The following is a 144,179-nucleotide window of genomic DNA, read 5'->3' as shown; positions in this document are numbered from 1 at the left end:
TGCTAGTTAGCTTGTATGCCCATAGGAAATGACCAAAATGCCCTTTTGAAGCTAAAATCCGTAATTTGACTATGTGAACATATTTTTGACTTGTAATCTGATTTAGTAACATGTTTAGGGATAATTGGGCATGTAAGACTTGGCATAGCCCATAGATTACCGTCCGAACATAGTTATACGCTAACGACGCCTTATAGTAGCTTATGTTACCATAATGTGTCGAAACGGGTCAAAAGCACTTAGGTAGACTTCCAAATCAGAATGTTGGGACTATTAAATCATACCATATGAGTTCAAATACTCATTTGATTTATAGAACCTCATTCTACCCTATCTCCCGATTTAGGTGTCGATTTATTTATCTAGCAATCCGATACTAGGTACCACTTGATTCCTTGATTGCCCGTGCATCAATAGTTCACAAAATCAAGGATACCCTACAATCTCAAGTGAGTACATAGTTCCCCTATTTTACTGTTTTCCATTGTTTTGGGGTGAATCATATGTACAAAACGATTTTCAAGGTTTAAACGATGATTTCAAAAACGATTAAGATGGTTTATACAAAACTAATAACGATTTCAATAAGGTGAACAAGACTTGTTGGTTGTAATTACATAACGAATGACATTCATTAGCTCTGATCAAGCCGACCAGTATTAGGTTATGGTACCATAGGATCTGACAAATCCCGTTATCAGACTACACCCATGGTTATGTGTGGGGGTTATGTAGGTAACGACCGAACCTGATGATTGTTAACTTACCCTTTGGTGGTTTGTTAATACGAAACGAGAAACGAGTTAAACGAGTCACGAAGGTTTGAATGTTGTTAACGAGACGACCAAAAGTATTTTTCACTATTAAAACGAATACGATTTTGGGTCGAGTTAAACGATTTGAAACGAGATACACGATTTGAAACGAGATAAATGAATTAAACGATTGGCTTTGGGTAGTGATTAGATAATGGAACGAGTGTAGTATGCTAGAATCATGGTAGATACGCCGCTGGTACTTCTTATATATAAGTGATTCTAACATATTACATTGCGTGTCATTATTTAGTTCACTTGGGAAAACGATTTGAAACGATATCACACAACGAGGTTTTCGAAACCATATAAACCATATGAGTTTTATTAACGAGCTTTTACGAGATGTTTCCAAATTATTTTACTAAAACAAATGTTTTTGGGTTAAGACTCATGGCTACGAGATTTTATAAACTATAACCAATTTGATTTGAGTTGGTTAATTATGTTGCAATACACTTTTCAAAACGAGGTTTGTATTTTTGACTCTTGTAGTCTAACGAGGTACTGCAACATATAAACGAGCCATGAATCCAATACTCCCACAAAACCTATGTACTCGCCAGCATTTCTTTGCTGACTTTATTTTTTTTTTACATATGTTTCAGGTGATATTGTTTGATGTTGCTTGCTAGGAAGCTTGTGTCACATAGGACCTGGATGAGGCCTTAGTGATTTAAAAACAGTTATAAACAATATCTAGTTAGTTTGTTTTGATTTAAAGACAATGTACTTTACATAATAATTCAATAAAACAAAACATTTGGTTACCATGGTTGTGAAACAATAATTCTGTTGCAACACTCCCCGACGTTTCCGCCACGGTTTGTTGTTTTAACGTGGTCGGGGTGTGACAGTTGGGCATGGGGCTGTGTCGCACCAAAGATTCCATGAAGAAAAAGAAAAACAGAAGCAAATAATGGTTACCACTCGCCGGTCGATTGTTTTGAACATTTTGGTTCAGGAGAGGGTAATCTTTAGATATGCACCAAATGCAACACGTAAATTATATCAAATAAGGTATAAAAACAAACCTTTTAGTACTAATGTTGGAAAAAGTGTGTTTCTTTGTATACATTTGATTTCAAGATTAAAAGAGCCTACATGTACAAAAGGAACCATTTAACAACAAAAACTAGCAAAAATACAGAAGAAGGGAGGTTGATACAATATATCGACCCTCCGAGCTTCACCCCAAGACCAAAAACAACAAAACAAAAGCCAAGTACGGGTTGTGCCTGCCGGGCATGGGGCTGTGCCACACCAAAGATTCCATGAAGAAAAAGACAAACAGGGTGGTCAACTCTCAGATTTGTAGATCTTAGATCGTACAGCAAGTACAAGGGCCACGGGGTCGTGCCGTTGACACACGAGGCCGTGCACGCATCTGGACTGACAAACTCATTAAATGAAGATAGAGAAAGAGAAGGGAACGGGGTCTTGTAAACCATATGTTTTCGCCTATAAATAGAGGTGCTTGGTTCACTTGCAACTCATCCCTTGGCAAACCATTTCTCTCACTTCTACCACCACAACACCATCATTTTCCACCACAATCATTAGAGTTAGAGTGGGTAGTAGTCTCGGGATCCAAGATTGATTGTAAGAGCCTTCGTCAAACTATCGTCATGCTTGGCTAATCTCTTACATCACTTGGTGAAGACAAAATCTTTTATGTGTTACTATTGATTTCCATGCTTTGGTTACTTTTTAATTGGGTATCTATTAATGACTTTAGTAACTAGTTTTTATATTGAAAGTGAACTTTATTTTATCATCTCTTCATATTTCGTTGATTTACTCATTCATGTCTTTACAGTCTATATAAAGCTCGTTAACTACCCGGAAGTAGGGGTGTTCAAAAATATTTGTATCCGAAAATCCAATCCGAACTATCCGATATCCGAAAATTTGGATATCCTTTCGGATTCGGATAGTGATTTTGAAAATTTTCGGATATTTTGAATATCCGAAAATTTAATTTTATTTTTTTTCGGATACCCGAATATCCGAAATATCTAGTTCAGAATATTAAAAAATAATAAAAAAATAAACAACTAATGGATATTCAGATATCCGATTCACTATCCGATTGGATATCCGAAATTTCAGATGTCCGAAAATTCGGATACGGATTTAGATAGTGAAATCAGGTATCCGAAAATTTCGTATATTGAAGGGGTATGGTCCCAAATCTCGCTCCAAAGGAGTCGCGAGTGATCATCACCCTTACCAAATACTCCCACCAGCAAAAACTTATCTGCGTCCGTGCGGGCACGCGCGAACGCAACTAGCGAATCCAATCAGTCAAGTGATAAGAAGACTTACCTTGTGTATGAAAACGGATGTTTTCGTCGCGACAAGGGATGCGGTAACCACAACAGTTACCGCACGTAGTGATGTGGCTTAGCACCGCATCCTGTACACATCTTCGTCAAAACAAGGGATGCAGAAACAACCACGGTTACCACAGATAGCGATGCGGCCTAGCACCGCATTCTATTGACGATGCAAGTGGGACTGACATCTTGACTCAGGTGGCCAAAACAGCAAGTGGCACTGATGACGGTCATCTGTCAGCCCACATGTAAGCAACGTTGGCACCCAGACTGACAACCACAGTGGGACGTGGCGTCACCTCCATGGCCTACACGCCTGACATACCTGCAAGGGGCTGCGCATTGTCAGTCTAGCCACTCAATTACCCTCCTTCACTCCTCGACTATATATACCCATCCCAGACCAGGTTTGAGGTATCGCTTACCAACTCTCTCAATCTTACTACTATAACACACTTTGCTCTCAAGCAAATTACTGATTCTCACGCCAGAGAGTGGTAACAAGGAGCACTACCCACCCCATCCTCCTTGTTATGAGTCACGGTGTGTTTTCCTTGTGCATGAGACAGATCAGCGGACGATCCAGCCACCGATCCTCAGAAAGAAGGGATTCACCCTACTTAACGAGACCAGTGAATTGATGTCCGGTCAAAACATGTGTGTTTCGTAGTAAAATACGTTGGTTTTTAGTGTGTGAAATAAGTTAAATTGTGTCGTATATATATATTTATTGTGCGTTGTTATTTTGTTGTTTAACAGGTGATACGGGTGTAAGCAAGAGAACGAATTGAAACGCGGGTTCGACGGGTTAATGCAAGATGCGAAAGTTGAAATCAATGTATACATGGGGTGAGAAATAGTGTCGTAAGTTACGGTCGCTATACCGTAACTTACGATTGAGTGGTGTCGAACAAAGATCTACAGAAGCCGTGACCCGTAGTCTACGGTCTTTAGCCGTAAGTTACGGCTGAGAAGAAACAAAAAAAAAAGAAGTAGCAGCAAGTATGAATCCTAGCATACGGTTCATGACCATAGCATACGGTTGAAAAAGGGAGCATTGGACTACACTTAATGGGTCAAAACCCAAAATCAAATCATCATAAGGGGACGTGACTGATTGGATGAAAGTTGAAGGGCTTTGAAACCCAAAGATTCATTATGATTTCTTGGAGAGGGGCAGAATAATATAATTTCCATTATATACAACATATTGGCGGCAATAAAAAAGGAGGAAGGATTTCTTTTGGACGGCATCTTTGAGAGAACAAAGCGCACCGACTGCACGGTTCAAGGCATGAGCGATTAGGTGGATTTCTCCAAGTGTAAGGTTCATAGGGTTTGATACTTTTCTTAGTTTTATTCATTGTTGGGTTTGTTTTTGACATTGACAACTTCGTATAAACAGTTTGCTGAGTTGGTTTATTCATACTATTTGCATGTGTTTGAGTTCTTGCTTTACAACTTGCTCAGTTGATGACAAAACCTTGTAGCTTGTTGGGTGACATAGTGTAGGTTGACTCACATTAGTAAGTAAGGTAATTGAACTGTAAAAGATCTGATGACAAATACCTGTTTTGATTACCACTTAAATTAACTGACTTTTCAGCACCATGTCTATGTGGTGTCCAATTAATGATAAAATTGAGTTTTGTGTAAACCTAGAATCTGAAACTTGGAGGACATTACCTTTATCTTTTTGCTTGTGGCTTCTGTCCGAATGAACGACTACTTTGTTTTTCATTAAACTTTGTCTACAGATTCTTTTTAACTGGTAAAGCTTGACCACTTGTGTTGAATTCTTGGTAAACATTTTTTATATTTGAATTATTTGTCGTTTATCAAGCGTATTGGAGATATACTTGCATCGTTAGCGGGTTGGTAAATTGGTGGGTAGTTGATATAAATAAATGGATTATTAGGTTGTTTGGTGAATCTTAAAAACTATCCCTAATAATTAATCAAATTCATTAATTCCAAGGCCATGTCTATGTGGTGTTTGAATCGATAAACATGTTTTCGTGTTAAACTTGCAATCGGGATTCTGGGTGGGAGTTGCTTTTCTTTAACATATTATAATTCTCTTGTTAAACACTAACCACAAATTCGCCGTGGATACGGTACCCTACTTACGCTATCTACGTAGTTTAATTAGGTTTTGATTGACTCTTACGACAATCATCAAAATGGCGCCGTTGCTGGGGAATTAGTGCGCTTGGTGTTTTTCTAGTTTTCTAAAAAACCAAAAAAAAATGCAAAACAAAAAAAAAACAATACAAAAAAAAATATAAACCAAAAACTCAAAAATATTTCTCTTTTACTCTATATTATTTATTTTTTTTTAGTTCGGTATTACGCTTGGCTGTCCTGTTTGAGTTTGTACAGGTGAATTCTTCGAAACACGGATAGAGCTTATTAGATCAAGATTCAGTTAGAACTGTCCATACTCAATCTCCATTTGGACGGGGGTGATCTGAACATCGTTTATAGAGAGCAACCCGAGTTTTTGCTGAACGCGGCCGCGAAAGAAATGCTATACGGTCGCATTGGAATATTCACGAGGATCCTGCTTCTTTAACTAGGGGAGTCTGTTCCAATCTTTTTTACATATATTTTTTTTCTTGTATCTTTGAGTCGTAGTTTCCTTCCACATTGAGGATAATGCAGGAACTAAGTGTGGGGAGGGGAGACTAGCGTCTAGTGTGTCTTAGTTGTGTCGTAAAAATTAAAAATTAAAAAAATTGAAAAAAATAAAAAATCCAAAAAAATTGAAAAAATAGAAAATGTTTTGAGAAAGTTTTTTTTTGCAATAAATGAAAAATGATTGGTATAATTGGATCGTTGGCATTTAATTATTATATATAAGAGATAATAAACAGTCGGTCACACGTCTAACTTAGGATATGTGGGTAGGCCCAGCCAGTTGAAGAGTTCCTTAGGAATGATATAAAATAACTTAAACCTAAATTAGGGATCTTGTGAATTCTCACCTTAGGAGCTGTGGCAAAATTGAAACTGTGGAAAGTATAAGAGGTACAATATAAGTAAAAAAACTTATAAGTTTTTCCGATTAAATTGGCACACCTGTTTCTTTTTCTGAAAACAAATCCGAAACAGTGTGGAGCCCGAAAAAATATATTCCATCCATTCATTTGAGCTACATGTAAAAAAGAGAAGAAAAAACGAAGCCTATGGTATTGCCGCGGGGATAGCGACTCATGCGGTACATATCCTCTAGGTGGAGTTATAAAAATATGTGAAGTTTATGGCATTAACCATGGGGATGGTGACTCGTGAGGGGTATGTCCACTAAACTGATCATAAGCAAAAACATGTAAAGCTCGCAATATCATCCATCTATCCCTCATAAATTTAATCGAAATAGCACAAGAGTGTTTTATATAAGACGGTAGATTATAAACCTTTTAACCTTATAAACTTGAAATGGGAGTAGGTGGAGTGGTAGTCTTTTGAGTGTGAGATCCATAGATAACTATAAATTACTTGAACTTAAATGAATCGTGAATAAGGGCTTAGAAGCTGGTGGTTGAGTTTAAGTGGACCGTATACCTGCAATCTTGGATAACGTGTCATTTGATTAACATAATAAAATAATCGAATATATAAGAAGCCAATGTTTCTGATTGTGATTCCATTGCAAAGAGTTTTTTCGGGATGAAAAAGATAAGTGTGGGGATGTGATGTCCGGTCAAAACATGTGTGTTTCGTAGTAAATTACGTTGGTTTTTAGTGTGTGAAATAAGTTAGATTGTGTCGTATCTATATATATTTATTGTGCATTGTTATTTTGTTTTTTAACAGGTGATACGGGTGTAAGCAAGAGAACGAATTGAAACGCGGGTTCGACGGGTTAATACAAGATGCGATTGTTGAAATCAATGTATACATGGGGTGAAAAATAGTGACATAAGTTACAGTCGATATACCGTAACTTACGGTTGAGTGGTGTCGAATAGAGATCTACAGAAGCCGTGACCCATAATCTACGGTCTTTAGCCGTAAGTTACGGCTGAGAAGAAAAAAAAAAAGAAGCAGCAGCAAGTATGAACCGTAGCATACGGTTCATGACCATAGCATACGGTTGAGAAAAGGGAGGATTGGACAACACTTAATGGGTCAAAACCCAAAATCAAATCATCATCAGGCCACATGACTGATTGGATGAAAGTTGAAGGGCTTTGAAACCCAAAGATTCATTATGATTTCTTAGAGAGGGAGAGAATAATATAATTATACATAATCTTAAAGGAGAAAGTCGGTGGCTTTTGCCACCGACAATTTATCCGTTTTTGTCTTTTATGAACATAACTCATCCAGTTTTTTTCCCCAACAGGCAAGCAACCGATCACTCTTTCTAAAACCCTAATTCAAATCGGTAGTTTCAAGTTTCAACTCATTGTATGTGATTTTCTTACAGGGTTACAACCACCGGCTGTTTCATCCACCAGAGCTATGAATACTCGAAGGTTGTTGTTCTTCTGTATCTCGATTTAGTTTCAGATTATTTGTATTTTTGTATGATTTCATGCTTATTAGATTAGTAAGTTGTTGATAGGGAACTGCAAGCTAGGGTTTCGTTTTTAGATCTTGCTTATAGGAATTAAACATGATTTTATTCGATTCGTTATCGATCTTCAAATATGCTTTTGATTTAGTTCAGGTTGCTTAATGATTTGGCATAGGGATTAAGTTAGTAGGTTAGGTTACAGATTTGGTGATGTTGTTTACTGGAGATGATTTAATATTCGATATCGAATTCTGTTTGTTTGTTTGTTTGTTTGTGTGGTATGCAGCTTAGATCAGTAGCTTCTCGATACGCGACTTCTATGATAGGCCTTTCTTTTAAACAGTATTGGGACTATTCTTCTCAAGGATACGATACTGAAGTGTTCTTTTTAAACCTTGCCGGTTTAGGCTTGCCGAAGCCAGTGACAGACTTGAGTACCACCGTGGGGGTGGCGTCGATGTTGTATCGCGTAGATGGCTAGATAGCATATACGTGAATCCTCTGGTTCACCTTAGATACCCAATCTATATATGGAGCGGATGGGAAGATGACGCTCTGTGTAGAGAACCATTAGTTTGATGGCGTACTCACCGGAAATTCAATCCATTGTTGCATGTCATCCAGATCACTATGCCCATCCCAATCGGTTAACCATGAGCCAGATCTAGACCAGACGACGCCGTAAAACCCCAATTGAAGGATACCTTTATCGATGGATGGTGATTTAGAGGCTGCGATTCCGGTACAGTACTTGTCGGCGACGACCCAAAAGCACAACGAAATCTTGCCGGTCACGGATCACTAACGAACACGGGTAGGCAATCGTGTTCGTTAGTGATCTGTGACCGGCAACGCGCAACGTAACTTTTAGGTGGTGAGAAAATCGTAATTTTACTCTTTTTTTGTAAATGTGTTTTATGCATTATGTTTTACATTTTTTTTAATAATCTATTACACATTGCATTTATGAATCGTGTATTGCCTTACTACATGTTTCCACCCGCTGCGTGCCTCCGCAACGCGCGGCGGGCAAAAATACTAGTTTCCATTATATACAACATATTGGTCTGTCACACCCCGATTTCCACGTGTCTCACCGGTGGGCCCGGTGGGGGATTACCGTGACGATGTTGGCAACATTATAGTCAAACCACACAATTATATAATGCACAGCGGAAGCATAATTTAAATATATAATTTCAACCTCTGATTGTAATATCAAAATGTATTACAGAAGTTGAATATCCACAGTGGATCGTAAATACAGATAAAGTATTGTTCCATTAGATACTGCAATCAAGCTTGCGAGGCTTATCCCGACGCTAGGGAGCTAATACCAGCCAATTACGTTTAGGTACCTGCACTTAATCTTTTTGGGGAAAATACGTCAGTTTACACTAGTAAATACATTCAACTGACACATTTGAAAATGTTTATTAAAATTGATTTGAATGCACAAGGCACAAACTCTTTTATAACTTGGGAAAATTCATAATGATCTTGTGAACGTTTTACATGTTCTTTTATGCGTTCAGTAGCCCGGGTCGTGCCGGGTTAAAGATTTATAGACACACCACGTTTGCGTAAAACCGTAGTATAAAAACCAACGGCTACGTCTTTTAGTTTTAATGTCGACACTTTATACCGGGTGTACGCCTACACCGGGATGTCGATGGTCGTGGCCATTTCGTAAAATGATGCCGAGGATATTCGGGACAACGGTCATTAAACCCCCCAAAGGCTTATAAGCAACAAAACTGTTTAAATGAGCCAATCATATTTAATCAATTAACCACCTAAGCGATGGAAGTATATAATGCTCAATCAAGCGGTATTAATATACCGTAACCCAAGCCCATATAGGGGAAATAAGTCAAAAGTATTTACCTTTGCAAGTATTAATCCTTAATTTAGATCAAGTCACCGATAGCTTTTACTGGGGCTCCTAATCTGGAACGAATGTTTTAATTAACCTCTTAGAATCCTAACGGTCCTTGTATTAGCCGTAGCTTAAACCGGTTGATTCCGATATATAGATATGGTTAATTCGCACGAAAAGGCGAAAACCGAGAATGGAGTATGATTTGGACCCAACAAGTTCAGAGACTTGTTTTATATGGGTTTATAGTTCATACTCTGGATTTTGGGGTTCAAATAGTATACTTTGACCCATATCGGCTATTGCACGAAAACTAGTTCCGTGGGCCGTACCGTGTGCGCAAATAGGCGAAACGGTTAACAATAAGAGTCGTACGCTTATTTCCTAAGTCAATATGCCTTAAAAGTATTTTGGTATCAGTAGGATACCTTCCGTAATGCCCGTAACGAGTTTAAGTTAATATTATGCCCCGTAGGGGCTTTTCGGTCATTTTAAAGACTTTAAAAGGGATTTTCGAGTTCTACAGGAAATCTGAGTTTCCCGAACAGTTTATAAAGCTTAAAATACTTTATTTATTATTTAAAATCAGTAGCAACTGGAATCGGGTCAAAAGACCTTGTAGAACTCCTGTTTTGGCCAAAAAGGGCATATTCGGTATAAACCGAACCGTAGCCATAACCGCAGGTTATGAGCAAGGTAAAAATTATTAAAAATCTTTAAAATTCCCAAAATATTATTTTACCACAGTGGGTAAAAGTTTTGGTGCCGAAAACTTGGGTTAGATGAGCGTTATGCTAATTGCGCCGTTAATTACAAAACTTTCTTAAAAGTGCGCCTTTTAGCATAACTCTCATTCTAGACCTCGGATTGACGTGAAACTTTAAGGACATGCTTATAATTTAACAAGCAAGGTTTTGGTCCGTTCACGTGTCCGAAATACTCGTTTTAATTTTAAAAGGCCGTTACGGTCAACTTTTAGGCGAATGACGGAAATATGTAAAAGACTCGGATAACTCATGAACCGACCACAGAGGCGTATACCAACATGTGACCTAGTCCTAAGAGAGTCCTAAGGTATATTTATACCTCACTAAAACGGGTCAGAACTGAAGTCAAAGAAAAAGTCAAACTTATGCGACTTTCGGCTCCGAACCGGTTCTATATAGTAAATGATCGATCCAAACGAGCGCAAACAGGTTTATATACTTATTATCATGTTTTATGATTGTCAAAACAGGTTCCATAACATATACATTACAGATTATGCATAAATCGCCAAAATAGCTTTCTGTTGACTTTTTAACCGCACGTTTGACTCGACATTTGACATAGTTAGAGTGGTGATCAGGGGGAACCCTTTTAGAGGTTTAATACCCACATAAATACCAACTCATAACCATTTTTGATTCGTCATAAGACTGAATCATTTGCAAGATATTGCAATGACAACCGTTAGTTACGACGGTTGCGTTTATAGGCTATAACTATGGAAATGTGAAACCAAAATGGTTATGAACGACTTACATAAGCTAACTCTTGATTGGAGAACAGAGGAGAATGCTTGGAAGCACTTATAATGATCAGAGAGGTGAGTTTGAGTTGTTGTGAATGTTATGCACACAAAGGTGCTATTTATAGCCAAAAACAAGCTCCTATGATCATTACAACTACCACAACAGGTCAGGGGTGATGGGTAGATGTCCCCTAAGTGTTATGGGTCAAATGTAGGGTGCCCATGCTCCATTAAGTGGTGTTTGATCGTTCAAAGGTTCCAAAAGCCAAGTAGTTACAAGGTTTCTGCATCTGGGCACTTTACGCGGCCCGCATGGACATTCCATGCTTCTTTTACGCGGGTCGCCTAAAGTTCATATAACAGACGCGTTATTTAAGAGGCTCGCGGCCCGCCTCAACTAATGCTTAAACTTCACGCGGGTCGCCTAAGGTTAAGATTTCAGGATTTTAAATCTTTTTGTAATGATTACTGAATCGGGCCATTAATAACGAAATCTTTCGTAATGATTCACCTGACCTTTCGGTTCTGAAGGGGTAACTTTGCGGTTTGGCCCTCGGTTATTTACCGATAGGGGCCTCGTGTTATTTACCCGCGCTATTAAGTCCCCGGTTTATTTATTTAATTATTCTGAAAGCCTTAACTTTCATTGTTGACGCTTTTAACCCTTCTTCTACGAATTCGATCGTATCTTTCTCGTTTCATATCGAAACTTTGCGAAATTTATATATATTATTTTAGTGAGGGTATAATACCGTTACAAAGTCTTGGGAACGTTAAAGGGTCACTCAGAGGTATTATTAAACATGTTGACACAGTTAACCCCTGTAGTTTGTAATCTCTCACTTTCTTCCGCGTTTTGTTTTTGTACGATCTAATATTTATTCGTTTGAAGGTTTAAGCATTATTTAGGGATACAATACAGTATATTTACCCTTGTTGACATTTATAATCCTCGAATTTATAAACTTTCAAGGTTTGTCAAAATTAGTCCTTTATTTATTATAGATGCCACGTGTAAACAAATGACACGTGTTAACACATTATTGGACACAAAAATTCGAGGTGTTACATCCTCACCCCCTTAAAATAAATCTCGACCCGAGATTTACTCAAATAAATAGGGGTATTTTTCTTTCATTGTAGCTTCGACTTCCCACGTATATTCAGGACCTCTACGAGCATCCCATTTGACTTTTACAATCGGTACGTGCTTTCTGCGAAGCTTCTTCACCTGTCGATCTTCAATCGACAAAGGTTTTTCTATAAACTTTAAGCTCTCATCTATATGCACATCTGTGTGTGGAATCACCAACGATTCGTCGGCGAAGCACTTTTTGAGATTGCAGATGTGGAACACATTGTGAATTCCATTGAGCTCTTCAGGCAAGTTTAGTTTATAGGCAACTGATCCGACTCGTTCAATGACCTCAAAAGGTCCTATGTATCTCGGACTCAATTTGCCCTTCTTGCCGAAACGCATCACCCCCTTCCAGGGTGACACCTTAAGTAATACTTTTTCACCCACTTCGAAGTGAAAATCCTTACGCTTTGGATCAGCGTAGCTCTTCTGCCTATCGCGGGCAGCCTTGAGACGTTCCCGAATCTGGACAATCTTGTCCGTTGTCTGGAAAACAATCTCTGGTCCTGATAATTGGACCTCTCCTACTTCCGCCCAACAAACAGGCGATCTGCATTTCCTACCATATAATGCCTCAAAAGGCGCAGCCTTTATGCTGGTGTGGTAGCTATTATTGTAGGAGAATTCGATCAGGGGTAGGTTTTTATCCCAGTTACCACCTAAATCGATCGCACATGCACGAAGCATGTCTTCTAGCGTTTGTATAGTACGCTCACTTTGACCGTCCGTCTGTGGATGGTAAGCCGTACTAAAATTTAAACGCGTGCCCAAAGATTGCTGGAAACTCTTCCAGAAGTGAGATGTGTATCTAGTATCCCTGTCGGAGATAATAGACACAGGTATGCCGTGTAAGGCTACAATCTTATCAACGTAAAGTTGGGCTAACATATCGGAGCTATACGTCTCCTTGATGGGTAGAAAATGAGCTGATTTAGTCAGCCTATCAACTATGACCCATATTGTATCATTTCCTTTCCTGGTCTTGGGTAACATGGTTATGAAATCCATAGTTACGCATTCCCACTTCCACTCGGGAAGTTCAGGCTGTTGTAGCAAGCCAGACGGCTTTTGGTGCTCGGCTTTGACTTGAGCACAAGTCAAGCACTTTGCTACGTGGGCGGCTACAGACTTTTTCAAGCCTATCCACCAATAATTTGCCTTTAAGTCTTGGTACATTTTGTCAGCACCAGGATGGACTGAGTATTTGGAGCTATGGGCTTCCTGGAGAACAACATCTCGCAGTCCCCCATAAATCGGAACCCATATACGTCCATTCAGTCTAAGAATTCCATCCTTGCTAAGAGTCAACTGCTCCGCAGTTACTCCCAGCTTTTCATTAGGATAATTAGCTTCCAACACAGCCTCTCGCTGTGCAGCCAAAATCCTTTCAATCAAATTATTTTTAACTTCAATGCTCTTGGCATTGATTCGAATGGGTTTTACCCTTTCTTTCCTGCTCAAGGCATCGGCGACTACATTCGCCTTGCCGGGATGGTACCTGATTTCACAGTCATAGTCATTCAGGGTTTCCATCCAACGGCGTTGTCTCATGTTCAACTCCTTCTGGTTGAACAGGTGCTGGAGGCTTTTGTGATCAGAATAAATCACAAATTTAATACCATAAAGGAAGTGTCTCCATAACTTCAGTGCAAATACAACGGCACCCAACTCCAAATCATGGGTGGTGTAATTCTTTTCATGCACCTTTAATTGTCTTGAAGCATAGGCAATCACCTTGCCCTTCTGCATAAGAACACACCCCATGCCCGTGTGTGATGCATCGCAGTAAACTACGAATTCATCCGTACCTTCAGGTAATGTCAACACAGGTGCGTTGCTTAGCTTCTGTTTCAGTATTTCAAAGGACTCTTGCTGCTTCGGGCCCCAAATGTACTTTTCTTTCTTCTTGGTCAAGGAAGTCAAGGGCGCAGCAATCCTCGAAAAATTTTCAATAAATCTTCGGTAGTATCCTGCTAAACCCAGGAAGCTACGAATTTCGGTAGGCGTCTTTGGCTCTTGCCAGTTCATGACTGCCTCTACCTTAGCGGGATCCACTTGGATACCACGCTCACTCACAACGTGTCCTAAAAACTGGACCTCTCGTAGCCAGAATTCACATTTCGAGAATTTGGCGTAGAGTTTCTCACGTTGTAGTAATTCGAGAATGCAATGGAGGTGCTTCTCGTGGTCAGCTTGATTCTTGGAATAGATAAGGATATCGTCGATGAAGACTATGACGAATTTATCTAGATACGGCTTGCAAACGCGATTCATGAGATCCATGAACGCAGCCGGTGCATTTGTGAGCCCAAAAGGCATCACTAGGAACTCGTAGTGACCATAGCGAGTCCTAAATGCAGTCTTGTGTACATCTTCATCTCTGACCCTTAGTTGATGATAACCCGACCTTAAGTCGATCTTGGAGAAGTAGCTTGCTCCTTGCAGCTGGTCGAACAGATCATCGATCCTTGGTAAAGGATATCTGTTCTTTATGGTAACTTTGTTCAGTTCTCTATAGTCGATGCACAACCGCATCGATCCGTCCTTCTTCTTTACAAACAGGACAGGAGCTCCCCAGGGAGATGAACTAGGTCTGATAAAACCTTTCGCCAGCAGTTCATCCAACTGGGTCCTCAGTTCTTTCATTTCCGTCGGAGCTAATCTGTAAGGTGCTCGTGCTATCGGAGCTGCTCCAGGTATGATGTCAATTCTGAACTCCACTTGTCTATCTGGTGGCAAACCAGGTAGTTCTTCAGGAAAAACCTCGGGGTATTCAGAAATGACAGGAAGATCCTCGATCTTCGGCTTTGGTTCTTCTATAATCACCTGAGCCATGTAAATTACACAGCCTCTGTTTAAACACCTTGAAGCTTTCAGCATAGATACGTCTTCGGGCAATCCGTAATGCGTATCCCCTCGAATGGTAAGAGATTCACCACTCGGAGTCTTTAAAACTATTTGTCTCTTGCCACAAATGATTTGGGCCTGGTTATGGGATAACCAGTCCATGCCTAGCACGACGTCAAAACCCGCCAGTTTGAAAGGAAGTAGAGATAAAGAAAAAGAATGGTTCCTAATGGATATTTCACATCCTTCTAGAACAGTAGAGACGGTTTCTATTGTTCCGTCTGCTAACTCTACATCGTATTTCACGTCAAGGGTTTTGATTGGCATATTTAGTAGTTGGCAAAATTTCTGGTCTACAAAGGACTTGTCAGCGCCAGAATCGAACAGTACTCTTGCAAATATATTATTTACGAGAAAAGTACCTGTAAGCACATTGTCGTCCTTGACCGCTTCCTTTGCATCCAAGCGAAAAACTCTCGCATTTGTCTTTTTAGTCTCTTCTGCCTTTTTGGCATACTTCGGGCAATTACTCTTTATGTGCCCCTTTTCATTGCAATTAAAGCAGGTTTCGTCCTTTATCTTTTTACACTCCACTGTCTTATGCTCCTTGGACTTGCATAGCCCACAGGGTGGAGTCCTTTGTTGCGATTGAGAACCAGACGCAAACCTACACTTCCCGGAGTGAGGTTTCTTGCAGACCTTGCAGTAAGGTCTTCCATCAGCTTGCCCCTCCTTCTTTGCCTCCGACCCTCTCTTGCCCTCACCGTTTCCACGGTGCTTTTTACCGGACTTTCGTGAGGTATCATCCTCACGTTTTCGCTTTTCAGCCTCCTTGCTCCTTTGTGCCCTCAGACGGACAGCATCAAGTGTAAGAGACAAGGAGAGGTCAGTAACTGACCTGAAGGTCGTCGGCCTAGAGGCCTTCACGCTGGCCTTGATTGCCGGCTCTAAGCCCCCAATGAATCGGGCAATCCTTCTAGGTTCTGGTGTCACAAGATATGGCACCAGGCGTGACATAGTGTTAAAGCTTGTCAGATAAGCTTGACAATCCAGGTTTGTCATCACCAGTGAGACAAAATCAGCCTCAATCTTCTCAACCTCGTGCTGAGGGCAGTAGTTCTCTTTTATGAGGGTAATAAACCCCCCCCCCATGACATTTTGTACAAGGCAGACTTACCTGAAGCCTGCACCAGAGCTCTCCACCACGCCAGGGCCTCGCCCTTGAATGACTGGGACACAAACTTAACTACGTCCCTCTCAGCGCACCCGCTGATGTCCACAATCGTGTCCATCTCGTCCAGCCAGGTGATACAGTCAACCGCACCTTTCTCCCCTGTAAATTCACGGGGCTTGCATGATACAAAGTATTTGTAGGTGCAACCCTTAGCACTGGACGCATCAGTATATTCTCTATCGCGGTGAACGCTGTGCTCAGTAGACGAATGCTTGTCGTCATCTTTCTTGGGTTCAGAGGGTGGTTTGGAGTGTGTCTTTGGTTTAGAGTGTGGTTTTGACACAGATCTGCCTTGAGACTCAGTATTTTGACGATCAATAGCTGCCTGGACAGCATTGTTGATCAGAGCCTTTAGCTGTGCGCCTGTCAAATGTACTGACGCATTGTCATAGTCATCTTCATTCGTGTGGCTGTTCTCACCATTGGGATCCGCCATTTGTAACTTGAATCTGTTACAGAAGATAACAAAATTTTAATTTAGGAGATTATTATATGATTGTCTTTTATGACAATTTGTCAACCATGGTACACAGACCATATTTGGTTAACTTTTTATTTCATTAAATATTAGGATTTGAGTATATCCTATTTTAACTATATAATTAGTATGGGCGGCATAAAGCCTAATCACGATGATGTTTTATAATATTAGCCGAGATTCCAGAGAATCAAAGGCATAGAGAGTTGAACCGTAGTTCTTTTATCTCTTTCTGACAGAGAGTCATAGACTACCACTGTTCTTTGTCGTTATAAGACAATTATTATGGCCCATAGGCACTACACCTCTAATGGATGTCTTAATATGGTTGGCCCGTAGGCACTACATCACTAATGGATGTTTTGATAATATTGGCCCGTAGGCACTACATCACTAATGGATGTTTTAATAATTCTGGCCCGTAGGCACTGCATCACTAATGGATGTTTTAATAATACTGGCCCGTAGGCACTGCATCACTAATGGATGTTTTTATAATACTGGCCCGTAGGCATTGCATCACTAAATGGATGTCTTTATAATACTGGCCCGTAGGCATTGCATCACTAAATGGATGTCTTTATAGTACTGGCCCGTAGGCATTGCATCACTAAATGGATGTCTTTATAATATTGATCACCTTCATTGGTGATTTAACCCACGATCTATATATCATTTAGTTGGGTTTTGAAATCCTCAAAGGATCATTGTATAAGAATGACGTGCGTGATTATAACGAATCACATCTGCCATGAATGTTAACATGCGTACAGAGGTTAACAGGGAATCAGAATCTTTTCAGCTAGGTCGTACCATCTTGACTGATCTTAAAAGACCCCAAGCTAGGTTTCACCCCCTTAAGATTCTTTATTAGGCAGATCAATATAAAAGGAATGGTTTTGATTTATTTTTATATCTATTAAAACAAAACTCATAACATGCATTCCAAAATCTCAGATACAATTACATATTGCCCTAAACGGGTCTTTCAAATAGTACATACCTCCAGAGAGGTTTTAAAATAAGTGACAAGTCCACGCAGGGACTAATATAAGATAGGTGTCCATGCAAGGACTAAAGATAAGTCCACGTAGGGACTGAAATACGATAAGTTGTCCACACAGGGACTTATTTCAAAGTAGAAATTACATTCATACTACTATTAAGGGCTAGTGGTCACGTTTCTTCTTTTTGCCCTTTAGTAGATTCGCCAAGCCCTTGAGAAATCCTCGGTGGCTTTTCTTCTCTTCCTCGAACTCTCTCTCCACACGATCTAGTCGATGGAGTATTTCTTCCTGTTCAGGAGGAGAAAAACGTGGTTGTTGCGCTTGATGTGGAACTGGAGGTCTGGGAGGTATTGGATACCCATGAGCTGAGTAATCCGGTGGTCCCATGTTTCCATGTGCTCCGTCCGGGTAGCGCGCATTATATCTAGCCGACACCACATATGGGTCGCGCTCATAGCCGTAGTTGTATTGTGCTTGTGACGGTTCAAACGGGTTGTAAGCCGTTGGACCTGTGTAAGCTGGTATGGGTTGGTCATACCCAAATGGTGGCGAATTTCGTGCAGTAGGTGCGGAGTTCGCTTCTTGTATAGGACTTGAAGGTCCTTCTTCTTGTAGTGGCGGATAGTGGCTACTACTAGAATGTCGAGGAGTGCTGAAGTGGTTACCCCCTCCTCCTCGTGTAGACATACGAGCATTGGTCCTCCTACGCCTCGGCGGATCAGGTATAACTGGTTGTGCCGGTGGCGGAGGTGGTGGCGTAACTGCCTCAAAGCGTGAATCCTCAGAGGGATCCTGTGGATGTCTCGGTTGTTGTGTCTGATGAGATGGTGTGTTGTACCACTCATGTCGGTCAAACAAGGCCATAAAGCTATCTGGGCCTTGATACTGCGGACCATGATATGAAGATCCATCAGATACTTCTATCGGATGCGTGGGCGTACCACGAGCTGGTTCAGTTGGATCCTCATCTTCCTCCATGAGATCTTCAGAAAAGTGGTCTTGTGGCCCTAGTGGAACAAAACCTGAAGGTTCCTGTATGTAGTCAGCCGGATTAAACTGAGCTACATAGTATGGACTAGGGTCGTCATAATTCCGATGCGAAACCGAACGTTGTAGAGGTATGAAGGAAGGTTGTGGGTTGTTGGGATTATTTTCTGAATCTGGCCCAAAGGAGTGCCGGTAGGATGGCGTCGAGCTGTGCGAAGTGGAGTGCCTCGCAGGTTCGTAAAGATCTCTTCGTCGTTGTGGCTCTTCGCTCCGTGTCATCGAAGGATGTCTTGTACCAGATGGTCCAGCTTCTTGATCGTGATGTGTCACGATTTCTCCTCGGCCTCTTCGTCCCCTTCCTCTTCCTCGGAATATAACAGGTGGCATTTTCCTGCTCCAAAACTTATTAAAAATCAAATCGAAAATGAAGACAAAAAGGAGTAATAATCCGAATTTGTCCTAAGTTCTTGTCTAGACTCAAGTATGTGCAATTGTGTCACTGAGATTAAACACATTAGGATAGTGTTTAATTCACTCAATGTTGGCTCTGATACCAACCTGTCACACCCCGATTTCCACGTGTCTCACCGGTGGGCCCGGTGGGGGATTACCGTGACGATGTTGGCAACATTATAGTCAAACCACACAATTATATAATGCACAGCGGAAGCATAATTTAAATATATAATTTCAACCTCTGATTGTAATATCAAAATGTATTACAGAAGTTGAATATCCACAGTGGATCGTAAATACAGATAAAGTATTGTTCCATTAGATACTGCAATCAAGCTTGCGAGGCTTATCCCGACGCTAGGGAGCTAATACTAGCCAATTACGTTTAGGTACCTGCACTTAATCTTTTTGGGGAAAATACGTCAGTTTACACTGGTAAATACATTCAACTGACACATTTGAAAATGTTTATTAAAATTGATTTGAATGCACAATGCACAAACTCTTTTATAACTTGGGAAAATTCATAATGATCTTGTGAACGTTTTACATGTTCTTTTATGCGTTCAGTAGCCCGGGTCGTGCCGGGTTAAAGATTTATAGACACACCACGTTTGCGTAAAACCGTAGTATAAAAACCAACGGCTACGTCTTTTAGTTTTAATGTCGACACTTTATACCGGGTGTACGCCTACACCGGGATGTCGATGGTCGTGGCCATTTCGTAAAATGATGCCGAGGATATCCGGGACAACGGTCATTAAACCCCCCAAAGGCTTATAAGCAACAAAACTGTTTAAATGAGCCAATCATATTTAATCAATTAACCACCTAAGCGATGGAAGTATATAATGCTCAATCAAGCGGTATTAATATACCGTAACCCAAGCCCATATAGGGGAAATAAGTCAAAAGTATTTACCTTTGCAAGTATTAATCCTTAATTTAGATCAAGTCACCGATAGCTTTTACTGGGGCTCCTAATCTGGAACGAATGTTTTAATTAACCTCTTAGAATCCTAACGGTCCTTGTATTAGCCGTAGCTTAAACCGGTTGATTCCGATATATAGATATGGTTAATTCGCACGAAAAGGCGAAAACCGAGAATGGAGTATGATTTGGACCCAACAAGTTCAGAGACTTGTTTTATATGGGTTTATAGTTCATACTCTGGATTTTGGGGTTCAAATAGTATACTTTGACCCATATCGGCTATTGCACGAAAACTAGTTCCGTGGGCCGTACCGTGTGCGCAAATAGGCGAAACGGTTAACCATAAGAGTCGTACGCTTATTTCCTAAGTCAATATGCCTTAAAAGTATTTTGGTATCAGTAGGATACCTTCCGTAATGCCCGTAACGAGTTTAAGTTAATATTATGCCCCGTAGGGGCTTTTCGGTCATTTTAAAGACTTTAAAAGGGATTTTCGAGTTCTACAGGAAATCTGAGTTTCCCGAACAGTTTATAAAGCTTAAAATACTTTATTTATTATTTAAAATCAGTAGCAACTGGAATCGGGTCAAAAGACCTTGTAGAACTCCTGTTTTGGCCAAAAAGGGCATATTCGGTATAAACCGAACCGTAGCCATAACCGCAGGTTATGAGCAAGGTAAAAATTATTAAAAATCTTTAAAATTCCCAAAATATTATTTTACCACAGTGGGTAAAAGTTTTGGTGCCGAAAACTTGGGTTAGATGAGCGTTATGCTAATTGCGCCGTTAATTACAAAACTTTCTTAAAAGTGCGCCTTTTAGCATAACTCTCATTCTAGACCTCGGATTGACGTGAAACTTTAAGGACATGCTTATAATTTAACAAGCAAGGTTTTGGTCTGTTCACGTGTCCGAAATACTCGTTTTAATTTTAAAAGGCCGTTACGGTCAACTTTTAGGCGAATGACGGAAATATGTAAAAGACTCGGATAACTCATGAACCGACCACAGAGGCGTATACCAACATGTGACCTGGTCCTAAGAGAGTCCTAAGGTATATTTATACCTCACTAAAACGGGTCAGAACTGAAGTCAAAGCAAAAGTCAAACTTATGCGACTTTCGGCTCCGAACCGGTTCTATATAGTAAATGATCGATCCAAACGAGCGCAAACAGGTTTATATACTTATTATCATGTTTTATGATTGTCAAAACAGGTTCCATAACATATACATTACAGATTATGCATAAATCGCCAAAATAGCTTTCTGTTGACTTTTTAACCGCACGTTTGACTCGACATTTGACATAGTTAGAGTGGTGATCAGGGGGAACCCTTTTAGAGGTTTAATACCCACATAAATACCAACTCATAACCATTTTTGATTCGTCATAAGACTGAATCATTTGCAAGATATTGCAATGACAACCGTTAGTTACGACGGTTGCGTTTATAGGCTATAACTATGGAAATGTGAAACCAAAATGGTTATGAACGACTTACATAAGCTAACTCTTGATTGGAGAACAGAGGAGAATGCTTGGAAGCACTTATAATGATCAGAGAGGTGAGTTTGAGTTGTTGTGAATGTTATGCACACAAAGGTGCTATTTATAGCCAAAAACAAGCTCCTATGATCATTACAACTACCACAACAGGTCAGGGGTGATGGGTAGATGTCCCCTAAGTGTTATGGGTCAAATGTAGGGTGCCCATGCTCCATTAAGTGGTGTTTGATCGTTCAAAGGTTCCAAAAGCCAAGTAGTTACAAGGTTTCTGCATCTGGACACTTTACGCGGCCCGCATGGACATTCCATGCTTCTTTTACGCGGGTCGCCTAAAGTTCATATAACAGACGCGTTATTTAAGAGGCTCGCGGCCCGCCTCAACTAATGCTTAAACTTCACGCGGGTCGCCTAAGGTTAAGATTTCAGGATTTTAAATCTTTTTGTAATGATTACTGAATCGGGCCATTAATAACGAAATCTTTCGTAATGATTCACCTGACCTTTCGGTTCTGAAGGGGTAACTTTGCGGTTTGGCCCTCGGTTATTTACCGATAGGGGCCTCGTGTTATTTACCCGCGCTATTAAGTCCCCGGTTTATTTATTTAATTATTCTGAAAGCCTTAACTTTCATTGTTGACGCTTTTAACCCTTCTTCTACGAATTCGATCGTATCTTTCTCGTTTCATATCGAAACTTTGCGAAATTTATATATATTATTTTAGTGAGGGTATAATACCGTTACAAAGTCTTGGGAACGTTAAAGGGTCACTCAGAGGTATTATTAAACATGTTGACACAGTTAACCCCTGTAGTTTGTAATCTCTCACTTTCTTCCGCGTTTTGTTTTTGTACGATCTAATATTTATTCGTTTGAAGGTTTAAGCATTATTTAGGGATACAATACAGTATATTTACCCTTGTTGACATTTATAATCCTCGAATTTATAAACTTTCAAGGTTTGTCAAAATTAGTCCTTTATTTATTATAGATGCCACGTGTAAACAAATGACACGTGTTAACACATTATTGGACACAAAAATTCGAGGTGTTACATGGTCGCAATAAAAAAGGAGGAAGGATTTCTTTTGGACGGCAACTTTGAGAGAAGAAAGCGCACGGAGAAGGCAGCCGTTTTTTGGCGGTTGTAGACGGTTCAAGGCATGAGCGATTAGACGGCTTTCTCTAAATGTACGGTTCATAGGGTTTGATACTTTTCTTAGTTTTATTTATGGTTGGGTTTGTTTTTGACATTGACAACATTGTATAAACAATTTGATGAGTTGGTTTATTCATACTATTTGCATGTGTTTGAGTTCTTGGTTTACAACTTGCTCGGTTGTTGACAAAACCTTGTAGCTTGTTGGGTGACATTGAGTAGGTTGAATCACATTAGTAAATAGGGTAATTGAACTATAAAAGATTTGATGACAAAGACCTGTTTTGATTACCACTTAAATTAACCGACTTTTCAGCACCATGTCTATGTGGTGTCCAATTAATGATTAAATTGAGTTTTGTGTAAACCTGGAATCTGAAACTTGGAGGACATTACCTTTATCTTTTTGCTTGTGGCTTCTGTCTGGATGAACGATTACTTTGTTTTTCATTAAACTTTGTTTACAGATTCTTTTTAACTGGTAAATCTTGACCACTTGTGTTGAATTCTTGGTAAACATTTTTTATATTTGAATTATTTGTCGTTTATCAAGCGTATTGGCGATATTCTTGCATCGTTAGCGGGTTGGTAAATTGGTGGATAGTTGATATAAATAAATAGATTATTAGGTTGTATGGCGAATCATAAAAACTATCCCTAATAATTAATCAAATTCATTAATTCCGAGGCCATGTCTATGTGGTGTTATGAATTGGTAAACATGTTTTCGTGTTAAACTTGCAATCGGGATTCTGGGTGGGAGTTGTTTTTCTTTAACATATAATAATACTCTTGTTAAACACTAACCGCAAATTCCCCGTGGATACGATACCCTACTTATGCTATCTACGTAGCTTAATTAGGTTTTTGATTGACCCTTACGACAGTCATCATGAATTAACCTCTCTTCGTTACCCACTTTTTCATCAGATATCCAAATTTTTGGATATCCGGTTTTGAATACCCCTACCTAGGAGGGGTGAGAAGGGCGGTTTGGATAAACCTCTTGCCTCGTTCAGTGTATAGATCCTGCGAGGACTTGGTTCAAGCTTATTAGGACTTCCTTTGAGGCAGGTAGCATCAAGTCGGGGGAAGTAAGAACGACTTGAATCCCTTATAAACAAACTACTATTAGAACTATAAAGGGGCCTTGTGGGATTGCATCCCTGCTGACTCAGACCAATATGGCCAAGGGTAACGTTGCCTCCAAAAGAGGGACATGCCACAATCACGAAGATAATCTCTTAAAAAACCCAAAGTGCGGAAATCATCAAAGGATACATAATAGATGAGTCAGAACCAGGTGATTCTTTCTTGTTTATTTGTTTCTTTTATTACTTTAATTTCTTTCTTTATTTTTAGTTGTTTAAAAACCTTTTCTCAAAATTTGGGTCGATTAGACGTTGATGATAAACCGGTATTAAAAGCTCTTGTATCCTTGGACGATCTCGGTAGCTTACCATCACTATACTACGCCAACGATGGGTGCACTTGCCCTAGCGTGTTGTAGAGAGTGATAGTGCTATATCGTGTTTTATAAATTTAAAACTTGATAAAAGAGTAAAAAGTACTTAGAATATAATAAAAATCATACGCACGCTTGCATCACGTCAAGTTTTTGACGCCGTTGCTGGGGACACAAGGATTTTAAGAAAGCATAAAATCAACGGCATATTCATTTTCTTTAGTTTTCTGTCTAAATTTCTGTTTGTTTTCTAAAAAAGCTTCAGTTACAGTAGCTTAACATGGGGCTATGCTGTACAGACATGTGGTCATGTCCAATCTGCAGTAGCTGAAAATCTTTTTACAGAAGGCTCACACAGGCCGTGTTTCATTCGAGACGGGGTCGTGTAAAAACGCCCAGTACCGAATTAAACACAGTTCTAAGCATGGGGCCGTGTTCACAGAGCACGGGGCCGCGTAAACCTTCTATCTTCACAAAAATTTTTAATTTCCGGAAGGCGTAATCTTCTGAGTACTATCCAAACAATGGGTTATTACATGGGAGATTATGACTACTATAGTTATGATGATTATGAGGAACCATATTGTACCATATGCGGTGAATCCCATTAGGTACAAAATTGTTACCTCTTTCAACCATCAACCTTATACACAACATATGAGGAACCAAGGTTTGAGCTTCCAAAATCAAGCTTTGATTGGGACACTCCAGTGTTTCAAACATACAAGACACCACCTACAATAATTCCCAAAGCCGAAAGCCTCATACAAAGTCTCAAGAACTTACAATTCTTGATCAAGCAATCTCGTGCTAAAGAAGAGACCACTTGTACAAAAGAGGTAATAATAGAAGAGGTAAAACCTCTAGAGCCAATGAAAGAAGACCCACTCAAAGAAGACTTAACACATGAGGGTGAAAAACCCGAACCAAGCCATTCAGAAGGTAAGCTCTTAAAGGTAAATTTCAAAGAGGAACAAAAAGACCTCTAAGAAATACACATCATACAACCTTCTTTTGAAAATCATAGTTTGGTTCTTTCTCATGCTAAGTTTTTAAAAGAGTTAACCACTAATCCTAACATCAAAGAAATAGCAAGTATTAAATTAACTGAAGATTAAGCCTCACTAATACAAGATGAATAAAATGAATTAAACATAAAATCAGTAACATGTTTTATTCAAAACATCTATATTAGTAACATCTCAATAGATAAAGATCATTGTGTTAACATAATGCCAAGCTACGTTTTCAAAAGATTAGTTATTTATGATTTTCTTCCAATCAAAATTCCGATCCTTTTGGCTAATGAAAAAAGTAAAAATGCTACGGGAGTGATTGAGGACGTTCTCATTCAAACTAACCAAACGATTGTACCAATCGACTTCGTCATCCTAGATGATGCTCCACTCGTGTTGGGACAACCTTTCCTTAAAACCTGATGTGCGTGTAGTGTGCTATATTTTTGATGTATATTTTAAGCCCTTTTACACTTTTTAGCCAAGTTTTAAATTTATAAAACACGAAATTTACTAACACTAAACACACATATGGGCAAGTGCACCCATCGTGGACGTAGTATAGTGTTGGTAAGATACCGAGGTCGTCCAAGGACACAAGAGCTTTTAGTACCGGTTTGTCCTCAATGTCTAATCAAATCAAAAAGTTAGAAAAATGTTTCTAAACTAGAAAAATAAAACTAACTAAAATGCTGAAGAATAAAATAAAAGTAAAAACAGATAGACAAGATGAATCACTTGGATCCGACTTGTGTGTAGTGTAACCTTTGATTATTTCCGCACTTTTGCACTTTTTAAGAGATTATCTTAGTTATTGTAGTAGGCCCCTCTTTTGAAGGTGACGTTACCCTCAACCAGTAGTTTGAGTCAGCAAGGATACAATCCTAAAGGGTCGGATTATTGAAAGATAATTAATTAAGTTATTAATGCATAATGTGGTAGGCCCCTCTTTTGAAGGTGATGTTACCCTCGGCTAAGTAGTCTGAGTCAGCAGGGATACAGTCCTAAGTAGCCGGGTTAAAGTTTTAATAGTAGCTTACTTATGAGGGGATCAAAGAGTTTGGACCCCCGCCATCCAATACCGGTGGGTATTGAAGGAGGTCCTACTAAATTTGACCCAGGTCCTTTGCAGGATCTATACACTGAACAATGGCAAGACTCTTACCAAACCATTCCCTTAACCCCCGACTAGGTAGCCAACATATCCCCATATAGACCGTGGAGATATGAATGGTGAAAATATTTTATTTTATATAGACAGTAAAATAAACTAGATTTTGCCATACCAAAGCCTTCAAAACTTATATCTAAGTTATGTAAAGGTTATTTAAGGTATGTAAAGCATAAATTGATGTTCCGGAGCATTTGTCGCATTTAACTGATTACGCTTACGCACCAGTTTGCGTATAATTCTCCAGAAAGCGATATAGAGTTTGAAATCGAATAAAAGCCAAAACATGAAAAACATTAAACATAAATAAACAAACATTGGGATCAAATAACTTTATTTCATTGATAACCGAACGTTTACAATGACTACAAGCACAAATGTCACAGTCTCCCCTACTTGTGGGAATTTCGTCCCGAAATTCGTTTAGAGGAAACTCGTGGGAATAGATGTGGATACTTCGCCTTCATTTGATCTTCACGTTCCCAAGTAAACTCAGGTCCACGTTTAGATTCCCAGCGAACTTTAACCAATGGAATGCGCTTGCGTTTAAGCCATTTGACTTCACGATCCATAATTTCCACAGGTTTCCCAACAAAATGTTGTGTTTTATCAACACGAATTTCGTCAAGTGGTATGTGGAGGTTCTCATCAGCTAAGCACCTTTTGAGGTTGGATACGTGGAAGGTTGGATGAACATTTCCAAGTTCAGGAGGCAATTGAAGTCTGTAGGCTACCTTACCGATTCTTTCGATGATCTGGAATGGTCCAACGTATCTAGGTGCAAGTTTTCCTTTCTTTTCGAATCTGATCACACCTTTCCAAGGTGAGACCTTAAGTAATACACGATCACCGACTTGAAAATCCAAGGGCTTGCGTTTTAGGTCCGCGTAACTCTTTTGACGGCTTCGAGCTGCCTGTAAGTTATCACGAACTTTCTTTACCTTGTTAGTTGTCTCCAGAATGAGGTCAGGTCCAGTAATCTGAGCCTCACCTATCTCATTCCAGCAGACTGGTGAACAACATTTTCGACCATAGAGAGCCTCGAAAGGAGCCATGTTGATGCTGGAGTGATAACTGTTGTTGTATGAGAATTCAATCAATGGAAGATGTGAATCCTCACTACCACCAAAGTCGATCACACAAGCTCTAAGCATATCCTCCAGAGTCTGGATTGTTCTTTCAGTTTGGCCATCAGTTTGTGGATGATAGGCCGTGCTCAGATTGAGTTGGGTCCCCATAGCAGATTGCATGGTTCTCCAAAATCGAGAAGAGAAGCGAGCATCCCTATCAGAAATAGTGTTCAAAGGAACACCATGTCGGGATACAATTTCATCCACATAGATCTTAGCCAACTTTTCAGCAGAAAAATCCTCACGGATTGGCAAGAAATGCGCTGATTTAGTAAGACGATCAACAATTACCCAGATGGCATCATGACCTTTCTTAGTGCGCGGAAGTTTAGTAATGAGATCCATAGCGATGTTTTCCCATTTCCAAACTGGAATCTCTGGTTGCTCTAAAAGACCATAAGGATGTTGGTGTTCAGCCTTAACCTTGAGACAAGTAAGGCACTTTGAAACGTACAAGGCAATGTCTTTCTTCATACCAGGTCACCAATACCGAGTACGAAGATCCTTATACATCTTGTCTGAGCCAGGATGGATAGAATAACGAGACTTATGGGCCTCATTCATAAGCAAAGCACGAAGATCATCTTGGCTTGGGACCCACAAACGGTCCATGAAATAATATGATCCATCTTCCTTCAGAACAAGATCAGGCTTAATGTGATAGGGTAATTCCTTACCCATCAAGTCTTGTGAAACACAAGCATGCTGAGCCTGAGAAATGCGGGCTTGAATATCAGATCGAGCTTGGATAGCAGATTGATCACGAACACAATGAAGCATAGTACGTTCCTTACGACTTAATGCGTCAGTCACAACATTCGCTTTACCAGGATGGTAGCGAGTTTCGCAATCATAGTCGTTTAGGAGTTCGACCCAACGTCTTTGCCTCATGTTGAGTTCTTTCTGGTTGAAGATGTGCTGGAGACTTTTGTGGTCAGTGAAAACCACACATTTTGTACCGTACAAATAATGTCTCCAGATTTTGAGAGCGAAAACAACTGCACCTAACTCAAGATCATGAGTGGTGTAGTTTCTCTCATGTACCTTCAATTGTCTAGATGCGTAGGCTATGACTTTGTTCCTTTGCATCAGAACACATCCAAGACCCAATTTCGATGCATCGCAGTAGACGACAAAATCATCATTGCCCTCAGGCAAAGTTAAAATAGGTGCATCGCAAAGCTTCTGCTTCAAGGTCTGAAACGCTTCTTCTTGCTTATAACCCCATTCAAAGGGTTTGTTCTTCTGAGTTAGAGCAGTTAGAGGAACCGCAATCTTCGAGAAGATTTCAATGAAGCGGCGGTAATAACCCGCAAGACCAAGGAATGAACGAACCTCAGTAGGAGTAGTTGGCGTATCCCAATCCTTAATCGCACTGATCTTGGAGGGATCTACATGAATACCTTGTTCGTTGACAATATGTCCTAAAAATTGAACTTCCTTAAGCCAAAATTCACACTTGGAGAACTTGGCAAAAAGTTGCTCTTTCTTTAGGAGTTCCAGAGTAAGACGAAGGTGTTGCTCGTGATCAGCTCGTGTCTTAGAATAAATCAAGATATCATCAATGAAAACGATGATGAACTTGTCTAAATAAGGCTTGCAGACCCTATTCATCAAGTCCATGAAAACAGCAGGAGCATTGGTCAAACTGAAAGGCATGACTGTGAACTCGTAATGCCCATATCAAGTGCGAAATGCTGTTTTGGGAATATCCTTTTCATGCACACGAAGTTGATGATACCCAGAACGAAGATCAATCTTCGAAAAGCAAGTAGCACCCTGTAACTGGTCAAAGAGATCATCAATGCGAGGTAGGGGATATCGATTCTTGTTGGTAAGCTTATTCAGCTCACGATAATCGATACACATTCTGAAGGATCCATCCTTCTTCTTGACAAAAAGAACGGGAGCACCCCAAGGAGAAAAGCTAGGACGAATAAAACCTTTGTCAGAAAGCTCCTGAAGCTGCTTAGATAGCTCTTGCATCTCAGACGGTGCAAGGCGATACGGAGCTCTAGCAATAGGATTTGCACCAGGTACGAGATCGATATGGAACTCGACTTGGCGTGCTGGGGGTAGACCAGGCAACTCTTCAGGAAACAACTCCTGATAATCCCGAACAACAGGGATATCTTGAATAGGCTTACCTTGGTCTTTATCTGTCGTAACATGTGCCAAGAAGGCCACATAGTTCTTTTGCAGATACTTCCGAGCTTGAAAGCAAGACATAAGCTTGAGGCTACTAACAGGTTTCTCACCACGAACCTGAAGGATCTCACCTGACGGGAGCGGTACACGAACGATCTTCTCGAAACAAACTACCTCTGCGCGATGCTTGGCTAACCAATCCATACCCACGATAATGTCGAAGCTTCCAAGATGCATAGGGGTGAGGTCAATAGGAAAGAGATGGTTGCTAAGGTTCAATTGACAGTTGCGAAGAACAGAATTAAGAACAACGGGTTCACCATTCGCAACTTCGACAGTTAAAGGCTTACCTAGTTTCGTTCTAGACACGCGAAGCAAAGGCTCAAAAGATAACGACACAAAACTCTTATCGGCCCCTGAATCAAAAAGAACAGACGCAGGTTGATTATTAACAAAGAACGTACCGTTCACCACTTCGTTGTCGTCTTGCGCCTCAACGGCATTCATGTTAAAAGCTCGTCCACGAGCCTGAGCTTGAACTGGGTTTGCATTTATCAACCTTGGACACTGGTTGCGGAAGTGGGTCAGATCCCCACAGTTGTAACAAGAGCCTGGGGGAAAGTGAGGTCGTGCTGCTTGACCTTGTTGCTGAGCAAGAGGCTAGGCAACTTGTTGAGCCGGGTTTTGAGCTGCCCGATTCTGATTGACAGGAATGCGGCATATAGCAGCGAGATGACCAGGTCTTCCGCAATTGGTGCATTGACGGCACTGATGGTGTGGTTGATGATGTCCGTTACACCTGTTGCACAGAGGTGCATTGCCATAGTACGGTTTCTTGGCAGGAGGTTGCGCAGGCTGATTTTGAGCAGCTTGAGCCTGAGTAGTAACGGCATAGTTCTGGGAAGCCTTCCGCTTCCTCGAACCCCTCGAAGAACCCGCATCACTCCCCTTCTTGTTCTTTCCTTTCTTGCTATCCTTCTTATCAGAATCCTGCTTCTTACCCTTCTTGTCACCCTTTTTATGCAACTTACCCTTTCGAATCTGAGATTCAGTCAACGTTGCAGATAGTTCGATTGCCTGACGAACAGTGGTAGGTTTACTACCAGTAACGATGTCTTGCACAGAGTCAGGTAGACCATCAATGTATCTCTCGATAGCTTTATCAAGTGGGGTAACCATTGTTGGGCATAACAAACTCAACTCTTCGAACCTGTCAGTATATGCCCGGTGCTCGCCACTAAACTGCTTTAGATCATCAAACTCCCTTTCCAGAGCCCGCAATTCATGACGAGGACAGAACTCACTCATCATGAGAGTCCTTAACTCAGCCCATGTTTATGCTAAAGCGACTTCAGCACCACGATCTCTCATAACCCCGTTCCACCATGTCAACGCCCTCTTCTGAAAAACACTAGAAGCAAACTCGACCTTGCGATTATCAGGACACTGAACGTGACAAAAAGTATTCTCAATGCTCTCAAACCATTGAAGGAGCCCAGTTGCCCCCACAGTACCACTGAACTTGAGTGATTTAGCCGAATTGAAGCTCTTGAAGTTACAAGGAGCGTTCTGATTGATGTTGGCTTGGTTAAGCTGAGCAATAAGATTCGGGAACGCAGCAGCCATATGCTGTGCGATGATTTCTGCCAGCTCGGCATTTGGTAGCTGATTTTCGCGTCGAGGAGGCATGCTAGAAAGAGGAAAACACGAGAAGAAACGAGTGAGATGATTAGATGAAAAGAACGGGATGAAACAAAATCAACAAAGCAAGGATGGTGGTCATTTGTCTGTATCACAAAGCAAACAAATGACACACAGCAACTAATCAAAGTAAATGGGTCCATAAACAATGCTTAGCGAAGACATGCTCGCCTATAAGTGAACACTCACCCCAAGAGTTCCCAGGTAAGAGTGACTGGTCCGATTATGTGGATTTGTACGAACACTCTAGCCTTAGACAGAAAACTCAGGGTACAGGCATTCACTCTTCCAGTTTGCACGTGTTCACATCATTTAGACCCAAACTTTGACGGGATTTTGAAAACTCGAAAGGCACTAAGCCAAATATGAGTTAAACTGGAAGGGTTCAAAATAATAAAATAAATCATTTGAAAAATAGAGGATTGTTTTTCAAAAATCGTTTTAGAAATCTGGGTTCTTGTTTTGATGATCACCTAAGGATGGTGAAGTGCATGTTTTAAAATCTAAACACAAGACAACTTGTGTTGGGGTCCTAGAAAGGTTATAGTCTAGGTCAATGCATTACTAATAACCTAATTCCCTATAACCATTGGCTCTGATACCAACTCTTCTGTCACACCCCGACCACGTAAAACATCAAATCGTGGCGGAGACATCGGGGAGTGTTGTAACAGAATTATTGTTCCACAACCAAGGTAATTAAAATATTATTTTATTCATCACCCAGGGGTGGAATACATTGTTTCAAACAAGAACCAACAAGTTACATTGTCTTAAAACTACAGAAATAAAGAGCACATGACGAAATTAAACTACGTCTAGTTCTGTTTTATGTCACTAAGGCCCAAGTCCACCCTAGCGTGTCACGATCATCCTACGCATTTGCTCCTGAAACACATGTGAAAATAGGTACGTCAGCATAAAAATGCCTGTGAGTAACATAGGTTTTGTGAAAAATAGGATTCATGACTTATAAGTTTAAGAAAAGTGTTTAATAAAAGTCAGTCATGAACCTTGTAAAATGTTTTGTTTTGTAAATCATTTGGAAAGCGATAAAGTTTGATGATAAATATAAATAAAAGGATTATGTATGGTTTAAGAATAACCAAGTAAAATAAGTTGCATAAAGCAAGTTTGTTTTGGTAAAACGAAGTCTTGTGAAAAATGTATTACTCGTGTAAAAATGTATAAGTCCAAACCAAATGATTTAAATAACGCTATGACATGTAGTACAATACAAGCACTTATATATAGGAAGTACCAGCGGCGTATCCACCATGCTTGTATCATACTACACGCATATCGCTACTTAAGTCACTTAAACAAACCACAAAAGCATATAGTTCATGTTCAAACCAATCATCAAATGTTCTTGTCCAAACCATTGTCAATGTTTAAAACCCAAAATGCAGTCATGTAGTTATGTATAAACAAAAGTTATGTATGGTAAGTAACAAAATGAGAATACTTAACCATAAGTAAAAAGGAACAAAACAAAGTATTTTGAGTAAATCAAAAAGTTATGTTTTGCCAAGTAGAAAACTTGTTTTATTGATACAAACATTTATGTGGTAAGTTAACGCATTACATTCAAGCCTTGAGACAGCAGGATAACCTTAGAGTAAAGGTTATCAAAGTAAAATGTTCACGGATTCAGTCATTCCTTACATCCACACCAACCCAGGATGTTAGGAACGGGATTTGTCAAGTCCTATGGTACCACTACTTACTACCGAGAGGCGTGATCAATGTTAATGAATGTAGTAAAGAACCGTTTATGCATACCAAATGTCATACCAAATGTAAGCAAGTTACGTGAAAACAATGTGCTAAATATGCTAAGTAAACATACAGAGCAGAAAAGTCATGTAAAACAATGTGCTAATATGTCATGTAAACATATTTAGCAAAGTAATGTAATGTAAATCAATGTGCTAGCATGTTAAGTTAACATACATAGCAAAACAATGTAATGAAATCATGTACTATGAATGTACTAAAGAACATAGCAAGCATATGATGTGAAAACAAGAAAACACGAAAGTAACAAGTAGGCACATGTGTTTCACCCCAAAATGTTTGGAAAACAGTAAAAGAGGGGACTATGTACTCACTCGTGATTTGCTTAGAAGTCGTAGAACAACCACCAAGCAATGCTAGAAGATCACGGAATCAAACGGCACCTATAAAGGCATCTATATTAATAAACGGACCTATCGGAGGATCGGGTAGTACGAGGGTTCGTAAACCAAATAAGTGTGGGAACTTATGTAATATGGTTTGACAAAGCCTTCATACTAAAACGAAACCTAACCTAAGTGCTTTTGACCCGTTACGACCCGCTTAGGTAGCTTATGCTACTTTAACGCGTCGTTTGCGTAAAACGTGCTTGAAACGCCTAACTAGCCCTATGACAAGCAAGATATGCCTTAACACATTTAATATTGTTGCTAAATCAGTTTAGGTGTCAAAAATTATGTTACATAAGTTTAAAATGAATTTTAGTGTAAAAAGGGCATTTTGGTAATTTACCTAAAGCATAAGAACCACTTGTCATACAACTACTTATACGGCGTGACCATAAGGCGTAACCTTGAAAGGTTATTCCCTATACACTATGGTCACCTAATGTGTTTGGTCGGATCCTAATGATCGACCAAATGGGTCGGGTTCGTAAGCATAAGCAATTGTTTAGATCGCTTACCTTTACGACCCTAGACAAGCACAAAAACTAAAAGCGACGAGCTAAACATGCTAGAACATGTTTAGTAATGTTAGAAAACAGGTTTGGTATTAAAACAAACGGTTTTAATACCCTAGAGTAGTTTGGTTACAAAATGCGCAAGAAAACGCATTTTGACCGAAACTACGACTCGTCACTAAGCCTAGATAACGTGGTAATCAGTAGGTATAGTCGCTAGGGACTATAACCATCGTGATTACGCTCACGTTATGAAGTTCAAACGAACTTCGCATTGACCATAAACTGGTCAATGCAGAAAGTCAAACAAAGTTTGACTTTCGGACTCGAAAAGCAATAAAAGAACGAAAGAATACCTACAACGGGTCCCCCCAAGATTGAATTCCGAGTACACTCAGGTATGAAGTGTCAAAGCACCCCAACTTAGAGAGCAACCTCAGAATTCAAGTGAGTTTTGCAATGGGGGTGGATGGGTATTTATAGGAAAACCAAGACCGTTAGGATCGTTCCTCGATAAACGTGCTTCGATCTTGGCCATACAACTCACACCCACTGAAAATATAACCCATGGGAGCCCCTAGTATTGATAAAAACCATTTGCAAGTGGTTTGGAGGTGCAAGACAGCTGCAACCAGCTGTTAAAAACATTTTTGCAGAACTGGGAGTCTGACGCGCCCCGCGTAAGGATTACATGAATCCTTACGCGCCCCGCCTAAGGGTCAAAGTTCAGAAATTGCAGTTTTAGTCCCTGCACTTCAGAAACATGCATTTTGGCCCATTTTTGGCACGTTTAAGCCCCGTTAACCTCATTTCAAGGCTCTAAAATGATGTTAAAGTATAGGGAACTCAAAACATGCTCAAAAATATCTCGGATGTCGGTTCGTTTGGTCGTACGATCACGATGTTCGCTTAATTACGACGGAATGCGCATAAGCGCGAAAAACGATCCAAATTGCGCGACGAATGGATTTTTCTCATGCCAAACATTAAGACATAATATTTTAATGCTTACATAAATTTTTGGATGTCCGGAAGTATTCAGAACGTAAGATATGCGCGAAAGTGGAAACTTATGCACTTTTTGACACTTTTAGTCCCTGAATGAGCATAAAGTTTATCTTAGCACACCAAACCCCTCAAAGCCTATTTCTAAGCTATGTATAGGATATTTAAGGTGTGTTTAACTTATGATCATGTTCCGGAATGTTCGTTACAGTTCAGATTGGCATACTTTCGCAGTTTGTCAATTTTAGTCCCTGTAAGCGAATAAACTAGATTTTGCCATACCAAAGCCTTCAAAACTTATTTCTAAGTTATGTAAAGGTTATTTAAGGTATGTTAAGCATAAATTGATGTTCCGGAGCATTTGTCGCATTTAACTGTTTACGCTTACGCACCAGTTTGCGTATAATTCTCCAGAAAGCGATATAGAGTTTGAAATCGAATAAAAGCCAAAACATGAAAAACATTAAACATAAATAAACAAACATTGGGATCAAATAACTTTATTTCATTGATAACCGAACGTTTACAATGACTACAAGCACAAATGTCACACCTTTCTCCTTCCACATAATCGGGATTAGTTGGAGGTTTCTCCCTCGACGTAGTCGGAATTTGTTGGAGAATTGGATACATGTCGTCACATAATTGGACGGAATTTTCGGGGTGTTACATCCTCAAAACCAATGGTCAAGCCGAACTAACAAATTGAGGTTTAAAAAGAATCCAAGAAAAAATTGTGGGTCAAAATAAAAAAGAATGGGCAGATAAATTGGACGATGCTTTACGGGCATTTCGAACAGCTTACAAAACACCAATAGGTACCACACCATATAAGCTAGTCTATGGAAAAAATTGTCACCTCCCAATAGAAATTGAACACAAAGCATATTGGGCAATAAAAAATGTAAACTTAGACCAAGAAACTTCAGGAAAAGATCACTTACACCAGCTAAATGAGTTAGACGAGTTGAGAATTCAAGAATATTCCAACTCAGAAATCTATAAGGAATGCTCAAAAAGAATATATGATAAATATATAAGTGGACCTAAGGAATTCAGAGAAGGAGATAAAGTACTCCTCTTTAACTCAAGGTTACGACTTTTTCTCGGAAAACTTAAGTCAGATGGTCCGGACCTTTTACCATCACCAATGTTTACCCTCACGGTGCGATAGATAGTAAGCCTTCAAACGGAGAACCATTTAAAGTAAATGGACAAAGGCTTAAGTTCTATGAAAGATTCCCTTCGAAGAGACAGATAAGTAACGAGTACATGATAACGACTTGTATATATTTATCTACTTTATTACAATAATCCATCTTGTAGGTACACTTTGGAAGACGATAACCAACAATAATCCATCTTGTAGGTACATTTTGGAAGACGATAACCAAAAGGCCACGAGCCAGGTAAGGCGAGCAAAGGAACCAAGTGAACAGAGAAACGACCACATAAAAATAGTAATAAATAAAAAATTAATTTTTAAAAGATACGTGGTAGTGCCTCTCAGGCATGGTGCCGTGTCTGATTGCAGAAGGTATAAAACACTTAATTTCATATGTTCTTGCTCATAACTCACACCTTCCCTTTCTCTACAACCACCGGTTCCCCGCCTGCTCCCTCTACTTTTTGACGATTTCATACCATACTCTACCAACAAGGTATGTTTCTAACATCTAGATTAGTTCAATTTAAGTTTTGCATGTTAAATAACATCAAACTTTGGGGAAAAATCTAGGGTTCTTGAACTTGACCCATGTCAATCATAAATTTTTTCCTAAATCTTGTTAGTAGTAGATAATAGAAGTATTTTAAAGAGTAAATCATCAACCCATTGTGGAAAAATCATAAATTTTCAACCAGTTTTAGAAAACCCTTGTTCTTGAACAAAAACACAAAGAATCGAAGGGGGAAACGGGTGGGTAAGTTGAAATTGATGCTTGGGGTTTGTTTTTCAGGGTATACCGCACATAGGGGACCAAAAATTTTCGACTTTTCGAAGCCATCTCAAAAAAGTTGGATTTTGGCCAAAACTATGAGTTCACACGGGTTCGTCCCTCTGAGGCATGGGGTCATGTCCCGTGAAAATTCTACAGCACGGGTCATGCCTATCAGGCACAGGGCCGTGTACAGCCCCTGATTTTTAGGTTTTCAAAGTTTTTACCGCAATTGTTTAATACTCATTCTCTGTAGAAAATGGCACCCCACAAGTGGCTCGGATTCAAAACAGAACATGCACAATGCGAAGTGCGGATGGAAATACTAAAAGCTCGGAACGAAGAGTCGCCAAGACAGGTCTGCTATGACAAGCTGTACACTATGGGATAAAGGGAACGATATGACAGCATGGCGACGGGACCCCTTCGTGTCTTTCTTGAGGCACCACTGCAATCAGTTTAGGAGCTCAAGCTTGAATTCCTAAGCACGTTTGCCATCAAAAAGGATATAGATGACATGTTCGATAATGAAGCGGTCACCTTCCGCTGCGGTGGTACTTGGTATGGCATCTCCGTGGCTCAATTCGGTGTAGATGCGGGAATCTACACCAAAGAAGAGATTGGAGAACCCATCTTCAACGACAGTATTATTGAAATGCCCGATAACACAAGAAATACCTTATGGGCACAGATTGGAGAAGGGATTTTCAACCTGAGCCACACAAAGAGTACCAAAATCAGGGACCCACTCATTCGCTACATTCATCGGGCCCTAAGCAGTACGCCAAATGAGAGATAGTGGAGGTGTTGTGAACCCTTTTGGAGCTTACTTGCCTATATTGCATCCTGAACCAACAGCCCCTCAATGTCGCCTATATGTTGTTGAAGAACATGGCCACAAATGCAAAAGCCACACATCCAACGCCTATCTTCTTCGGTGGCTGGATCGCTCAGGTCTACAGAACCTACGGCGAACACACCCCACGCAGCTTCAGAAAAGCGGTTGGCGTCAGCCGGGCCGACATCAGCCTATGTCGCAGCCTAAACCCCATTGCCGACTGCAACAATGGGCTCTTGCGCTTCAAAGAAAACAAGGGCAAGGTTTGGAGCCCAAATGATCCGGATCAAGTTCTCGCCATTGATAATGACCCTAACCGTCCCCGCTGATACTCCTACAGGTTCGCCCCAGGATCTTCCTCCCAAGGGGGAAGTGATTTACATAATATGCATAATTTGTATAACATCATGTAGGAAACACTTCAAGTATCCCGAAACGCCTTCAGCTTGGGTCAAAGCACAAGCACCCAAGTTGGTAGCATAGAGAGGAGCATTAACTATATACGCTCTGACATTACTTACATCCGAGAGCACATGGCATATAAGGATGATGAGGAGGAAGGCGAGGACATGGAGTCGGACTTGGTGGTGATGGCGAACGCGCTCACATGGTGGCGGCAAGGCATGTTAAATCTCTCCTCTCTATTTTCAGGATGATAATGAATTGTGGGCTGCGACCTATTTGAACAATTAACTCGTTAAACAATTTACTTTTCTGCACTTTACTTTTTTTATGTTTGTTGTGTGATAGATAATTAACTTTGAACAATCATAATTTATGATTTTGTTTTTCTTGTTAGATTGTTGTTGTTGTGGTGTGAATAGGCTTACAAGTACCTTGGGACGCTTGGATCCACCAAGCAAACGGCACCCCAAACCCAAAACAGGAGTCCCAACACCTTAACCTCTGTTTTCAAAAACAAACAGTAGCCTCACACGGGGCCGTGTCTCTCAGACACGCCCCCGTGGCTCCTTGTCGCTGAAACTATTTTCTTTCTAGACTTGACACACGGGGTCATGCCTACTTGACACGCCCTCGTGTCTCCCTTCTGTAAGTTTTATGATACTGGCACTTTGCACATGGGGCGTGCTTCTAAGACACACCCCCGTGTCCAGTGTCTCTGTCTGATTTTTGAAAGAAATGTTGTTTTAACAAACATTTACACATTTAATCAAATCTAACCAATTTTGAACACATTGAGGACAATGTATAATTTAAGTGTAGGGGAGACTTGAATTTGTTTGTCTTAAAATAAGCCTTACACAAAACTCTACTTGGAACCGCTAAAACACCCCAAATCTTTTTCAAAAATATTTTTTAGTCTGTTCTGTCTTGTTTATAGTTTAAGTTAGAAAACCAAGTTCCAGAAGTTCAAGTTTTCACAAATTTACACCCGATAGTGCCATGATACAAAAGGAACCATATAAGGAAAATTCATACAAAGGCATGGCAAAATTTTTTAAATTTGATTGTATATATATTTTCACAATTTTACCCCTTTTCCATGAAATCATGAGTTTTGAGCATTTACCGAGCATTCAATATCATATCCTTACGAAATGCTCACTGCTCATTTCTTGTGTGAATAGCCCGTATGGTTCTAACAAATCTAGAACTTTGAACTTGACAAGACACTACATTCTCGGTCCTTACCAACTAATGCAAGTAAGTATATGATTGAGGCAATATGACCTTAAACCCTTTTTCTATTTTAACCTTATTTTCTATTTTATCTCCCCACAAACAAAAACTTCCCTTAGTTAACCCATTTGAGCCTAAACCTTTCATTTCAAGACCCACAAAACACCATCACCCAAAACCTATCTTTTATTTTTACACCACTTTGTTTTAGTAAAATTCGGTTCTTTTGAAAATACGCAAAAGCATGTGACTTTATTCAAATATATATATATATATATATATACATATATATATATATATGTGTGTATATATATATATATATAGAGAGAGAGAGAGAGAGAGAATCGGGATCAGGAGAAAACGACTAAAAGTGTGAGAACGGATCATGGCTCTGCACGTGGCACGCAATATAATGAAGGGCGGGGGGGGATTTTTTGTCCTTTTACATTCTTTTTTCAATGCGTCTTACTACACCGCTTCATTTTTTCGCATGTAAGATTTTTTTTGGCGTTTAGTTAGATTCAATAACTATTTGACGTTTTATTGTTTTTTAGATCTGCCTCGATGAATTAATCGTTTTTGGATTACATAGTAAATATTTTGGCATTTATGTCGTCCTTAAATTCATTAAAATCAATTAGAAATTATGACTTCTTTTCGTCCATGGCATTCCCAAATTCATTAGGAGTTTTTGTAGATTTCAACAGTTCAATAAACCCTATATATGTTATAAAGGTAAATTTATTGGCGTTCATGGAGTTTTTAAATTCATTAGTAATTTAAAGAGTACAACTAAGATGAAATCAAACAAAAACTAATAGTCTTCTGTGGATGGTATTACATCAGAGATGTAACCATCGCTTTGTTTATCACTCATCATCATCTCGTGCATTGGCGTATAACGCCATAATCTCATCTCGTCTTTGTTGCATCCTATACTTAAATATAATCACAACGCTGGATCTTGCATCATTCGAAGGTGCAAAATCACAGAGTTGTTCAAGAAGATGTAGTCGATCTGTGTTCAGCACTTCGTCCATTGTCAATGAATAATCCACCCCGTGTTGATAGCTCACGTTCACCATTCTTAATTGTTCATCCAAACTCCAACTGGTAACTTTGGTAGATCAGTATTGTCAACATCATCATCATCATCATCTGCTAAAAATTTTCTCTTTAACCTTCTTATTACCGTTTGAGTCTTTTCACAATCGTGGGCCTCTGGAATCCCAAGGGCTAGAATATCCCTCTGAACGGCTTCATCCATACTAAGTATGGCCTTGATTGTCTTGACTTTCACCCTTCTCCTATAGGAACTTTAGGACGAACCGTCTCTCTGGCCTCTCAAACCTCCATGCAATAACCTGAGCTATTTCTTTAAGTTGTATGGCGTTTAGATAATGTGTGGCGTGTTTAGTGAATGTATGTAGTGTTAAGCTTTGTTTACCTGTTGTACTTATATAATGAGCTTTTTTGGCGCCAGGTAGATATATGTTTTTGGTGGTAAAAAACATTAGTAATATTTTGATGTCTATTTTATGTATCAATTGTCGTGGCATGTAGCATGCAGGACTATAATGTGATAGGTAACTATGGTGTTTTGAAAAGATAAATAAATTCAAGTACACATGGAGTGGCTTTTAATATAATAACAATTAGTAATAAAGTTTTCCTTCGTTTCAGTTATTGTTTGCAGTTATTGTTTTGTTCAGCTTCATCTGTTAAGGCTGTAACATGTCCCATCATTTTAGGGTTTGGCGTTTTGTATTTAATGACGTCCAGATAAAGATGGCACATTGTTTTATACATTGTTTTAATGGCGTTTAGTTCATTTTTGGAGTTTTTAAAAATAATTGGCTTAAGTAATTTCATTATAAGTTTTGGTATTTTTGGCATTTCATATAGCAACAACGTGTTTGGCAAGTATCCATTCTCACAGTTTTCATACTGTTAGGCGTTTGGTTTTTGTAGTATTTTGGCATTTTATAAACATTTTTTTACAGATATAATGTATTTTATCAGTGGAGAATTAGATAGCAAAAAAAGAAAATGATCCCTCAAAAATTAAAAAAAAAAAGAAAATGAAAAAAAATGAAAAATGCTAATCCAGTTTCTGATACAAATCTTCATTGTCATCAGTCTCTTCTTCTTGAAAATTTTGTGCCTTGAACCTTTGAATACCTTAGCTAGATGCCGATTTTCCTACATAACGCCCGTCCTTTAGACGAAGCTGATCAGTGGCATCCTGTATTTTGGTGTGATTTATTGTTGTTTGGTGACATGTTGTTGTAGATCAAAGCTTGTGCGGATGCTATTATGATCATGGAGTCCAAAATAGCATTTATACTGGGATCCATCCCTTCATGCCATCCATATATTCATCAAGAACAAAGCACACAAAATGACATGTCACCGTCGTCAGTCTCTTTTTCTTGAATATTTGTCCATCTCGTTCAGCAAAAACTAATAGAGATACCCACCCAGGTAAGAATCCATTCAGTGAAACTTCATGTAGAAAATATGACGTTTTTGGGTGTGATCAATTGATTGTGCAGAGACGTTTCTCTTTATAGGATGTTTTTGTCACGTAGTTTAGGCGAGATTTTATTATAATAAATGCTAGTAATAAAGTAACCGTCCTTGCTGTCTGTATGTACTGCTTTGTTCAGCTTTATCTCTTAAGGTTGTAAGACGTACCATCTTCCAAGTTTGGCGTTTTAATATTTAATGTCGTTTTGTAGACCAGGATGATAAAATACACTTAGAAAAAATTACACAGGAAAAATAGTTTTAATTATTTGGTGTTTTTATTCAATGGCTTTTGTGGTATTTTTTGGCTCTTATAACTAATGAGAGAAATATAGTATTTTATTATTTGAAAAAAAAATACACAAAAGGAAACAAAAAAAATTAAACCTTCTCGTCAGAAGGGACTTTGTATGAGAAGTATCCATCACTTGCTTGGTCTTCTTATTCGGATTATTCTTCTAGTCTCTCATCGAAGTCATCACTCTCACTTTCATTGGCTTCTTGTTCTTGAAGATTTTGAAGCCTCCATTAGAACATGTCCTGCATCAACGCCATTTTTATGTTCATGTATGTGCTCAAACATGTGGCATTGTGTAACTCCTCCGTGAACCCAACCCCCTGCTTGGTCATGATGTCTTCAAGCATGTAGTCTTCCTGCGCTCCGTTGTCACATATAACAGTGACCATGTCTGTATCTTCATCAAAACAGCATGATGTGATGACTGGGTCCACTTTTCCATTTGATTTGCTTGGTCCAAATTTTCTGGTTAATTTTCTCATAACCTTATGTGTTTCATCACATTCGTTATCAAGAGGGATGCCAAGCGATAGGATACTGCACTGTACCTCTTCTTCCATTTCAAAATTGCTTTGATTGATTTAACAAACACTCTTCTTCTGTTGTCAAAACGTATGACCAATCTTATGATTCTCAGGGTGTATCTCCATGAAAAGATGGCGTTTTGGTTAAATTTGGCGTTTTGGTAAAAGATGGCGTTTTTAGTATGATCAATGGAAGTGATTATGGAAGCGATGTTAACGTCGTTTACATAATGATGTTTTTGGCCCGTAGTTCAGGAGGGAATTTCTTCGAATAAATGATAATAATTAATTTTCAGTTACTATTTGTTTCTTCTACTTGTAAGTCTGCAACGCGTTTTATCATTAAGTTTTGGCGTTTTTGTATTAATGGTGTTTTGTTCGTTTTGAATGGTGTATTTCTCATTTTAGTTTGGCGTTTTGATTGAGCGGTAAAAGACCTTTTTACCCTTAATAAAGCACGTAAACATAATAAAATTGATGTTATTTATGAAAACGCCACCATGCCAATCTAGTCCATAAATTGTTTTGAACGGACGATCCATAACCGTTCTCACTGTTCTCACACTTATCACCGTTTTCCCTAAATCCTGACCTATATATATATATATATATATATATATATATATATATATATATATATAGGGTAAGGTTATTGTAAAAAAAGTGTTTTTGTGAGAAGGGTAAGAAAGAATCTACACCATTAGATCTTTGGTCTAATGGTTGAGATTAATAGGGACCAAATTATAAATTGTGTTCTATTATTTTGGACTGATTTGAAAATTGTTGGGGTAACAAAGTCTTTATATCCATTTGAAAATAGGAAACTGTATGTCAAAACCCCTACAAATTTGCGAATCATGAAATCTCTTTCGCTTTCTTCCGCCGCTCTGAATCATCAACATCTTCGCCGCTCTCTTTCGTGGCTATGAGTCATCGACATCTCCACCGCTAAGAATCATCGACATCTCCGCGAGTTGTGATTGAGTTGGAAACGTTACGACTGTTCCGACATCTCTAGCCAGTCTACCGCCGCTCTAAATCATCAAAATTATGGTTGTGTTATAAACGTAATCCACAATCCTTGTTTATCGTCTATCGTCCTCTTAATTTCTAGGGTTCCATAACATTAATCGGCATTCTTTTGTAGTGTAATATACTTAATACAGTGCTGAATGGTGGTTGCAGTGTTATACAGAGTTATAAAAGGGTTATATGGTGTTATATACTATTCATAGTGTTTAATAGTGATTTATAGTGTTATATCTTTCTTTGTAGTGTTATATACTTATTACAGTTTTATGAACTGTTGAATGGTGTTTTGTAGTGTTATATACTTATTACAGTGCTGAATGGTGTTTGTAGTGTTATATACTATTCGTAGTGTTTGATAGAGATTTGTAGTGTTATACACTTATTACAATGCTGAATGGTGGTTGCAATGTTATATATAATGTTGTAGTGTTATACAGAGTTATAAAAAGGGTTATATGGTATTATATACTATTCGTAGTGTTTTATAGAGATATTTCAAAAAAGAAACAAATTCGTGTTCCTATAAATAAGGGTGGCGGTTATGGAAGGTTATCAATTAATTGAATCAATGATACAATTTCTTGTTTACCATTTTGAATTAATTTAGAGTGAGGACACATGTCATCTCCACAATATTTATCACACTTCTCACACTTTTAACCTTTTTTACAGGATCCTCTACCTATATCTATGTGTATATATATATATATATATATATATAGTTACTTGAAATAAATAAGAAAATTTATTGCTTATAAGCATTTACTTAGTACATAAGTCACAAATAAATTTTCAAAAGAAAACCGACATTTTACGCCTTTAGTTATTTTTCAAATAAAACTACCACACCCTTAACCAAAAACCTACTCTTTCAAAGTCCTCTTGATATTTACAAATATTAAGTTAAAAAGGAGGAGGTTTGATTACTTGTCCAGCATATAGTAGGAGTAAGTTCCATACCAGGACCGAGCGTTTCACTTATACATCTTCGGCCGAGTGTTGAGTGATTACTTATGAGGTGGGCGAATTTGTATATAGATAAATGAAATTTTAAAAGAGATGTAATTTATTTGTCTTAAAGAGTTCGAAATAAATCATGTCGAATAGGATCGTAAAAAAATAAAAACAAGAATAAAAAGAACTTGGATTTCCGACACTCTACAAAAAAGACCCAAAAACTTCTCTTCTACCAATTCCATTTGGGTGTGTAAGCAATATTAAAGAGTTTTGCTTGAGCACAAGCAAAGATTCAAGTGTGGGGTATTTGATATGCACCAAATACAACATATAAAATAATATCAAATAAGGTATAAAAACAACCCTTTTTAGTACTAATGTTGGAAAAAGTGTATTTCTTTGTATACTTTTGATTTACAGGATTAAATGAGCTTAAATGTACAAAAGGAACAATTTAACGACAAAAACCAGCATAAACACAAAAGAAGGGAAGTTGATACAATATACCGACCCTCCGAGCTTCATTCCAAGACCAAAAACAACAAAACAGAAGCCAAGAACGGGTCGTGCCTGCCGGGCATAGGGCCGTGCCCCACAAAATATTCCATGAAGAAAAAGACAAACAGAAGCAGACAAGGGACACAGGGCCGTGTCTCATGGACACGGGCCATGGTCAACTCTCAGATTTGCAAATCTTGGATCGTACAGCAAATACAAGGGCCATTGGGCCATGTCATTGACACACGGGGCCGTGTGAGCATCTGGACTGACAAGCTCATCAAACTAGGACAGAGAAGGAGAAAGGCACGCGGCCGTGTAAACCTTCTGTTTCAGCTATAAACAAAGGTTCTTGGTTCACTTACAACTCATCCCTTGGCAAACCATTTCTCTCACTTCCACCACCACAACCCCATCATTTTCCACCACAATCATTAGAGTTAGAGTGGGTTCTAGGGGTAGTAGTCTCAGGAATCAAGATTGATAGTAAGAGCTTTCGTCTAACTATGGCCATGTTTGGCTAATCTCTTACTCACTTAGTGTAGACAAAATCTTTTATGTGTTACTTTTGATTTCACCTTTGGTTACTTTTTAATTGACAGTGAATTTTATTCTATAATCTCTTCATGTTTCGTTGATTCACTCATCTGTTTCTTTACGGTGTATATAAAGCGTGTTAACTGCCTGGAAGGGGGTTAGAAAGGCGGTTTGGGTAAACTTTTGCCTCGTTCAGTGTATAGATCCTACGAGGACTTGATTTAAGCTTATTAGGACTTCCTTTGAGGCAGATAACAACAAATTGGGGGAAGTAAGAATGGCTTGAATTCCTTATAAATAAACTATTGTTAGGCTACTTTAAATGTAAGTATTGAAGGAAAAAGATGATCAACCTGATCATAAGCTGAAGATACAGTCAAGGAGTATCACTAAAAAGGTGCCTACATGATAACTTGAAAAGAAGAAACGAAAGATACATTTTCAACTAAGCATCAGGAAAAGATCAAGATAAAGAAGACAATCAGACAAGACCTTTCTGATGTAGCCTGATGATAAATCAGAATCTTGTAAGTCTGATCACCAGAAATCTAATGATCAAGTTCATCAGAATTCTGGTAAGCTGGTCACCAAAAATTCTAGTGGACCAACTTGCCTTTGAGATAAGCCCTGACACAAACCCAAAAAGTAACAAGTTGGCAATAACCAATTCAATGAATGTGCCAAAAAGTCATTTTGTGCAGAGCAAATGATGAATAAAAAATGTTTATTCAAATCTAGACTTTCTATAAATAGAAATGTCAACCCAGGAGGCTAAATGAGTTGTTCTTAGCATTCAATACACACACCACAAACTCCATTACCCTTGGAATAGAATTCTTTGAGTATTCATTTTGTAATATCCAATAACTTTGTTTTACAAAGTCATTAATACACTTGAAAAATTCTATATGTTGTTTCTTGAAAGTTTGATTTCTAGTTCCGCACATCATTGTCCTACTTGTTGAAATCACTTGCCATATTAAGTATTTGGGTATCTCTATATGTGATCAACAACTACTATTGAAACACTAAACCGGCCTTGCGGGACTGTATTCCTGCTGACTCAGACCAATATGGCCGAGTGTGACGTTACCTCCAAAAGAGGGACATGCCACATTTTGTATTAATAACTTACATAATTATCTTTCAATATTCCGGCCTTGCGGGATTGTGTCCCTACTAACTTGGACTAATATTGCTGAGAGTAGCGTTGCCTCCAAAAGTGCGGAAATAATCAAAGGATACATAAAAGATGAGTCGGAACCAAGTGATTCTTTCTTGTTTATTTGTGTCTTTTATTACTTTAGTTTTTTTCTTTATTTATTTTTACTTGTTTAAAAACCTTTTCTCAACATTTGGGTCGATTAGACTTTGACGATAAACCAGTATTAAAAGCTCTTGTGTCCTTGGACGATCTCGGTATCTTACCATCACTATACTACGCCAACGATGGGTGCACTTGCCCTAGCTTGTTGTAGAGACTGATAGTGCTATATCAATGTTTTATAAATTTAAAACTTGATAAAAGAGTAAAAAGTACTTAAAAATATAATAAAAATCATACGCACGCTCGCATCACGTCATCTTGGTATTGAAATTGGTGTTGGTTTTGGTTGTTGGGTTGGTTGGAGTTTTGGTGTCACACCCCCAAAATGCCACATGCGGAAATCCCAGCGAGGCGTGCGACGTACCAGGATCGGTTGGTGCACTACATCTGCTGATTACGTCTTGTATCGAGTCATTAGTCTTAAATGTTAGATCTGGGCACAATATACGAGAAATAGTGAGATTGTATAGGTTTAGGATTGTTGGGCCGCTCATTAGTCCATTAGGTATGTGGGTCGCTCGAACGGTCATGTATGGATCGCTGATGTGACATCAATGTAGGCCGCTTATGTGTCATGTTGGACCGCTTATTGGGCCTGTCCAATAAGCGGTTCCAGATTAGTATAAATATCCTTAGAGCGATCTCATTTGTAAGGATTCCTGATTTTCGTACCGAAGTGCTGCCGGATCGAAAACAGGTTGTACTCATCGTCAAATCAATAGAAAAGGAGTTTAAAGTGATATACTAGCTATTCCTACGTCATTTACTTGTTTTCCGCACCTGTACTTGACGAAAACACCTCTGAACGACTCGTTCGGGTCTGCATACGAACCTACAACTGGTATCAGAGCTTCAGGAGGAGGAGTTCTACAGGAATTAGCTGGAAATTGCCGAATATTCTGACTTCTACTCATTCTTTTTCAGTTTCAGATACTTTTCACGGTCGAAACTTGCTCAAAATCTCAGGAATTGTGCGCAATGGTATAAAGACAAACCCTTGAAAGTTTGGGGTTAAAATTCGAAGAAATAGTGGGTCAAATTGTTGTCCGAAGTTGGATCGCTTTTCGGTGATCGCTTATTGGACCTAGTGTAAACCGCTTATCCGTACGTCTTTAGAACCGCTTATTCGGTCGAGTGACTTGGACCGCTCCAAAAACAAGTGTGAACCGCTTATTCATACACTTTCTGAACCGCTCATACGAACAATACCTGGATCGCCTATTTGGACCATCTGGATTCGCTTATTTGTACATCATTCTTGAACCGCTCGAACAACACACTTTTGAATCGCTCGAACAGTAAACTTGTGAACCGCTCGAACGACATTTCTTGGACCGCATTTGTGATCGAATCTCACTTGGATCGCTTTTAAGACATTCTTTGGACCGCTTTTCTGACTGTTATCTTGAAAACGTGTTAAATCATCATGAATTCTGAGTTTTACAACGCTTTTGCTACATCGACTACTCCAGCCGCGATTGCTCAAGCTATGAATCTGGAAAATGAGACGGGAACCACCCAGAAACCACCGAAACTGATGAGTATTGAAGAATACTACGGGTGGAAAGATCGCTTTGAAAACTGGGTTCAGGCAAATCATCTCAGATCGTGGGAATGTATATTGGAAAAGTACACATTGCCTCGAACAGAATTGCAAGTCATTAAACAGATATCTGAATTTTCAGAACAAGAACGTGCAATGTACAGAGCAGAGAAAATGATGATCAGTTTGTTACAGCAGGCAATTAAAGAAGATATATTCATTTTGGTACAACACGACAAAACTGCAAAGTCAATTTGGGATGCTCTTAAAATGAAATTCGAGGGTAGTGAAAGTATGATCAAAAGAAAGAAGGCATTGCTTAAAAAGGAATTTGATTTGTTTAGCAGTTTGCCGGGAGAGGATACTAAAAAGCTAATTGAGAGATACTGCCACTTAGTGTGTTCGTTATCGATGTTGGGAGTTGAAAAAGGTCGTGAGGAATGGGTTGATAAATTGGCTGACGCGATACCTCATAAAGAGTGGGGAACGTATTTGATGATACTGAAAAACACGGGTGTTTATGAGAAACTTACAATTGGTCAGTTTATTGAGAAAATTGAGAGTCAGGATCTTGAACAGCAAAAGATCGCGAGGATGAATAATCCTAGTGGTCAACAAGATGTTAAAATGTACTATAAAGGTAGTATTCCAGTTTCTGAAGCTGAAAGAAGTCCTAAGATTCAAACCGCTTTCAGTGCTGGTGATTCATCTGAGAAAGCTGATCAGGGTTCAAACAAGAGCAGCAGCGGGTTTTCATCGTTTCCGAGTGTGAATCCGAAAGAGACTAACACAAGCTTTCAGTCTCAGAGTACAAAAACCGGAAATGGATACATAATTCAGTGCAACATAGCTCTCAATCTTCCAGAAGGTCAAAGCTTTTCTGAAGACACTGCTAAAGACCACATGGCACTTCTGGGTTCAGTTCTGTTATCTTATGAAGGTCTTGTTGCTGGTCGGATCGGAAATCCTATGCTCACCAAAGAGGATTACGACCAAATAGACGCTGAGGAAATGGAACTTATGGATATCAAATGGTGTCTTGCTAGTGTTCTTCGTCGGGCTGAGAAATTTAAAACCATTACCGGGAGAAATGACTTTCTTGATGCACATATTTCTACTTTAGGTTTTGATAAATCTAAAGTTACTTGTTTTCGATGCAGGGAGAAGGGCCATTTCAAACGGGAGTGCAAAGGAAGAGAAGCTAGCGGAGCACAGAATCCATTCGGGAAAGATGACTACTACCGCAAAGCTATCTATCAGCAAGTTGGTCAATCCCAGGAACCTCAGACAGCTCACGGAAGAAAAATTGAAGATTCCAAAAGAGCATGTGTGGTAGATTTCAGCTGGAGTGATTACATATCATCTGAAGCTCCAGCAGAACGAGTTATTGATCAAGATGATGAGAAACTACCAGAAGGTTTCAGTTGGGATATGTTCGTAGATGATAAGGGAGGTTTTAAAGCTTTCATTGCAAAGATCGTCCGAGAGCCAAATTTGTTTGCTACTTGGATGAGATCTATTGGAGAGAATGTATCAAGTGGAGATGAAAAATCTGTATCATCTAATGAAAGTTCAGATAGTACTGATGGACTTTCAGAACACTCTGAAGATGTTTCAGATAGTTCAGACGAAATTATACAAGATGAAACTGTTCCAGAACAGGATGTTGTATTTGACAAAACACCATCGGATTCTGATGTATCAGATGGTGATTCTGATAAGTCTGTACATTTTGATCGTTCACCTGATCTAAGCAGCAGTGATGATGAAGAAGAGAAACATATAAATATTGCAAAATCTCAATTATCTCCTAATAGTTTTCATTTCTATTTTGCAGAAAAAATGGAGAAACTGGCAGAGGAACGAGCTGAAAAAGATCAACAATCTGGATATGAAGGTGAAATTCAGAATGTTGAAAGTGTTGCTGAAGAGATTACAGAAACTGTGAAAGAGGAAAAGGTGATTGAAGTGGAAAAGGTGATTGAAGTAGAGAGAGTGGTAGAAGTTGTGAAAACAGTCGAAGTTGAAAAAATTGTTGAAGTCATCAAGCCCTGTGAGAAGTGTCTAGAAGCTTGCAAAGAATGTGCAACAAAAGATGACATCATAGCTGATTACGAGAAAAGGAAAGAGCAGTTATTGGTCAATCTCAATTATGTGAAGGAATCTTACGACGTGTTGAACAAAACAGTAACTGGCCTCCAAAAGACAAACACAGAAAGAGAACAGGCGCTGACAATGATGAATGCAACTTTAATGTCGAAGCAAAAAGCTATAAATTTTTACATTGAAGAGAGTGCCAAATGGAAGCAAGAGTTGGAAAAAGAAAAGATTGAAAATGAGAGGATTAGGAGGTTATTGTTGAGCTATTCTACCTCTGATTATGTTATTGATCGTGTTTACCCAACTGTTGCAGGTATGGAAGCTTTTCAAGCTGAGAAGCCGAAAGAAAAGAAAGATTGTGGTAAGAAACCGACCGTTAGCTATAACAAGTGTCCGCCTCCAATTTGGGATGGGTATTCACCTAGGAAACCAAATGAGGAACAACTTGCAAAAGCAGTCAATATACAGCTTAAAACCGACACAACTGACGTTTTACCAGAAAATATTGATGTGACGTTTACCTTGTCCGATACTGATCATGAGTCTGTTCTAATCAAAAAGGTGGTCGATCAGGTGTTGGATACTGATGAGGAGACCGAGTCAAAATCTGAGTCTGGAGGGTCAAAGTCGTCAGTCAACAGTCAAAATTCGTCGGTTAAACAGTCTTATAGTAAAGAGTTTTTGTTATCAAAAGCTGATTTGAATGATGAAGCATTCGAAGTTGTTTATACTTTGAATGGTTCTGACAAATTATATTACAACAAAGAGTTTCCAATTTTAAGTGTTAAAACGAATCTAATCAACAAAACTTTTAAACTAATAGAGGTTAATATTCCTGAGTTAAAAGTTTTAAAAAATTTTGAAAAACCTAAAAAGTATACTTCCAGAGTTCAACAACGTTTAAACAAGAAAAAGGGTTACAATTCTGGTTCTGGATTTCCTAAGAAAATCAACCAAAATCGTAGCTACAAAAAGAAAGGTTTAGGCTTTATTCCACCAGAAGATAATAAAAATATGAAAAATTCTAAAAAGAAATCTGAATTTGTGACAGGTGGAAGCTCGGAAGATGAACAGCAGAAACCATTTTGGAGACAAACTAATAAAGAGTTTCTTGCTGAAAAGAGAAAGAATGGAACTGGAGTATTTCATCCGAGAAATGCTCAAACTTGTTTGAAATGCAATGAAGCCGGTCACATTGCATCGGATTGTTCGAAAGATATCAAAGCAAAACAGGGAGCTTCTCAGAAGATGAAAGATAAAGTTGAAGAAAAAGCTGAGAAATCCAAAATGTTTAAGAATTCGAAAAATGAAGTTGGAGAATGTTCAAAGAAAAAGAAAAAGACAACATTTTACAAAAGACAAGGAAATGACAACCAAGTGTGGGTTGCGAAGAAGGGTGAAGTGAAAGTCGGCGATGAATCTGGTTCCACAAAGCCAGAAGAGCCACAAGTTATGGAGAAAAGTTCAGAAAATGATGATGTTCTTCCATCATTGAAGTTTGAGGAGGTTATGAAGGAAATTGGAAAAATTGAAATTTCAAATCAATTTTATGATGATGAAACGGAATTTGATGTCGAGAAAACATTCAACGGGAATGTTAAGAAGATATTTGAGAAAATGTTGAGTGGAAAAGCTAAAGGGGTAAAAGATTTTTACGCAACTAAAAAGGCGACATACAACCCTACAGCTGAAGAGTTGAAAGTCCTCAAGTCTGAGAAGACTTGGAGGGAAGTTTGCTTCCCAGAATAGTCGAAGGACTACGCTGGAGATCCCAAGTTTATATCGTGGATCATGAATCGGCATTTTTCTAGTATTTGAGAAGTTTGAATGATTGTGTTTAATGCTTGAATGTTTTGTTTACAGGTTGAAGGACTATGCCGGAGCTTCCAGGATGGTTAGTGTGAAGAAGGAATCGGCATTCTGGTTGAAAAATGGTGATGTAGACGTAATATTCCTACACGTGGTAGTTGTTGGGTATCTACAAGTGGTAATCTTGATCTCACAGGTGGTATTTGTGGTTAAATTTTGAGATGTTTGTATACTTTGAAGTGTTTACATTTACAAGTGTTACAGAGGTCCTTAGATGCAAATGGTAAATCAGGGACATTAAATTGTACTTGATTTACTATTCATGGCAAAAGAAAGACAAGATGATGAACCACAACCCCGTTTTTAAATTGATAAACCTACAAGTGGTTATTATCAACACAAATTCATTTTCCGGAAAAACCATTTTGATTAAAACAAACTTAAATGTTTTGAAATTTAAATGAGAAAATGATTTGTGATAGGGGGAGTTCTGATTGTTTATGCCTAGTGAATGGCGATTTGATGTGATTCAGTGTCGGTTGTCAAGTTTCTGTATAGTTTGTTTTACTTTTTATGTTTTCAGTAGGTCATATTTTTAGAAGTTTTCAAATTTTCTTTAAAATGTGTTTGCATTTTAGGGGGAGTAGGGAAATTTCAGAAAATCCAAAAAACATTTGAAAATTTGAAAAAGCCAAAAACATGATAAAATTCTAAAATGAGTTTTGTTGCGAATAAGAGGAAATGATAGTACATCAGTGGACTATCACGGCACGCTAAAGAAATGAAAAGTTAAAAGGTGTTAAACAATCTTACTGCGGATGTGTCAGTAGATTTTCGCACATCTAGTAAATTGAAACGAGATATAAACCTGAATCAAACTTGCTTAATTCGTGGGTAACTATTCTTGGATATATGGGTAACCCACGAAATCTTGTTTGAAAGGTCCCGTATTCTGAGATACTAGGTCTTTATACTCAGTGATATCTGGGGTATTATCCCGGGACTTCTGCTGTATGGAAGTACTGACCTAGTCCCCGGATAATACTTTCTGCAAATGCTTGAAAAAGCGCCGCCCTCAGCATGCTGATGAAACAATAAAATTGATAGTCGCTGCTGTTGAAATGCAAAAAGATCCTCTAAAGGGGACCCACCAAAAGTCGAGCCGTCATCTCTCTGCTGAACGGAAGTTCTGACCTGAGCTCTCACGGTTTCGCATCTAACCCCTTTACAGATATCATCTGTGGTATACTCACCTGTAAGACTGAATATTTGGGATCTGGATACGGGAGTATATTCAAGTGGAGTGATACACAATTAAGTTTAAGTTTCTAAAACATTAACATCGTATCTCGAATCAATTGAAATTTGTGTTGAGAATTTAAGAGGACAAACATACTGACAATCTAGGTAAATTGTTTAAAACTAAAAATGAAATCAAGCTTAACGGTGTTGTTGATTTGTCTCATAAACTGATATGATCCTCTTGCACGAGCTCACAAAAATATTGTGTGTAAATAGTTTATTTCTGCATTTTATGTTCTCACATTGAAAAATCCAAAAAGATTTTGTGTTTTTTTAGCATAAATTTTGAAAAATTCAAAAAGATTTTCGACAACTGATGTTGGAAAACTGATTTTCAAAATTCCGAGTGCTAAACATGATGAACAGTATTTGAGGGGGAGTGTTTGTATAAATCTAATTGTTTTTGATAAATCTAACCTTCTTCAAGTGGTTCATCATAGATTGGTGAGAGAGAGTCATGGGTTGATGCACAGGTTGTTGATATGTGATAAATCTAGAAAATTTATTTCTGGGTTAAGATTGTGCAGGAATCAAGAGATCTGATCAAGAGAATTAAAGTGTTTTTAAAGCCAGGTTATTCGATTCTGAAGGCCTGTGTAGATCAGACAACGATCCTGAAGATGTTGCTGAAGATCAAAGGAATACCAGCAAATCGAGAGGGGAAGTCTGTAGATAGAGAAAGAAAAGCTCGAAGACTGATCAAGACTGAAGATGTGAAGATACAGCATGGTGTGACTCGATAGTCGACTCCATCAACATCTGAGGGGGAGTCTGTTGGTGCACTACATCTGCTGATTACGTCTTGTATCGAGTCATTAGTCTTAAATGTTAGATCTGGGCACAATATACGAGAAATAGTGAGATTGTATAGGTTTAGGATTGTTGGGCCGCTCATTAGTCCATTAGGTATGTGGGTCGCTCGAACGGTCATGTATGGATCGCTGATGTGACATCAATGTAGGCCGCTTATGTGTCATGTTGGACTGCTTATTGGGCCTGTCCAATAAGCGGTTCCAGATTAGTATAAATATCCTTAGAAGTGCTGCCGGATCGAAAACAGGTTGTACTCATCGTCAAATCAATAGAAAAGGAGTTTAAAGTGATATACTAGCTATTCCTACGTCATTTACTTGTTTTCCGCACCTGTACTTGACGAAAACACCTCTGAACGACTCGTTCGGGTCTGCATACGATCCTACAGGATCTTAGCCACCAATCACATTGAACTCGTAAATATAATTAAATAAAACTTTCATTCATTAACATAAAGTGTTACATATAATTCATTGTACACAGCGGAAGCATAACTGTTTCATAAACTATGCGTAAGTAAACCATTAGACTTGTGTTGCAATTCCATGTAACTCGACCCATGACCACTCCAGCCTTCCAGACAGCAAGTTACAAATGATATAACCTATAGACCTCCAAGCATGCAGACAAGTGTGTTAGACGACGTTGGTGAGTTCAAAGTTTTGTTAACGTGCTTAGTTACCAGATATGAGTATAAAACGATTCAATGATTTGATGTTGTAATAACTCGTTAATCGCTGATGGCTTAAAGTTGTTTTGCCCAAAGCCCATTGCCTCTATCAAAGCAATGGTCAAGACTGGGATCATTAGTTCACTCCCAACCTCCCCAGTGCGGTGTGAGGTTGCCAAGCCTAAATAGCGCTATTAACTAATATTCCGTTGCCTCCCCGATAACAATCGGTAGATGGGACTTGATTGATAGATATGCGAGTATTAAGAAACATCCCAATAACCCAGCATTCCTCCCCGGAACGTTTACCAGATGTCCCTCCCCGGGACGCATGCTTGGAAAAAGAGCAGTGAACTCACCTTAGATTTGCTCAGTATGTTACGTTACATTACCCGTTCCCAGTTGGTCAACCAAACCCTACTGTGGTTACCAAGAGTAGTCAGTTTCACAATCACGTATCCCAAATCATGTATCACATAGCAAACATTTAGATTTCAAGCATGTTTATAATCACAAGTTCATGTTTCCAGCAAGGGTTACTAACAACGTTAGTTACAGTTTGCATCTATCCACAATCACAGTTTGACATGTAGCGCATACCCAATTCCTTTATAGTTCACACCTCATGTACTAAACTCTTAAATAGCATTTAACGAATGGGTTTGTTAATCACATAAATCAGTTCCCATTACACATGCATACCATGCGATAGTGTTCAACAGTTAAATTGATTATTCACATGTTTCCTATTTTCCAACTAAAGGTGTCATCAAGTACCAACGAAATCGCATCACCAAATATTCACATCCAACACATGATAAACTATATTAATCGTTCTGTACATTTGTTCTCAGATTGCATCCCGACGAAACTCCATATGTTTCGTCGTTCAGCTTCATGGAGAAAAACCCCGACAAAAGACCATATGTTTCGTCGTCACCTCATCATGACGAAACACTATATGTTTCGTCGAGGTAAGGGAGTGCCGAAAGTCCATCTTTCGTCGTTGTCAACCCAACCAGTTTCATCATTCGTCTAAACCCTAGTGTTCACAGTTACCCTATTGCCAATCTCAGTCCAATTGATTTCTAAGTTCATCATGCGAGCACGTCTGGTTATGATTATCATCAGTTTAGCATCACCAATCATTATGCAAAACAATACACACCCAATTACATAAATACAGTACCCTGATCTATCATCATCCATACAACAATCAACACACTGTACATCAGATCATACACCTCAAATCATCATTCATTTCAGCACATGACAATTCCGAATCATAATAAACAGAGATCGGCATAGCAAATCATAACAATCTACACATGATCAAGAATAATTAACAAGAAACTATAATCATACATTCACCATTCACAATTATTATATGTTACGATATGGATACAAGCTGTAATCAAGAAACTACAATCACATAATCAACAAGGGTTGATAACAAATATAACTTACTAATCGATGAATGAATAAGTTGTTTTGTAGATCTATGCCTAGGCTCCACTGCTGTCGCCTCTTAAGAATTAGTTAGGGTTGTAATATGAATGTAAAGTATGCACAGTACACGCTTATAATCTAAGGAAAGTGGGTTGGGCCTGGGGATTAAGTTGGGCTGAGAATCTCTGTTGGCGAAACACCAACTTTCGCCAAGATAGTGGCGACGAAACTCTATTGGCGAAACTCTGTTCAACATTTTGAAAAGGCCCAATCACGTTAATCACAATAATCAACTTGTAGACCACTAACCTTGTCACACCCCTTTCTTAGGCGGAAGCACGAGGTGTAATCATGAAAGGTTCTCATTGCATACGAAAGGTAAACATACTACATGCTCGTAAAAATAACTTCAAATACCCAAAGCATTACATTACTGAAAATATAGGTTAAGTGTTTACATCACGAGACAGCATATTGTCTAAAAGTTTACAACTTTATTCGAAAGTAAACATAAACGACATCCAAGAGCATGAGTAAGACCGCGCGCACATCCACCTTAGTTACCTGAAATACATGTGAGTTTTGGAAAAACGTCAACATAATGTTGGTGTGAATTCATGCAGTTCTTGTATTGAACGTTTGTAAACATTGTATGAAAAACATGGTATGTATCTTGTATAAATCAAGTATTCTTGTATAAATCATGTACTCTTATATAAATCAAGTTGTTAACGGGTTGCAAGGCCATTAACATGTGACACGACCTAGGAAGCAACCAAACCATAGGCATTCTTCTAGTTGTCGATTCTGAGACACAAAAGCACTACTTGGTACTCGTTCTCACCGAGAGTGTGGCTGCCCAAAACCCGTTAGATCTAACCTTTTGTTCTGCGGTCTATGTATATTATTGATTAATGGTGCTTACGGTACCCTATTTGTGACACCATTTCTCGTATCATGTATCATTTCTCGTATCATTTTCTCAAAACACATCATACTTGGTACTAGTTATCACCAAGAGTGATTCTTGTTTTTGTATCCATCATACCATTTGTAAACATTATAATATTTGTAACATGTATTTCACCCCCGAAGTTATCAAACGGAAAACGGTTAATAGAAAAGGGGGAGCATGAACTCACAACTTTGCGTTCCTGCATCGTAAGCTTCACCGGATTTGCTTATCTAGCATCGTGATCTAAACGTGTTTTATTAACGTTAGTCACTAGAGTTGTATCGCACAAGTATAAGTCACTATCTTTTGTATATGTATTCTTGTGTTAAAAATAATTTATATTTTTAACTATGTATCTTACTTATATTATTTTCTCAAAAAAATAAATATAAGTATCTTGTATTTTTCACCCGAATTATGTATTTTATCCGAAACTTCATTTCATGTTCATAACTTGTCCAAGTTATTTAGTCTATCAAGTAATATATTTTCATAAATATATTCTCTTGTATTTGTCTAAGTATGTTATATGTGATCCAAGTTATTTATTCTATCAAGTAATATATTTTCATAAATATATTCTCTTGTAATTGTCTAAGTATGTTATATATGTATTTTTACCTCTTAGGAGTACTTAGTGTATTTTCAAGTCTTAATACACTATCACGCATAATACATACTACATACACTTAGCGCAAAATTTGGTGATCAATAAATGTATATATTTTTCTCAAAAATATACATACTTAATATCAATTTTAATTTTGAAGAAATCATCATTTCTTAACACAAAAATTAGGGAAACCTTGGTAAATGTTTTTAGATACATTTTTAGGAAATAAGTTTCTCAAAAACTTATATTTTTCTAAGTATCAGAATTTATAAAAATTTTGACATAGTTTCCCCTAAAAATGGAGGTTTCCCATATTTTCAAAACATGTGTTTATTTTCTTTTAAAATCATCACAACAATCAACAACTTACTCAACGCTTATCAAGTGCTAAAATCAAGCAAAACATAATACATCATGAACTTTAAGTTCTTGTAAAAACTTGTAGTAACTTACCATGTTATTTAGTAGGTTTAGTTACCCTTAAAAACATGGTTGTTTGTTTGTAAATCTCATTCTTGAAGGATTTAGTCATTTACAACTTCTAGGATGATTTTTCTAAAAATGTTTCTTTTGTATTTTTCTTGTTTCATAAGTGTTCAAACACTTGTTTTTCTAATAAAAATAGTGTAGGCTTAAGTAAAAACCAAGATCTTCTAAAAATCATATTTTAAACTTGGTTCTCTTGGAAAATCATTCATACATCTTAGGTTTACAAGTTTACTAGCTTACTTTGATTATTATTTTCCAAGAAATCATTTTGCTTTCAAGTTCATGTTCAATCAAGAAGATGATCATTTTATGTTGTTACATAATCATCTCCCAACTTGCTAGATCATGTGTTTAATCACAATCTAGCAAGCTTTATGTGATGATCAACATCATCATTTCAACAAACAAGCATCATTTATACACTAAACACCTAGTTTCATCACTATTTCATTATGTGTAAGACTTATGTTCAAGATTCATGTTCATATTCTTTAGTGTTCTTAAGGTTTTCAACATAACAAGTCTTTTAACCACTAAAAATAGAAGTAAACAAGGGTGTTCAAGGATCTTACAACTAGCTTAAAGCTAGGGGAGAACACTAGTGAAAATGTGGTGGATAAAAGCAAACGAATGAGGTCCTTCACGTTCCGTGAGCACCGAGCTTCGTTAGACACCTTGTATCACCTTGTAGTACACTTGGATTGGATGGTGCTTGCAAGAAAGTGGTGGTGGTATGGTGATAAGGGGGCGGCCGAGAACAAGGGAAAGAAAGGAGTGGGGTGTTGTGGAGAAGATGATTAAGTTAAGTGCACTTATAAACTTGAAGTTCTAATATCCAAAGGATCATGTGTTTCACAAAGTACAAACATGATCTTGGCATATCTTAGGAGGATTTAGGAAAATCACATAAGATTTAATGGTGATTTTGGTGGGGCCTCCTTGACCGTCCACCACACATGGGGGGGGGGGGGGGTAAAGTGTAATTCTTAACCAATTAGTTAGTTTATGATCCAATTCTAAGTATTTGGTTAGGTTAGTTAGTTGCTTGATATTTTAGTTGGTGTTAGGGTGTTCGGGGATCATAACTAGTTCAGAAATAAATAAACAATACTTCTAGTAATATTTTTGTGTTCCGGGTAAAGTCCGGTTGTTCGGTTAGATACCAGTTCGTTAAAGTGCTAAATTGCACCGTTTAGTGTCGTTTAAGTATCCTTTCGTAACCCTTTCAATTCCCGAAACTTAGGGAAGTATTCTGGATGATAAATCATGAATTTGCATAACATTTATGTGTTAAAAGCTGATTTATAGCTGAATTTAATAAAATTCTGCACTTAAAGTGTGTTTCGGGTACTTTTTAGTGCGTATTTTAGCTTCCGTTAAGCCTATATGTTAACCCTTGTATGTACTCTTGGGTTTTAATGTATTCTTGTCGTTGGACCTACACCTAGGCTCCAACTCTATTGTCTAACTGCTTTTGGCAGAATTGTTGACATAATGTGTCTTACCGGTGAGTTTACTAGTATTTCTGACGCAACGCTGTTCATTAATGCATAAAGTAATTCTTGTAGTATAAAACGTGCATGAATTCACTTGTCTAGTATGTAATCAGACAATGTTGACATTTAAGCACATAATTATAGTCATTAAATAATTATTAAAGTGTACGGAAATTACCGGTTTGGTGCTAGTTGTCACAGTCTCCCCCCATTAAAAGAATTTCGTCCCGAAATTCAAGCTGAACTAACTCTCGCAGGAGTCTACTTGAACAGGTGGGGGTAATTTTCTTTAAACTGGTCTTCACATTCCCATGTGTACTCGGGTCCGAGCTTAGAGTTCCAACGTACTTTGACAAGTTTGACAGTGCTCCTCCTGGTCTTGTTGACTTTCCAGTCTGTAACCTCTACGGGTTGTTCTGTAAATCGGGGGGTGTCATCAATATGCACTTCATCCGCAGGGATGATCACGTTTTCTTGTGTTGGACTCTTCTTGAGGTTGGATACATGGAACGTATCATGTACTCCATTAAGTTCTTCGGGTAATTCCAACTTGTATGCCACTGTACCAATTCTTTCCAAGATTTTGAATGGTCCGATGTATCGTGGATTCAGCTTTCCACGCTTTCCAAATCTGACTACGTGTATGAACGTTTGACGACCTGACGAGTCGATCAGAAGAGTGCTAAGACTAAATCAGAGGCGGAATTCATTGATTTAGTCTTTGTTCCGCTTGATTTCACTACTTAACGTCTCCTTTATTGATTATCTGACAAATATACAAGTTCCGGAGACAAACAGGCAGGGCTTCGCCATTTCACATACAAAACACGCCCACAGATCCGCTTGAATGACACCTATTTATAGACTTATGGGTTCGCTTATATGGACAGATCCGTATAAGCGAACCTATATGATCAAATAAGCGAACCTACATGCTTATGATCATATAAGCGGACCTCCTGACTAGACCTATAAGCGAACCTATCAAATACATAATTTCTTGATTTCTGTTCACTGTAACTCAGCCCTAACTTAAGACTCGAACTAAGATGTAGTCGACAGACAACTGCACCAACAGACTCCCCCTTGAATGTTGACGGAATCTTCAGTGAGAGTCTTCAAACATTGACAGCTTTTCAATCTTGATCGGTCTTCTTCAGGAACTCTTCCTGGAATAAAGTACCTGGATCTTTCTCTGGCTCTAACTTTCATCAGACTCCCCCTATCATCATGCTGGGATCACCGTCTGGAAATCGTTATCACCATTGAAATCAACTCCTGGCTTTATTAGTTTAAACTTCTTCTCAGGTTCTGATGTATCTCCTGGCTTTCCGTAGCAACAGGATCAGAAACCTGCACAACTCAAACAATCTATCACAAACAAACACAATTGTGATTCAACTTAATGAATCAACTAATCATTTAAGAATATTCAAGAATTTTTCACATTTAACAATTTATTAAACTTTCCAAAATCTGATTAACCATTTCAAATCACTTTAACCAAACCAACTATTCATCTTGTTTAGCTTTTGAGATTTTGAATTTTAGCTCTCCAACATCAGTTGTCGAAAATCTTTTTGGATTTTTCAAATATGAAACACAAATGCAATAACATCAATTAAAATGCAGAAATAAAATATATACAAACATATTTTTGTGAGTTCGTGGAAGAGGATCATATCAGCTGTTTGACTAAACACTAGCACCGTTAAGCTGTTATTTCATTTTAAGCTTTTAAACAGTTCGCGTTGATTGTCGATATATTGATCCACTTAAATTCTCATAAAATGTTCAACCTGTTCGGGATACATATTTAGTGTTTTAGAACTTAAACATCTACATGTGTCCCACCTCAGTATATACTCCCATATATCCAGACCCCGGTATTCAGTCTTACAGGTGAGTATACCACAGCTGATATCTGTAAAGGGGTAATGTGCGAGGGCCGTGAGAGCTCAGGTCGATACTTCCGTATACGCAGAGAGATGACGGCTTCGACTTTAAGGTGGGTCCCCTTTAGAGGATCTTTTATTACAACAGCAAATATTATCAATTTTATTGTTTAATCAGATTGCTGAGGGCGAGCTTGTATTTCAAAGCTTTTTGCAGAAAGTATTATCCGGGGACTAGGTAAGTACTTCCATACAGGAGAAGTCCCGGGATAATACCCCAGATATCACTGAGCAAAAAGACCTAGTATCTCAGAATACGGGACCCTTCAAACAGAATTTCAGGGATTACCTATATATCCTGGAGGTGTTCCCCACGTAGACGTAAGTGAAATTTATGTTTATATCCCAAACTGATCTACTAATTCTGTGAAAACCTATCGACACATCTTTAGCGAGACTGCTTAATTGCATTTATACATTACAAATCTTTAGCGTACTGTGCCAGTCTAGCTGATATACTATCATTTCCCCTATTTGCACCAAAACTCATTTTTAATTTTTCAATGTTTTTTACATTTTCAAATTTTCTAATTTTTTTAAAATTTTACTCCCCCTAAAATCAAAATATGTTTCAATTTTGATTTTCTGGGAAAATTTGAAACAAACTGTACAAATTTGACAACTTGATGAGAATCGCATCAATTCTCCATCCACATGGCGTAAACAATCAGAACTCCCCCTCTCAACAAACTATTTTCCCATTATGATTTCAAAACACTTAAGTTTGTTTTAGTCAAAATGGTTTTTCCGGAAAATTAGTTTGTTTACTAAACATTTGTAGATTCAGAGGATCAAATCATGTAGTTAAGTCAAGTTCAATTTAATGACCTTGATTAACCACTTGTAGGATTGATCTGATTCAAAATCTGAACCACTTGAATCAATCACAAACAAACCTTTTACCTTTTGAATGAATGATGTTACCGAATAAAATTTTAAGAAAGATGCCGATTCATGCTCCACGCTTACCAACCTGGGAGCTCCGGCAAGTCAGGTTTTTCTATTTAAACAGATTCACCCAAGCCTGACGGTCCTTGGGTGATTTCGAATTCTTATTCAACAATGGTGGAAAATTTGCATCATCCATTGTTAAATCTGAATTCTCCTTTTTTACCTCAACCAATGGCTCCTCTGGTTTTGATGAACCAGAATCATTGCCCGCAGGTGGCTTGTCTGACTTTGACCTGTCAGATTCATCGCCGACCATTTTCTTCTTCCTCTTTTCCTCTTTTGTCCTCAGATTTGTATCTAATGAACTCATCTTGCTTGACTTTGCAGCCGAGGAAGCTGATTCATCAGAACTCTTATTCTTTCCAACGGATGAACCCGAGGACAAAATCTTCTCGAGATACTCTCTTGCCTTCTTCCTCTTTTTCCTCAGTCTGTCTTTCTGCCCCTGTGAAAGTTTAACTTTCTTTTCTTGAATTGTCTGATCTTGAACTTTAGGTTTTAGAACCTTCTGTTCATGGGGCTTGACTTTGACTAGAATCTTTGCCAATTTCTGAGACTTAGCCCTCAATCTTTCATTCGATCTCCTTGGGCAATCTCTGGCAATGTGACCTTTGATCTGACAATTGTAGCATCTTCTAGTCTCATAACTCCAATTCCAGCAGTTAACAGCAATGTGTCCTTGATATCCGCATCGGTAACACACTCTGTTATCGTACCGTATACCACCTTCACACCAAACGCTCAGATCATAGCATTGTCTGGCTTGGTGGTATTCCTTTCTCAAGTTTGCTGGTTTTGACTTTTCAGCACTGTGGTCCAACCTGCACCACTTATTACCAACAATTTTTTAGTTTTCATTTTTTACTTTTTGTAATTTTTCATTACGATTGGATGATCGATCTGATGAACTTTTATTATCTTTTTGTTTCTGTTCCACTTTCTTCTTCAAAGGACTTTGTTTAGAACATTCACCTTTTTCAGTCGATTGTAGAACAGTTTTCTGAAATTTTTCTTTTAATTTTAAAAACAATTTTTGTTTTTCTAATTTTTCATTTACATCATCAGATTTCTCATCGCAATCTTCAACTTTGACATTGTCAAAGTTTGTGACATCGTCACTTATTGGAACTGAATTGATCGGTTTTGGACAGGGAATATTCAAAAACTCAGATGAAGTCACAAAACCTTTCAATTTCTTTTCAAGTTCCTCAATTTTGTTCCTCTAATTCTCAGCTTCACTTTCAAGCCGAGATATTCTCCCAAAATGAGTCTTGATTGTTTCTTCATTCTCATTCTTCAAATTTTCAAGAACAGACTTTTCATTTTCCAGAATTTTTATCTGTTCTTGGAATTTTGATTCATTTGCTTTCAAATTCTTGTTTTCTAGCTTAATCCAGAAATCCTCATCTTCTGAAGATTTCTTTTTGCTTTCAAGCTCTTTTTCCAACTCTTCAGTTTTCTTTCTAGCACATTCACATTCTTTTTCAAGTTTAATAATTTTCTGAAGATGGGAATTGATCAATTTTTGCTTTTCAATGTTGTTTTGACTAAAAATATTTCTCCCATCTTCAAGAATTTTCATTTGATTTTGAAATTCTTTTTCACTTCTTGTTTTTTTTCAATTTCAAAACCTTTAACTTTTTCTTCAAAAACTCTTTCTTTTTCTTTCAACTTTTTGTTTTCAAATGTCAAACTGTTCAAACCAACCAACAGTTTGTCATTTTCGGCTTTCAACTTCTCACAATTTCCCTGCAACATAAGAATCTGTTTAACATCAACTTGCTTCTCGTCTTCCAACTTCTTGACTTCCGATGTGAAACTTTCCGCATCCTTCAAGAGTTTGTCATTATCAGTCTTGAAGTCGTCACATTTAGAGCACACTGATGCAGAACTCGTAGATGCAAACTCTACAGATTCCTCAGCATTTGAAATATCCTTTGTTTCCATCTTGTATGTTCCTGCACAACACACGAATTTTTCTATCAATTTCAGTAAGTACATCCAATTCCAATTTATTTAAATTCTTTTCCATTTCGTTCAAAAAATCCCTCCTTTTCTTTTCTTCCTTACGAAACTTTGCATTAATCTCATTAAAGAACTGATATGGATAAAGCTCTTGAAAAAAATCTTTCTTTTTTAGCTCAACCATGAATTCATCCCATTTAGCAGGTAATGCAGTTGTCAATTTCAATATGTGTTCATCATTTGACATTCTAATACCCTTTCTCCACAAATTGTCCGTTAATATTTTAAATCGTGTTTCCATTTCTTCCAACGTTTCATCCTTTTGACATATGTTCAAAAAGCGAACCTGAACCAGTCCAATAAGCGAATCTTTACTGAAATTTGGAGCGAACCTGCTGACAATATGTTCAAAAAGCGAACCTGAACCAGTCCAATAAGCGAATCTATTGACTGTTCATATAAGCGGATCTCATTTCGAACATGTTTTCACCCATTTTTAGTCCGTAATTTAGTCCAAAACTTTCAAGGGTTTATCTATGTCCAGTAATGCACAACCTGTGAGATTTTGATCCAATTTTAACAGGTAAAACTCCCTGAACTGATAAAAGAAGGTGTAGAGATCAGAATTTTGAGCGAAAATCGAGCTAAACGGTAAGAACTCTTCCTCCTGAGCTCTGATACCACCTGTAGGAACGTTTGATGACCTGACGAGTCGATCAGAAGAGTGCCTAGACTAAATCAGAGGCGGAATTCATTGATTTATTCTTTGTTCAGCTTGATTTCACTACTTAACGTCTCCTTTATTGATTATCTGACAAATATACAAGTTCCGGAGACAAACAGGCAGGGCTTCGCCGTTTCACATACAAAACACGCCCACAGATCCGCTTGAATGACACCTATTTATAGACTTATGGGTTTGCTTATATGGACAGATCCATATAAGCGAACCTATATGATCAAATAAGCGAACCTACATGCTTATGATCATATAAGCGGACCTCCTGACTAGACCTATAAGCGAACCTATCAAATACATAATTTCCTGATTTCCGTTCACCGTAAACTCAGCCCTAACCTAAGACTCGAACTAAGATGTAGTCGACAGACAACTGCACCAACACTACGCCCTTCCAAGGTGAGACCTTCAACAAAACATTATCTCCCACCTCGAATTCTAATGGTTTTCGTCTTCGATTAGCGTAGCTCTTTCGTTGATCTCGGGCCGCCATAATACGCTCTCGGATCTGTATGATCTTGTTGGTTGTCTCTTGTACAAGTTCAGGACCAACCATTCGTTTATCTCCAGCGTCTGCCCAACATAAGGGCGATCAGCACTTGAGGCCATACAGAGCTTCGAACGGTGCGGCTTTTATGCTTGTATGATAACTATTATTGTAGGAAAACTCATCTAAAGGTAGGTGAGTATCACAGCTGCCGCCTAAGTCCATAACACATGCGCGAAGCATATCTTCTAGCGTTTGTATGGTCCGTTCACTCTGACCGTCTGTTTGTGGATGGAATGCCGTGCTTAGATCTAGCTGAGATCCAAAGGCTTCCTGAAAGGATTGCGAGATTCTTGAGACAAAGCGTCCATTTCTGTCTGAAATAATTGAGATAGGCACTCCATGACGTGCCACAATTTCTTTTAAGTATATCTCAGCAAGCTTTCCGGTGCTATCCTTCTCTCGGATTGGTAGGAAATGTGCAGCTTTCGTTAATCGATCAACTATTACCCATATCGTATCGTGCCCTCTAGGGGTCCTGGGTAATTTTGTTATGAAGTCCATCGAGATTTGTTCCCACTTTCACATGGGTATCTCTGGTTGTTGTAGTAGGCCGGATGGTTTCTGATATTCAGCCTTAACCTTAGCACAGGTTAGGCATTTTCCAACATAAACAGCAATATCGCTCTTGAGTCTTGGCCACCAATAGTATTCTTTTATGTCTTGATACATCTTGTCCGATCCTGGATGGATCAAGTATCTCGATTTATGAGCTTCATCAAGGATGACTTCTCGAATACCGCCATAGAGCGGAACCCAAATACGCTTCTTAAAGTATAAGGCTCCCTCTTCATTTGGCACCATATGTTTCAACATACCCCGTAGGTATTCAGCTTTACGGTTTTCCATTTTAAGGGCTTCTTGTTGCGCGTCCCGAATGCGTGCTGTGAGGTTCGTCCGAATCGTCATTTCCAATGCTCGAACCCTTTGGGTCTTAACCCTTTCTTTTCGACTTAATGCGCTCGCTACAACATTTGCCTTTCCAGGATGGTACTTAATCTCACAGTCGTAATCATTTAGCAGCTCGACCCATCGCCGTTGGCGCATGTTCAATTCCTTCTGATCGAATATGTGTTGTAGGCTTTTGTGATCTGTGAAGATTGTACATCGAGTACCATATAAATAATGTCGCTAGATCTTCAAGGCAAATACCACCGCGCCGAGTTCCAAGTCTTGAGTGGTATAGTTCCTTTCATGCACCTTCAATTGTCTTGAAGCGTAAGCGATGACTTTTTGGCGTTGCATGAGCACGCGACCCAAACCTTGACGCGAAGCGTCGCAGTATACCACGAAGTCTTCGTTTCCTTCGGGTAAGGATAGTATTGATGCATCGCATAGCTTATTTTTGAGTAGTTGGAAGGCTTCTTCCTGTTTACCACCCCAGTCGTACTTCTTGTCTTTCTGTGTGAGGGTTGTCAGCGGTTGAGCTATCTTTGAGAAATTCTCAATAAACCGTCGGTAATAGCCCGCTAAGCCCAAAAATTGTCGAACTTCAGTCGGGGTTTTGGGGGCTTCAATCTTGGATGGGTCTACATGAATACCCTTCTCATTCACAACGTGACCAAGAAACTATACTTAGCGAATCCAGAATTCGCATTTTGAGAACTTTGCATAAAGTTTCTCTTTCTTCAGTAGTTCCAAAATGGTTCTGAGGTGTTGCTTATGTTCGTCTTTCGTTCGTGAGTAAATCAGGATATCATCGATAAATACAATCACGAATTTATCGAGATATGGTTTGCATACGCGGTTCATTAGATCCATAAATACCGCTGGCGCGTTTGTCAGTCCGAATGGCATCACAAGAAACTCGTAATGCCCATAGCGTGTTCTGAATGCAGTCTTTGGTACGCTTTCCTCTTGTATCCTTAACTGATGGTATCCAGATCGAAGATCAATCTTGGAATAGTAGCTTGATCCTTGTAACTGATCAAATAAGTCATCAATCCTCGGTAGCGGGTATCGATTCTTGATTGTGAGCTTGTTCAGTTCTCTGTTATCGATACACATCCGCAGAGTTCCATCCCTTTTCTTCACGAACAATACTGGAGCTCCCCAGGGCGAGAAGCTTGGCCTTATGAATCCTTTATCCAACAACTCCTGGAGTTGTGTAGATAATTCTTGCATCTCAGATGGTGCAAGCCGATAGGGTGCCTTGGCTACAGGAGCGGCTCCTGGAACCAAGTCTATACGGAATTCGACTTGTCGTTGCGGAGGTAATCCTGGCAGATCTTTGGGAAAAACATCAGGGAATTCCTTCACCACAGGAATGTCTTCGAGTTTCGGCTCCACGACCTTCTTATCTACAACATGCGCTAGGAAAGCAACACATCCTTTCCTTAAGCACTTCTGTGCCTTCATGCAACTGATGATTCGTAGAGGCGCGTCTCGTTAATCTCCATATACAATGAGAGTTTCATCATTCGCCAGAGGGATGCGAATGATTTTCTCGTGACAAATAACCTTAGCTTTGTTGTTGGACAACCAGTCCATTCCAACCACTACGTCAAAGCTACCCAATTGAATATGTAAGAGGTCGATGCCAAATCTTCGTTCACCAAGCTCCAATGTGCAGCCTCTAACAACTTCGCCCGATTCAACAAGTTTACCATTGGCTAGCTCTATAGAATAACGAATATCTAATCTACTCGATCCTATTCCAAGCATACGTTTAAATTCCACAGACATGAAACTATAGTCGGCACCAGTATGGATGCAAAGTGATTGTTAATGAGAAACGTACCGGTGACCACATTAGGGTCCTCGCGTGCGTTCTTTGCTCCAATCAAAAATGCTCGAACCTGAGCATTGTTTCCCTTAGGGCAGTCTCTCATGAAATGATCCTTGCTTCCACAACTGAAGCATCCTTGGTTCTGCCCAGGTCCACTCCGATTCTGGTTACCATTGCCACTTCCATTTCCACCACCGTTTCTGTTAGCATTGCCTTTTCCTTTTCCCCAACAGTCTTCTGTTTGATGACCCAACCTACCACATTTGTCGCATCTTGGAATGCGACAAGCTCCTTCATGATGATACCTGCATTTTTAGCATTTAGGCAGGGTGCCTTGGTATCCCTTGGCTGCAGTATCATTTGCCGCTGCAAAGGTTCTTGCCTCCTTAGGTGGGTTAGTGTCACGCTTCTTGTTGTATGAACCTTTGTTGTTGCTGCGGGTGGCTTGATTCAGATTCGAATGCTTTCTCTTCTTGTCACCGGACGACTCAGCAAGCGTCTCGGTCTTTTCTGTTGGGTTCAACGATAACTTTTTCATACAAACACAATCTTTAGTAAGGCTGACAGCTAGAGTTACAGCCTCAGTGATTGTTTAAGGTTTGGCTGAAGTTACCATGCCGCGGAATTCTGAGGCCAGTCCCCAAATGTAGCGTTCCACGCGCTTAAATTCAGGAGTCACTATATAGGGGATCACCCTAGACAAATCATGGAACCTTCGTGTATACCCAGTAATGTCTGCACCTTCCATGGTCAAATGCCAAAACTCAGTCTCCAGCCTTTGGAGTTTAGCACGAGAGCAATATTTCTCTCTCATACATTCTTTTAGCTCATCCCATGTCATGTCGTATGCAACATCATCACCCAGAGTTTGGACTTGCAAGTTCCACTAAGTCAGAGCTTCATCAACAAACAACCCTGTAGCAAAAGTGACTTGCTGATCCGCGGTACACTTGCTCATACGGATAGTGGCTTTAGTCTTTTCCGTCCAGTGTACAAACGCCACTGCACCTCCAGTGCCATCGTAGTTCAGTGAGCAATCGAAGGTGCAGCCTGTAATTGATCTAACCAACTCACACGTGAGCAATCGAAGAAATAATGAAACAAAGACCGTTCATAAATTTCTCCATGCTTACCAAATTGTCTTAAGGATACCTTGAGCTGCGTTTCCTCCAGACGAATCTCCATGTCCGTTACGTGTCACACCCCCAAAATCCACCATGCGGAGTGCCACCGCTTGGAGGCGTGACGTGACCAGGATCGAGCCACCAATCATATTGAACAACGTATTTTAAGTAAATAAAACCAACCACAATACAATTGGTGACCAAAAGCCTGTTAACCAAGTTTTAAATTAAACAGCGGAAGCATAATACGTGATATCAAAATATAAATTCATAGTCCATAAGTTTAAAGTCCAAAACGCAATTTTAATAAGTTCATAAGGATTTAAATATTAAGCACAGAACATAACAGTCCGTACACCACAACGACTCCTTCCTCGTGCAAGCTCCAAGCATCTAGCGACCTGTAATGCATGTAACAACGAGTCAACAACAAAGTTGAGTGAATTCACAGCTGGTTGTTTAGTTATAGCATTCGCTTCGTAAATCATTTGTTTGTTTTGTAAATCGTGTATCGTATAAATTCGTATCGCGGTCTTTCTGACATGTTTGCGAAGATTGGTGGGGGCTTCCCATGTGTTACTAGACCACGCGTATCGACTGCTACGAAAATGTAAGAGGTGCCCTAAGTCAATGTCTATCAGCATTGACCCTTTTGCCCATAGTCCATTAGTACACGCCCGTCCGACTGGCACGGTGTGAGGTTTGTTAAACCTAATAGCGCTATTAACTAATGACCCGCTCGCCATAGGCCTCGGCGATTAAGTCGATAAATGAGGGACTTAAATTGATAGAGTTGATGGTCTTATAGTCGTGTACGTAGGCTTTACGTACATGCCCTTCAATCCGAGGACAGTAGTAACTAGTTTAATAGTAATGATAGTTCGAGTAGCCATTCAATCCCATTCCCAACCCACCGGGAATCCCATGCCTTGGAAAGAGTGTGAACTCACCTTGGTTGCTCGGTTTGATTCTCAAATATAGCTAATAGTCAAGGTCGGTCAATCACGCCCTAGTATAATTATCACTTAGTTTATTAGTGATTTCAAATAGAACACAAAGTCCCTACACGTGTCTATCACATAACATGCATCACTTTAACGGTTCATGCCCATATAAGTTTCCCATCTATTCCCCACTCATAGAAAAACATACAACATTGCACATAACACTTTTATTGACATATAACATGCTATAGCATTCTCGAATAACCCACTCGACATTTAGACACGCAAATCACTACTTATGTCGTTTCAGCTTTATTAATTGAAACTGGACTGTTTTCGAGCATTTTAATAAAATAGTTAACCTTTTCCAAAAATTCTCAAATTTTTACAGAAGATTCTATATGTTCAAAAGTTTATTATGTAAAAATATCAAAGTCTAGTTCGTTACCCATATTTTATAGAAAATCATTTTCTTGAGTGCAATCTGATTTGTTACTTTCTGATTGCAGTTTACGGAAATATTAACTGAAAATTAATCGTAAGTCCGTTTGACAAAATTCCAGTTGGAGGGTCGTCCTGACAATGGTGTCTATCTACTGTAAAAATTCCATGAGTTGATTTTACTCAGGTTTTAAGTTATGACTCCGAAAATAACACATTTTTTTCTGCAGTAAAAATGCAGCTTGAGCTGCTGTCCAAAAATAGTCTTTTAAAAATAGTAAACGGTCTCGAAAAATTATGATTCCAGTACCATTTGTTTAGTTATTCCAAAATACTCATTTTAGGCTTCAGAGAATCCGTTTTTCGATTTAAAATGATCCCGTTACAGCCTGTTAAAGTTGGCTGAAAATCCAACTCAGCAAGCTGTTTATATTGTAGAGGTGACTAAAAGTGCATAAACGAAGATCCTAGCCATGGTTTATTGATGAACAAATGTTAAAAATTCAATCATGCTTTAACCAACCCTAAACCATCCAGATTTCAACTTCACACAACCTTTTTATATATGGTTTTTAGGCAGAATTTTAAGTTCACATTTTAGTGTTTAAGCTTTTGGGTGACATGAACATTCAAACAAGCATAACAAGAATCAAGGTGAAACAAGAGTGTGAAGAGACTTACTACTAGCACAAGGCTAGGGTAGTAATCTTAGGATGAGATGATGGTGAAATGTTGGTGACAAAAGCTTGAATCAAGCTTTCTTGGAAACTCTTCAATCTTGCACTTCTATGGAAGAACTTCACACTTGAAAGAGAGCTTTTAGTGAAAGAAATGGAGATGGTGAAGGAAGGTGATGGTGAATTCGGTTATGGAGGGGGGGGGGGTGTGAGCCGAAATTTAGAAGGGAGGAGAGAGGTGGAGTGTAAGCTTGATAGTAATGATGGTGAGTCTTGGAAATATGCACCCTTCTAATCCTAGGGTAATCATATTATGCTTTTTGGGCCAATAGGATAGAGATCCTCTTTTTACAAAATCAAAACAACTGGGGATACTTGAGTTTCATTTGGTCTTCTCGTTCCCAGGTATACTCTGGGCCACGACGGGAATTCCAACGAACTCGGACGAGAGGTATCCTGGTGTGCTTGAGGATCTTAACGTCTTGATCCGTAATCTCTACTGGTTCCTCGACGAACCGCAGCTGGTCGTCGATTGTGAGTTTCTTAAGAGGAACTATGAGGGTCTCATCTGACAGACACTTCTTCAGATTCGACACATGGAATACGTTGTGAACTCCACTGAGTTCTTCCGGTAGGTTCAACTTGTAGGCTACTTTGCCAATTCTCTCAATGATCTCGAATGGTCCGACGTAACGCGGATTGAGTTTGCCTCGTTTGCCAAAACGAACTACACCTTTCCAAGGTGAGACTTTGAGTAGCACTCGATCCCCAACCTGGAACTCGAGTGGTTTTCTTCGCTTATCGGCATAGCTCTTCTGACGGTCACGAGCTGCCGCCATTCGCTGTCGTACCTGAGCAATCTTTTCTGTTGTATCTACTACGAGTTCTGGGCCAGTGATTTGACTGTCACCAACTTCTGCCCAACAGAGAGGTGATCGGCATTTACGTCCGTACAATGCCTCAAACGGAGCGGCCTGGATGCTGGTGTGGTAGCTGTTGTTATACGAAAACTCCACTAACGGAAGATGCTTTTCCCAGCCATTGCCGAAGTCGATTACACATGCTCTAAGCATGTCCTCAAGGGTTTGGATGGTGCGTTCAGATTGCCCATCTGTCTGTGGGTGATAAGCGGTGTTCATATCTAACCGTGAGCCAAAAGACTTATGCATAGCTTGCCACAATTCAGAAGTAAAACGCGCGTCACGATCTGAAATGATGGAGGTTGGCACTCCGTGCCTTGATACTACTTCCTTAAGGTAGATGTCTGCTAGAGTAGAAAACTTATCCGTTTCCTTGATAGGTAGAAAATGTGCAGACTTGGTCAGTCGATCCACGATTACCCAAATGGTATCGTTTCTGCGCTGAGATCTGGGCAGGCCAGTAACGAAATCCATGGAAATTTGCTCCCATTTTCACTTAGGTATCTCTGGTTGTTGAAGTGGGCCAGATGGTTTCTGATATTCGACCTTGACCCTAGCACATGTCAAGCATTTACCGACGTAGGTTGCTATGCTGGCTTTCATACCAGGCCACCAGTATGTAGTCTTTAGGTCGTGGTACATCTTATCCGAACCAGGATGTACTGAATAACGAGACTTATGTGCTTCATCCATCACCAGCTCGCGTAGGTCTCCATACAGTGGAACCCAGATGCGTCCGTTAACATAGTAGGCGCCGTTTTCTTTTTGTTCTAGCCGTTGCCTCGATCCTCGCAAGGACTCAGCCCTGATGTTTTCTGCTTTCAATGCTTCAACCTGAGCATCACGAATTTGGGCAGGAAGACTAGATTGGATGGTAAGCTGTAACGCACGTACACGCTTAGGTATAGTATCCTTTCGGCTGAGGGCGTCGGCCACAACATTGGCTTTACCTGGATGGTATTTGATAGCGCATTCATAATCGTTCAAGAGCTCTACCCATCGGCGTTGTCGCGTATTCAATTCCTTTTGATTGAAGATATGCTCGAGACTCCTGTGATCGGTGTAAATGGTGCACTTGGTACCGTACAGGTAATGTCTCCATATCTTAAGCGCGAAAACAACTGCTCCCAATTCCAAGTCATGCGTAGTGTAGTTCCTTTCGTGAACCTTAAGTTGGCGTGATGCGTAGGCAATGACCTTGTCATGTTGCATCAGCACACAACCAAGTCCTTGGATGGAAGCGTCGCAATAAACCACGAAATCGTCTGTGCCTTCAGGCAATGAGATGATAAGTGCGCTACAGAGTCTATCCTTCAAGTGCTGAAATGCGGACTCCTGTGCATCTCCCCAATGGTAGGTGACACCCTTCTGAGTCAGTGAGGTGAGAGGTTGCGCAATCTTGGAGAAATCTTTGATGAATCTTCTGTAGTATCCTGCCAAACCCAAGAATTGGCGGATTTCGGTTGGTGTACGGGGTGCAGGCCAGTTCTTGATCGAGTCAACCTTGGATGGATCAACATGAATCCCATCCTTGTTTACCACATGGCCTAGAAAGTGGACTTCGCGAAGCCAGAAGTCACATTTCGAAAATTTGGCGTACAACTGCTCTTTTCGAAGAAGTTCCAGCATAAGTCGCAGATGCTGCTCGTGTTCTTCCTGGCTTTTCGAATAGATCAGGATGTCGTCAATGAACACTATGACAAACTTATCCAGGTAAGGCTTGCACACTCGGTTCATGAGGTCCATGAAAACTGCAGGTGCATCGTTAATCCGAAAGGCATAACTAGAAACTCATAATGGCCGTAACGAGTTCTGAATGCTGTTTTGGAGACGTCCTCCTCTTGGACTCTCAGCTGATGGTATCCCGATCTCAAATCAATCTTAGAGTAATAACTCGACCCTTGCAACTGGTCGAACAAATCGTCAATGCGTGGAAGAGGATACCGATTCTTCACAGTCACCTTGTTGAGCTCGCGGTAGTCAATACACATCCTGAAAGTACCGTCTTTCTTCTTCACAAACAAGACTGGAGCTCCCCAGGGTGAAGAGCTAGGACGTATAAAACCCTTTTCCAAGAGTTCTTTTAGTTGCGTGGACAGTTCTTCAAGTTCTGATGGAGCTAGACGATACGGTGCTCGAGCTATGGGCGCTGCTCCAGGAGCTAGCTCGATTTGAAATTCAACTTGGCGATGAGGCGGAAGACCAGGTAATTCCTCAGGAAATACCCCAGGAAAGTCGCGCACAATAGGAATGTCTTCTATCTTCTTTTCCTCTGAGGATGCATCAGAAACGAGGGCTAGAATAGCGGTGTGGCCCTTTCGCAAACACTTCTGGGCTTTAAGGAAAGAGATGATGCTCGCAACAGCACCACTCTTGTCGCCATGAAATATGAGAGGTTCTTTACCAGGACGAGGAATGCGGATGATTTTCTCCTTGCAAATAATCTCTGCTTGATGATGAGATAGCCAATCCATCCCGATTACGACGTCGAAACTACCCAGAACGATAGGAATAAGATCGATGGAGAAGGTCTGACCAGCTAGGACAAGGTTACAGCCCTTAACTATGTGTGTGGCTTCAAGACTTTTACCTTTTGCTATTTCTACCGTGTGTTTGGTGTTCAAAAGTGTTGGAGTGCGCTTAAGCATTTGGCTAACTTTTAAGGACACATAACTAGTATCGGCACCCGAATCAAATAACACAGTAACAAAGAAATCATCCAGAAGAAACTTACCCATCACAACGTTGGGATCGTTCCTTGCCTCCCCTTGGCCAATCACGAACACACGACCTTGGGCACCATTGCCATTATTGTTACCTCCATTGTTGCCTCCGTTGTTATTTCCATTGTGGTTCCCGTTCCTTGTTCCTTTGGTTGTTGTTCTGATTCTGGTTCAGCTAGGGACAGTTCTTCTTAAAGTGGCCTTCAGCGCCACACTGAAAGCATCCCCTGTTGCCCTGTTGCTGTTGCTGATTCTGCGGTGCTTGCTGTTGCTGCTGACGATTCTGATTTGCAGGCCGTGAGCTCCTGCAATCCTTGGCTTCATGACCCATCTTGAGACACCTCTGACAGCGTCCCTTGTTGCACTGATCACTATGGTGTCTGTTGCATTTGTTGCACTTTGGGTGGTTTCCTCGATATCCACCCTGTCCTTGATTACCGGAGGATTGCTGACCAGGACTCTGGTGGTCATCAGTCTTTCGCTGCTGAGACTGACCTGAAGCAGAACCCTTACTGGAGTTTCCATCCCATTTTCGCTTGTTGTCGGTAAGTGCATCAGAAGTAGTGGCGCTAATACGTTTGGGCAGTTTGTTCTACTCAACTGCCTGATCAGTGAGACGATGAGCCAACTTGAAGATTTGCTGAATGGAGCCAAGATTTGCTGAGGTTATGTGGCTTTGAATTTCTTGCACCAAGCCCTTAAGGTACAGCTCAATGCGTTTGTAGGGAGGGTCCACCATAGTAGGGCACAAGATGGCTAGCTCATTTGACCTCTTCGTGTTTGCCTCAATTTCAGATCCCGTCATCTTCAGATTGAAAAATTCCACTTCCAGCTTGTGGATGTCGTCACGACTGCAGTACTCTTCTCTAATCAGTTCCTTGAAACCGTTCCATGGGGTGGCATTGGCAACCGCCAACCCAAGCAATTGAACCTGTGCTTTCCACCAGGTTAATGTAGCTCCTTCGAGGGTTCCAGTAACATATTTCACCCTTCGATCTTTGGGGCATTCACACATCTCAAATACAGACTCAAGCTTCTCGAACCAGTGAAGTAGACCTACCGCTCCTTCTGTGCCGCTGAAGGTGCTAGGTCGGCAATCCATGAATGTTTTGAACGTACACACAGGAGGCTGAGCATGTGGACCTAGGGTGCGAGAATAAAAGGCAAGGTTAAGCAAAGAGTTGGTTCGCGTGAGTAGGATCTAAACATCCTAGGATAGGTTGAAATAGCAGGTTATACCTCCTGAAGGAACAGCTGTGAGTGCCTCAGCAACTCGTTCGTTGATCAAAGCCGTCAACTGGGCTTGAGTGAGGTTGATACGTCCTCCGCGTCCGTTCATGATCTTCATAACAAAGCAGCGTAAGTAAGGAAAGTGTCGCGGAAGTGCGTAAGTGTGGGGCGACAGTAGAGAGTAAGCACACAAGGTTCATATAGCAATTATCACGTTATCTAATGCACAGTGTAAACTATATAACTGACAATATAACATGGATCATACCACCTATTGTGTCGAGTCTTGCACGTGGAGCGAAGCGTCATTGTGGATCGTTGAGCACTGTACAGGTTATAGTCTGGTTTTATCAAAAAGCCTTTCCCTTTTTGAAACCAAGTTCACTATAACCAATGGCTCTGATACCAATCTGTCACACCCCCAAAATCCACCATGCGGAGTGCCACCGCTTGGAGGCGTGACGTGACCAGGATCGAGCCACCAATCATATTGAACAACGTATTTTAAGTAAATCAAACCAACCACAATACAATTGGTGACCAAAAGCCTGTTAACCAAGTTTTAAATTAAACAGCGGAAGCATAATACGTGATATCAAAATATAAATTCATAGTCCATAAGTTTAAAGTCCAAAACGCAAGTTTAATAAGTTCATAAGGATTTAAATATTAAGCACGGAACATAACAGTCCGTACACCACAACGACTCCTTCCTCGTGCAAGCTCCAAGCATCTAGCGACCTGTAAGGCATGTAACAACGAGTCAACAACAAAGTTGAGTGAATTCACAGCTGGTTGTTTAGTTATAGCATTCGCTTCGTAAATCATTTGTTTGTTTTGTAAATCGTGTAACGTATAAATTCGTATCGCGGTCTTTCTAACATGTTTGCGAAGATTGGTGGGGGCTTCCCATGTGTTACTAGACCACGCGTATCGACTGCTACGAAAATGTAAGAGGTGCCCTAAGTCAATGTCTATCAGCATTGACCCTTTTGCCCATAGTCCATTAGTACACGCCCGTCCGACTGGCAGGTGTGAGGTTTGTTAAACCTAATAGCGTTATTAACTAATGACCCGCTCGCCATAGGCCTCGACGATTAAGTCGATAAATGAGGGACTTAAATTGATAGAGTTGATGGTCTTATAGTCGTGTACGTAGGCTTTACGTACATGCCCTTCAATCCGAGGACAGTAGCAAGTAGTTTAATAGTAATGATAGTTCGAGTAGCCATTCAATCCCATTCCCAACCCACCAGGAATCCCATGCCTTGGAAAGAGTGTGAACTCACCTTGGTTGCTCGGTTTGATTCTCAAATATAGCTAATAGTCAAGGTCGGTCAATCACGCCCTAGTATAATTATCACTTAGTTTATTAGTGATTTCAAATAGAACACAAAGTCCCTACACGTATCTATCACATAACATGCATCACTTTAACGGTTCATGCCCATATAAGTTTCCCATTTATTCCCCACTCGTAGACAAACATACAACATTGCACATAACACTTTTATTGACATATAACATGCTATAGCATTCTCAGATAACCCACTCGACATTTAGACACGCAAATCACTACTTATGTCGTTTCAGCTTTATTAATCGAAACTGGACTGTTTTTTGAGCATTTTAATAAAATAGTTAACCTTTTCCAAAAATTCTCAAATTTTTATAGAAGATTCTATATGTTCCAAAGTTTATTATGTAAAAATATCAAACTCTAGTTCGTTACCCATATTTTAAAGAAAATCATTTTCACGAGTGCAATCTGATTTGTTACTTTCTGATTGCAGTTTACGGAAATATTTACTAAAAATTAACCATAAGTCCGTTTGACAAAATTCCAGTTGGAGGGTCGTCCTGACAATGGTGTCTATCTACTGTAAAAATTCCATGAGTTGATTTTACTCAGGTTTTAAGTTATGACTCCGAAAATAACACACTTTTTCTGCAGTAAAAATGCAGCTTGAGCTGCTGTCCAAAAATAGTCTTTTAAAAATAGTAAATGGTCTCGAAATATTATGATTCCAGTGCCATTTGTTTAGTTATTCCAAAATACTCATTTTAGGCTTCAGAGAATCCGTTTTTCGATTTAAAATGATCCCGTTACAGCCTGTTAAAGTTGGCTGAAAATCCAACTCAGCAAGCTGTTTATATTGTAGAGGTGACTAAAAGTGCATAAACGAATATCCTAGCCATGATTTATTGATGAAAAAATGTTAAAACTTCAATCACGCTTTAACCAACCCTAAACCATCCAGATTTCAACTTCACACAACCTTTTTATATATGGTTTTTAGGCAGAATTTTAAGTTCACATTTTAGTGTTTAAGCTTTTGGGTGACATGAACATTCAAACAAGCATAACAAGAATCAAGGTGAAACAAGAGTGTGAAGAGACTTACTACTATCACAAGGCTAGGGTAGTAATCTTAGGATGAGATGATGGTGAAATGTTGGTGACAAAAGCTTGAATCAAGCTTTCTTGGAAACTCTTCAATCTTGCACTTCTATGGAAGAACTTCACACTTGAAAGAGAGCTTTTAGTGAAAGAAATGGAGATGGTGAAGGAAGGTGATGGTGAATTCGGTTATGGAGAGGGGGGGGGGTGTGAGCCGAAATTTAGAAGGGAGGAGAGAGGTGGAGTGTAAGCTTGATAGTAATGATGGTGAGTCTTGGAAATATGCACCCTTCTAATCCGAGGGTAATCATATTATGCTTTTTGGGCCAATAGGATAGAGATCCTCTTTTTACAAAATCAAAACAAAATATTTTCACTAATCATGGCAGAAAATCGGTTGGGGGGGGTAAAGTGTAAATTTTTGTTAATTAAAAGGTATCAGGTTAGAAGGTTAAGGGTATTTCCAAGTGTAGTGGGTGTATGCCATGTTTATATGGTGTATAGGGATTTTTATGACCGTAACTAATTTAAAATGATAAAATAATATTTCTGACAATATTTTCGTGTCTCAGGTAATGTCTGGTTGTTCGGTTTCGCATCGTTTCGTTAAAGCGTTTAATTGTCCCGTAAAGCATCTTTTGTGCATCTTTTTGTAACGAAATTAATTCCTAACACATAGGAAAATATACCGGACTATTTACTAACTTTTCTGTATACTACTAGTATGCTAACACGCACATGTAACTATAACACAGAAATCGGAGAGCGGTTAAATGATTCAGCACAGTCATCAAGTACTTTTATTATCATTAATAAACTGTACGGTTACATGCAAATTTGAGGGTTGTCACATTCTCCCCCTGTTAAGAAAATTTCGTCCCGAAATTTAGCACGTGGTTACTGAGGAAGCTAGTTAAGTTGCGTTGTTTTCTTGGTTTTCCTAGGGTGTCACATCATCCCCCTGTTGATTTGGAATTTCGTCCCGAAATTCTGCAGTAGCTTCAGTCTCAGTAGTGGTTGCACTTTTCTTAAACAACTGGGGATACTTGAGTTTCATTTGGTCTTCTCGTTCCCAGGTATACTCTGGGCCACGACGGGAATTCCAACGAACTCGGACGAGAGGTATCCTGGTGTGCTTGAGGATCTTAACGTCTTGATCCGTAATCTCTACTGGTTCCTCGATGAACCGCAGCTGGTCGTCGATTGTGAGTTCCTTAAGAGGAACTATGAGGGTCTCATCTGACAGACACTTCTTCAGATTCGACACATGGAATACGTTGTGAACTCCACTGAGTTCTTCCGGTAGGTTCAACTTGTAGGCTACTTTGCCAATTCTCTCAATGATCTCGAATGGTCCGACGTAACGCGGATTGAGTTTGCCTCGTTTGCCAAAACGAACTACACCTTTCCAAGGTGAGACTTTGAGTAGCACTCGATCCCCAACCTGGAACTCGAGTGGTTTTCTTCGCTTATCGGCATATCTTTTCTGACGGTCACGAGCTGCCGCCATTCGCTGTCGTACTTGAGCAATCTTTTCTGTTGTATCTACTACGAGTTCTGGGCCATGATTTGACTGTTACCAACTTCTGCCCAACAGAGAGGTGATCGGCATTTACGTCCGTACCATGCCTCAAACGGAGCGGCCTGGATGCTGGTGTGGTAGCTGTTGTTATACGAAAACTCCACTAACGGAAGATGCTTTTCCCAGCCATTGCCGAAGTCGATTACACATGCTCTAAGCATGTCCTCAAGGGTTTGGATGGTGCGTTCAGATTGCCCATCTGTCTGTGGGTGATAAGCGGTGCTCATATCTAAACGTGAGCCAAACGACTTATGCATAGCTTTCCACAATTCAGAAGTAAAACGCGCGTCACGATCTGAAATGATGGAGGTTGGCACTCCGTGCCTTGATACTACTTCCTTAAGGTAGATGTCTACTAGAGTAGAAAACTTATCCGTTTCCTTGATAGGTAGAAAATGTGCAGACTTGGTCAGTCGATCCACGATTACCCAAATGGTATCGTTTCTGCGCTGAGATCTGGGCAGGCCAGTAACGAAATTCATGGAAATTTGCTCCCATTTTCACTTAGGTATCTCTGGTTGTTGAAGTGGGCCAGATGGTTTCTGATATTCGACCTTGACCCTAGCACATGTCAAGCATTTACCGACGTAGGTTGCTATGCTGGCTTTCATACCAGGCCACCAGTATGTAGTCTTTAGGTCGTGGTACATCTTATCCGAACCAGGATGTACTGAATAACGAGACTTATGTGCTTCATCCATCACCAGCTCGCGTAGGTCTCCATACAGTGGAACCCAGATGCGTCCGTTAACATAGTAGGCGCCGTTTTCTTTTTGTTCTAGCCGTTGCCTCGATCCTCGCAAGGACTCAGCCCTGATGTTTTCTGCTTTCAATGCTTCAACCTGAGCATCACGAATTTGGGCAGGAAGACTAGATTGGATGGTAAACTGTAACGCACGTACACGCTTAGGTATAGTATCCTTTCGGCTGAGGGCGTCGGCCACAACATTGGCTTTGCCTGGATGGTATTTGATAGAGCATTCATAATCGTTCAAGAGCTCTACCCATCGGCGTTGTCGCATATTCAATTCCTTTTGATTGAAGATATGCTCGAGACTCCTGTGATCGGTGTAAATGGTGCACTTGGTACCGTACAGGTAATGTCTCCATATCTTAAGCGCGAAAACAACTGCTCCCAATTCTAAGTCGTGCGTAGTGTAGTTCCTTTCGTGAACCTTAAGTTGGCGTGATGCGTAGGCAATGACCTTGTCACGTTGCATCAGCACACAACCAAGTCCTTGGATGGAAGCGTCGCAATAAACCACGAAATCGTCTGTGCCATCAGGCAATGAGAGGATAGGTGCGCTACAGAGTCTATCCTTCAAGTGCTGAAATGCGGACTCCTGTGCATCACCCCAATGGTAAGTGACACCCTTCTGAGTCAGTGAAGTGAGAGGTTGCGCAATCTTGGAGAAATCTTTGATGAATCTTCTGTAGTATCCTGCCAAACCCAAGAATTGGCGGATTTCGGTTGGTGTACGGGGTGCAGGCCAGTTCTTGATCGAGTCAACCTTGGATGGATCAACATGAATCCCATCCTTGTTTACCACATGGCCTAGAAAGGGGACTTCGCGGAGCCAGAAGTCGCATTTCGAAAATTTGGCGTACAACTACTCTTTCCGAAGAAGTTCCAGCATAAGTCGCAGATGCTGCTGCTGTTCTTCCTGGCTTTTCGAATAGACCAGGATGTCGTCAATGAACACTATGACAAACTTATCCAGGTAAGGCTTGCACACTCGGTTCATGAGGTCCATGAAAACTGCAGGTGCATTCGTTAATCCGAAAGGCATAACTAGAAACTCATAATGGCCGTAACGAGTTCTGAATGCTGTTTTGGAGACGTCCTCCTCTTGGACTCTCAGCTGATGGTATCCCGATCTCAAATCAATCTTAGAGTAATAACTCGACCCTTGCAACTGGTCGAACAAATCGTCAATGCGTGGAATAGGATACCGATTTTTCACAGTCACCTTGTTGAGCTCGCGGTAGTCAATACACATCCTGAAAGTACCGTCTTTCTTCTTCACAAACAAGACTGGAGCTCCCCAGGGTGAAGAGCTAGGACGTATAAAACCCTTTTCCAAGAGTTCTTTTTGTTGCGTGGACAGTTCTTCAAGTTCTGATGGAGCTAGACGATACGGTGCTCGAGCTTTGGGCGCTGCTCCAGGAGCTAGCTCGACTTGAAATTCAACTTGGCGATGAGGCGGAAGACCAGGTAATTCCTCAGGAAATACCCCAGGTAAGTCGCGCACAATAGGAATGTCTTCTATCTTCTTTTCCTCTGAGGATGCATCAGAAACGAGGGCTAGAATAGCGGTGTGGCCCTTTCGCAAACACTTCTGGGCTTTAAGGAAAGAGATGATGCTCACAACAGCACCACTCTTGTCGCCACGAAATATGAGAGGTTCTTTACCAGGACGAGGAATGCGGATGATTTTCTCCTTGCAAATAATCTCTGCTTGATGATGAGATAGCCAATCCATCCCGATTACGACGTCGAAACTACCCAGAACGATAGGAATAAGATCGATGGAGAAGGTCTGACTAGCTAGGACAAGGTTACAGCCCTTAACTATGTGTGTGGCTTCAAGACTTTTACCGTTTGCTATTTCTACCGTGTGTTTGGTGTTCAAAAGTGTTGGAGTGCGCTTAAGCATTTGGCTAACTTTTAAGGACACATAACTAGTATCGGCACCCGAATCAAATAACACAGTAACAAAGAAATCATCCAGAAGAAACTTACCCATCACAACATTGGGATCGTTCCTTGCCTCCCCTTGGCCAATCACGAACACATGACCTTGGGCACCATTGCCATTATTGTTACCTCCATTGTTGCCTCCGTTGTTATTTCCATTGTGGTTTCCGTTCCTTGTTCCTTTGGTTGTTGTTCTGATTCTGGTTCAGCTGGGGACAATTCTTCTTAAAGTGGCCTTCAGCGCCACACTGAAAGCATCCCCTATTGCCCTGTTGCTGTTGCTGATTCTGCGGTGCTTGCTGTTGCTGCTGACGATTCTGATTTGCAGGCCGTGAGCTCCTGCAATCCTTGGCTTCATGACCCATCTTGAGACACCTCTGACAGCGTCCCTTGTTGCACTGACCACTATGGTGTCTGTTGCATTTGTTGCACTTTGGGTGGTTTCCTCGATATCCACCCTGTCCTTGATTACCAGAGGATTGCTGACCAGGACTCTGGTGGTCATCAGTCTTTCGCTGCTGAGACTGACCTGAAGCAGAACCCTTACTGGAGTTTCCATCCCATTTTCGCTTGTTTTCGGTAAGTGCATCAGAAGTAGTGGCGCTAATACGTTTGGGCAGTTTGTTCTGCTCAACTGCCTGATCAGTGAGACGATGAGCCAACTTGATGATTTGCTGAATGGAGCTAAGATTTGCTGAGGTTACGTGGCTTTGAATTTCTGGCACCAAGCCCTTAAGGTACAGCTCAATGCGTCTGTAGGGAGGGTCCACCATAGTAGGGCACAAGATGGCTAGCTCATTTGACCTCTTCGTGTATGCCTCAATTTCAAATCCCGTCATCTTCAGATTGAAAAATTCCACTTCCAGCTTGTGGATGTCTTCACGACTGCAGTACTCTTCCCTAATCAGTTCCTTGAAACCGTTCCATGGGGTGGCATTGGCAACCGCCAACCCAAGCAATTGAACCTGTGCTTTCCACCAGGTTAATGTAGCTCCTTCGAGGGTTCCAGTAGCATATTTCACCCTTCGATCTTCGGGGCATTCACACATCTCAAATACAGACTCAAGCTTCTCGAACCAGTGAAGTAGACCTACCGCTCCTTCTGTGCCGCTGAAGGTGCTAGGTCGGCAATCCATGAATGTTTTGAACGTACACAAAGGAGGCTGAGCATGTGGACCTAGGGTGCGAGAATAAAAGGCAAGGTTAAGCAAAGAGTTGGTTCGCGAGAGTAGGATCTAAACATCCTAGGATAGGTTGAAATAGCTGGTTATACCTCCTGCAGGAACAGGTGCGAGTGCCTCAGCAACTCGTTCGTTGATCAAAGCCGTCAACTAGGCTTGAGTGAGGTTGATACGTCCTCCGCGTCCGTTCATGATCTTCATAACAAAGCAGCGTAAGTAAGGAAAGTGTCGTGGAAGTGCGTAAGTGTGGGGCGACAGTAGAGAGTAAGCACACAAGGTTCATTTTGCAATTATCACGTTATCTAATGCACAGTGTAAACTATCTAATTGACAATATAACATGGATCATACCACCTATTGTGTCGAGTCTTGCACGTGGAGCGAAGCGTCGTTGTGGATCGTTGAGCACTGTACATGTTATAGTCTGGTTTTATCAAAAAGCCTTTCCCTTTTTAAAACCAAGTTCACTATAACCAATGGCTCTGATACCAATCTGTCACACCCCCAAAATCCACCATGCGGAGTGCCACCGCTTGGAGGCGTGACGTGACCAGGATCGAGCCACCAATCATATTGAACAACGTATTTTAAGTAAATCAAACCAACCACAATACAATTGGTGACCAAAAGCCTGTTAACCAAGTTTTAAATTAAACAGCGGAAGCATAATACGTGATATCAAAATATAAATACATAGTCCATAAGTTTAAAGTCCAAAACGCAAGTTTAATATGTTCATAAGGATTTAAATATTAAGCACGGAACATAACAGTCCGTACACCACAACGACTCCTTCCTCGTGCAAGCTCCAAGCATCTAGCGACCTGTAAGGCATTTAACAACGAGTCAACAACAAAGTTGAGTGAATTCACAGCTGGTTGTTTAGTTAGCATTCGCTTCGTAAATCATTTGTTTGTTTTGTAAATCGTGTATCGTATAAATTCGTATCGCGGTCTTTCTGACATGTTTGCGAAGATTGGTGGGGGCTTCCCATGTGTTACTAGACCACGCGTATCGACTGCTACGAAAATGTAAGAGGTGCCCTAAGTCAATGTCTATCAGCATTGACCCTTTTGCCCATAGTCCATTAGTACACGCCCGTCCGACTGGCACGGTGTGAGGTTTGTTAAACCTAATAGCGCTATTAACTAATGACCCGCTCGCCATAGGCCTCGGCGATTAAGTCGATAAATGAGGGACTTAAATTGATAGAGTTGATGGTCTTATAGTCATGTACGTAGGCTTTACGTATATGCCCTTCAATCCGAGGACAGTAGTAAGTAGTTTAATAGTAATGATAGTTCGAGTAGCCATTCAATCCCATTCCCAACCCACCGGGAATCCCACGCCTTGGAAAGAGTGTGAACTCACCTTGGTTGCTCGGTTTGATTTTCAAATATAGCTAATAGTCAAGGTCGGTCAATCACGCCCTAGTATAATTATCACTTAGTTTATTAGTGATTTCAAATAGAACACAAAGTCCCTACTCGTATCTATCACATAACATGCATCACTTTAACGGTTCATGCCCATATAAGTTTCCCATCTATTCCCCACTCATAGACAAACATACAACATTGCACATAACACTTTTATTGACATATAACATGCTATAGCATTCTTGGATAACCCACTCGACATTTAGACACGCAAATCACTACTTATGTCGTTCAGCTTTATTAATCGAAACTGGACTGTTTTCGAGCATTTTAATAAAATAGTTAATCTTTTCCAAAAATTCTCAAATTTTTACAGACGATTCTATATGTTCCAAAGTTTATTATGTAAAAATATCAAATTCTAGTTCGTTACCCATATTTTATAGAAAATCATTTTCTCAAGTGCAATCTGATTTGTTACTTTCTGATTGCAGTTTACGGAAATATTTACTAAAAATTAACCGTAAGTCCGTTTGACAAAATTCCAGTTGGAGGGTCGTCCTGACAATGGTGTCTATCTACTGTAAAAATTCCATGAGTTGATTTTACTCAGGTTTTAAGTTATAACTCCGAAAATAACACACTTTTTCTGCAGTAAAAATGCAGCTTGAGCTGCTGTCCAAAAATAGTCTTTTAAAAATAGTAAACGGTCTCGAAAAATTATGATTCCAGTACCATTTGTTAAGTTATTCCAAAATACTCATTTTAGGCTTTAGAGAATCCGTTTTTCGATTTAAAATGATCCCGTTACAGCCTGTTAAAGTTGGCTGAAAATCCAACTCAGCAAGCTGTTTATATTGTAGAGGTGACTAAAAGTGCATAAACGAAGATCCTAGCCATGGTTTATTGATGAACAAATGTTAAAACTTCAATCATGCTTTAACCAACCCTAAACGATCCAGATTTCAACTTCACACAACCTTTTTATATATGGTTTTTAGGCAGAATTTTAAGTTCACATTTTGGTGTTTAAGCTTTTGGGTGACATGAACATTCAAACAAGCATAACAAGAATCAAGGTGAAACAAGAGTGTGAAGAGACTTACTACTAGCACAAGGCTAGGGTAGTAATCTTAGGATGAGATGATGGTGAAATGTTGGTGACAAAAGCTTGAATCAAGCTTTCTTGGAAACTCTTCAATCTTGCACTTCTATGGAAGAACTTCACACTTGAAAGAGAGCTTTTAGTGAAAGAAATGGAGATGGTGAAGGAAGGTGATGGTGAATTCGGTTATGGAGAGGGGGGGGGTGTGAGCCGAAATTTAGAAGGGAGGAGAGAGGTGGAGTGTAAGCTTGACAGTAATGATGGTGAGTCTTGGAAATATGCACCCTTCTAATCCGAGGGTAATCATATTATGCTTTTTGGGCCAATAGGATAGAGATCCTCTGTTTACAAAATCAAAACAAAATTTTTTCACTAATCATGGCAGAAAATTGGTTGGGGGGGGGGGTAAAGTGTAAATTTTTGTTAATTAAAAGGTATTAGGTTAGAAGGTTAAGGGTATTTCCAAGTGTAGTGGGTGTATGCCATGTTTATATGGTGTATAGGGATTTTTATGACCGTAACTAATTTAAAATGATAAAATAATATTTCTGACAATATTTTCGTGTCTCGGGTAATGTCTGGTTGTTCGGTTTCGCATCGTTTCGTTAAAGCGTTTAATTGTCCCGTAAAGCGTCTTTTGTGCATCTTTTTGTAACGAAATTAATTCCTAACACATAGGAAAATATACCGGACTATTTAGTAACTTTTCTGTATACTACTAGTATGCTAACACACACATGTAATTATAACACAAAAATCGGAGAGCAGTTAAATGATTCAGCACAGTCATCAAGTACTTTTATTATCATTAATAAACTGTTCGGTTACATGCAAATTTGAGGGTTGTCACATTACGTCTAGCATTGCTTGGTCCTCCACTGTCTTCGGTGCGGTTCGCCTCGTACTGGGCGATAGCTGCAGAGATCCTTTCTTCCAGTAGAGCGTTAAGCTCTTAAGCAGGTCTTGGCAGTGGGGGAGGAGGAGGTTGATCACGAGCGTTCACAGCTCTTCTGGGTGCCATGTTCTGACAGAACATAAGACAATAGGGTTAGACATTTGTTTGATATCGTCTTACGAGATAGTAGTAGTATATATATACAAGCATATACCACATAAGTGACATCAAATAATTATTACTCTAGCAAAGTATTTAGTAGGCTGGGGGAGGGGTGTTCACGTTTGACCTTTTCTTGCACTGAGGGAATCTATTCGTGACAAGACTTGTTGTGGTTTCTGTGCACTGAATTCCATAATTATGTATGCATCCATAATTACGTAACTCCTTGCACAGTCCGCATAGTTCGTTTCATCCTCGTATTTCTTCCTTTAGGTAGTCCACTGCTTTCAGGTAAAGTCACGTATACTTGTGACATTCTACTTCTAGTTTATGTAAATATCAATTATCACACATGATCGCAAGTAATTTCTAGTCAACAACAAGTGCTACTCCAGTGCACCCTAAGTCTCGTAGTGTCTTTTCTTGACTCTTTGTAAACAGTTTCAGGTAGTAGATGCCGCGGAAAGTTTTATGCAATGAAAACTTTTTGAAAAAAATTGTTTTCGTGATAGGATCCTAGAGATTGTAGACTAGACTCGAGAAGGAATCCTGGTTCACTACAATCGCAGCTCTGATACCAATCTGTCACACCCCTTTCTTAGGCGGAAGCATGAGGTGTGATCCTGAAAGGTTCTCATTGCATATGAAAGGTAAACATACTACATGCTCGTAAAAATAACTTCAAATACCCAAAACATTACATTACTGAAAACATAGGTTAAGTGTTTACATCATGAGACAACATATTGTCTAAAAGTTTACAACTTTATTCGAAAGTAAACATAAACGACATCCAAGAGCATGAGTAAGATCGCGCGCACATCCACCTTAGTTACATGAAATACATGTGAGTTTTGGAAAAACGTCAACATAATGTTGGTGTGAAGTCATGTAGTTCTTGTATTGAACGTTTGTAAACTTTGTATGAAAAACATGGTATGTATCTTGTATAAATCAAGTATTCTTGTATAAATCATGTATTCTTGTATAAATCAAGTTGTTAATGGGTTGCAAGGCCATTAACATGTGACACGACCTAGGAAGCAACCAAACCATAGGCATTTTTCTAGTTGTCGATCCTGAGACACAAAAGCACTACTTGGTAATCGTTCTCACCAAGAGTGTGGCTGCCCGAAACCCGTTAGATCTAACCTTTTGTTCTGCGGTCTAGGTATATTGTTGATTAATGGTGCTTGTGGTACCTTATTCGTGACACAATTTCTCGTATCATGTATCATTTCTCGTATCATTTCTCATATCATTTTCCCAAAACGCATCATACTTGGTACTAGTTATCACCAAGAGTGCTTCTTGTTTTTGTATCCATCATACCATTTGTAAACATTGTAATATTTGTAACATGTATTTCACCCCCGAAGTAATAAAACTGAAAACAGTTAAAAGAAAAGGGGGAGCATGAACTCACAACTTTGCGTTCCTGCGTCATAAACTTCACCGGATTTGCTTATCTAGCGTCGTGACCTAAACGTGTTTTATTAACGCTAGTCACTAGACTTGTATCGCACAAGTACAAGTCACTATCTTTTGTATATGTATTCTTGTGTTAAAAATAATTTATATTTTTAACTATGTATCTTACTTATATTATTTTCTCAAAAAAATAAATATAAGTATCTTGTATTTTTCACCCGAATTATGTATTTTGTCCGAAACTTCATTTCATGTTCATAACTTGTCCAAGTTATTTATTCTATCAAGTAATATATTTTCATAAATATATTCTCTTGTATTTGTCTAAGTATGTTATATGTGTATTTTTTGTATTTTTACCTCTTAGGAGTACTTAGTGTATTTTCAAGTCCTAATACACTATCACGCATAATACATACTACATACACTTAGCGCAAAATTTGGTGATCAATAAATGTATATATTTTTGTCAAAAATATACATACTTAATATCAATTTTAATTTTGAAGAAATCATCATTTCTTAACACAAGAATTAGGGAATCCTTGGTAAATGTTTTTAGATACATTTTTAGGAAATAAGTTTCTTAAAAACTTATATTTTTCTAAGTGTCAGAATTTATAAAAATTTTGACATAGTTTCCCCTAAAAATGGAGGTTTCCCATGTTTTCAAAACATGTGTTTATTTTCTTTTAAAATCATCACAACAATCAACAACTTATTCAACGCTCATCAAGTGCTAAAATCAAGCAAAACATACTACATCATGAACTTGAAGTTCTTGTAAAACTTGTAGTAACTTACCATGTTATTTAGTACGTTTAGTTACCCTTAAAAACATGGTTGTTTGTTTGTAAATCTCATTCGTGAAGGATTTAGTCAATTACAACTTGTAGGATGATTTTTCTAAAAATGTTTCTTTTGTATTTTTCTTGTTTCATAAGTGTTCATACACTTGTTTTTCTAATAAAAATAGTGTAGGTTTAAGTAAAACCCAAGATCTTCTAAAAATCATATTTTAAACATGGTTCTCTTGGAAAATCATTCATACATCTTAGGTTTACAAGTTTACTAGCTTACTTTGATTGTTATTTTCCAAGAAATCATTTTGCTTTCAAGTTCATGTTCAATCAAGAAGATGATCATTTTAAGTTGTTACATAATCATCTCCCAACTTGCTAGATCATGTGTTTAATCACAATCTAGCAAGCTTTATGTGATGATCAACATCATCATTTCAACAAACAAGCATCATTTATACACTAAACACCTAGTTTCATCACAATTTCATTATGTGTAAGACTTATGTTCAAGATTCATGTTCATATTCTTTAGTGTTCTTAAGATTTTCAACATAACAAGTCTTTTAACCACTAAAAATAGAAGTAAACAAGGGTGTTCAAGAATCTTACAACTAGCTTAAAGCTAGGGGAGAACACTAGTGAAAATGTGGTGGATAAAAGCAAACGAATGAGGTCCTTCAAGTTCCGTGAGCACCGAGCTTCGTTAGACACCTTGTATCACCTTGTAGTACACTTGGATTGGATGGAGCTTGCAAGAAAGTGGTGGTGGTATGGTGATAAGGGGGCAGCCGAGAACAAGGGAAAGAAATGAGTGGGGTGTTGTGGAGAAGATGATTAAGTTAAGTGCACTTATAAACTTGAAGTTCTAATATCCAAAGGATCATGTGTTTCACAAAGTACAAACATGATCTTGGCATATCTTAGGAGGATTTAAGAAGATCACATAAGATTTAATGGTGATTTTGGTGGGGCCCCTTGACCGTCCACCACACATGGGGGGGGGGGTAATGTGTAATTCTTAACCAATTAGTTAGTTTATGATCCAATTCTAAGTATTTGGTTAGGTTAGTTAGTTGCTTGATAATTGAGTGGGTGTTAGGGTGTTCGGGGATCATAACTAGTTCAAAAATAAATAAACAATGCTTCTAGTAATATTTTTGTGTTCCGGGTAAAGTCCGGTTGTTCGGTTAGATACTGGTTCGGTAAAATGCTAAATTGCACCGTTTAGTGTCCTTTAAGTATCCTTTCGTAACCCTTTCAATTCCCGACACTTAGGGAAGTATTCTGGATGATAAATCATGAATTCTGCATAACATTTATGTGTTAAAAGCTGATTTATAGCTGAATTTAATAAAATTCTGCACTTAAAGTGCGTTTAGGGTACTTTTTAGTGCGTATTTTAGCTTCCGGGAAGCCGATATGTTAACCCTTGTATGTACTCTTGGGTTTTAATGTATTCTTGTCGTTGGACCTACACCTAGGCTCCAACTCTATTGTCTAACTGCTTTCGGTAGAATTGTTGACATAATGTGTCTTACCGGTGAGTTTACTAGTATTTCTGACGAAACGTTGTTCATTAATGCATAAAGTAATTCTTGTAGTATAAAACGTGCATGAATTCACTTGTTTAGTATGTAATCAGACAATGTTGACATTTAAGCACATAATTGTAGTCATTAAATAATTATTAAAGTGTACGGAAATTACCGGTTTGGTGCCAGTTATCACAAACCTTGAGTGACCCAATAAGAGTTAAGTAATGAATTGAGTTTGTCGGCCGTTTATGTTGAGTTAGATTCACTAAACTCTCGGCCCAATTGAATTCATTTTGGTTGCACACTGCTCAAGTTAGTGTTGGTCCAATTGAAATCAGGTGATATTTTATAGTTGTCGGTTGCATGTGGTTATTGATTCAACAAACTCTCGACTAGTGTGATTTTTTTCTTTTGTTAAACTTCAAGGTGACCCATGTGCTTTTGTTGAAAATGTGACAATTGCCACTTTTTATAAACATCAAACAATTTATCAAAACAGAATTACTAAACCAGTTATACGTAAATCAAAAGACTTGAAATCTCGGGTTGTCACATCATCCCCAACTTGAAAGAAATTTTGTCCCGAAATTTATCAAGCAGTCCAAAACAACAAGATGTTAACGCAGGATGACTGTGGATTTCTCGCGGGTACCACATCATCCCCAACTTGAAAGGGAATTTCGTCCCGAAATTCGCCAATGACAACAAAAGTTGGCTCAACCACCTGAACAGTTGAGGATACCAGAGCTTTATCAGATCTTTACGTTCCCACTGAACTCCGATCCACGCCTTCAGTTCCAACGAACTCTCACGATTGAGATGCAACTATGCTAACGAATCCTAACGTCCTGGTCCATGATTTTAGTATATTACACGACAACTGCAACTTGTCGCTAGCCTTAGATCCTAATAAGGTATCCCTAATTTTCCGTCAGACAAACACTTCTTTAGATCCGAGGCATAAATGGCATTGTGACCGTTACCCAATTCGTCAGGTGACTCGAGTTTTTGAGCTATATCACCGATCCGTTCCAAAAATACGAATGTCCCAGCGTACCGCAAACTAAGCTTGTCACGTTTTCCCTAGCGTACCGCACCCTCCCAGAGTGAGGCTTTCGATTATGATACGTTCGTCCACAGTGAACTCCCAGTGTTTCATAAGCTTGTCAGCTTCCCTGACGATCACGCTTTACCGCTAACCGGTTTCCAATCTAAACAATCTTCCCAAGAGGTTCGAGTACAAATCCTGGATCTGTGATTAGGTTGTCACCCTCCTTAGTCCAACAATGAGATTGGCATTATCATCCATGCAATGCCTCAACCAAAACTGTCTGAACACTAGAATGGTAACTGCTACAGTAGAACTCAGTCAAAGGTATGCGTCCTTTCAAATTTTCACTACGTTAATCCCACACATGCTCGCAGCATGTCTTCAAGTGTCAGGGGGGTTCGTTTACTATGACTGTAGGATCATTTACACGACCAAAACGAGTCATTAAGAAGAGTTCTAATCAATATGAAAGGCGGAAACAGACATATTGATGTAGAATCAGCTTGAATTGCACACAGAATCACTTTTAATGTCTTGTATATTGATATAATAGTGATTTACAATCAGTAGACACGTCGGCAGCAGTTCGGTACCGGAATCAGAAATTGTTTCAAATGACTTGGCATATCAGGTATATATAGGCGTGGCATTCCGTACGAATTGGCTATGTTCCATTTCGTGTGAAATGGACACAACCCATATATTTTACAAGTTTCTCGAATTACGTGCCCTGATCATTCTATTCTATTACAAGACTCGATACAAGACGAAGTCGACAGACATATGCACCAACAATGACCGTTTGCCCTATGGTGATAAGTAATGCTCATGTCTAGACGTGTGCCAAGAGTGTTGTGTATTACCTGCCATAAATCAAGCATAGATCAAAATCAGAGGTAACAGGGGTTGGCACCTTGTGCCTAAAACTGCCCCTCTCAGAGGAACATTCACAGCTTGTGAAGACTCGCCAGTTTCCTTGATTGCAAGAAAGTGTGCTGGTTACGTGAGACAATCAACGATCACCCAGGTGATACTGTTTCCGTTTCGAGTTGTAAGTAGACTAGTGACAAAATCCATGGCAGTCTATTCTCATTTCCGTATGGGTGTTTCTGGTTGCTGATACTCCACCTTGACTTTCCCACAAGTCAAACATCATTCACATACGTAGCTAGGCGGGCCTTCATGCTCGATCACCAGTACAAGATCCTATAGATCCTAATATCTCTTATCAAAACCCAGATAACTAGAATATCAAGGTCGATGTGCTTTGTTGACACGATTTCCCTATAGTTTCCGTATAATAAGATCCACATTCGTTCCAGGAGGTAGCGCATATCGTCCGACCTGCCAAAGGTTGCTTCTCCATGCCCCGCATGGGTTCACTTGAAACTTCTATTCCTTCAGTTATCTAGTTTGAACTGAGTGAGTCTGATCAGGTAGGTTAAAGTCGATAGTGAGTTGCTAAGCTCGTATGCGTTCAAGATTCGCAGTCGTAATCATCCAGTAGTTCCATCCAGCGATGCCATTAGCTGATTTAGCTCTTTTGAAACAAAGGTACACGGGAGGCCCTTGTGATCGGTCTAGGTATCAAATTTGGTACCGTCAAAGTAATGCCTCCAAATTAAATCCGAAGATCAGGATTTCCATCGCAGGTTCTGTATCGTGCAGTTCTTCTTGTAAGTCTATTACGTAAGCCATCGCTTTCTCATGTTGCATCGATGTGTAACTGGGACTTTGATTCGAACCTTCAAAGTATACCACTAGATCACCCGAGCCCTAGGGTAGAGACGATGCTCAGTGCATTGCAGGGTTGGGATATGAAGGCTGAAAAGACGTCCTCCTGTTTTGTCTTCCACGAACACAGCACCCTGCTGTGCTAAAGAGATTTAAGTTGCGCGATCTTCGAAAACCCTGTGATGAATCTGCGTAGTATCTAGCGAAACCAAGGAATTCCTGTATCCTCGAAGGGATCTTTGGTGTCGATTAGTTTCTAACAAAATGGATCTTAGCAAGATCCACGTGTGTTCCCACTTCGTTGGTTACATGCTCAAAACGTATCTCTCGAATCCAGATGTTACATTTAACAAGACTTCACGCGGAATGGCTCCTCCCTCAGGAGGTCTAAAATAAGATACAGATGCCGTCCATGATATTTCTTTATCCTGGAAATGATTCAACACGTCATCAATAAGCACAGTCGTTTCACGTGATCCATACACCTGCTGGTGTGTTGATTAACCCAACGGTCAAGGAATACAAAGTCGCAATGGCCGTATAGCGTTTGATATGCTGTTGTAGGAATATTCTCCCCTTTGAACTTCCATCTGGTGATAGCTCACTCGTTAGTCAATCCTCGAATAGGGCTTGACCCTCGCAGCTGGTCGACAGGTTGTCAATACATGGTCGAAGCAAACGGTTCTTGACTGCCACCTTGCTGAGTTCTAGATAATCAGTACGCATACGAAGAGGCTTATCTTCACAGATATAACTGGGGCTCCCCAAAGCGAAAACTAGGTCCTACAAACTCTTGTCCAACAGTTTCTGTAGTTGATTAGACAATTCTTGCAACCCTCCTGGTGCAAGACGGTAAGAGTACAAGTATTCAGAGCTGCCTCTGGCGTGAGATCCACTGAGATTCCGACTAACAGTTGTGGAAGTAAACCTGAAAGTTCCTCAAATAGCACACTGAGAGGAGTCACGAACAATTGGTGGATTCCCGGTCCTATTTTCTTTAGCCTTATCATTGGAAACAATTGCTAACATAACGGGGTAATCCCTCCGTAGGCACTTCTGGACTTTCATTTCAGAATTGATGCTAACTTTTTCACAACTCTAATTCTTTGGATAGATGACGATTCTCCACTAGGGAGAGGATACACAATATTTTTTTCCCCACACAAGGTGTGTCCGCGCGATGTCTGGATAACTAGTCCACACTAACCACTGCGTCGAAACTGTCAAGGGTAGCAAAAGGAAGGTCGATGTCGAGCACTTGTCCCACAAGGTCGAGTTTGCATCCCAACGAGTATAAAAGGTTTCCATTGACTTGCCATTAGTCGGTTCCACAACAGGTTTGGTTTCAAGAAGCATCAGAGTCAAACAGAACAGAGCTGAGACGGTTTGTTACCCATAAACATACAAGCTACCAGGTCGCTATTCACCTGGCGTTGCCTACGCCAATCCTAAATGCCCTTCCATGAGCATCATTTCCCGTGTTATTGGTTACGGTTACGAGGATTCCCAATACCGTTATTGTTCCCTTGGTTGTTGACATCCTGACTTAGTAACAGTCAATCCTTGTCGAAGTCACCTTCGTTTCCACACTATCAGCTGTGAGTACAAGTACCTTTACATTGCCGTGACTGTTGTCTCTAATGTCACTGCTTGCAACGAAGCCGTACGATCTTTCACCGACAAGGTCCATCGTTTCATATTCCGTGTTACGTACTAAGGCTCTACTCATTGTGCTGGCCGTCACACATTCCGCACCATGGTCAATTGTCATCGTTTATGTCCCGATTAATCCGAAGGAGCTGACTCCAATAAATCGCTGACTAGGGTTAAGGACTCGATGGAAGCCAATCTGCTGGTTTTCGTTGCCGGTAATCAGGGTTGTCCAAATACTAGGACAGGCAAGGTACTACGCTCATCCTCTTGTCCGTCGATCTTGCAAGTTGATTGAGTAATACACGGTACGCTGCTAGAGTGTTGCAGAAGTGATCGCACTTCAGGGTCTAAGACGTGAATACGTTAAGTTCCAGCAAACGAAGAAAGGTGAGGAAGGTATAGACCAATCATTCGACGCTGCGACATCCAACTTAGGGACGTTCGGACTAGCACCTAACGTTCTACATAGTTCGCTAGGCGTTCAGATGGGTGTTCAGGTAATACTCAATAGCATCGAGATTCGAAAGGTTTCAAAGGGAAATGAAAAGATCACATTCGAGTAGGAGACAATCACTATTATGACTCCTATAGACTGTTGTGTTTCACATCGATCAAATAATGGAACGGAACCCCTTTTTTACTTTTAAAGCCTCACTGGGACTCGCATGCACCCCACATCATTATTATGTGTGCACCCACAATAATATTATGATTTGCATGCTCATCTCAGCTCCTCCTAACTCATGTCAAATGGTTCCTCAAAATCGAGTAGCAAACAAAGAGCATCACGAAACGTGAGTCATGAATATTTAGGGAAATACCACCCTATCAATCACATAACACATGCAAGTATTGCATGAATTCATATTGTTGTGTTAAATGTGTAATCACATGCAATATCATATCTAAGTGTTCTCTAGTTACGCAGTACAATGAGTATACGAGAGACGAACCTTGCAGTCTGGAGCTGAGTGTCATGATGGTATTCAGAACTTGTTCGGTTATAGTCTGGTTTTATAAAAACGTTTTTAAAACCATGTTCACTATAACCAGTGGCTCTAATACCAAACTGTCACACCCCCAAAATGCCACATGCGGAAATCCCCGCGAGGCGTGTGACGTACCAGGATCTTAGCCACCAATCACATTGAACTCGTAAATATAGTTAAATAAAACTTTCATTCATTAACATAAAGTGTTACATATAATTCATTGTACACAGCGGAAGCATAACTGTTTCATAAACTATGCGTAAGTAAACCATTAGACTTGTGTTGCGATTCCATGTAACTCAACCCATGACCACTCCAGCCTTCCAGACAGCAAGTTCCAAATGATATAACCTATAGACCTGCAAGCATGCAGACAAGTGTGTTAGACGATGCTAGTGAGTTCAAAGTTTTGTTAACGTGTTTAGTTACCGGATATGAGTATAAAACGATTCAATGATTTGATGTTGTAATAACTCGTTTACCGCTGATGGCTTAAAGTTGTTTTGCCTAAACCCCATTGCCTCTATCAAAGCAATGGTCAAGACTGGGATCATTAGTTCACTCCCGACCTCCCCGGTGCGGTGTGAGGTTGCCAAGCCTAAATAGCGCTATTAACTAATATCCCGTTGCCTCCCCGACAACAATCGGTAGATGGGACTTGATTGATAGATATGCGAGTATTACCAAACATCCCAATAACCCAACATTCCTCCTCGGAACGTTTACCAGATGTCCCTCCCCGGGATGCATGTTGGAAAAAGAGCAGTGAACTCACCATAGATTTGCTCGGTATGTTACGTTACATTACTCGTTCCCAGTTGGTCAACCAAACCCTACGGTGGTTACCAAGAGTAGTCAGTTTCACAATCACGTATCCCAAGTCACGTATCACATAGAAAACATTTAGATTTCATGCACATTTATAATCACAAGTTCATGTTTCCAACAAGGGTTACTAACAACGTCAGTTACAGTTTGCATCTATCCACGATCACAGTTTGACATGTAGCGCATACCCAGTTCCTTTACAGTTCACACCTCATGTACTAAACTCTTAAATAGCATTTAATGAATGGGTTTCTTAATCACATAAATCAGTTCCCATTACACATGCATGCCATGCGACAGTGTTCAACAGTTAAATTGATTATTCACAGGTTTCCTATTTTCCAACTAAAGGTGTCATCAGGTACCAACGAAATCGCATCACCAAATATTCACTTCCAACACATGATAAACTATATTAATCGTTCAATATATTTGTTCTCAGATTGCATCCCGACGAAACTCCGTATGTTTCGTCGTTCATCTTCATTGCGAAAAACCCCGACAAAAGACCATATGTTTCGTCGTCACCTCATCATGACGAAACACTATATGTTTCGTCGAGTTAAGGGAGTGGCAAAAGTCCATCTTTCGTCGTTGTCAACCCAACCAGTTTCATCATTCGTCTAAACCCTAGTGTTCACAGTTACCATATTGCCAATCTCAGTCCAATCGATTTCTAAGTTCATCATGCGAGCACGTCTGGTTACGATTATCATCAGTTTAACATCACCAATCATTATACAAAACAATACACACTCAATTACATAAATACAGTACCCTAATCTATCATCTTCCATTCAACAATCAACACACTGTACATCAGATCATACACCCCAAATCGTCATTCATTTCAGCACATGACAATTCCGAATCATAATAAACCGAGATCGGCATAGCAAATCATAACAATATACACATGATCAAGAATATTTAACAAGAAACTATAATCCTACACTCACCATTGTTACAATTATTATATGTTACAATATGGATACAAGCTGTAATCAAGAAACTACAATCATATAATCAACAAGGGTTGATAACAAATATAACTTACTAACCGATGAATGAATAAGTTGTTTTGTAGATCTATGCCTAGGCTCCACTGCTGTCGCCTCTTAAGGATTAGTTAGGGTTGTAATATGAATGTAAAGTATGCACAATACACGCTTATAATCTAAGGAAAGTGGGTTGGGCCTGGGGATTAAGCTGGGCCGAGAATCTCTGTTGGCGAAACACCAACTTTCGCCAAGATAGTGGCGACGAAACTTTATTGGCGAAACTCTGTTCAACATTTTGAAAAGGCCCAATCACGTTAATAACAATAATCAACTTGTAGACCACTAACCTTGAGTGACCCAATAAGAGTTAAGTAATGAATTGAGTTTGTCGACCATTTGTGTTGAGTTAGATTCACTAAACTCTCGGCCCAATTGAATTCATTTTGGTTGCACACTACTCAAGTTAGTGTTGGTCCAATTGAAATCAGGTGATATTTTATAGTTGTCGGTTGCATGTGTTTATTGATTCAACAAACTCTCGACTAATGTGATTTTTTTCTTTTGTTAAACTTCAAGGTGACCCATGTGCTTTTGTTGAAAATGTGACAACTGCCACTTTTCATAAACATCAAACAATTTATCAAAACAGAATTACTAAACCAGTGATACGTAAATCAAAAGACTTGAAATCTAGGGTTGTCACATTTGGGGATCCATTCATAGGATGATGTAATTGGTGAGTTAGTGTTGGGTTGATTAGAGGCAAGTGTTGCCTCTAATCGATTGGCTAAGTTCCTTCGCACTAACCGCTCAACCTCTGGTTCGAACACTTACGGAGAGATCCTATCGGAGTTCCTCGTATGCATACCCTACCTGTAACCTACACATGTAATACACCCGCGTAACAAAGAATTAAGAAAATAGCAAAATGCAACAAAGACCTTAAACGGATAATCACACGAATCAAACAATGTCCTAACACAAAGTGCATGAACTCCTCAGCAATGGCGCCAAAATTTGATCGGAGTATCGCGCCCCGGTCAAAGAGAATGTTTATAATACCCAAATTACCTTTAACAATTTGTTAGTGGAAGTAAGGGGTCGAACCATGAAGAGTTTGTGGTTTGCGTAAGGACGTGATTGATTATCAATGGTTGTCACAAATTATAAAGCTTGCTACGAAAATGGTTAATTTGTTTGTTTGTTGGAAAAGGATATCGGAATGTACCAATAATTTTGATGTAAATTACTAAACTAAGATTATGCAAAATTATATGAAAACTTGGTTGCTTGATTGAAATACTAATAAGAGAACAAGGTTCACACCCGGTTCAACAATTGCAAAGCCTAGGGTTGCTACACATTTTTAGATTGATGTAGTTGAATTTGTCATTAACGATTTTGATATCACGAAGCTTTGGTGCCAATTGCTATTAACGCATATAACGGACTACAATGCACATCGTTACCTCGGACAATTAAATACTTTTGAAATATAAGGCATAAATACACAAACTTATTATGCAAGGTCAAATTTTATAATCACTCGACAATTCACAAATCTAGTTCACATGTAAGACAATTATCAATCAATTCAAATACAACTCAACTTGTCACAAATCAACTAATAAACATAAAGCAAACCCTAAAACCTTACAAAAGTCTACACTGGGGTGAAGCCGAGTTTTAGTTGCTCCTGTTGAACAGAACACGATCGCCGGATGATGAGAGCTCGATCAAGAACATCTTGAAGCCTTGAGGATGAGTATGATACAGGTTAGGGTTGTGGTGGATGGTTATGGAGAATGCATTGGTGTGATGATGGGAATGATGGTGATTAGGGTTAGGAAGGTGAAGATGGATGATGAATTCGGATGATCGTGATCGATTAGGATGGATTAGGGATGGATGTTACAGTGTTCTTGGCTCCAAAGTGTTGTTTAAAACTCCCAAAATGCGTAACTCCCTTTTAATGGCCCAAAAATGGGTTTATAACTCGTTCAAATCATCAAACAAACAAAATTCGCGTCGGACACCAAAAGAGGGCGTTGCCGACGTCCCTTCCTGGCATCACCAGCGCATTCCGGATCTTCAGATTTCTTCCGACGGCTTAAAGAATTGTCTACGAGCCAAATTGTTCGACGAGGTTATCGAGGGGCGTCGCCGACAGCCTCTCCATCTCTTGTTTTCTGCTTTATTCGTTTCGCGTTCCCGGTTGACCCCATTCGCTCCCCGATGCTCCGTAAAGTCTCCGAATAGCTTCTTAAACTCTGCAAAACATAATTCTAATCAAAAGTAGGCTATTCGAAACCAAAAGTCACATAAAAACATAAACTTAATTACGAGTAATCATCGGTTTCGACCACGCATTAATCATCATACCAGACAATAATACCATAAAACGTCTTGTTGATCAAATGAATACCCGTGGTTGTCCAACATTGAAGATGCAAGAACAAAGGACAGTAGAACCTGCAAGAAAAAGCTCGTATATACCGTTGGTACAAAGCGAGTTCAAACACTCGGACGATCTTCCCTCTCACAGCTCTTACGTATCATCCCAAGACTCTCAAAGACAAAAAACGGATAAATCTTCACCCTGATTTCCCATTGATCACGTTGGGTCCTAACTCGGATATAGATATCGAGAATTATGGATGTCAAATTCCAAAAGTGTTTCACCCATACCGTGACACCTGTGTCTGTAATCATTGTAAACTATTCAGTTATCAAGAAAATAATGTTATTTGATCCCAATAATTGTTTGTTTATGTTTGACATTTTGCATGTTTTGATTTTTGTTCAAATCCAAACTCTATATCGCTTTATGGAGAGTTATACGCAAACCGATGCGTAAACGTAATCAGTTTAACGTGACAAATACTCCGAAACATCAATTTATGCTTAACATACCTTAAATAACCTTTACATAACTTAGAAATAAGTTTTGAAGGCTTTGGTATCGCAAAATCAAGTTTATTCGCTTACAGGGACTAAATTCAACAAACTACGAAAGTATGCCGATTCGTACCGTAACGAACAATCCGAAACATGACCATAAGTTAAACATACCCTAAATATTCTTTACATAGCTTAGAAATAGGTTTTGAGGGGTTCGGTATGCTAAAATAAACTTTTTGATCATTCAGGGACTAAAAGCGTCAAAAAGTGCATAAGTTTGCATTTTTGCGCATATCTTACGTTCTGAATACATCCGGACATCCAAAAATTTATGTAACCACTAAAATATTTTATTTTAGTGATTGGCATGATAAAATTCCATTCGTCACGTAATTTGGATCATTTTTCGCGTTCGTTCGCGTTTCGTCGTAATTAACCAAATAACATGATCGTACGGCCAAACGAACTGACATCCGACATATTTTTGAGCATGTTTCATGTCCACTATGTTTAGGAATCATTGTAGAGCCTTGAAAATGGCTTAACGGGCTTTAAACGTACCAAAATGAGGCTTAAACATATGCAGGGACCATTTCTGCACATTTTGAAACTGTTTTGCTGATCTGAAGTTCAGACGGGACGCGTAGGCCTTCCCTGACTCTTACGCGGGGCGCCAAAAACCTGCAGATCTGCAGAAAATCTTTTACAGCCTGTTCCAGCTATTCCACACTCTTGCAAATGGTTTTTAAGCTTCCTATGGGCTGGTTTTGGGTTCCCATGGTTTCATAAATCAGTGGGTGCAAGTGTAAGGCCAAGATCAAAGCTCCTTTTACGAGGAACGATCCTAACGATCACCCGAAATCTTTAAATACCCCCAAGCATTTCACTTCAAACTCACACTTGATCTGATTTGTTCTCTAAGTTGGATTGTTTTCACTTCAAACCTGAGAATAATTAGATCAAACCTCCATTTCTTGGACCCGTTGTAAGTATTCTTTCATTCTTTTACGCGTTTTAAGCACGGCAGTCAAACTGTGTTTGACTTTCTGCATTGACCAGTTTATGGTCAACACGAAGTTCATTTGAACTTCACAATGTGAGCGTAATCACGATGGTTATAGTCCCTTGTGACTATACCTACTGATTACCACGTTGTTTAGGCATAGTGACGAGTCGTAGTTTCGGTCAAAATGCGTATTCTTGCGTATTTTGCAACCAAACTACTTTTGGGTATCAAGACCCTTTTTTGATACCAAACCTGTTTTCAAACCTCGTTAAACATGTTCTAACATGTTTAACTCGTCACTTTAGGTTTAGTGCTTATATAGGGTCGTAAGTTAAGCGGTCTAAACAACCGCTTAGACTTTCGAACCCGACCCGTTTGGTCAATCATCAGGATTCGACCAAACACATTAGGTGACCATAGTTGTATAGGGAATAACCTTACGAGGTTATACCTTATGGTCACTACGTTTAGTTAGTTGTATGATAGGTAGTTTATATGCCTTAGGAAAATTACCAAAATGCCCTTTTCACGCACAAATTCATTTTAAGCATATGTAGCCTAAATTTTGACATCTAAACTGATTAGGCAATATTATTAGACATGTTAAGGCATACATTACTTGTCATAAGGCTGGTTAGGTGGTCTGAACGCGTTTTACGCGAACGACGCGTTAAAGTAGCGTAAGCTGTCACACCCCCAAAATCCACCTGCGGAGTATCACCGCTTGGGAGCGTGACTGACCAGGATCAAGCCACCAATCATATAGAACCGTATATATAGTATAAGTAATTGCCATTAAACCAAACCAAATCCAAATGAAAGGTGTTCCAAAACATAAGTAAGTTATCACTGTTTAGCGGAAGCGTATAAATAAAACCCATCATAATAAAGTATCAAATGTCATAAGTGTTTAACAAGACAATCACGATCCAAGCCCACAACGACCAGCTCCTCCCTGTGCAAGCTCCATGTATCTAACGACCTGCAAGGCATGTAACAGAGGATCAACAACTAGTTGAGCGAGTTCACAGAAAGTAAATGCGTAATAGTAAGTTCGTATGTAACATGTGGCTCTACTGGGCCGATAGTACGTTCTATTGGTGGGGACTTCCCATGTTGTATAACCACTAGACTATTCGTAACCATAAGTATCATTCACAACCGAGGATAGTAGTAAGTATAAATACACGTAGGTTTTACGTGAGTATCCTTCACAACCGAGGATAGTAGTAAGTATAAGTACACGTAGGTTTTACGTGAGTATCCTTCACAACCGAGGATAGTAGTAAGTATAAGTACACGTAGGTTTTACGTGAGTATCCTTCACAACCGAGGATAGTAGTAAGTATAAGTCTACGTAGATTGTAAGTATGTGTCCTGCACAACCGAGGACAGTGAGTAGCATAAGTATGTGTCCTGCACAACCGAGGACAGTGAATAGCATAAGTATGTGTCCTGCACAACCGAGGACAGTGAGTAGCATAAGTATGTGTCCTGCACAACCGAGGACAGTGAGTAGCATAAGTATGTGTCCTGCACAACCCAGGACAGTGGTATGGTAGTCTAGTATTAGTGTCAGTGCGAATCTATTCAACCTTATTCCTTCAATCCCATTCCCAAGCCCTGGGAATCCCATGCCTTAGTAAGAGTGTGAACTCACCTTGGTTTGCTCGGTATGCTATGCTCTAGGGTTTATCAAATTGTCTAAGTCCGTTACACACGACCTAGGATATGATGCACATAAATTCAAGGTAAGTGTTGACGTTCAATTAGGGTTTACGGGTTCTTGCTGTTCAACGGTAACATACGGTATCGTATCACACAGTAACATGTAGTATCATTCGATAACATGTAGCATCCTATTAGACAGTATCACATAATCGCATACAGTAGCAGACAGTAGCATACGGTAGCAGGTTGTCCATCATACAGGGCTATGCACTTAACCATTCAAGAAATTCGGACTATAAAGCATGTAACTCAGACACTTTGTGCATAAATTGTTCACATCTAATAAATGTTTTACATTCTGCCCAGTTAGATCCCTTAGCAGGAAATCAAAACTCATATACAACCATAATAGATAAAAGCTCGGACAAAAGATGAAGGGGGGGGATCCCTGTTCAAAAGTCCGACCATGGGGGAGGTGGGATTTAAAAGTCGGACCACCCTTCTAGGGTTTAAAAGTCGGACTAAGGGTTGGGGTTAAAAACTCGGATGGTGTGAGGATGTTGGGCCAAGAAACTCGGACAAGGATCTTGGGCTTTTAAAAGTCGGACAGTCCATCTACTAGAAAAGCTCGGACTAATTCATATCCCCCTAACAAAACTCGGACACACACATCTAAATAAGTCAGACCATCCCCTAAACAAACAGAAGTTCGGACAAACATGCATTTAACACAAAGTCGGACTAATGCTCATCATATAAAACTTAAACAAAAGTCGGACCCCTGATAAATGGAAAAACTCGGACAGCATGTTATGAGCATAAACATCGGGCAAAACTTGTAATAAAGAACTCGGACATCTTTATATTTAAGAACTCGGACCACAAAGTCCTTTTAAAGGTCGGGCATGTTATTATATATCAAAGGTCGGACCATGTAATGTGATACAAAGCTCGGACTATAGCATATTTCACAAACTCAGACAAGTAATAGTCATACAACAGATTATTCCAGTTCAACGTGATTGTATCAGTTACGTTTTATGTTCTCGTGAAATCGTGAAACCCTAAATCATACTTCTTAATGTAGAATCAACTAAATCTTCAATAGTTTGACAAAACAATCATCCAAATCAAGAATCTTAATCATCTAGCAATGTTTACACAATCAATAACATTCTTTCACAGTAAATCAGAATCAATAAACAAAGAATAGCATATGATGAACTAGGGTTTTCATGAAACACACAATCAATCAACAATTAATCACAAACAACGATTAAACAATTACCTTGATTCGATTCTAGATGGATTGGTAATCAACTTGATGCAAAAGAACTTGTGAATCCAAGAATGATGAGAAGATGGTTGTAGAGAGGATTAGAGGAGGTGAAAGTACGTGTTTTGATTCTTTGTGAATGATTAGTGAATGATTAGGGAAGGGGATTAGGGTTATGAGTTGATAAGGTTTCACTATTAACCCTAAACACCCTTAAGTATTAATTATTACAGATTCAACACCTCATTCTTACATTTGACAACTCTTTCATAATCAACACATATACTTAACTGAATTAAAAACGTTACAGTTTCACAGCAAACTAATCGTGCCAGCAAACAATTAAACAATCAATAAACGTGCAATAAATGCGAAATAGAAATCTTGGGAATTCGAGTTGTCACATTATCCCCAACTTAAAAGAAATTTCGTCCCGAAATTTGGTACGCACTCACTGAGGAAGCTAGGTAAGCTGTATTGTTCACTGGTTTCCTGGGGTGTCACATCATCCCCCCGTTGATTTGGAATTTCGTCCCGAAATTCCGTAGTAGTAGCTTCAGTCTCAGTAGTGGTTGCACGGTTTCCCGAAATTCCGTTGATTTGGAATTTCGTTCATTAACATTGGCCATGCCATTCGTTAGTAGGTAGTGGTACCATAGGAATTGATAACTCCCGTTCCTGAAATCCTAGGTTTGTTTGGATGGAAGGAATGACTAAATTCGATACACATAATTTAGATAAACCTTTAATTTGTTTAAGGGTTTGTCGCCACAGTCTCAAGGCTTAAATGTATGCATTTTCACAATACCGCATATATGTTTGTATCATTATAGCATGCAGTTATTTTGCAAAACATAACTTTGATTTAATACCTTGTTTTGTGCATTTTACATATGGTTTAGTTGATGTATTTCACTTGCCACACATGGCATTTGGTTACACATTACATGATTTACATTTGACAATAGACATTGTTTACACATAAACATTTTGGCATTTGTTTAACAAGACATTTGGTTGGTTTGTTTGGGTAAGTGATTTAAGTAACGAGACGTGTGTAATATGATGAAAGCATGGTGGATACACCGCTGGTACTTCCTATATATAAGTGCTTTTATGATATTACATATCGTAGCGTTATTTAAATCATTTCAATTTAGACATATAACATTTTACATAAATAATATTTTTCACAAGACATTGTTTTACAAAACAGTTTAATTTACACAAACTCATTTTACTTGGTTATTTAATTAATCATACACCTTTCTTTTATATAATCTGATTTCTTATCACGTTTTCATATGATTTATAATTTAACAAGATTCATGACTAACTTCTGTTAAACATTTTTTTTAAACTTATAAGTCATGAATCCTATTTTCACAAAACCTATGTATCTCACAGACATTTTTATGCTGGCGTACCTATTTTCATATGTGTTTTCAAGAGCTGGTGCATAGGTTTGATCAGGATACACTACGGTGGACTCGGGCCTTAGTGACATAAAAGAAGCAAGATTAGTTTAAATAATGCTATGTACTCTTGTTTCTTTCGTTTAAAGACAATGTAGCACCTTTGTTTATAAATAAAACATAACTTTAACTACCATGGTTGTGAAACAATAATTCTGCCACAACACTCCCCGACGTTTCCGCCGCAGTTTCGTTGTTTTACGCGGTCGGGGTGTGACAGAAGAGTTGGTATCAGAGCCAGTGGTTATAGGGAATTAGGTTATTAGTAATGCTTTGACCTAGACTATAACTTTTCTAGGACCCTAACACAAGTTAGCTTTTGTTTACATCTTAAAACATGCACTTCACCTATCCTTAGGTGATTGCCAAAACAAGAACCCAATTTTCTGAAACTATTTTTGAAAATTAATCATCTGTTTTTAAATGATTTATTATAAGGTTTTGAACCCTTTTATTATTCAGAATGATTTTGAAAATTTAATCATCCGTTTTTGAATGATTCTTTTGGCCTTGTGCCTTCCAAGTTTTCAAAATCTCGTCAAAGTTTTGGGTTCTAAATAGTGTGATGTAGGATCGAGTATGATCTCACTGAGGAGTCAATCTAAGCTAGAGCCTGCTAAAAATGTGGCGGAAACACATTCAAGCATGATACTAAGATGTACGGTACAGAAATGAGTAGAAAACAGACAGGTCTTCACTTTAAACACTTTTACTTCATTCAGCAACGATTGACAGAGAGTCAGCACTTCGACATACAATTCAAGACAACCGTTCCAAATGACTAGACAAACAGGGTATTTATAGGTGAACTGGAACCGCTTATGTGACATGACCACATAAGCGATCCACCCTGGGTCGCTTATGTGGACAGATGTCACATAAGCGGTCCAAACCTATAAACATCACATAATTACATAAAAACCCCTGTTCTATTACAAAAACAACCTATCGAGACCATATACGTTAATCTAACTTTACAAAGACGCAGGCTTTAGACATTATGCACCAACAAACTCCCCCTTGGATGAAGCCGCAGTCTTTGTCTAGAATATTGGTCTTCAGGTAGCTGCTTTGTAACTTTCTTCACGCCCTTTAGGCTTCCTGCTCAGAGCAACTCTGATCTTCTCACGCTTTTGCTTCTCAGCCTTCTCTTCTTCCTGTTGTTTCATCAAAAACTTTCCTCTTTTCTCTTCCATCCTGCGATTTTCTCGTTCACGTTCACGTTTAGCTTTCATCTTCATCTTTTCATCCAATACCCACCAAGACGACTTCCACTTGTTTTCGGAATTAATTCCTTTTTGAAAACACAGAGATACCACACGCTGGAACTGTTGAGCTTGATCTATATCTTCTGCTTTATAACGTATCTTGTTAAGAAACAAGCATTCGATGTCTTTTGCCGAACAATTCACCAGCCACATCGGATCATAGATACGAATATATCTCAACTCATTACCAGCTCTGTATGTGATGATAGCTTCAGTTATAAGACAGCTATACACCCAATCAATAAACCCTTTGTAAAAATCTTGTTCCATTTCAGGCATAGGAATAGTCGTCATGGTTCTTGGAGGCTTTACCTTCAGAATAGTTTCCTGTACACCAGTTTCAGGATCTATTCTTTCAACTCTTCGTGGACGATGAGGTTTCCATTTCAGATAACCTCTGAGATTCTCGTATTTGATATATCCCCACATTGCTTTATCATTCTGTCTCACCTCATATTCCAATGTTCTCACCTGAGATAACTCATCTATATCCCACCAAGGTAATGACATGATGTCATATAAGCGTTTAAAGTACTGGACACCAAATTCTCTTCTGACTGCATAGGCGTTGACCTGAGGCAGAAAACCCCAACTGATAATATCGCCAAGAGAAATAGATCTATCACTTTGAAAAAACTTCAAAGGTCTCTTGAACTTTCTTTCATGACCGTCTTTAAACCATTTTGAATGATCTTCTTTTTCAACATTTGATTGCTTCACTGGTTCAGCTTCTTTTCTCAAACATTCGAACACATTTTCATTTACTGCTTCAGTCACCTTTTGACGTAACTCATCTCTGTTTTCAGCTGCGAAAAACTCCATCAACGTTGGAAGTTTTGATGTATCTTCAGGGACATCCTCATTATCAGAACAATCCTCTACTTCAACCCTATCATACTGATCTGCATCCTCAACATAGTTATACTTGTAATCTTTCTGTTTATTGATATCAAAAGATTCCAGATCAGCTTCCAGATCAATTGGATTCTCAGGATTTACATCATTTAACATCTCCCTATACACATCTAGACATAAGAACAGGGGTTCGTGATGCTCTACAATCTGATTCTTGCTCGACTCCCCCTTTCCCCCAGCTTCACCACTTTCCTCATTTACTGTGTCGTTCAGCAAATCTTCAACGACCTTTTCTTTTGCAGTTTCAGTAACTCTCACACCAGAACCTCCTGCAGCGTCATCATCATCATCACCTTTCGAACTATGACTGCTTGCAGAATAAACAAACTCTTCCTCATCATCATCTTCATCATCCTCTTCTTCTTCGTCACCAATTAGCTTTGGCGATTTAACTTCTTCTTCAGTTATACCCGGAACAGAGGATATAGGCACTGGATTATCAACCACCATTGAAGGCACAATCGACATAACAGAACTTCCTTCAACAGCTTTACCTTTTTCTTTCATTTGTCTTTCAACTTCTGCTTTACGTTCAGCACGAAGATCATCCAATTTAAATTCTTCATACTTCTGTTCCACAGACGTCTCCAACATACTTTCCACAACCCTATTCAGCATGTAAAACTTATGTTCATGTAGTGCTTTAGCAGCCATAAGTTCTTTGTTCTTCAATTTATAGTACTCGTTCTCACTTTCCCTACGACTCTTCTCCTCTTCTAACTCAGACACTCGAACTTTCAAAACATCAATTTCTGTCTGATCAACTTCAATCTTCAACTCCATCACTTTAATTTCACCTTCTAATCTCTGCACCTTTCCAGCAAGAAACTTTTCTTTTTCAGAAATTCTTTCACATTCATCTTCCAATCTTTTGTTTTCTGCTATCATCTCATCAATTCTCTTTTCCAACTTTAATACTTGAGAATTGTTTGCAAAATCAAAATCAACATCCAGCAGATTATCATGTGGTATTTCAAGACCTCTACTTGAAGAACCATGTTGTGTTTGAGCAAAAGGAGGTGTACCAAAAAGATTTTGTGAAGAGAAATATTGTTGATGTGGAGGTGGTGATGGTGGAAACAAAGGAGATGGTTGTCGTTGTGGAGTAGGTTGTCTGGGTGGTGTTGAATGTGATGGAGGAGTAGGTTGTTTTGGTGATTGTTGTGGTGTTGGTTGTCTAGGTGGTGATTGATGGATTGGAGATTGTGGAGGTGTAGGTTGTTGTGGAGGTGTAGGTTGACGAGGAGGTGAATGCAAGATCTTTTGAGGACGTTTTGATACTCTAATCTTTGACACACTCTTCTTTCGACCAACAGCTTTTCTTTTAATTCTTGAAGTAGACTCGGAAGCTGAAACATGTTCCGGAGAAGGCATATACGGTTCATCCTCCTTTTCTGCTCTCTTCCTCTTCCTTAACAACTTTTCTTTCTCCAACTCCTCTCTCATTCGTTTTTCACTTTCTCTTGTATCGATCATCTCAAAATCAGACATACTAGATGAACTAGTCGTGTCTTTGTCTACATCGTCACCTTCAATATCTTCTACCACCTTCTTTTTCTGAATCTCTGACGTAACTGTATGCACAACATCATCAACAAAATCAGGGTTAGATGTGAACGTATCTACGTTGATTTCTATATTCTGAACCATTTCTTGTTCTTTTTCAATGTTTGCAGCAACATCTTCGTCAGATTCATCTATCAACATTGTCTGAGCCTGTTTCTTTCCTTTCTTCTTTGACTTTGACGACGAACCTTCACCCTCAACTACAGGAGTCGCAAGTCTACGTCTTCGTCCCGACTCTTTCACAAACCATTCATTCTTGACTGGTTTATAACCCTGAATTATCTGCAATTCAACAGCGTACATTGCTTCTTTCTTTTCCTCTTCATTTCTCCAGTCTTGATGATTTACTGGATCAGGATCAACATAACTTGCATCTTTAATTAATCCGAAGTTTTCAACCACCAACTCCGGTTCTGGATGATGCGGATGGTACTTGATCAAGTTCTTCAATGAGAAGTTAGACATATGTGACTGAACAAGAAGATCATCTTTAATGTCTCTGTCAATACCAGGATAAGCACGATCTATCATCATTTGAACAAAGCGTGGATACCTCCAAACTCTAGCTTTTGAAATTATATTTTCCGCCATGTAATGAAACACGATGTGCGAGAAGTTATATTTCTTGTTTAACACCAAAGCAGTTAACATATTCATCTGATAATCCCTCATTTGATCATAACTTCCCTTTGTGTGACTCAGGGAAATCAGAATACAATGTATCAGAAACTTGAACGACTTCTGGAATTTAGACTTCAAATAATTTCCAGTATTCAGTGTGCTTCTATAACCCAATCTCAGCATACACCCTTTCACCATCTTCTCTGGAAATCTTGTCGGATAATTGGCTTCATCAGGAAAACTCATAACTTCTCTAACCAATGCTTCGGTCACCAGAATAGTCTCTATCTTTCCATTTACTTCCACTTCCGCTGAAATCACCTTGTTGGCATCATCATATTGTGCACTGTTCCAGAATCTGCTGATATGAGATCGATACAATGGCCTCTGTTCTGTCATGGCTTTCTTTACGGGAATGCGATCCATATAGCTCAGAATACTGCTAACTTCAGAGAGCAGTGGACATTTCTTCACATCCAAATCCACACAACTGTTATGGACTGGATCAAACAACACGTTTGTAGAAGCCTGCACATATACAACAGAAATTAATACTTAGAAAATTTTGAACTTATGAAACTGACCAAAAAGCGATCCCATATAAGCGATACAAAATCATTTCAACCATAAAAGCGGTTCATGATCTAGTATTTACAAAAAGCGATCCGCCCTTGGTCACATAAGCGATACAACACTAGGATGCCCTAAAAGCGATTCCAAACGTTGTTCAAATGGGCGATCCTACCAGGTTACACATAAGCGGTTCATATATGGCACATATAAGCGGTCCACACCAAGTACATAAGGGCGGTCCACAAATGTTCACAAACACGATACTAAACATGAACTATGAGCGGTTCACAGATTGCACTTATGGGCGATCCTAGAATGTGACTTATGAGCGATTCAAGAAAAAACACAAGAGCAGTCCTCAATCAGCTGTCTGTATAAGCGACCCTAAACACAAAAACATGTAAAACACTTCTAAACCCTAAAATTGATTCTTTAATCAGATTTTTCATGCAATTCCGATCCTAAGGGTATCTTTTAACCTATACAATTCTATCTAAAACACCCTAGATCTACGTTCTAACCTAACAAACTATCGACATCCCATCAGACGATCAAATTGAAACAATCAGCACCTATCAGTATGTTCATTATCATCAGAAAATTACAAACCCTCTATCAATTTACACATATATGATGTTTAAAAACACGAAAACACGAATTGATCATATAAACATGCCGACAGTTACTATTCACAGCTTTAGGATTGAAATTGAAAGGAAACATACCTTGCCCATGATATAAAAGATGATAATCTATCAAAGGTACACGAAATCAGGACTCAAATCAGCTAAAATCTTGATGAAAACGAAGAAACAAGTGGAATCGCTCCAGAGACAATTTTTGTATAAGCGGTTTAAGGTAATGACAGAATAAGCGGTCCCTGTTGTATATATATGAGAGCTTGAACCGCTTATATGTCATACCCTAAGAGCGGTTCACATTGTAACTTTCCATAAGAGCGGTCCATAGATGTCATAAAAGCGACCCACTCTTCATTTTTTAAAAAATTCAATTTTTAATCATTTTTCAACTTGTTCGTTCGTTTTCACATGCTGGCACCCAGTTGACCAAGTCCAAGTTAATGACCTTGGAACAACTGATTGATCGTCCAAGTCCAAATTAATGACCTTGGATAATCAGATTTATGAAGTACTTTTTCGGTTTGTTTCAACAAGTAGTTCAAATTAATGAACTTTTAACTTTTCAAACACTTTTTCACAAACTTTCTCACAAACATCATACCAGATCTTGTTGCAATCACAGTTTACCCAAACCTCATCAAATACCGACATGTTCAGCACACAGGCTTTGATCTTCCAATCCCCAGTATCAGTTGTCGAAACTAAACTAGAAAAGAAAATCTTTTTGGGTTTAAAGCTGTACAAACAAAAATATATACACACACTATTTTTTCGAGCGTGTTAAGGGATCATATCAGCTTCTGACAGAACACAAGCACCGTTAAGCTTATTTCATTTTAAACATTTAAACAATTCGCGTTAATTGTCGGTATATTGATCCATTTTAAATTCTCACAGAATTTTCAAATTGTTCGGGATACGTTAATAGTGTTTTAGAGACTTAAACGTCAACGAGTGTTCCCACCTCAGTATATACTCCCGTATCCGGATCCCAGTATTCAGTCTTACAGGTGAATATACCACAACTGATATCTGTTAGGGGTAAATGCGAAACCGTGAGAGCTCAGGTCAGAACTTCCGTTCAGCAGAGAGATGACGGCTCGACTTTTCAGTGGGTCCCCTTTAGAGGATCTTTTGCATTTCAACAGCAGCGACTATCAATTTTATTGTTTCATCAGCATGCTGAGGGTGAAGCTTATGTTTCAAAGCTTTTTGCATAAAGTATTATCCGGGGACTAGGTCAGTATTTCCATACAGCAGAAGTCCCGGGATAATACCCCAGATATCACCGAGTATAAAGACCTAGTATCTCAGAATATGGGACCTTTCAAACAGGATTTCAGGGGTTACCTATATATCCTGGAGGTGTTCCCCACGAAAACGCAAGTTAAATTTAGTTTATATCCCAAACTGATCTACTAATTTTGTAAGAACCTACCGGCACATCTTTAGCGAGATTGCTTAATTGCATTTTTCATTACATATCTTTAGCGTACTGTGCCTGTCTAGCTGATGTACTATCATTTCCCTATACAACACAGCTCTTTTTCATTTTTTAATGTTTTTGGATTTTTATGATTTTATCATGTTTTTGTACTTTTCTGCGAATATCTCCCCCTAAAACTAAAACATATTTTTGTGTTTTTGTTTTACAAAGAAAAGCAGAAACTACAACTGTAAAAAAAAAAAACAAATTGACAACATGATACAGTTCAAGTCAGATCGCCGCCCAGCTCGGCTTCACACTCTATTACCCTCCCAGATTGCAGATTTTTTAACCCATTAATCTTTAAAAGATAATAAAATCTCTTTTTATCAAAAGGTTTTGTGTAAAAATCAGCCTTCTGATCATCAGTGCTCACATGTTCAATCCGAATTAGTTTCTTTTCATAACAGTCTCTAATAAAATGGTGTCGGATTTCTATGTGTTTCGTTTTTGAGTGGTGAACCGGATTTTTCGTGACATTGATGGCCGCTTCATTGTCCACAAATATTGGAGTATCCAAGAATTGCAGGCCGAAATCGCGCATTTGCTGTTGAATCCAGAGAATCTGAGAACAACAGCTTGAGGCTGAGACATACTCTGCCTCGCAAGTAGAAAGCGCGACTGCGGTTTGCTTCTTGCACTGCCAGGTAACAAGCCGAGTTCCGAAGAACTGGCACCCAGCAGTGGTGGACTTGGCGTTCTGTTTACAACTACCGAAATCTGAATCAGCAAAACCAGACAATGTAAAATCACCCGAGCGAGGGTACCACAAGCCGATGCTTAGGCAACCTTTCAAATACCGTAGAATTCTCTTGACGATTGTCAAGTGTGATTGTTTCGGGTTCGACTGGTATCGTGCACACAAACATGTCGGGTACATGATGTCAGGCCTGGAAGCTGTAAGATACATCAAAGAGCCGATGATTGATCTGTATAATGTTTCATCCAGCTTTACACCTTGCTCATCCGGACATATACCGTGATTCTGTGCCAGGGGGGTTGACGCAGGACTGCAATCTGTCATGTCAAACTTTTCCAGCACGTCCTTGACATATTTCGATTGATGAATGAAAATTCCGTCGAGTAGTTGTTCAACTTGTAACCCAAGGAAGAATTTCATCTCCCCCATCGAACTCATCTCAAATTTCTTCTTCATCACAACTTCAAACTCTTTGCACAGCTTGTCATTTGTTGAACAAAAAATGATGTCGTCGACATAGATCTACACAATCAGCAAGTGGCCAGCTACTTCTTTTGTGAACAAGGTGCTATCTACTGTTCCTCTTGTGAACCCGTTGTCCAGCAAGTAGGTGGATAGTGTCTCATACCAGGCTCTCGGGGCCTGGTGAAGACCATATAGTGCTTTATCCAGCAGATACACCTTGTCTTTGTTTTGTGGATCTGCAAACCCCGGTGGTTGCCCCACATAAACTTCTTCACGAATCTTTCCATACAGAAACGCCGATTTGACGTCGAGTTGATAAACTTTGAAACCTTTCCATGAAGCAAAGGCTAGGAAGATGCGGATTGCTTCGATTCTCGCAACTGGCGCATAAACCTCTTCATAGTCTATCCCTTCCTGTTGGCTGAAACCCTGAACTACTAACCGTGCTTTGTTTCTCACCACTACGCCACGATCATCACGTTTACACTTGAATACCCACTTTGTTTTTATCAGCTTTTGGTTCTTCGGCAGATCTACTAATCTCCAGACGCCCAATTTTTCAAATTGTAGCAGTTCTTCCTGCATAGCATTCACCCAGCTGTCTTCGGTCAATGCTTCTTTGTAAGTCCTGGGCTCGATCTGTGAAATAAAACATTTATAAGAAACTTCTTTTTGCATATCAGCTATATCAGAGTAAAAACAAGTAAATGCACGATCAATCTGGTGTCTCGTCTTAACACCGCTTTGTAAGTAGCCAATAATCTGTTCTGATGGATGGTAAGACAGTGTCCTCGGCATCACAGTATCTGGCACCACAACTTCCGATTCTAGATTTGAAAAATCAGGATCAACGATTTGATCAACAGTCTCCTCTGCAGTCTCATTTGGTTCCTCGTCATAGGTAGGAGCGGGTTCCTCCTCTGAGTCGTCAGAAACATCAAATGACGGAGCTGGTTCCTCTGGTTCCTCTGGCGGGATGTGAACGGTTCCACTCGGTCCTGCTTCATCATCGTGAGTACCCACAGTGGGCGTAAGAACTTCTAGCGGGCTAGACTCTGCCTCTTGTGACTGACTCTGTTGATACAGGTACATGAGAGCAATTTCCTCCTCACTCGGCTCGGACGGTAGATAAAACGATTCCCAGAGTTTATCATAGTCAAAAAGGAATCTTTGTCCGGGAAGTTGTTGTGACGGTGTATGCTTTTGACAATCCACATGAAGAACCTGAATTACCTTTCCCAGACATGGTACAAATACCCTCTTTAACGGGCTGGCGTATCCTACGAAAAATCCTTCGTTCGCTTTCGCTCCGAATTTTCCATCAACATCGATGAACGTACACGGAGAGCCAAAAGGTTCCAAGAACTCAAGGTTTGGCTTATAGCGATGCAACAACTCGAAACATGTCTTTTTGTACTTCTTCACTGTCAACACTCTATTCAACGTATAACAAGCTGCGGATACTGCTTCACTCCAGAAAAAGATTGGAAGCTTTGAGTCAGCCAACATCGTACGTGCAGTCTCGATCAGGGTTCTATTCTTTCTTTCAGCCACGCCGTTCTGTTGTGGAGTATATGGCGCACTAAACTCGTGAAGAATCCCTTTTTCATTGCAGAACTCGTACATTTTGTTGTTTTTGAACTCAGTTCCGTTATCACTTCTAATTCTTCTGATCGGCAACTTGTACACTTTCTCCATCTTCTTGAACAAAACCATTAACGCCTCGAACGTCTCATCCTTCTTCTCCAAGCAAATTACCCATGAAAACCTTGTGTAATCATCCGTTACCACCAGACAGTAAGAATCTCCACTGATGCTTTTTACGTTGACCGGCCCAAAGAGATCCATATGCAATCTCTCGAGAGGTAACCGGATGGAGTTGAGCATCTTTATTGGATGAGATTTTCGTACCTGTTTTCCTTTCTTACAAGCAACACAATCATCAGGTAAATGAAAGTTTTTAACATTAACTCCTTCAACCAAATCGTTATGCACAAGAAAGTTCATTTTACGAATATGTATATGACCCATCTTTCTGTGCCACATAACTGACTCTTTTTCTGTAGCTTTAGCTTTTGTCACAAAACACTGTTTTTGAGGAGTTGTTGGTGTTGCAGCGCTCATGTCTAAGATATAAAGATCATTGACTCTAGGTGCGCGCAACAAAACCAACTCGTCAGGGACTTTAAACCCCGGTTTTAAGACCAAACATTCAGTTTTAGTAAAGTGAACACTAAAATCTTTATCACAGATTTGCGATATACTCAACAAGTTGTTGGTCAGCTCAACTATATAATTGACTTTATCAAACGAAATAACACCATTGGTGAGCATTCCTTGACCAACTATTCTACCACCTTGATTGCCTGCAAAGCCCACATAGCTTCCATTGATTGCTTTCACATCATATAGCAAAGCCAATGATCCTGTCATATGCCGCGAAGCTCCACTATCCATAATCCATCGAGAAAGCACGGACTTGGGCAACTCCTGCAATCAATTCACAAACACATCAGATAAACAAAGAAGCCCATGATCTTTTAACCTCAGACACAGTACCAAAAATCACATCACACTGTTTTGTTGTTATCGGAAAACTAAATGTGACTTTTGATTCAAACTCCTTTTTATCTTGTTTCGTGTTGTTTTGGAGCTTCGGAAATTCTGACATGCGTTTACCGAGTTCAAATTCACATTTACTCACTTCATCTTTCCCACCTTTTGTCTCAAATTCCAATTCTTTTTCCATCTTTTTAATCTCATTTGATGATTTAATTTTTGCGATCCATGTTTGTTTATCACCAATTTTCTCTCTAAAGTAAAATGTCGAAGTCTTAGGAGACTTAGAGGATTCGCCAATTTCGAAAGTCGATTTTGGCATGTCCTCCGACTTCAATCTTTCACCACGTTTGAGAATTCTGATTGGTGACACAAAAACTTGCTTGTCTTTTGCAACGACCGGTGATTTTGGTCGAGGTTATTGAAAATTTTGTTTTGTGAACTTGTTGTTTTCAAACTTAGGTTTTTCAACTTTTGGTTTCTCAACAATCTTTTTAACAACAGGTTTTATCACATCAGGTTTCTCAAACACTTTTTTACACTGTTTTGCCATGTGGCCGACTTCATTGCAGCGATAGCATACACGTTTGTCATATTCGACAAATGTGCTACTCACAGTTTCTGCTTTCAACTTTTGCGCTGCATTGAAGTCTTCCACGGCCTTTTGACTAAAAATATAATCCTTTTCGATCTCAGTACTCGGACCACAAACAAAAACATCATCAATTCTCTCTTTTGGCTTTACCACCTGTTTATTCATCCTTTTCTCGAATCCAATACCTTTGTTCTTTAATTTGTTATTTCTGTTTTTGCCTTTACCCACCCCCTCTATTTTTTCTGAACTAGCAGAGCATGATGATTCAACTGACTTGTTCAGTTTTGCCAAGAAATCACTTTTCTTTAACTCATTTACGCTCAACTCGACCATCCTAAACACTTTCTGAATAGACTCAAACTTAACACTCTGAATTGGAAACTCTGTGTTGGAATAAAGCTTGTCCGATCCAATCATAGTATAGGCAACCATAATCGAATCATCATCCGTACTTTTTTCCGATTTCGTCAAATAACGGTCTAAAAAGTTTCCGTCTTCCTCAGACTCACTCCCGGACTCCACTGATTTTGCCTGTTCAGATTTTTCACTAACATCGTCCAAAACTTGATCAATAACATTTTTGACAACCTGAGATGAGTTATCAATGTCAGACGCACTAAAAGTGATATCTATGTTATCAGGTAAATCATTCTCAATCGTTTTCAGTTTTATATTTAAAGCAGCTTCCACCCCATCTGGATATTTCTGTGTGTAATGATACCACATTGGGGGTGGAACGCTGTTAAAGGCGGGTTTAGCATGTGGCTGTTGTGGTACAATTTGCTCTAAGACATAAGATGATGCCACATAACTCATCAGTTTCTTATCAATTCTATCGTTTTCTATTTTCGTCAACTCAAGCTGTTTTCGCAAAGATGCGATTGTATCCAAATGAATGTTTACTTCTTTCTGTTTATCGAATAACGTTGATTGAGCCAGCTTTGTTGCTTTGTCATTTTCAAAACTTTCCTTTTTTATGATTTTAATCGACCTAGATAAAGTGTCGTAGGCTTCTTTTAATTGTTCTAAATCAAATTTCATCATATCAGCATGTTGTTTCAAGTCTTGATACATAGTGTCTTTTACAAGACACTCTGTGCACGTTTGTGAACAACGTTGACACGGTGTATCAAGAATCGGAACTTTTTCACCTAAAGCCTCATTATCACAAGCCATGTTACCGACTGGAATTGACTCTGACTCAGACACTTTGACCTTGCTGATTTCAACAGTTTCAGTTTCCTCTAAACCAGACTCTTTGTCAACTGACTCTGGAACAACTGAGTCTACCTCTTTCAGTTTGCTCATAAGCGCTTTATCGGCTATCTCCTTCAGATCTTCCTTCGTCATCTCTTTTGACACGTCGATTATCTCCACAACTTCATCTTTCTTTTCTTCGAATCTTGGACACGTACCAGTTCTTGGATCTTCGAAGAAATCTGCAAAACTATCAAACACATTAGGAGATAAAACAGATTTCATAGTGTAAACAAATTCCTCTCTTCGAGATCCGAAACTAAGAACATCAGATATAACTTCTTCAGCTTTAGCAGAATCTTTTACTGAATTCTCTGTAACAGCTTCCGGAATTTCTTGATCAATGCTTTCAACAGCTACTTTACTCCCAATCTCAGGAACAGACTCAACATTCTCAGTAACTGTTTCTTCAACCACCTCAGAATCAGAATAAGCAACATTAGCAACTTTTCCATCACCATCTTCAGAAATTACGACTTCCTGCTCAGCATCTGACTCGGTAATCTCTGTCACTTTAGCCATCATCGCTTGATCATCTTTTCCAGGAATGAACTTATCCCAACTAAATCCAGATGCAACTTCTTCATCATCCTGATTTACTATCAACGCTTTCTCAGGTTTTTTTTCGATCTGAGGTCTTTGAACTGCAGGCTGTTGGTTTGGACGATGATATATAGCTTGCTTGTAGTAATCGTTGGTGAATGGATTCTGATGATTCTTGACTTCACGATTAGGACATTCCCTCTTAAAATGACCTTTTTCTTTACATTTGAAACAGGTGACTTTGCTTTTGTCAAACCCCAGCTTCTGATCCGGTCCTGACAAACTATTCCTTCCCGTGATCTCCATAAAACGCTGAGCTCTCCGTACCAAACTTGCCATTCCCCACTTGATATCGATCAATTCCAGCTCCTCCGGGTCTATTTGATCGTAATCCTCTTTGGTCATGTCAGGATTTCCGATCTTGCCCGCAACCAACCCTTCATATGCCTCCAAAACCGATCCCAGTAAAGCAATATGTTGTTTCGCTGCAGTTTCGGTAATCTCATTACCATTTTTGATGTTGATTGCTATATTACAATGCACCCCAGTCACAACTGTTTGTTGATTCGATCCACTTGAACTTTGAGGAGAATAATCTGAAGATTTTGCGTTCGGCTCATAACTTGCAAATTTTGTAGTTTGATTTGTCTGATATGCGTTCGGAGTAACCGGAGAACTACTATCTGCATTAAAACCCGTATGAATTTTTGGACTTTGAGCGTTTGTCATTGCAGGACTGCTCTTGAAGTACAATGAGACATCTTGAGTTATATTTGTCGAATTCATTTTCTTAATCTTCACTAACTCTAGTTCATGCGCCTCTATCTTTTCAATAAAATCACTCAAGCTGTAATTGATAAAATCAGTACTATTCTTCAGCATCATTAAGTATGTACCCCACTCATCGTACGGAAGAGCATCGCAAAGCTTATCAATCCATTCTTCGTTTGTTTTTACAATCTTCAAACGTCTCATCTCCAATACTAAATGACAATATCGTTCAATCAGCTGTTTCGTTGATTCACCTTTTATCCCAGTAAATATATCAAACTCCTTTTTTAGCAACGCTGTTTTGCTCTTCATCATCGACCCACTACCATTGAACTTTTTCTCCAGTGAAAACCATATCGATGCAGAGGTATCTTTATGCTGTAAAAGCACTAGGATATCTTCTTTTATAGCTTGCTGCAGGATGCTAATCATTTTCTTCTCAGCCTTAAATTCTACCTGCTCTATATCTGTTAAGCTTGCAATTGATTTCTTACCCCCCACCCCGTCTTCTGGAGGTACATATTCTCTTTCAATCTTGATCCAACTCTCCAAATGATTGGCTTGCACCCAGTTCTTAAATCTAACTGACCATCCTGAGTATTCGTCTAAACTCATTAATTTTGGAGGTTTCTGCATCGTGCCCAACTCATTTTCAAGATTCACATTCTGCAAAATGTTGGTTTGGCCTTGAGTAGCACTTACACCTGAGAACATGTTGTAGAAGTCTTGACTATCCATTTTCTGATATTTCGGAAAAATTTTCAAACACAGACACAATAAGCGATCCAGAAACTTTGCACTAAAAGCGATTCAGAGATTGCACTAAGAGCGATCCAGACTTTGCACTAAAAGCGATTCAGAATAACCCAATAAGCGATCCAAGATTGCTTGAAAAGCGATCCAAGATTGATCAATAAGCGATCCAGAAAAGCGGTTCCGAAGAGCGATCCAAGAAAACCTGTATGAATAAGCGGTCCAGAAAAGCGGTTCAGAAAAGCGGTTCAGAAAGGCGATCCAACACCCAAAACAGCCATTTGGAGCGATCCACAGTGTATGAATAAGCGGTCCAGAAAAGCGATACAAGGAAACTTGTATGAATGAGCGGTTCAGAAAAGCGATACAAGGAAACTTGTGTGAATGAGCGGTTCAGAAAAGCGGTTCAAGGAAACTTGTATGAATGAGCGGTTCAGAAAAGCGGTTCAAGGAAACTTGTATGAATGAGCGGTTCAGAAAAGCGGTTCAAGGCTGACGTCAGAGCGGTCCAAACTTTACGAGTGTTTTTGACCAACTTTTAATCCGAATTTTTGTCCGAAACTTTCAAGGGTTTACAATTACTGTGTTTTGTACCTACTGTCCAAAATTCAGGTCATTTTCACCGTCTAATCAGTCCAGTTCTGCAAATGTCTCAGAAAACTACCTCGTATCTGGCAACTAGCTTACAACTGGCTCTGATACCAATTGTAGGATCGAGTATGATCTCACTGAGGAGTCAATCTAAGCTAGAGCCTGCTAAAAATGTGGCGGAAACACATTCAAGCATGATACTAAGATGTACGGTACAGAAATGAGTAGAAAACAGACAGGTCTTCACTTTAAACACTTTTACTTCATTCAGCAACGATTGACAGAGAGTCAGCACTTCGACATACAATTCAAGACAACCGTTCCAAATGACTAGACAAACAGGGTATTTATAGGTGAACTGGAACCGCTTATGTGACATGACCACATAAGCGATCCACCCTGGGTCGCTTATGTGGACAGATGTCACATAAGCGGTCCAAACCTATAAACATCACATAATTACATAAAAACCCCTGTTCTATTACAAAAATAACCTATCGAGACCATATACGTTAATCTAACTTTACAAAGACGCAGGCTTTAGACATTATGCACCAACATGTGAACACGTGCAAACTGGAAGGGTGAATGCCTGTACCCTGGGTTTTTTGTCTTAGGCTAGAGTGTTCGTACAAATCCACATAATCGGACCAATCACTCTTACCTGGGAACTCTTGGGGTGAGTGTTCACTTATAGGCGAGCATGTCTTCGCAATACATTATTTTTGACCCATTTACTTTGATTAGTCACTGTGTGTTGTTTGTTTGCTTTGTGGTAACAAACGAATGACCACCATCTTTGCTTTTGTCGGTTTTTGTATCACCTCATTCTTTTCATCTAATCATCTCACTCGTTTCCTCTCATGTTTCCTCTTTTAGAATGCCTCCTCGACGCGAAAATCCGCTACCTAATGCCGAAATGGCAGCTATCATGGCGTAGTATATGGCTGCGGGTACTCCCAGACATTATTGCTCAAGTGAACCAAGCCAACAATAACCAGAATGCTCCATGCAACTTCAAGAGTTTCAATTCGGCTAAACCACTCAAGTTCAGTGGTTCTGAAGGAGCAACTGGGCTCCTACAGTGGTTCGAGAGCATTGAGAGTACGTTTCATCATGTTCAGCGTCCTGAAAATCTCAAGGTCGACTTTGCTTCCAGTGTGTTTCAGAAGAGGGCTCTTACATGGTGGAACGAGGTTTTGAGAGACCGTGGTGCTGAGGTTGCTTTAGCACAGACTTGGGCAAAGCTGAGGGCTTTTATGATGAGGGAATTCTGTCCTCGTCATGAACTAAGGGCTTTAGAAAGGGAGTTTGATGACATGAAGCAGGATAGTGGTGAGCACCGGGCTTACACTGATAGGTATAAAAAGTTGAGTTTGTTATGCCCTACAATGGTTACCCCACTCGAGAAGGCTATCGAGAGGTATATTGATGTCTTACTTGACTCCGTGCAAGACATCGTCACTAGTAGTAACCCTACCACAGTTCGTCAGGCAATCGAGTTAGCTGCGACATTGACGGAGTCGCAGGTCCGAAAGGGTAAGCTACACAAGAAGGGTGACAAGGGTAAGAAATAGTCGTCTGATAAGGGTGAAAGCAAGAAGGGTAAGAACAAGAAGGGTAAGAAAACTGGTTCTTCGAAGGGGTCTAGGAAGCGTAAGGCTTCCCAGAATTTTGCTATCACTGCCCAAGTCGACCAGGCAGCTTCCAATCAGCCTGCCCAACCACCAGCAAAGAAACGGTATGCGGGGAATGCATCGTTGTGCAACAGATGCAATAGTCACCATCAACCGCAAGTTCCGTGCCGTTTCCGTACAAACTGTGGAAAGTCGGGTCATCTTGCTGATATTTGTCACTTTGCTCCCAATCAAGCGGCTCGTAACCCAGCTCAGCAGGCTGCTCAATCGCCTGCTCCACAACAAGCTCAGGCTGCACGACCTCACTTTCCTCCTGGTTCGTGCTACAATTGTGGGGACCTGACTCATTATCGAAACCAGTATCCAAGGCTGGTCAACGCAAATCAGAATCAGGCTCAGGCTCGAGGTCGAGTATTTAACATGAATGCTAATGAAGCGCATGCGGACAACGAGGTGGTGAACGGTACGTTCTTTGTTAACAATCAGTCTGCTTTTTTTCTTTTTGATTCAGGTGCCGATAAGAGTTTTGTGTCATTGTCTTTTGAGCCATTGCTTCGCATATCTAGAACAAAACTAGGAAAACCTTTGACAGTGGAAGTTTCTAGTGGTGATCTCGTTATTCTCGATTCTATTCTTCGAAATTGCCAGTTGAACCTTAATAACCATCTTTTTCCTATCGACCTTACGCCTATGCAACTTGGGAGTTTCGACGTTATAGTGGGTATGGATTGGTTAGCCAAGCATCATGCAGAGGTAGTTTGTTTCAAGAAGATTGTTCGTGTTCCGCTTTCGTCAGGTGAGATCCTACAGGTTCGTGGTGAGAAACCTGCTAGTAGCTTCAAGCTCATGTCTTGTACTCAAGCTCAGAAGTATCTGCGAAAGAACTATGTGGCCTTCTTGGCACATGTTGTAGCAGATAAAGGAAAAGGTAAGTCTATTCAAGATATCCCTGTTGTTCGGGATTATCCTGAATTGTTTCCTGAAGAATTACCTGGTCTACCCCCAGCACACCAAATCGAGTTCCGTATTGATCTTGTACCTGGTGCAAATCCTATTGCCAGATCTCCATATCGTCTTGCACCGTCTAAGATGCAAGAATTATCTAAGCAGCTTCAGGAGCTTTCTGACAAAGGTTTTATTCGTCCTAGCTTTTCACCTTGGGGTGCTCCCGTTCTTTTTGTCAAGAAGAAGGATGGATCTTTCAGGATGTGTATCGATTATCCTGAGCTTAACAAGCTTACAATCAAGAATCGATATCCCCTACCTCACATTGATGTTCTCTTTGATCAATTACAAGGTGCTTCTTATTTTTCAAAGATTGATCTGCATTCTGGGTATCATCAGCTTCGTGTGCATGAAGAAGATATTCCCAAGAGTGCTTTCCGCACTCGTTATGGGCATTATGAGTTCACAGTTATGCCATTCGGTTTGACTAATGCTCCTTCTGTTTTCGTGGACTTGATGAATAGGGTCTTCAAGCCTTATTTAGATAAGTTCATCATTGTTTTCATTGATGACATTTTGATATATTCTAAGACGCAAGCTAATCATGAACAACATCTTCGTCTTTCTCTGGAACTCCTGAAGAAAGAACAACTTTTTGCCAAATTCTTCAAGTGCGAATTTTGGCTTAAGGAAGTTCAATTTTTGGGGCATATCGTCAACGAACAAGGTATTCATGTAGATCCCTCCTAGATTAGTGCAATTAAGGATTGGGATACGCCTACTACTCCTACTGAAGTTCGTTCATTTCTTGGTCTCGCGGGTTATTATCGCCGCTTCATCGAAAACTTCTCGAAGATTGCAGTTCCTCTAACTGCTCTAAGTCAGAAGAATAAACCCTTTGAATGGGGTTCTAAACAGGAAGAAGCATTTCAGACTTTGAAGCAGAAGCTTTGTGATGCGCCTATTCTATCTTTGCCTGAGGGCAATGATGATTTCGTCGTGTATTGTGATGCATCAAACTTGGGTCTAGGCTGTGTTCTCATGCAATTGAAGATACACGAGAAGAACTACACCACTCATGATCTTGAGTTAGGTGCAGTTGTATTCGCTCTCAAAATCTGGAGACACTATTTGTATGGTACAAAATGTGTGGTTTTCACTGACCACAAGAGTCTTCAGCATATCATTAATCAGAAAGAACTCAACATGAGGCAACGACGTTGGGTTGAACTTCTAAACGACTATGACTGCGAAATTCGCTACCATCCTGGTAAGGCGAATGTCGTGGCTGACGCATTAAGTCGTCAAGAACGAGTCAAGCTTCATTGTGTCAAAGTTCGATTTGATATTCAAATCCGCATCTTTCAGGCTCAACATACTTGTGTTTCACAAGGTTTGATGGGTAAGGAATTACCCTATCACATTAAGCCTGATCTTGAACTAAAGGACAATGGATCGTATTATTTCATGGATCGTTTGTGGGTCCCAAGTCAAGACGATCTTCCCACCTTGCTTTTGGATGAAGCTCATAAGTCTCGTTATTCTATTCATCCTGGTGCTGACAAAATGTATAAGGATCTTCGTACTTAGTATTGGTGGCCTGGTATGAAGAAAGACATTGCCTTGTACGTATCAAAATGCCTTGCTTGTCTTAAGGTTAAGGCTGAACATCAACATCCTTCTGGTTTATCGGAGCAACCAGAGATTCCAGTTTGGAAATGGGAAAACATTGCTATGGATCTTATTACCAAACTTCCGCGCACAAAGAGAGGTCACGACGCTATCTGGGTAGTTGTTGATCGTCTTACAAAGTCAGCACATTTCTTGCCGATCCGTGAGGATCTATCTGCTGACAAGCTGGCTAAAATTTATGTGGATGAAATTGTATCTCGACATGGTGTTCCCTTGAACATTATTTCTGACAGAGATGCTCGATTCTCGTCTCGTTTTTGGAGAACCATGCAATCTGCTGTGGGGACCCAACATAATTTGAGCACAGCTTATCATCCGCAATCTGATGGCCAATCTGAAAGAACAATCCAAACTTTGGAGGATATGCTTAGAGCTTGTGTGATCGATTTTGGTGGTAGTTGGGATTCGTATCTCCCGTTGATTGAATTCTCCTACAACAATAGTTATCACTCCAGCATCAACATGGCTCCTTTTGAGGCTCTCTATGGTCGAAAATGTCGTTCACCAGTCTGCTGGAATGAGATCGGTGAGGCTCAGCTTATTGGACCTGACCTCATTCTAGAGACAACAGATAAGGTTAAGAAAGTTCGCGATAACCTTCAGACAACTAGAAGCCGTCAAAAGAGTTACGCGGATCGACAACGCAAGCCTTTGGAATTTTAAGTCGGTGATCGCGTATTACTTAAGGTCTCACCTTGGAAAGGTGTGATCAGATTTGGAAAGACATGAAAACTTGCACCTAGATATGTTGGACCATTCAAGATCGTCGAAAGAATCGGTAAGGTATCCTACAGACTTGAGTTACCTCCTGAACTTGGAAATGTTCATCTAACTTTTCACGTGTCCAATCTCAAGAAGTGTTTAGCTGATGAGAACCTCCACATACCACTCAATGAAATTCGTGTTGATAACACGATGCATTTTGTTGAGAAGCCTGTGGAAATCATGGACCGTGAAGTCAAGGGGCTTAAACGCAAGAGAATTTCGTTGGTCAAAGTTCGCTGGGAATCTAAACGTGGACCAGTATTTACTTGGGAATGTGAAGATCAAATGAAGGCAAAATATCCACATCTGTTCTCACAAGTTTCCTCTAAATAAATTTCGGGACGAAATTTCCTCAAGTAGGGGAGACTGTGACACCTGTGTCTGTAATAATTGTAAACTGTTCAGGTATCAATAAAATAATGTTATTTGATCCCAATAATTGTTTGTTTATGTTTGAAATATTGCATGTTTTGATTTTTGTTCAAATCCAAACTCTATATCGCTTTCTAGAGAGTTATATGCAAACCGATGCGTAAACGTAATCAGTTTAACGCGACAAATACTCCGAAACATCAATTTATGCTTAACATACCTTAAATAACCTTTACATAACTTAGAAATAAGTTTTGAAGGCTTTGGTATGGCAAAATCAAGTTTATTCACTTACATGGACTAAATTTGAAAAACTGCGAAAGTATGTCGATTAGTACTATAACGAACAATCTGGAACATGACCATAAGTTAAACATACCCTAAATATCCACATAGCTTAGAAATAGGCTTTGAGGGGTTCGGTATGCTAAAATAAACTTTTTGATCATTCAGGGACTAAAAGCGTCAAAAAGTGCATAAGTTTGCATTTTCGCGCATATCTTACGTTCTGAATACATCCGGACATCCAAAAATTTATGTAACCACTAAAATATTTTATTTTAGTGATTGGCATGATAAAAATCCATTCGTCGCGTAATTTGGATCGTTTTTCGTGTCCGTTCGCGTTTCGTCTTAATTAACCAAATAACGTGATCGTACGGCCAAACGAACCAACATCCGACATTTTTTGAGCATGTTTCATGTCCACTATGTTTAGGCATCATTGTAGAGCCTTGAAAATGGCTTAACGGGCTTTAAACATACCAAAATGAGGCTTAAACATATGAAGGGACCATTTCTGCACATTTTGGAACTTTTTTGCTGATCTGAAGTTCTGGCGGGCCGCGTAGGCCTTCCCTGACTCGTACGCGGGGCGCCTAAAACCTGCAGATCTGCAGAAAATCTTTTACAGCCTATTCCAGTTGTTCCACACTCTTACAAATGGTTTTAAGCTTCCTATGGGCTGGTTTTGGGTTCCCATGGTTTCACAAATCAGTGGGTGGAAGTGTAAGGCCAAGATCAAAGTTCGTTTTACGAGGAACGATCCTAACGGTCACCCGAAATCTTTAAATACCCCCAAGCATTTCACTTCAAACTCACACTTGATCTGATTTGTTCTCTAAGTTGGATTGTTTTCACTTCATACCTGAGAATAACTAGATCAAACCTCCATTTCTTGGACCCGTTGTAAGTATTCTTTCATTCTTTTACGCATTTTAAGCACGAAAGTCAAAGTGTGTTTGACTTTCTGCATTGACCAGTTTATGTTCAACACGAAGTTCATTTGAACTTCACAACATGAGCGTAATCACAATAGTTATTGTCCCTTGTGACTATACCTACTGATTACCACGTTATTTAGGCATAGTGACGAGTCGTAGTTTCAGTCAAAATGCGTATTCTTGCGTATTTTGCAACCAAACTACTTTTGGGTATCAAGACCCTTTGTTTTGATACCAAACCTGTTTTCAAACCTCGTTAAACATGTTTTAACATGTTTAACTCGTCACTTTAGGTTTAGTGCTTATATAGGGTCGTAAGGTAAGTGGTCTAAACAACCGCTTAGACTTTGGAACCCGACCCGTTTGGTCAATCTTTAGGATTCGACCAAACACATTAGGTGACCGTAGTTCTATAGGGAATAACCTTCCGATGTTATACCTTATGGTCACTACGTTTAGTTAGTTGTATGATAGGTAGTTTATAGGCCTTAGGAAAATTACTAAAATGCCCTTTTCACGCACAAATTCATTTTAATCATATGTAACCTAAATTTTGACATCTAAACTGATTAGGCAACACTATTAGACATGTTAAGGCATATATTACTTGTCATAAGGCTAGTTAGGCGGTCCGAACGCGTTTTACGCGAACGACGTGTTAAAGTAGCGTAAGCTACCTAAACGAGTCGTAATGGGTCGTAAGCACTTAGGATAGGTTTCATTTTAGAATGTAGGCATTGTTAAACCACATTACATGAGTTCCTATACTCATTTGGTTTATGAAACCACATTTTACCCGAACCTCCGATTTAGGTCTGTTTATTAACGTAGTTACCTATATTAGGTGCCATTTGATTCTGTGATCTTTCTAGCATTGCTTGGTGGTTATCTAAAGACTATTGAGCAATCTCAAGTGAGTACATAGTCCCCTCTTTTACTGTTTTTCAAACGTTTTGGTGTGAAACACATGTGCCTACTTGTTACTTTCATGCTTTCCATGTTTTCATATCATACGCTTGTTATGTTCATTAGTACACTTATAGTACATGATTTCATTATGTTTTTGCTATGTACGTCCATTTAGTGCATACTTAGTACATCGTTTTACATTACATTTTATGCTATGTATGTCCATTTGGTGCATACTTAGTACATTGTTTTACATTACATTTTATGCTATGTATGTCCATTTAGTGCATACTTAGTACATTATTTTACATTACATTTCACGCTATGTATGTTCATTTAGTACATACCTAGTGCATTGTTTTACATTACATTTTATACTATGTATGTACATTGTTGCATACTTAGTACATTTGTTTTTACATCACATGCTTACATTTTGGTATGACATTTGATTTGTTTAAATGGGACAAAAATACGTTCATTAACATTGGCCATGTCGTTCGTTAGTAGGTAGTGGTACCATAGGAATTGACAACTCTCGTTCCTGAAATCCTAGGCTTGTTTGGATGGAAGGAATGACCGAATTCGATACACATAATTCAGATAAACCTTTAATTTGTTTAAGGGTTTGTCGCCACAGTCTCAAGGCTTGAATGTATGCATTTTCACAATACCGCATATATGTTTGTATCAATATAGCATGCAGTTATTTTGCAAAACATAACTTTGATTTATTTCAATACCTTGTTTTGTGCATTTTACATATGGTTTAGTTGATGTATTTCACTTGCCACATATGACATTTGGTTACACATTACATGATTTACATTTGACAATAGACATTGTTTACACATAAACATTTTGACATTTGTTTAACAAGACATTTGGTTGGTTTGTTTGGGTAAGTGATTTAAGTAACGAGGCGTGTGTAATATGATGAAAGCATGGTGGATACACCGCTGGTACTTCCTATATATAAGTGATTTTATGATATTACATATCGTAGCGTTATTTAAATTATTTCAATTTAGACATATAACATTTTACATAAATAACATATATTTCACAAGACATTGTTTTACCAAAACAGTTAATTTACACAAACTCATTTTACTTGGTTATTTAATTAACCATGCACCTTTCTTTTATATAATCTGATTTCTTATCACATTTTCATATGATTTATAAAAGAAAACACTTAACAAGATTCATGACTAACTTTTGTTAAACATTTTTTTTTAAACTTATAAGTCATGAATCCTATTTTCACAAAACCTATGTATCTCGCAGGCATTTTTATGCTGGCGTACCTATTTTCACATGTGTTTTCAGGAGCTAGTGCATAGGTTTGATCAGGATACACTAGGGTGGACTCGGGCCTTAGTGACATAAAAGAAGCAAGATTAGTTTAAATAATGTTATGTGCTCTTGTTTCTTTCGTTTAAAGATAATGTAACACCTTTGTTTATAAATAAAACATAACTTTAATTACCATGGTTGTGAAACAATAATTCTGCCACATCACTCCCCGACGTTTCCGCCACGATTTTGTTGTTTTACGCGGTCGGGGTGTGACACATACATCTCAAAAATAAAGGATATGAAACCTGACGGTCATTTTGGGTTTCCATCGGTAGTTGTAGGGTTAGGATAGAAACAAACAAAGTATTTGTCTATCTGGCAACAACTTTTAGTGGAGTTGCATATGAATGAGGGTTTTTGGAGCTAAGTCTTCGATCCGGAAAACTTAGGATATTATGTTGAGTTGATTAATAGGATAGATTTTCATGGAGTGGGTAGAGCAGAGAGGCAAAATTATATGTTGATGGCTGAGACGGGATTTCTTATTGCTAAAGATATGGTGTGATTGTTCACACCTTCGAAATTCATGGCGAGGACACAATTTTCCCTCTATTGGGCGGTTCGGATGAAGCTGAGAAACCTTATGAAGTGGTTGCGAATGTGTTCGTCGACGGTGGATATTTCATCCATGTAAAGCTTGAAGAATTGAATCCAATGCCTCCCCCGAACTATCTTTGGACTTTGAATAGAACAGAGAGTGCAGTAGCCTGGCATGACTTATGCAAGGATCAAATCAACGCGTATTAAAGGATAATGTACACACCCACAGACCTTAATGTTTTCCCAAATGTTCAAGATGTAGGTTATGTATGTATAATTCTAATCTAATGAAATCTGTTATAATCCAAAAGATGTAGGTTATGTATGTATAATTCTAATCCAATTAATTCTAATGTTCAAGATGTAGGTTATGTATGTATAATTCAACAACACGACCCGTACAGCCATATACGTCATAATACGACCAATAGAAACATAATAGACCATTGTGACAACCGTCAAAATTGCAGGTGTCCATACAATTAATTAATGTTGATTTACGCTTAATAATTGTGCTTAATTTAAACTGATGACATAAACTACTTTCTGATATTTGTATCATATATACATGTGCATCACATTTCATATTGTCACACCATTTATCACATACAAACTTTAGTGACATACATGATGCATAAAGCACAATTAGCACCGTTAGCGGATAGCTCAGGAATATACTGACAGTGCCAGTACATAGACAGACAGTGTTTTGAGACCCCGTAAGGGCCAGAGACAAGGTACTACGCTAGTATGGAGTGTAGGGAAGTAAGGACCTTAAAACTGCGTCACTAGGTGATAGTATAAGTGCCGGAAAGTGCCTAAAACCCACTCAAAGTGAAGAATTATGCATTAATCAGCAAAAATCAGCATTTTAACATACTAGTAATATGCAAAAATATGGCAAAATGGTCCTGTATGCTTTCCTAAGTGTCAGGAATTAAAAGTGTCACAAAAGGGTGCTTAATGAACATTAAACGGAATAACTAGACACTTTAACAAACCGGTATCTAACCGAACAACTGGACATTACCCGGAACACTAAAATATTGCTAGAAGCATTGTTTTACTTTTTCTGAGCTAGTTATGGTTCCCGAACACCCTAACATACTACATAAAACATCCTACACTTAAAACACTAGGCTTTTACATCTTAACTTCCACTAAATTACCTACTTACCATTTAACTTACAATTTACCCCCCCCCCCCTGATATTTATGGCCCAAGTGGCCCCCACCTTAAGATTACCTTAATCTTCTATAAATCTTCCATGATTTCCTTGGGATTTGCTTGGATATTGAGTGCACTTTGGGGAGCATTAAAACCAATGGATAATAGAGCTTATGGATTATAAGTAACCATCCGCCATTCATCTTCAACACTTCATCACCACCACACTCTCACTCTCTTCCTCACAAAGCTCTCGGCCGAACACCCTACACACACACCACCATTTTTCAGTTTTAGTTCATACAATACAAGCTTCACACAAGGTGTAAGGAGCCATATTAGAAGGGTTGGAACTCTCGGATCATGAAGGACCTCCATCACAAGCTTTTATCCACTCGATTTTCACCATTGTTCTTCCCTAGCTTGAAGCTAGTAGTAAGATTCTTATTAACCTTTGTTACTTCTATTTTTAGTGGTTAAAAGATGTAGTGTGATGAAAATAACAAGAACATTAAAGAACATAAACTTGAATCTTGAAACATAAGATGAAATATGATGAAATCTTGTTGGAATGATGTTGTTTAGTGCATGAATGATGTTTGTTTGTTGAATTCTTGAGATGATGATGTTAATCATTACATGAAGCTTGCTAGATTGTGATTAAACACATGATCTACCAAGTGGGAGGATGATTATGTAACAACCAAGAATAATCATCTTCTTGTAAAGACATGGACTTGATGAATAAAAATGATTTCTTGTAACATGATAAACAAAGTGAACTAGTGAACTTGTAGATCCAAGATTTATAAATGATTTTCCAAGAAAACCAAGTTCAAAATATGATTTTTGATAGATCATGGTTTTTACTAAACTTACACCATTTTTAGTGGAAAAACAAGTGTATAAACACTAGAGAAACAAGAAGGTTTAATAAAGAAACATTTTTGTAAAATATGTTTACAAGTTGTAAACATCTAAAATCTTCAAGAATGAAGTTTACCAAGTAGTAAATACATTCTGGAGGGTAACTAAGGCTACTAAACACTTTACCAAGTTACTACACGCTTTTGTGAAAGATCAAGTTCATGTTGTTATGAAAGTTGTATAGTTTTTACAATTGAAAGGTATATTATTGTCTAGAGTTGGTTGTTGGTCATTGTGTATTGATTTTGAAAAGAAAGTGATATGCTAAATAGCATGGACACCTCCATTTACAAAGGAAACTATGGCGAAATTTTCTAAATATCCAAACACTTAGAAAATATTTTCTAAACAAGTGTTTACAAGTATGTTTTAAACTATGTTTTTCAATATAAATTTTGCCATAGGTTTTGTTACAAAAATGCAAGTATTGGAGGTTGGTTTTTGTAAATAAAAATGAATAAATATATATTTAGAATATATATTTTATATTAAGACACTTGTGTGAATATTTGTATATTTGGTGGAATAGTTATATTATTTTAGGGTAAAATAATATAACTTAATAAAATACCAAGAATTTACAAAACCAAAATAATACCAAGAATATCAAGGAATAAATATTTAAGTTACACACTTGATATTGTGAAACCGAATGCTAAAACGTAACTTACAAATATTCCGGAAGGTATCGTATTAATTACATTTTTAGTAAATATTATTTTGGAAACGAAAGAAGTGAAAATATGATTTTTGAACATATTACCAAGTATATCATATTTTCGACAAAAAGAAAATATATTATTTTTGGGAGATAGAAATATATATTTTCCTAGTATATTTAGAAGATATATAATTTTTGGAAAAATATATATTTTCTTGGGAATAAATTATTTTTGACAAATAAGTTATATATATTTTCTAAGTGGGACTTAAAAATATATTATCCAAGACTACAAATAATACATGTATGAAATACCCCATCCTTGGGAAGGAAATACGGAAATAAATACTTGAGAAGTATTGTTACAAAATATTGTTAAACAAATATTCCAAACATTAAATATAAATTAAAGTTAGAATAATTATTATTTTAACAAATAAATATAACTTGGAATAACATAAGAAACGCAACTCAAAAACGTTAAACTCTAAGCCAAGGCACGGCCCGTTCGTCTAATAGACGTTAGTACACTGTAGGTAGTCGTGTTTGCTACGGAGACTTGAATTGCTAGTTCTGAAGACGCAATACTGTGAGTTCATGTCCCTTTTCTTTTAACGGTTTTCAGTTTTATAACTTCGGGGGTGATATACATGTTACGATTATTTACAAACGTTTTATACATGGTATGATTTGCTTAAGGAGGGTTACTGCTAGATCATGTGAAAGGTGGGTACAACACTTAAGGCCATTAATCCTCATTGTAGGACCAAGGGACATGAGTGATAGATCTATTTGGGTGTAGCGAGCCCACACCCATGCGGACCAGGGTGGCCCATGTGGTGACTATGTCTTCATCCCGGAGACAAATTTGCTAGGTTTGAGTCTTCCTGCACCATTTCACACATACCATTGGCTTTGCAACCCATTTGTGATCTCTTTTTCCTTATTGCTACATACCAGGGGCATACATTATTACAGACATACTTTAAAGGTTTAGACATACACATGAACTCGCTCAACTTTTGTTGATGTTTTTCAAATTACATGTATTTCAGGGAACTAGTGGATCTGGCAGGGTATGCATGTGTCTTCAAGCTGCGTCGTGAAATAAGAGATGTTATCCATTTGTGTTGAGTTTAGGGGGTGTATCCTAATCCTGGACGGGATACATGTTTCTAAACTCAGGCTTTATTTAAAGTCTTTTGTGGAGTCTTTATGAACTCAGTTAAAACATGTTATGGTTTGTAACTTAATTTGGTATCGATGTTTTCAAGACAAGTACGTTGTGGCATTTTCTAAACTTTATTATTGGATGAACATCTCATGTTTTTATCATATAGCATTGTTATGATTAATTGCTATGGTATTAAGAAGTCACACCAAATAACCACGCTTCCGCAAAAGTCAGCGTGTGACAGCTTGGTATAAGAGCTTCGATCGTAGCGAACTAGGATTCTTTCTCGAGTCTAGACTACGATCACTAGGGCTCTCACGAAAACATTTTCAAACATGTTTTACATTGCATACTCAAAATGTCCAGATCCAGGAAACAAACATTTTTACAAATAAAAGGCACAAAAACACATTTCAAGGTTATATTTAATTCAGTCTTAGAGACAGAGGGAGGTTCAGTCTTAGAGACTGAGGGAGGTTCAGTCTTAGAGACTGAGGAAGGTTCAGTCTTAGAGACTGAGGGCGGTTCAGTCTTAGAGACTGAGGGAGGTTCAGTCTTAGAGACTGGGGGCGGTTCAGTCTTAGAGACTGAGGGAGGTTCAGTCTTAAAGACTGGGGAGATTTAGTCTTATAGACTGGGAAAATTGAGTCTTAGAGACTGGGTAGTTCAGTTTGGGAAACTGGGGAGTTTTAGTCTGAGAGACTAGGGAGTTCAATCTGAGAGGCTGGGAGGGATAGTCTGGGGAAGACTAGGATGATTACTTGCTTACATTGTTATTACTTGCATGCTTATTTGACGATTGTTGATATATGTGCATATGTTGTGGTTGTGTTAATTACAGACACCATGTCATCTTCCTCCGAGAGTGGAGTATCAGACCCCATACACCCTATAGCCATAGTATCAAATGACGAGATCATCCCAGAGGATGAGGTTTTCACTTCAGACACCATGAGCGACGACGACGATGACTTTCAGCCTTTCGCTTTACCAGATTTTGGAGATGACATACCTATAGCTGATGGTTTTCTTGATTGGGATCTACCTCTTGTTCAGATCCCTGCTCCTTTTCCTCTTGCTGCATTTCCTGTTGAGGATCTGTCATTGACGCGATGTCTGATGATGACGTCGATCTTTTCATCGAGGTTCCCCCTGAGGATGCCCAGGATGGTGGGGCTCTGGTTGATGATGCTGTTGCTATTCCTCTTGATGAGATTCCTGTTGTCGATGTCATTGCTATTCCACCTATCGAGGTTCCTGTTGTGGAGATTTTATCTGACCAGACTGGTCCTGATTCGTTTGAGTCCGTGTCATCTTCGATTCTTCATGCACTGGGATTACAACGATATCCCACAGACACTGATTCCGACACTGCTATGTCAGCAGCGCCTGTTCCGCTGCAGGATTTCGAGTTTGACGATGAGATTGATCCTATCTTTCCGCACGAATTTGACCCTGATCATGAGGTTGAGTTTGTCCCTGACGAGCAGCCTTTTGAGGCACCTGTTTTTCCTGACGATCAGCTCCTTGATGTACCCGTTGATCGTGAGCTTGCTCCAGCTGACCCAGAGCCTGAGATTAGACCAGAGCCTATTCTTGCTGACGACCTTCCACCTGTGCACGACCCTATCCCTGTTGATGTACCAGTTGTTGCACCTCCTCTGCCTGACCCGATACCTGCACTTATTGATCATGTAGCTTTTGCTACCCATGTAGACCCCATATATGCTCACACCCGCAATGGGTGGATTGAGGATGATGACGACTTTCCCCCTTTTGTCAGACCAGCTACTCCCCCTCCTGCACCTGTACATGCACCCATTGATACCGCCCCTTTCACCCACACGAGTCTGACATCCACCGCACAGATTTACCAGTCACATTTCTTCAGGATATCCCTCCTCCCTTTCCAGGGGAAGGACCATCGAGTCAGCAGGCCAGTCATATACCACCTGTGTCAGCGGTCTTTCCTTTTATGCCCCCATTTGCAGCTGCTGCACACACTACTCCTTTTACGTCTGCACCCACGGGCGAGCCACTTATGTGGTTCCCGCCCAACGTAATGCCTATATCTGATCCATACCATCCCTACTACATTGGATACTCGAGGGATGATCTGCTTTTGTCACTACAGCTCCAGTAAGAGATGCTGTGTGGGAGAGTCATGGAGTTAGAGAGGATCCCGCGTCCTCCGCCTTACCCTTATTTGTCACCATTCGCGACTCCACCGGCTCCACTTCTACCGTATCCTAATTTTGATGTCCGTTTCCTCACTATGGAGCAGCAGATTGCTTACCTGCTGCGTGTCGTTCATGCTCTTGAGGAGGATTTGGGGCATTTACGCAGGTTGCTTTTCGTTCCTCCACCTCCTCCTCCTCCCCCATCAGCTTAGAGGTTTTTGGTTTTATGCAGATAGCATACCTTTGATGAGAGTGCAGCTATTGAGCCAGATTGCACAGCTTTCTGAAGACCACAGTGTGACTTTTGACTTATTGACTTTTGACTGATGTAGTTTCTTAGACGGTTCGGACAAGGGTGATGTGACCCTTAGTCTCTTTTGATGTATGATACTATTGTGAAACATGTAAAACTGCACTTGCGGTCATTATTATATGGAAGCTCAATCGCAACATTCTCATTATATTCATTGTTGAATTACTTGTTTGTGTAATGACATGGGATGTTATGTGTTTACTTGCATTGATAAATGGTGTTACAAATGCATGTTACACAGTTACTGTACTTATTATGACCTGACTAATGCGACCTTCTTATAGAAGATGCCTCCACAAAGAGAAACATGATTGCTCACGACAGAGGCTAAGATACAAGAACTAATTTCACAAGCAATAGCATGATACGCGGCCCTGCGCTCTGAATCCAGCAGGGGTACCTCAGAAAACAACCCACCGCATGGTTGTACCTACTTGCAGTTCCTTGATTGCAAGCCTCCGAATTTCGACGGCACTGGAGGTGCCATAGCCTTTGCGAAATGGACTGAAGACATGGATTCTGTTTTTCGGATGAGCGGATGTACGCCAGAGCAACAATTCCTATATGCGTCAGGATTGTTTCAAGATAGGGCCTGGATATGGTGGAAGTCTCAGATTCAAACAATGGGCAGAGCTGCTACGAATGCTTTAACATGGGGCGAGCTGAAGGAAATAATGCGTAAGGAGTATTGTTCTCAGATGGCGATCCAGAAGCTAGGATTCGAATTTTGGAAGCTAATGATGGAAGGTCCAAAAGTGGCGGAGTACGTATAGAGACTTCACGATTTGTCGCGAGTTGTTCTATACCTAGTGGAATTAGAGATGGAAAGGGGGAGACATTCATCTGGGGGCTGGCGCCTCTGATCCTGCGCTTAATGATGGAATCAGCTCCGCCAACAACTATCAATGTGATCGAATTAAGTGTGGCACTCAGTAAAGGAGCAGTTAGACTGGAAAAGCCTTCAAACCCTGACGAGAAGAAGGAAACGCAGGTGGAATCATCCAGAAAGAACAAAAGGAAGCTCACAAACTCCTAGGAGGATACCCGAACAAACGATGAGAACAAAGCCAAAAAGAAAAAGGAATACAAGGGCATCCTACCTAAGTGCGATAACTGCCCATTTCATCACGCTGGGCCATGTAGGGATGGAAGAAGTAATGTCTGCGACAAAGTAGGGCATGTCAAGGCGACGTGTCAGATTAGTACGAGACATGGAAACGAAGGTCAAAATGGTGACGACAATCACGAAGGAAACAACGGCAACAACGACTATCAAAATAGGGCCAGTGATGAACAAAAACATATTCGAGGTTGTTTTGACTATGGGGACAAAGGACATTTCAAGAAAGATTGCCCTAACAATAATCAAGCCAATGTTAACACTTACTTGGGGACTAAGCCAAGATGTGACAAGTGCAAGTTTCACCATGAAGGTCGATGCCAGAAGCCTAAGTGCGGTAAGTGCGGAAAGTGGGGACACAACAAGGATGCCGGTTGGGCAAAGAGTCCCATAAAAGGGGGAAGTGGTGACAACAACCAAGGAGGAAATAATAATGATAAGGTTCCGGGCTGCTACAGATGTGGAAACGTGGGGCACTTTAGAAAAGATTGCCCAAGGAGGAGTAACCAAGACCGTGAAGGAGCCTCCAACATTAGAACTCGTGAAGCACGCCAGGATCCAGATGTGGTTGCTGGTACATTCTCTGTCAACCAAAATTTTGCATCTATGTTATTTGATACTAGTGCCGACCAAAGCTTCGTATCTCATGAATTTAAGAATATACTTGGTTTAGTAAAAGGATAAGTTATATAACCCGCACTCGATGGAACTAGTTAATGGGAAGCCTCGACGCGATAACTGGGATGGACCAGTTGTCAAGCAACCAAGCGGAGATCGTTATCCGCATCCCGATGACGAGCAACAAAGCAATCGTGATTCATGAAGCAGGATACGCCTCTACAAATTACTAGTGCTTGAAGACACGAGAATTTCGCATACAGAATGTGTTGCCTTCTCGGCTCATGTCGCGGACAAAGAAGCCAAAGGCCTGCCTGGCTTACCACTCCAACAACAAGTCGAACTACGCATCCACTTGATTCCAGACATCGCGCCTACAGGCAATGCGCTCTAGCAACTTATACTTTCGGCGATGCAAGGATTGGCAGTATAGCTTCAGTAGTTGGTAGAGAAGGAAGTTAACAGACCAAGTTACCCATTTTGAGTAATACCAGTGCTGCTCGTCAAGTAGAAGGACGATGATTTTCAAATAAGCATCAACTACCAGGATGTTGAACGAGCTAGCCAACAAGAGTCGGTAACCCCTGATGAGAATTAACGAATTGTTTATTTAACTAACTATAAGGACCCAACTACTATTTTAAGACAGATCGATGATTGAGCGTCATTATATGGGAATTCAGGAAGAAAGTATACCGGGAGATTGTGGGACAATGAATTACTTTGGACATACACAAAATTGTGTTTCCTTCGCAATGCACGAAACAGTTTTACACAGAATACGAAACTTTGAAAACATGGGCTAAATCCTTTGGGAACCCAGGCAAAAAAAAAAAAGAAAAAAAAAAGAAAAACCCGTAGAGGTTGTCACTTTGGAACCACACCTGTTAACTCAAGCAAACTTCATTATCCTACCATTTATGCCATTTCTGTTAACCCAACAGAACGTACCCAAATTTCTTTGTTTGAAATTTCCGCTTTTGTTTCTAGCAAGTAGGGGCTTGCATCCCTACTCCCCCTTTAATGGTAGTAGCATCACGTCAATTTTCTTCGCTGAGGGCGAACACCTAATTGCTTCGGTACTTGATCAATTCTTCATGTTAGCAAATATTCATTGTATCATTTCTTGCAAACTCATACGTTGCGCATGCACCCTTTGTTAAGCACATGGTGTCGTTTCAAAAAAGCGCTTCGCCAAAATTCAAACATTATTTTACTAAATCGAATTATTAACTTGTTATCAAGTCAGCACACTTTCTTGAAACCAAGTTCAATTGCTTGAACTTATTGTCAGGTTACGCTGAAACCAAGTTCAATTGCTTGAACTTATCCATTTCGCATATTCAATTTAAAACGTCATATGATGTATTGGGAGCATCGTACTTAAATATATTTGCAAGTGTTCTTTTGCTTCGAGCCGTAGTAGACTTGCTTGGTATGCGGCTCCTTTAAATCGCTTGTTGATTTCGATACTTTGCGGTAATACTTTCACAAAATAGAAGCTTATGCTAATTTAGTTACGCACCTCATACACGAAATTAATTGTTTATTCATTGACTTGCCCTAAATTCGTTTTGTTTATCTACTAAAGCACAGTTGTGTGTTAAGACGATGGTACATAGATTCATATTATATCATGGTGTACCTCCTAACGATTCTTTCATTATCAACCGAATGCTTTGCGGTACTTGTTACTTTTTCACCTTCTATCAGAAACAGTGATTCTTTGATGCCCCGTATCCAATTGAAAACTCTATGACATTGTGTAAACCAAATCTTCAGATTGTTTCAGTACACTTTCGTTTGGTTTCAAACACGGTGAACTTGTTCAGTCACCACTATTATTGAATTATGTCGATACGACACCTTGTGGTGTCCTCACAAACTTGTATCTTGTGCTAATCATGGTCAATTGTTTCACACAAAACTGCATATACTTTGTTTGACCTGTTATTTAAACATCCCTAATGCAACTACGAATCAAGACAGTGATACACAAGATTCGCTTGCATTTCATTCGGTGGATTTTCGCAATCCAAGAAGGTCAGCACAAATCCTTGCCAATTAATTATTTGAGAGTTGATAGAACATGTTCGTATTCAAGTTGTTAATAGCGGGTGCTACGGTTTGTGAAAACTCGCTGTGTATTGTGACTGATTGTTTGAGAATCTGTTGGTTAAAACTCCTTTGTTACACCTCCGCTAACTAAGTTACGCTAGATTACACGTCTATACGTCTCGTGTCCTTTAACATCAAATGCTAGGACACACACCTTTTAACCATTGGGTTCTTGTTGTCGAAATACATCCTAGGATTCACCTGATGTGAATAAGATCTGATTTGGTTTCATGGTTATCTACCTCAGTACTATTCATATGCATACACGCGTAATGAAACCCTAATAGTTAAGGTAGTACAAAATTTCAAGGACGAAATTTTCTTAACATGGGGAGAATGTGACAACTGTCAAAATTGCAGGTGTCCGTACAATTAATTAATGTTGATTTACGCTTAATGACTGTGCTTAATTTCAACTGATGATATAAACTGCTTTCTGATATATGTATCATACATACATGTGCATCACATTTCATACTGTCACACCATTTATCACATACAAACTTTAGAGACATACATGATGCACAAAGCACAATTAGCACCGTTAGCAGATAGCTCAGGAATATACTGACAGTGCCAGTACATAGATAGACAGTGTTTTGAGACCCCGTAAGGGCCAGAGATAAGGTACTACGCTAGTATGGAGTGTAGGGAAGTAAGGACCTTAAAACTGCGTCACTAGGTGATAGTATAAGTGCCGGAAAGTGCCTAAAACCCACTCAAAGTGCAGAATTCTGCATTAATCAGCAAAAAATCAGCATTTTAACATGCTAGTAACAAGCAAAAATATGGCAAAATGGTCCGGTATGCTTTCCTAAGTGTCGGGAATTAAAAGTGTCACAAAAGGGTGCTTAATGAACATTAAACGGATAACTAGACACTTTAACGAACCAGTATCTAACCGAACAACCGGACATTACCAGGAACACTAAAAT

This window comes from Helianthus annuus, chromosome 2, assembly GCF_002127325.2.
Source record: "Helianthus annuus cultivar XRQ/B chromosome 2, HanXRQr2.0-SUNRISE, whole genome shotgun sequence".
Taxonomy (NCBI): domain Eukaryota; kingdom Viridiplantae; phylum Streptophyta; class Magnoliopsida; order Asterales; family Asteraceae; genus Helianthus; species Helianthus annuus.
Note: the sequence above shows the minus strand (reverse complement) of the source record.